The sequence below is a fragment of the Ruditapes philippinarum genome, unplaced genomic scaffold (genome assembly GCF_026571515.1).
Source record: "Ruditapes philippinarum isolate M1 unplaced genomic scaffold, ASM2657151v2 ctg2217_1_1_1_1, whole genome shotgun sequence".
In the NCBI taxonomy this organism is placed as follows: domain Eukaryota; kingdom Metazoa; phylum Mollusca; class Bivalvia; order Venerida; family Veneridae; genus Ruditapes; species Ruditapes philippinarum.
The window spans coordinates 1501-123523 of record NW_026856504.1 but is presented as its reverse complement, the minus strand read 5'-3'; the positions used below and the strand labels follow the sequence as shown (position 1 = coordinate 123523).

Below are 122023 nucleotides of genomic sequence, written 5' to 3'. Positions count from 1 at the left end.
TAGAAAATAAATTTCTAATTACCTCCCTTTATTTACATGAAATTTTTAATTAGGTTATATTTTTATAAATGATGCTTATTTGAACTTACATTATTGACAAATGTTAATTTGAGCATCATATTTATGAAATTAAACCATGAAAAAATTGTGTTACAGGATCTTTAACTACTGTCATTGTATAAGTATAAAACTAATGGGATATAAAAGCATTGCAATTATTTTGATTGTTATATAAAATCCTACCATATCTGAAATAAATCAAGGATTTGTTTCTTAAATGTTTGGAAATTTTCTTTTATCTAAACTTCAATCTCTTATTTGGTATGAACTTTTTTCTTCAAAGTTTTTCTGTTTTGTTTTTTTTCCTTACAGCATCATATACCTAGGTAAGACATATATTTACAGTACACAATTTGATTTATTATTTTACTGCTATTTACCTAGATTGGTTCATAACAAGGAGACCATGAGGGGCACCTGTTGCTGACATTCCAGATTCCACTCTGAACTCTGAATCCATCAACATGACATCACATAACACTCCATCTGATGGTCGTATATATGCAATAAATGTATCCTTCACAACCAACCATCTGTTATAAAATATAATGGAATTCTGTTGTGAATACATAAGTATATAATCTTGTTGAGACATTATATATGTATAACATAAGAACAATGATAGTAAAGGTTACCTAGGAAGAGCAACTTACCATTCTTTAGTGTTATAAATTTCCTATATTATAATCTCATGCACTGTATATTATGATACAATACTATTAATGTTAACTTTCTAAAGTTTAAAGCCAGTTTAATACTGTAGTAAAATAAAACTATTAATTTATCTAAACAATCTTCTTATATTCTGAGCATTTTTTAACCCGTTTTTCTTAGAAGGCAACTAATGAAACATTTGAAACAACATAGACAAGAGCAATCAGTGATCACATGTGTGGCCTGATAATGGCCAATTCAGCAGTTGTTTTGAGGGCTGGTTGACCAATTTGTTCCCTATAAGTTGCAGCTACTTTGCAGCATATTGCAGCTACTGTGTAGCAGGAGACACAAAAATCATTGAAAGGCCAAAACGCATTTTTGTATTTTCTGATCGCAAGATCAGTAAATACATAGCTAACATCCACGGTCTAACACAAAATTTCCTCACAGACCTAACAACGCAAAGTAGTTCTCACTCAAAACTGCTTAAAAACTAGCAATTTAAAAGAAAGAATAATTTTTAATGTAGACATTTAACGAATTACAGTGCATTAAAAGTTTAGATTAGTCAATAGAAATATGAGGTTACAATCACAAATTTCGCGGATGAATATCTTTTTTACCCAATGAATAATGTTCGACTATTACTGTAAAGCTTAATCAATGAAAATGCTATTTTTAGCTATGTCAATTACCAAATACTTCAGAGCGTAGTACACAAATAAATCTGACTGTCGAGTAGTGGAATATATACATGTCGGACTGTTTTGGCGAGAAGATTTTCGCTAAATTATTTTCATCAGTGTTTAACAACAGGTTTATCGTGAAAAAAATAACTCGAAATTTATAAAGATTACAAACACGAAATGGAAATTCTCAATTTTAGAATTACAATGTATTTGTTTTTATGTATTACTTCACAGTGGTGCAGAGGTAGCGCGCTCGTTTAGGGTGTGATAGGCCTAAGGTTCAAATCCTAGTCGAGGCAACATTTTTTTAAGTGTTTTTTTTAAGGAAGTAGCCCTGATATGCAAGGATAAAGTGTGGCTGTCATAAAAAAATAAACAAGCAATTATCATAGTATTGCAAGCAATCCATAAGTCCCCTACCGGTAAGAGCCCAAGCAACATTCTGAAGGGCCATTGGCCATTCACTTAGGTTCCTATTTTAAGTAAATTTGTTGAAAAAGTTCTTTAAAAGTGATCACAGGAAACAGTTTTTATGTACAGACAGACGGACTGAAGGACACTCTAAAGTTATTTTTTAAACATCCCTGTTATCAAATATAACATTTTTAAAAATCCTATCATGATTGAAGAAGTTGGAGTAAAAATTACCAATTTCTCAAAAAAAATTTTAAGTTCAAAAGGGGCATAATTCTGGAAATAGTCTTGCTAGAGTATTGAACACTCACAAATGTTGAGTGATAATAAGAAACATTTATATGAAGTTTGAAGTAGATACATTCAGAAAAAGAAGTTATTAAAAAAAAAAAAAATGTTTTTTTCATGAAAATTTTAAGTTCAAGGGAGGTAATTCTGATAATTTTGTGCTAGAGTTGTGAACCTTGTCACATATGATGTGGTTGATGACAAGCAACTTATATTTAAAGTTTGAAGAAAATACCTTAAGAAATAAAGAACTTATAGTGAAAAAACTTAAAAACTAGAATCAGAAATCTTGAAATTCAGTCTATTTGTTGCCATAGCAACCAGAATTTTCAACATAGGAAGATAAGAAAAGGACGTGCATAATTTCCATACTGCCATCTACCCATATGTCAAGTTTCATAAACATATTTTCAGTACTTTTTGTGTTATCACTGGATCCAGGTTATGTGTAAAATTTGCCATATTTTCAGTCTATTTGTTGCCATAGCAACCAGAATTTTCAACATAGGAAGAAAAGAAAAAGACGTGCATAATCTCCATACTGCCATCTATCCATATATCAAGTTTCATAAAAATATTTTCAGTACTTTTTGCGTTATCGCGGGATCCAGGTTATGTGTAAAATTTGCCATATTTTCAGTCTATTTGTTGCCATAGCAACCAGAATTTTCAACATAGGAAGAAAAGAAAAAGACGTGCATAATCTCCATACTGCCATCTATCCATATATCAAGTTTCATTAAAATATTTTCAGTACTTTTTGCGTTATCGCGGGATCCAGTTTTGTGGACGGACGGACTGACGGACGGACAGACGGACGGACTGACGGACGGACGGACGGACAGACGGACAGACGGACGGAGGGTAAACCTAAAGTCCCCTCCGGTAAACCGGTAGGGGACTAAAAATGATTTTTTGATTCAACTCTAGGCATGCAAAATTCCATATGTATCAATCTCAAACTGTTATAGAAAAAAATCTAAACGCAGTCGCTGCGTAAGATGAATTATAGTATATAACTAGAAATGTGTCCATAGGACACGGGTGCCCCCACCGCGCCACTGTTCTGTCAATCTTTTTACTAAGTCAAGGGAAAAAACTCTACAAATACTGGATAAATCCACAAGCGAAACCCAAGGTGCAAATCTAAATATGCTGAGCAACCTGCCCATAAGGTTTAATGACAATGTCAAATCCTTTTTGAGTAACTTGCGACACAAGTTAAAAATTGCAAAAATTTTCTAAGTGAAGGGCAATAACTCTAAAAATACTAAATAAATCCAGACGAAAATATCTGATGCACAACAACACATGCTGATCAACATTCCTGTAAAGTTTCATGACTCTAGGTCAAATACTTTTTGAGTTACATGTGACACAAGTTGAAAATTGCAAAATTTTACTAAGTCAAGGGCAATAACTCTGAAAATACTAAAAATATCCAGACGAAAATACCCAGGTGCACAACAACACATGCTGATCAACATTCGTGAAAGTTTCATCACTCTAGGTCAAATACTTTTTGAGTTACATGCGACACAAGTTGAAAATTGCAAAATTTTACTAAGTCAAGGGCTATAACTCTACAAATACTGAAAATATCCAGACAAAAATACCCAGGTGCACAACTACACATGCTGATCAACATTTCTGTAAAGTTTCATGACTCCAGGTCAAATACTTTTTGAGTTACATGCGACACAAGTTGAAAATTGCAAAATTTTACTAAGTCAAGGGCAATAACTCTGAAAATACTAAAAATATCCAGACGAAAATACCCAGGTGCACAACAACACATGCTGATCAACATTCCTGTAAAGTTTCATGACTCTAGGTCAAATACTTTTTGAGTTACATGCGACACAAGTTGAAAATTGCAAAATTTTACTAAGTCAAGGGCAATAACTCTGAAAATACTAAAAATATCCAGACGAAAATACCCAGGTGCACAACTACACATGCTGATCAACATTCCTGTAAAGTTTCATGACTCTAGGTAAAATACTTTTTGAGTTACTTGCGACACAAAAGTGAACGGACAGACGGACGGAAGGACGGACGGACAGACGGACGGACGAACAAGGGTAAATCTAAATGCCCGCCACTAACGTGGGGGCACAAAAATACATATATACAGGAAAGATCAGAAAATACCACAGAGCATGCAGCCCTTTGATTTATTTGAAGGCCGTAACTCAGTCAAAAAGCATTCAACTGGAAAACCCTTTAAATATGCAGAACTTGAAGTACCAATCAATCCTGTAAAGTTTTATTCAAATTGCATAAGTTGTATAAGAGAAGGGCCATTAAAAATCATCCACCTGTAGACAGCGACACAAAAAGGGAATCACAGTGTAGATTACCACATCAATTACAAGGACTTGAACCACTAAATCTGAGATCCTACCATTTCATAAATTGATAATATATGCAATCAACAGGACTGTCACAATATAGAAATGTTATAACAATGAATGCATGAATTAATTTATCTCTGGGTAGAACACAGCACAAATTACATGCAATGTTCCTATATTATTAAAGTTGCCATGTGCAAATACAGGTGTGGTCTATGATTTATTCAACACTGTAACTCAGTATATATACATTTCAATATTTCCTTGAAACATGACACAGGGGAAATGTAAACAAATGGTAGAAGATACAGTAAAACAAATCTCAAATAATAATTGAGCCGCGTCACGACAAAACCAATATAGTGCGTTTGCCACCAGCATGGATCCAGACCAGCCTGCGCATCCGCGCAATCTGATCAGGATCCATGCTGTTTGCTATCAGTTTTTGTACTTGTAATAGGGTTGGTAAGCGAACAGCATGGATCCTGATCAGACTGTGCGGATGCGCAGGCTGGTCTGGATCCATGCTGGTCGCAAACCCATTATGTTGGTTTTGTCATGACGCGGCTCATATCTGTTTTCAATAATAAATAAAACATGGCAAAAGATGCTTGAAGGTAAGGCATCACTGGCCAGATCACAGTATTTCTAGTTCACTTTAAGAAATCAATATCAATTAAGAACAGTAAACAAATTACCCAGCAATACTGGGAATAATATATTCAGCTTTAACAGTATAAAAGTTTGTATGATGTATAGAACTAAAACTTTAGCTCGATATTTTATAACTAGTAAAATTGTGTATTTCTGGTAAGTGTACAATGAATAAACATGACCATGCAGAAATATTCTATCTCGGGGATTCTAATTATGTCACAACGACACTGTTTAGCCTAAATGGTTACTATTATCCTATAAGTATTATAAATTTATGAAACCCACATTTGCCTCTCAGTGCATATTTCCAAGTTAAACACTATGTCTAGCTAGATCTTTAAAACATATTTAAAACCTCTTACTAATTCTATCAATAAAGACTGAATTATCCATTTCAAAACACAAACTTTTGTAGAACAGCAAGCGTAAGCAAAATAACTTGCCTATCTATATCAATGAGCATCTGTACATGTAGATCAATGAAAACCATAGCAAAGGGGATATCAATGAACAAACATAGCAAGGGAGATATCAATGAACAAACATAACAAAAAGGGAAGGTATCAATGAACAACTATGGCAAGGTGGAGATATCAATTAACAACTTTGGCAAGGTGGAGATATTAATGAACAACCATAGCAAGGTGGAGATATCAATGAACAACCATAGCAAAGGGGAAGGTATCAATGAATAACCATAGCAAAAGGGATATCAATGAACAACTATTGCAAGGTGCAAATGTCAATGAACAACTATGGCAAGGTGGAGATATCAATGAACAACTATAGCAAGGGGATATCAATGAACAACCATAGCAAAGGGGAATGTATCAATGAACAACCATAGCAAAGGGGAACAACTATAGCAAAGGAGAATATTTCAATGAACAACTAAAGCAAAAGGGAATGTTTTAATGAACATTCATAGCAAGGGGAATACCAATACTATAGTAAAAGGGAGATATCAATGAATAACTAAAGCAAGGTGGAGATATCAATAAGGGGAAGATATCAATGAACAATTATAGCAAAGGTGAAGATATCAATGAACAACTATAGAAAGGTTGAGATATCAATGAACAACTATATCTAGGTGGTGATATCAATGAATGTTTATATCATGGAGGAGATATCAATATACAGTGAAAGTTGAGAAAACCGGACGGCTTTCGGACCGAGGGTTTTGTCCGGTTTTCTCAGCGGTCCGGTATTCTCAATGTCCCCTTCAGCTGTTCAGGATCATATAAACCGAGCAATGACTTACAAAGGATGCTGAACGTATATTTGCATTTTCATGATTATGAGTAAGTATATTGCTAAATAAAGAAATGATAAAAATTCTATACAATATGTTTTAATTGTTTTTGTCCCATTATTGCATATAAATACAATTAAATTTTTTATTTATTTTACTATACGAAAGAAAAAAGAATACCAAATAAATTTAAATAGCAAATTTATTTTGTACGAGCATACGCTGCAATTCAGCTTGTATCATAGCTTTTATACAAGTCAAATAGATCAATAAAATATATAATGGAGGTAATGGCCGCTCTGAATAACCAGTCGAGGTATCTCGCCTGATTCCTATAAACATGTACCTAATGCAGCGAAACAGCAAGAAAGCCAGACGTGTCGCGCTAATATTTAATTTCAAGCTTATTAAATAAAAACACATGTGCCATACTGAAACCATTTAACATTGGCTACCGGGTAACCAGAACCGAATGCCAAATAGTTTACCGGCTAATGCAATTAATGAAAAACTTGCTAATTTTAATACAGGCAAATTACAGGCATATACATCACATGCGCATCTCTGTGTCACAACGACGGTGCCAGTAGCCAAGATAACGAACAGAAAAGCCATTCCTGGGTAACCAGACATGACTCCCATCCATCAAATTAACCACTGCATAGGGGAAAAGCAGCTCATTGTTTGACACCAGGTCGAAAAGCAATACCAACACACTACCACTGAACAAAACTGCAATAACAAACGCAATGGTTGTCCAATCGCGACAAATTTCACCCAACTCTGGGTAAAAACATATAGCCGGAGTTGTTTATAACGCAATCTGGTGTATCATAGAGACAGTTCTACAGTGATGATCACAAACACGAGTGGGGTATCCATTAATATTCATGACCACCATGGTAGCAAGTGTAATGGAAAAGCGTAACACCATAATGAACTCGGGCTAGCGAAGCAAAAACGCAAAGCAACTGTGGTTTCACCAAGTACTGTGGGCAAAACACACTTGACCCAGTCCATAACATGAACTAGATGTACTACAATGACGGTGCCAGTACCCAAAAATGATAGTCTCAACAGAAACGATAGACATCTACCACCATAGACACTGCATAAGGATGGTGCAACATTGTAAAGTACATGGGTCGTTTTAGCAACATAGCAATATGCAATACCGATTCAACCCCGCAATCAGGGGAATCAACCCGACCTGAAAATGCGCTCATGTGATTATGTATAATTATATATATATATATAAATATAGATACACCGGCACCAGTGTCATTCCGTAGCAGCGGCTTGTCACCGGGTACCCAGGGAAAAACAGCTGCCACTTAATGAACCACTGAGTAAAAACAATATAACGCTGCCTGTTTCTACTAAATACCTTATGCCAAAATTTCTCAAATTACTGCTGGTAACCGACAAGTCTGACTCCCTTATAACAATTACAAAAGAGCGACTAAAATGTAATATTAAAGAAATTATTTGCACCTAATAAAATTCCTATTGTGTAACTTGTAGCACGCATACAATCGCGAATCACACAGTAATGTAAGTTTAATGTCAACAAAAACTTAGCGAATGTAAAGGAAATAGACACTGAGGCACGGAAATATAAATTCAACTGTTTTTCAAAAATGAAGAAAAGTCACTACATCAAGTCCATCAAGCGCTGAACACAAACGCAAAGCTATTTACAAGTCCATGATAAATCGCCAAATCCTTGGTCACATCTGGTAAATGTATGCTGTATATGATGTAGTGTAGTTGAAACATGATGGAGCATACTCCCATCTACGTGCAGCATCCGTACCAACAGTGTCCACAACATATCTACAACATAAAACTACGAAGAAACAGTCAATGTGCTCTTTAAAAGGTTAACTGTACTACAAGAATGATGTGAATAAACATTCAAAATATCTTATAAAAGTCCTGGCTATTAGGAACTTAGAAACAATGGGGTGTGGTGGGTGGGTAGAATTCTCGTAAAGGTACTACTATAAGTCTGAATGCGTTGTCGAAAGCAAGTGGGAGAATTGCGCGATTTTCACGTATTTATAGCAATGTAACTGTAAACGACTGTAGCTCGGTTTATGTACGTATGTGTAATGACATACTTAATAGAAACGGGTACCAATATTAATGTAATACACGGACTATTTCTTTCTCGAAAATAAATTGAATTATTTTGAATGAAAATAATTATTATTATTTTACTATACGAAAGAAAAAAGAATACCAAATAAATTCAAATAGCAAATTTATTTTGTACGAGCATACGCTGCAATTCAGCTTGTATCATAGCTTTTATACAAGTCAAATAGATCAATAAAATATATAATGGAGGTAATGGCCGCTCTGAATAACCAGTCGAGGTATCTCGCCTGATTCCTATAAACATGTACCTAATGCAGCGAAACAGCAAGAAAGCCAGACGTGTCGCGCTAATATTTAATTTCAAGCTTATTAAATAAAAACACATGTGCCATACTGAAACCATTTAACATTGGCTACCGGGTAACCAGACCCGAATGCCAAATAGTTTACCGGCTAATGCAAAAGAATGTGACACATCTGACTTCTTCTACAAATAAATTTTCGCCACAATAAATTGATTAATTTTACTTCTCCTAAAATAAATTTTCGCCACAATAAATTGATTAATTTATCCCCCAAATTTATTCATACTATTTTTTTTTTATTAAAGAGGCCGGTAACAACTTCCCAGGTCTATACATGGCGTGATCCTAAATGCTTGACAATAGCATCCTTAATATAATCTAGATAGAATTCCAAACCTACTGTATTGAGATGTACGCCATCATCTCGAAAAAAGGCCGTGGCCGCATCAATATCAGGTATAATGATATCACTTAAGCCTGATGACGTAACAATTTTTCTGGCTAGACGATTAAGGCGTTTTCTTTTCATTTCGATATTTCGATATCCCCTAATAGCACCTGACCAATTTTGACATTGTAAAATATCAACCCAGATTATCACAGTATGAGGAAAGGCTTCCCTTAAATATGTAATTTCTTGTTCAATTAAAAGTCGTAGTTGTACTGTATTGACCGACACAAGGTCGTTACCACCTAAATGAATAAAAATAATAGAAGGTGGAGAAGAAAACAACACCTGCATTTCTATTAGGCGTCTAAAACCACCCCATCTGAGGCCTCTCTCTGCCCACCAGGCAATGGACACATCCTTCAAGCCCAAATTCTCCTTAGCCGCATTCTTTGCATAATTCCCGGCCCAGTATGGGATTGAATCCCCAGAATCCAAACATCGGCTTCGTTCTGCAACATGCGCTCATCAACGGAGTCCTCCAACGTTAACGCTGTAGAAGCTGGTCTCTTTCGGCCTCTCGTTGTTCTAGCATTACTATCCTCTTCCTGAGGAGAAGGCAATGTTACAGCTGTCCTGCGACCACGTGGCATAGCGTTACACAGCAAATTAGAATTCTCGTAAAGGTACTACTGTAAGTCTGAATGCGTTGTCGAAAGCAAGTGGGAGAATTGCGCGATTTTCACGTATTTATAGCAATGTAACTGTAAACGACTGTAGCTCAGTTTATGTACGTATGTGTAATGACATACTTAATAGAAACGGGTACCAATATTAATGTAATACACAGACTATTTCTTTCTCGAAAATAAATTGAATTATTTTGAATGAAAATAATTATTATTAAACGAACAGCAGTTACCTCATAAAGATAAAGTCCGATTACACCGGCATATGTTTACATTTGGGTAATGGATAATGATTTAAGGAACATACATGTAGTTTACTTTGTTTGTTAATAATAATTCCCCAATTGTAAATATTGCCTATTCCATATTTGTCAGATAAAGATTTTTAAAGTAGGTCTCGGCAAAGTTTCACTGTTTTTAATTAATTCAAATTTGTCACTTATAGACAGCTCCCATCAACCGATTTTAACTTATCAATTCCTCGTGCATTTTGGCATTTATATAAAACGGTAACATATATACCTTAAAATAAATCAAACTGTGAAATGAGACATAATAAACAAAACAGACAATCATTGTTCCGTTACCGCTCAGTTAGCGTATTATACACAACCAATTGATAAGTACACAAGGTAATTCACACCTTCGTCGTCCGGTATTGTCAGGGTAATTGTCTATATAATTGACTGTGTAGTCCCCTATCAACCATCCGATATTCGGTTTTTACAGATTCCGGTATTGTCAATGTTTAATACAATAGTTAAAAGAAGGGAAAATTTGGGACTGAATTATTCGTACGGTATTTAGAGAGTTCCGATTTTCTCAGCGTCCGGTTTTCTCAAATTTTACTGTATATACAATGTATCTATAGGATGGTTGAGATATTCAATGAGTCATACAATATATCTCAACATTTACAAATCCCTTATGACATATTGTCATACTATGAATTTCTTATTACATTAAAGCTCTGCCTACTGTATTATTCAAATCTTTGGTAACTGAGCACTTTAAGTGTTAAGATCTGTATTGGATTTTCATATCAACAATCTACCATAGAGACAAACATTATTCAAACAGAACTGACATAATATAAATTGTTCATAGATTTGCTCTCTTTTTCATTGTAAAACCAGAGAATAATAACATTTACATGTATATTTAAAATTTTGAATTGAAACAAATATGCAATCTTTCTTTTATTAATCATGGAAGAAATCATTTAAAGGGTGTACACTTGCATTAATTGTTGCTTTTTTCAACTTACAGGGGCATTTAATACACTAGTTTATGACCTCAGAGATTTAGAAAATGAAATGTCCAAGTTATATTGGCCCTAGCATTATTATCATCTTTGTCTTTAGTTAGAGGTAAACTTCTTTTCAAGTTTGTAAACCAAGATCCTTTAGCCCAAGTTAGACAAAAATTTGCATCATTTTTCTCAAACTTACATTGGTAAAAAAATCTAAAATTTAAACACTTGTTTCACAAGGCCTTGACACAAGTTGTGACAACTGTATTAAGTTTGTTAGTCTGCTGAATTTAATACATTATTGGTCAGATCTCATCTCACATGCATACATTCCTACAAGCATAACTGGATAACTAACTACTAATTACCAATTTCTTGGCAAGTGATCAACTTCTAATCCCACACAATTTCTGAATCAGCAGTGAGAAACTAATTACCATAAGATTCAATGTTCCAAGATTAATGTCATGGAGAAATTTCGCATTGCCTAAGAATCATAATCAGCAACAACAGGATTACATAACCAATGCTCTCTGTATTGAGATAAGCATGTAGTATATCAGCCATATACAAACCTTTTACTCCATCGACCAGCAACATGATATTTTTTAAGACATCCACAGCAGCCTATGGAGATTCTGCGACCACCTGAACATTTGTTGACATCCCCTTCTTTCCATTTCTGACCAAGTCTGTTCACAAATGATAACTCACTTACATCCAGAAACTTCAACTGAAAAAGTGAAATCATTTCTTCTCTTACTTTATATTTGAGCCGCGTCATGACAAAACCAATATAATGGGTTTGCGACTAGCATGGATCCAGACCAGCCTGCGAATCAGCACAGTCTGATCAGGATCCATGCTGTTCACTTACAAACCCTATTACAAGTAGAGAATCTGATAGCGAACAGCATGGATCCTGATCAGACTGCGCGGATGCGCAGGCTGGTCTGGATCCATGCTGGTTGCAAACCCATTATGTTGATTTTGTCATGGCACGGCTCATTTGTATTATTCATTGTTGATTATATAGCAGCTGAATGGTTTACTTTTCTACTGTATTAAAATGTTCTTAGAGTAAGCCTCTGTAAGTTTATTAAAGTAAGACAAAACTTCAACAGAATAGGATTGTTCCCATAACATACTGTACAATTAAATACAAAACCATGATGACAGCTCTCTTCTATATATATGTAACATGGGAGTAAGTGGAAATATACAGTGAGAATTCGTCAAGTCTCTATATAGCAAACTGCTAGCCCTGTTAAAGCTCTACTTTATAAGAACTTGTATTGAAAATGACAAAATTTCAATGAAGCGTTTAACTTCAGTCACAAAAAAATATTTTTAGTAGGAAGGCTATATTTCATTAACTACTATTTTCAACTCTTATCCAATTGTAATATTGTACAATGTGACAATTGGACAACATTTAAGATTTTCATCAGAAGCTTGAAAAGCTGTAACTAGGCTTGATACTGGTTCTATAGTACTGTATTTATGTTTAGTTTATTCCCATTGGTAATATAACTAAGAATACACTGTATGATATAATTTAAGCCGCATCACGACAAAACCAACATAATGCGTTTGCGACCATGCTGTTCGCTTACCAACCCTATTACAAGTAGCAATACTGATAGCGAACAGCATGGATCCTGATCAGACTGCACGGATGCGCAGGCTGGTCTGGATCCATGCTGGTCGCAAACCCATTACGTTGGTCTTGTCATGGCGCGGCTCATTTGTTTGATTTTCAAACTTCTGAAACATTTGCTATGCTATTTACTGCAGTTATAGAATCAAGAGAAAGCAAAACATGTTGTTAAATATTACAATATTATGGCATAGGCCTGTTTATAATGGAACATTGTTTGAATGGGTAATATGAGGTATTTACCACTTCAGTATGGTTCCTATACCATTTAGATTCCAGAATACTCTGTAGATACAGCTCCAGATGTTGCTGAAAGTATAACAAAAAAAAATCTTTATGTATATAATATATTGTTTCAAATATATCTCTGTAAATTTATATAAAATATTCCAGAGTTTACAGCTCAGTTTAAAGTGAACAACTCTCAACTCTGTATGGGATAAAATGCAGGTGACTTGCTTCGAATCTGGAACAAATATCAAAAGATTTTAAAAATCTGAATGTGACAGAAGATGATCTAAAAGCACAAAACACATATCAAATTAAAGACATTTGCTACATATTTATTTATGCATACAGGTCTAATTTTATTTCTTTTCTAATGTATCTTTTACAATTTATTCTAAAATCATGCAAATTTTCAATAAATCCAATGAGACAGTTCTGCCAACATGTATAATTATGTCTATGTAATAACAGCAGCAAACATCCATAAATGTCACACATTCAGTAAACAAAGGATGTCACATCATACATTAACTTGTGGTTATCATCTCTGATTGCCTCCAGGACTTGAGGAAGATAACATGCAAAATAATATAAAGCCTAATTGTGATAAAAAGTACAGTTAAATAGGGCAACTTATTTAATAAAGTGGGCCATTAAACAAGACCACTAACAAGGAATTGAAATCAAATTGGATGTGCTTTAGACCCTGATCATTTTTAAGTTAGCACATCTGTTACCATTATAATTTCAAACAAGAGATAATTGTCAATCTCTTTGATCAAGTGGATAAAAAATATTCAATGTTGACTATAACTAAGAGAATTATTTCAGATATAAGGGGATTGGTTTGATAATAAACTTATTGGAGAGGGGAAAAAGGCCTTATTTCAACCCCAAATCAGTCCTTTAAAGGTACTGGTAATGGACAGTTGAGTTTTTCAATGCAGGGGGAGTCTACTGTACACAACATGACATATCTGATATAATAACCGTTGACAACTGAAGACTCTCTATTGACCAGAAACAACAACACCTTTATAAGCCATATCAATAAAATACCTGCCAATAAAGCTATCTTATAATCAGTGCAGCTTTACAAACAATAAAACTAAGATCAATATATACAGGTATTGTTTTCAGCTGACAATTATTACCCTACATCAGCTGCTTATATCATTAACACTTAGCTAAATAAATATAATTTCATGTTTACAGTCTGCCAAGTTATAACACTGTATAGATATTTTTTGAGTTCCTGTAACATTCCAACAATTACTTTCCTTGTTGTTGCTTTGTTTCATATGAAACAAATATCATTATAATATATTGGTAAAAAAGTCAAACCAAACTCTGACCTGCAAAGCTTTAAAAACTAATAGACCAAACTTACTGACAAGCAAAGCTTTAAAAACTATCTGAAGCCCAGTAGAGTTGTAAAGATAAACTCAAACTTATAATGTGATTAAGTCTCACAAAAATTCAATGAGCTGAGGTCAAGGGTTACATTTTATCTATGTCATCCACCATCAGTCATAATATTTTTGTCTTGTGGTAATTAGCAGAGATATATATGCCATTAAAAATCCAATGTCATCAAAAATACATGCAAGTGACATATTTATAACATAATGTGTACTCATTGTAAACTTTGAGCCATTAAAGTGATGGGTTTGTATCGAGATTTATCATAAACTTCTCTGATGACCAGCAATGAAGACAGGGTCACATTGGTCATTTTGTGAACAAAACTGGCATACAAAATGATACAAACAGTAACTTTATCCATGGAAAAATAAGGTTTTAAGTTACAGCAACACTGTTAAAGTCATGTTTAATGGTGGAGGAATACCTAATCTGTTCCTACTTGTATTATTTTTAAACATCAGGCACCAGACAAAACTTGAAAATAAACACAGAAAATCCATATACAGCCATCTGGGTAAGTTTCTCTAATCAAAAATTCCGTTGCAGGATTTGATGAGATGGAGGAGCAAAAGATTAAAGAAGTCTGCAGCCCTAAGCATTTAGGCATGGATTCTACTACATGTACATTTGTTCATCATACCAACCAATAAATGAACTTGTTCCATTTTTAATTAAATAATATAATGTAATCATTGTTGCCATTAGTAACCAAAAATGACTTTTATAAGTCCTTGCTTTCTATTTTTGGAGAATATAGCAAATACATTATGCTTGATTCCAGAAGTTTAAACTGCTTCTTTCATAAACTTAGGTTTACAATTAATTTTAATTAATTTTGGTTCAAGTAGCAGTGGGTCACAGACTCTAATAATTCTATATTTCTAGTAAAGTATTAATACTAGATCAGGTATTAAATCACGTATCTTAACATAGACTTAACCTTTGTACTTAAAGGAAAATAAAGGAAGAGCAAAACTAAGTGTAATAATTATATCATAATTATTGAATATTTTATATCTACTTCAAATGCAACATAAAATAGGGAAATTTTGGTCAAAGGATGCAACTTTACTGATCTTATTAAATACAAGTGACTTAATAATGTACAGTCATTAACAACAATACTGATTCAGCTTAAAAACAAATCAACAACAGGAAACAATTTGTAAAATTCTGCGAAAAATGCAGTAATGCAAATATCTTAGAAATTAGATCATAGGAAGATTACTTAAATTATTCATCCTTTATATTGCACATAAATATTCAATACATAAATATTATCATAAACATCCTGCTTTACATTTTGAGCTGTCTGTTGTTAATTTAAGAGATTTTGTAATTAAAATACTTAAATTTTATAACTTGTATATTTTCATATAAAAGATATGCAGATAGCTTTATTTGTTCTCTCCTACTCTATAACACCTCATTTTGTTAGTATAAGAAATCCTAAAACAATGAATGAAACGAATACCAAAATAACACCAAACAAATTAACCAAAAATATTATACTCCTGAGTTTATCATACTTGACTCAAATATATATAATACAAATACAAATCATACTGTACTGTACTATACTGTACTGTACTGCATTATTGTTCACATATTTTTCTACAGCACCACAATAAACAGGAATTCTTTGCCAGACAATAAAAAATATCCAAATATTTTTTAAAAATTGTTGAAGTTGTCATAAAGAAAAGAAAATGAGGAAAATGAATAAGTAAGAATAAGTAAGTAGTCACATTGTGTACTTAAGGGACATGTGATACATATTATATCAACATATACAAATATTCAACTCAAAGAACAAAAACGCCAGGCTGCCCCATGTGCCGTCACTGTCAAAGTTCATTTAGTATTTACATAGTGATCAAAAGTATTGAACACAATAGTAAGAAAAGTTCAGTTTCAAATATAATTTACATATGATACTATTCATTCATTTGTTATCTTCATCAAATTCAACATTCAAATTAAAAACAAATATAATTATGAGTAATTGTACAGTTCCATGTGACAATGAATTTAGTCCATTACACTGATAATTGTCTTGACTGTTTTACAACTTTCATTTATTTTTATTTCATCTTAATCATTTATGAATTATATAATTTAGTGTGTAATATTAAAGTAATGTGTACATATTGTAAATACACTTTAAGTTTCATGGACAATCTATTTTTATTGCATTTTTGTGTGTTGTATATGAGCAGCGTCATGACAAAACCAACATAGTGCGTTTGCGACCAGCATGGATCCAGACCAGCCTGAGCATCCGTGCAGTCTGATCAGGATCCATGCTGTTTGCTATCATTTTCTCTACTTGTAAAAGGGTATGTAAGCAAACAGCATGGATCCTGATCAGACTGCGCGGATGCTGGCCGCAAACAAACTATGTTGGTTTTGTCATGAGACGGCTCATATTCATTTGATGTGTAGCAAAATACATGTAGTATTTGTTATAGAATATTTCCCTGAATAAAATGATACAATTAACTGTTTACCTAAAAGATAAACTGCTGACAATGACAAGTTACTAAAATTAAAATAAACTTAAAATGCATATTTTTTTATCAATTTGTAACAAAGTGACCAAGAGCACACAGTTATTTTATTCATCCATCATAAATACAAAGTTAATTGGCATCCCAGGTTGATATATGACTCAATTTCATCATGTCAACAGCTTGTATTTCATATCAACATGTTTTTTTATCTTGTATTATAATTATAGGAATACAGGAAGAAACAATCATGAATATCTGAGCGACAACAGATGTATTTATGTTAATGAGCTGGTTAAACAAAGGTGTGCAAATTAAGTTACAACACAAAATTATACAAGATATCTCTTTAGTTTCATATAATTATAGCAGTTCATACTTATTTTTGTTTCATATTCCTCACTTTGTTACAAAAACTCGGCTTGAATTAAGATATTTTACTGCTCATATACCTTAATAAATTCATATGTTAAAATTATATCCCCTATCAAAAAGGATTAATCCTCACAATCTATGTATCAAGCTAACACTGGATTACAGAACCACAGGAACTTGCATGTCACTAATGGACACAGTCATATACTGAAGCCTGGAACAATGCAGGTATCAAGACTGTGGCCGACAATAAACCTACAAAAACCTTTTATTTCCTTTTAACATGACTGAGAATCAGACAAAATAACTTAATTTGTTTTGTTTTTCTTATTAGAACCATTTCTCTGATGATTTTTATACTGGAATTTCCATGCTTTAGGCAGTCTAAAAGTGGTTAAAAGGAATTTTAATAAATAATGTATATAATCAGAATACATGATTATACTAAACTTAGAACTGGAAAAAAGTAAGGAACCTGGACAAACTGAAACGAAGTGCAGTCTAAGCCTGGTTCTATGTGATGTCATAGGCTTTACACTATCATGAGGGATACTGTAAAATTAGAAATTTTAGAGCGGTATTAAATTTTTGATAACAATTAACTTCACAAATCAAAGATTCTGTGAAAATAAGTGTTCACTTAGTATTACATAAATTTAACAGAACTGAAATAAGAAATTCACTAAATTTTGGCCTCGCAGAAAAATCTGTTTTACAATAAACTGTCACATGATATTATTCATGGGGTAAAGATACTGTAAATGAAAACCTGTCAAATAAGTAATCATTCAATCAAAATGATCTTATGAATATGACAGAAAACATATGGCTGTCTAAAACAGCTGGTGAATGTCTAGTATTAATCAATAATATAATTATGCCTATTTTCATATGTTTCAAATGGTAGATATCTCCTTAAATTAGTTCAGCTTTCTTTTTGTCAATGCAGATTCTAGCAATGCTAATTTTGGCAAATGACCATGGATTTCACTAGTTTCTGAGTGATTTTTACATAAAAATACCCCAAAGAAACACAAGTTGATATAACATTCAGAGTGGTTTGATATACTAGCCAAACTCAAGGGGGTGCCATGACCACAATCCTCTGATAATGGGGGGGGGGGGTCATCTACTGCATAAAGATGAGCAAAGTCCCTACCAAGTTTCACAAACCTAAGCTTATTCATTTTCAAGTTCTTGAGCTGACAATGGCTTAACACAGTGTCCCTATGACCTTAACCTAATGACCTTGAAATCAATGGGGGTCATCTACTTGCCATGACCATCTTTTCTATCAAGCATGAAATGACAAACGTAATACTTATCAAGTAACTTAGGGACACTGATGTGGCTTATGGACAGACAGTTGGACAGACAAGCGGACATACCGTGATATGGCTGAAGTTAACTTAGGGCATATGAAAATGGCAAAAAAAAATCAAAAATATACAACCCAGCACCTGTTATTCACATTTTCTGATCAGGGCAATTTGGCTAACTTATAGTTATTTTCAAACAGGTATACTTCTATCTTAATCAATTGTCACATCAAATTACATTACTGCACTTGAAAAAAACCTTAACACAAGTGCATTGTAACAACCAAAAATTGTTTCACTTCTCATACAATAGTTGTAAATAAACTCCTTAATGTTTCTGTAGTCAAGGATCTTAAATGACTCATCTTGGTGACAACAGTAAACAGCTGATCAATGTCAAATTTTAATTCAAAGTCTTCAGTGTTAGCTGACACATTCTAGTGATATACATTTTACATAAATATAAACTTAATATAAAAACAGGGACAGTTGAAAAATTCATTTTATTAGTCTCCAACTAAAAAAGTACATAAATACACATTTTCTAATGAAAAAGATTTCAGGCTTAATTTATGAATCTGTTTTTTTTTTCCAAATGTCTGGCTTATGGTTGATTCTTAACCAAACTTTTAACCAAGAGACCTGCATAGTGTGTTATATTACATTCTTGTTTCTGTCTTACGATTGGCTACCCGCACTCGGAAAAGAAGTGACTTCTATGCAAAATAAGTACATGTCCAAAGTCTGGTGTAGGGGCAGTTAAACAGGGGAAATGGGAAAAAAGTACATGTACAGCAGAAATGATATGATTGAGGTGTCCCCAACTGACAGACTTTATTATTACGTAAATAATCACAAAATTAAGTTAACAGACTACTTACCCTTCTTTTCTCTAGACCTTCCTCTCTCACCATTATCTCTGGTTTATTAGGAAATCTTGAGATGGATTTTCTTTGTTTTTTCTTGATTTTTCTTTCTTTTCTCTCCTCTCTGATACTTTGCCGTCGTTCCCTATGTCTGTAACACAATTATTATATGGTGATGTCATCAACGCGAACACTTCTATTTCAATTATTGTAAAAACAAAGCTGAACTATTTTATGTCAGGTCCTTTGCTGAAAACAGTCCACTTTCAGGGGACTCATTTTACAATTCTAAAATTAAAAGAAATAGTCTAAAGTATTACTAAAAATTTCATTAGGTTACTGCTATACTTTCTTATTATACTACACCAGTACTGGTAAATTCACATGTGGTTAAAAAATCTTTGAGCTTTCATCAACATTATTTGTTTTTGGGTTTTTACATCACATCGACACAGTATAGGTCATATCGAGACAACTTCCAGCTTTACTGGTGGAGAAAGACCTCAGGTGCCCTTCCGTGCATATTTCAGGCACGAAGAGGCACCTGAGTAGAACCGCAGACGCTCCGTAAGCTAGCTGGATAGCTTCCTCACATGAAAGAATCCAAAGTCTCTGTCAGATTCGAACCCACAGCGGTGAGGGGCAAGTGATTTGAATTCAACGACGTTAACCACACAGCCATGGACGCCCCTTTCATTATCATTAAAGAATTTAAACTAATATTTTGCTTTAATATGCTCTGATGATTCCATGAAAAGGAAGAAAAAGTACCATAAACAATGTTCATCACTTGAAACTAATATTGAATGTTGGCATTTCAGACCAAAATAATGATCAGGTTTCATAACAAAAACAAGTCAGTGATTTTGTCTTGTTAGGAATATTTGCCATATTAAGTAAGTATTATATACAATGTGGTATTATATACAATGACTACTTTTATGTTGTGTTGTCTCCATTACAAGATTACAATCATGGTTACAAATTGTAGGGCAAACATAAAGCTGCATCTTGTTTATAGTACAGTAGAAATTCTCACTGTCAATCTGTGATTAAAGTCAATTATCTCGATGTGTCAAAGTTAAGAAGATTTTGTCCGCTATATATTCTTTATTAAAACCTATACATGAGTCAAATTTTTTTGTGTGTTGATTTATTTAATTTGACAAAAAGTTTTTTTCTGGTCCATAAAAAAATAATTTGAGAACATTTCACCACAAATAAGTTGGGAGACCATTGATTAATTTGACGCTTTCGATTCAAGACATTTTTTTTACATCTTTTCTAGCTGCAAAGATGATTTCTGGTCAACTTGTATGACAGGTGCTAATTACACTGACTTTGTATGCCTTAAAATGTGCAATGATATGCTCTTATTGTTATCATTCTAACTGCCGTAGTTGGATTTAAAAATGAGCCGCGTCCCGACATAACCAACGCATCTGCGCAGTCTGATCAGGATACATACTGTTCGTTATCAGTTTCTGTACTTGTAATAGGGTTTGTAAGCGAACAGCATGGATCCTGATCAGACTCAGGGCTTAAAATTGATTTTCTTTTCTTACTGTATGATGTGATACATGTTTGTGTTTTCCATAATACATGAACACTGCATTTAATTCTTACATTTTCTAAGAAATGTTATTTTGTTTTAACTAAATCATTAAAATTAATGGAAACCATTTAATTCCTCCCTAAAACCCTTAGAACTTATTCAAGCCAATGAACGAAAAAAACTCTGTCCTGATCTTGGATTTTCAACATAATTAATCTTCTTCAATCTTAATGAAGATGTTGACAATACTTCAGTATGACATTATACATCACAACCTCATTAACATTGCACTAAGCACTTTAAACTTTCGAATCAATTTAAAACCTAGTCTTCTGGACCAGCACTTAATTTAACAGGAGACTTTTGTTAACAGAGAAGTTTATTTTACAGAAATTTCCCCCCTGTGTTATGGTATCAAAGAGTCATTTGAGAGTCATTTGATCTCTCTCATTGCATGATGCTGCAAATTGTATTCCTGTCTGACAGAAAATCTCACCATTAATTTCTTTTCTTACATCTTCTGAGATACGTCTCATGTGACACAATATAAGATTTACAGATGCTGCTGTTGCTAGTATATTTAAATAAGAAGCTTCAGCATGTCTCATAAATCAAAATACACAATGATAATATTGTGATCATACAGTGATAACAATATGAACAACACCACAATAATACTGCTTCATCATGTACGTGAAATAGTTATTCTAGATATTGCTACAACAATTTTTTGTTTTTAAACTGTCTACTCCCTAAGTTTGTGTTTCAAACTTGCTTTACTGTCGATTTCCAAAATGTGGATTTTCAGTTTAATGAATTCTGATTGTAATTTGAAATTCAGATTACTAGATAAATCAGCCAACAGTATAGACAGACATCAGTGACAGTTACAATCTCCTTGCTAATAGCACATTAAATGTACTGGCTTGACATTAATTATTGTCAAGTACAGTACAAAACATTACACCTATAAACTTTATAAAAAACGCTTTAAGCCTCAGCAGTAACCTGATTTCTCAGTAAGGAACCTTTAATCTTAAGACTAAATATAACCACAGAAGCATAAGGCCAAAGACCTGACCTAACCAAGAAAGTAAAGTGCTTAGATTAGATCTGGCCACTCCGTAAAGTAAGTTAAAGCCTAATATTGACCTGACCACACAGTAAATCAAAGCATAGAAGGCACTGAATTTGTTTGGGTCTCAGAATGTCAGAAAGGTGAGGGTTCTGAGATTATAAATCAATTTGTTTGTATAGTGTCACCAATGCTGTTTCCAGTGTTATAACTATAGTAAATTGGCTACAAGACTAATTGCAACACTGCACTGATATTCAATTCAATGTTTATTTGGCTTTAAAAAAAAAGAAAGAAAAAAGAGTTGCCTGAACAGGGATTTGAACTCCAGACCTCTTGCATCCAAAGCAAGCATGTAAACCCTACAACCAGGAAAAGTTATAAGTTTAAAAACCCAAAGAGAAACCATATTTTTCCCAAAATTTAGTTTTTAATTAAGCATGTTTATTAAAAGAAAACAAAATATTAAAAATTTTAAACCAATCGGGAACAAATTTTTTTATTAGGGAAAATTTAAGGCGGCCCTTTTCATTTGAAAATTTCTTTTTGATGATCTCCATTTAATTTTTTGGTTTTAAATTTGAAAATTTTGAGGGGGAAAGAAAACCGCTCTGAAAGAGTTTTGGACATTTTCCCGGTTTTGGGAAATAAGAGATCAGGGTCTGAAATTTCGTTTCCATTATTTGTTTGGTCTGACCTCCCAAACAAATAAAAACTAAGCGTTCAGACTGGACCTAACCACTCAGTAAAGAAAGTTAAAACCTTTAATTGGACCAACCACTCAGTAAAGAAGTTCAATGCCTTGACCTGGCCACACAGTAAAAAAATCCAGTCTATTTCTTGACCTGACCACTCAGTAAAAAAGCTCAAAGCCTATGTCCTTACCTGACCTCTCAGTAAAAAAGCACAGTCTATTCCTGGACCTGAGCACTCAGTAAAGAAGCCCAAATCCTATGCCTGAACTGACCACTCAGTAATTAAGCTTAAATAATAATAATGTGTATGACTGAACCTGCAGGAGATTACAAGCTATCATTAAAGACTGGACCTGACCTCTAAGTAAAGAATGTATTGAGAAGACTTACTGTTTAGTCGGCATTGGGAGTGTATATCTGGCCCTAAACAGACGTAATGCTTTGTGCAAACTGTCGAAATGTTTGAACCTTCGTCTAACCATCCACTTATACTCGCCATGGGTGATCTCTATAGTGTACCTGCAGATAAAGAAAAACAAATGAACTGTAATAATTTTAATTCACAGTATTTTACTCTATTATCTTGTCTGCAAATTTAGTACAGAATTGTAATTTAACTATACAGACAGCATGTGATGACCTGATTTTTTTGTTTGTTTGTTTCGGGTTTTAAGTCACATCGACACAGTATAGGTCATATTGCAACAATCCAGCTTTACTGGTGGAGGAAAACCTCAAATGCCCTTCCGTGCATTTTTTCAGGCACGAACGGGCACCTGAGTAGAACCACCGATGTTCCGTACGCTAATGATCTGATTTAAACAACCTACAAATTGCTCTAGCATTTAAGTTTTCTTACAACTTTTATTCTTTCAACTTGTGACATTTTTAGTGTAAAATCAGCTCAGTGGTATATTATTTAAAGCTGCATTTAATGAATTTCATAAAAACAGAAATAGCAACATTTCATAGATATTTTATTGGGTTTCATATTGACTCGAGATCTTATTTTTGTGTCCAGACAACCAAAATGAATTTTATAAACATAAACATTTAGCGTTACCATGGGGTTTTCCGTTTAAAATCGTAATTTAAGAACAAGTTTCGATGAGGTTTACAACAATACTGATTAAAAAAGGTTTATAACACTAAAGATTGCTTGGTTTTTAGGCAGACGGCAAAATATTTTAACAAAATTATTCAATGCATCTTGAAATGCATTTTGAAATACATACAAGCTTCATGATCTCAAAACGTAACTTGTATATGTAAATAAATCAAGCTAGGTACCTTAAGACAAAGATTAACGTATTTGTATAAGCTATAAAAATTGCTGCTAATAAAACAGGACAACTAAACCTGTTACATTGTAGGGCAAAGATGACATAAAACTGTCTAGTTATGTTTACGACTTGTTTTATAACAGTCTTTTCACAAAAGTATACGATTCTAGATTTTAACACTTAAAATATTCTAAGGACATTTTTTCCTGTCATCATCAAAAACAATAAATTTTACAACAAACTACAACTGGATTACACACAGATGCATATTCATATACAAGAGAGCCATGATTGCTGTGTATCGCTCTCCAGAATTAAAAGGAATATTTTGCTCTCTTTTTTTCACATAAAGGGAAACACAATTCCATGCAGAAAAACCTTGTATTATGACTCCTCGGAATCAATTAAGCAATCCTAGAAGTCAGTCCCCAACAAGTCTATTTAAGAATTTCAGCAAGGAAAGGGGTTAAAGACTATGCTGGTGACACTTTTATTTCTTAGTCTAATCATTAAACATCAAAATAATGATATACAGTTTAAACCTTTGTCATCAACATTCTGAAGATGTAATCAAAATGTAAATGAGGCTGACCTCCAACAAGGTAAAGTGCAGTGCATCATTTAATGTCCACTTTAATCAATGTAGCATAAACTGACATACTCTACAACTATAAAAGGTGTCTAGTTTATGACAGGTTTGTATAATATAACTATGTTCATGAATATTTTCAATCTGTCCTCGAATATAAATTTTTTTTTTTTGCAATTTTACAATGACGATATGTATAACTGAGTCTGTTTACCTGAATTTGAACAATTCGACCCTCTAAGCTATGAATTTGAATCTCAGTAGGGACTTTGGATTCTTTCAAGTAAGGAACTTACATGTATAAATATATATGACTTACAGAAAGTCAGAGGTTCTGCTAAGGTGCTTGCTTATGCCTTGAATACAATTCATGAAAGGTTAGATGAGGTTAGTTGCCATGGTATGTCTTAAAACTCAACAAAAATAAGATAAGAATAATCAATATTTAGATTCTTATCAAAAGAACAAGATTTCTTCTTTCATACATTTACATTTTGCTGTTGAGCTTGCCGATAGTACTTATTTTCACTTTATCAATAATAACGTAGTTTAAATTTCAATCATATTGATGTTGCCAAGATTATTATGTGACAGTCTTACAAGTTAGTAATCAAAGTAACACTATGGCTTATTATATTTACCCACTGTCATTATCTTAGGACAATAGGGGATAGTAGTTGCATGGGAAAGGTGTTGGGTACCTTAATGTGGTTGAACTGGAAACAATCAGGAATCTGTTCACAAGAAAAATCCCTGAGAGTTGGGAAGGTCTGGACTTTAATAGCCAAGTGTTAACAGAGTAGGCTTGTTTTGTCAGTGTATGTCACTATAAGATATTTTGGTTGTAATTTCATAATCTGCATTGACTACACCAAACATGTAAACTTTAGTCAAGAATCAACAGCTTGTTAATCTTATCAAAGAGCGCACAAACTTCAGAGTAAAATATAGCATTTCTATACCTTTAACATAAGTCAATAAATCTTATTTTATACAACAATATATGTTACAACATAAAAAATCAGGTATATAACAAGTCAATAACTTATTTATACCTGTTGTTGGCTGATCAATGGGAGCCCACACAATTTCTATATATTATTGTGATATAGTGAGTCATACAATCCAATACTTATACAGTAACAGCTGTTCTAATATATTATATATACAACAAAAAACATACAGTCATATATGACCAATTTAACCCTTTACCCAAGCAGGACCAAGTACAGGAACCATGACCTTTGACTTGCATTTACCCTTACCCTGATAAATATCTAAGATGGACTTGTCCGTGATCTTTCAATGTGGGTAGATTTACCATCCATTATTTTGAGAGAAAATTTTAACTTGAAAAATACTCTGACTGAATAAGTAACAGTTGAAATGATGATTGAACCACAAGGTTGTGTCGGCTGATCTTGGCCTGCACTGGTTTCTATCATAATTCATATGTATATACAGTTCCCAACAGCAAGCTACGAGTTAAAGTCTCATTTCTGCCTATTTCAGAAATTCAGGTATTTACTATAGTCATAAAGGAACCATTGTTTATATTTTTTTTTTTAAACTCAAGATTACTTTTAATTATTTGATCATGCCAAGCACTTTCAATTCTGTCTTAAAAACATGCAGATCCTCTAAAATTAATATAATGAATAATGGACACCACACCTTGTACTTGGGGCTGCTTATTGATTTATTATTAATATTTACTAGAATATAAGTTCAATATTGCATCATATACAATATATGCAGTCCACCACAGTAAACTGCAGAGATGTGAAGTCTTGATTCAAGTTTTTATTGCAGTTAATATAACAATTAAGGGGACAGGGGGGAGCTGTCCTACAATCCAAACATTGAATTATTCAAAATATGGCAGTATCACTTGGAGAAAAACAAAAGATACTGAGATTTGATTGAAAGTAAATTGTCAGTCTATATTGGAAGCAACCTTTAATTCACTTGTTATAAACTTTTGATACCTAGAGAACCTCAACTAATCACAGACAGTAATTGTCTTCTATCTGTCTCAATATATAACCAATGTGAAAAATCACTGGAGATGATAAGCTGTTGTTGATGTATTGTTTTCTCCTTGACTTAAATACTCACCACAGCTTCTATATAGCTCTATATTTTGTCTTACAATATCAAGTTACAAGTAATGATAAAGATGTAATTATACTTATTAATGTTCTTTTTTTGGTTTACAAGTTATTTTGATTTTTACCTGTTCACTGGATGGGCATAATGTCACTTTCATTAATTTTTTTTTATACAACAATTTTTGTTTGTTTCTTTCTTTTAACGCCTTTTCCCAACAGTATTTCAGTCATATAGGCAGGTAGTTTCCTAACCATCATTCCTGGAGAGTTACACCAGTACTAGACTACCTTCCTCCACGCTAAACTACCAATAATGCAACAATAAAAGCTTGCCTACACCACTAGAATTAGGATGTTCCAACAGTCTGTACAGTGTCCAAGTCCAAATTCAAATATACACCAGTGGTTTTTCTCACCTTAGCCACTTGATTTTGGGAAAAATTATAGCTAAAATTGCTTATTTGGAAAGTAAAAAGTAAGTTTAAGTTCAGATTTTTGGAAAACTTCATGATTTTAAAGAAAATTTCAATTGGGAAGAGGCCTTTTATTGGAGTCTGTTATGTAAGAAGGAAAATCACTGTATAAAACAAAGGTTAATTTACCAAGTAGCTCCTTCAAATCCAAATTTTGCTATCATAAAAGCTATTGTGGCTTTTGCAATTTTTAAAATATAAAACCTATTAAATTCTAAATAAACTATGAAGCAGGTGTATAACACATTTGGCATGGTGATACCAACACAGTTGGCATGGTGACACCAACACTGTTGGCATGGTGACACCGACACAGTTGCCATGGTGACACAGTTGGCATGGTGACACCGGCACAGTTGGCATGGTGACACTGACACAGTTGGCATGGTGACACCAACACAGTTGGCATGGTGACAACGACACAGTTGCCATGGTGACACACACAGTTGCCATGGTGACACACAGTTGGCATGGTGACACAGACACAGTTGGCATGGTGACCAGACACAGTTGGCATGGTGACAGTGACACAGTTGGCATGGTGACACCAACACAGTTGGCATGGTGACACACAAATAGTTGGCATGGTGACACAAACACTGTTGGCATGGTGACACACACACAGACTGGCTCTACACTGAAGGCTAGGCAAGTAATATCACCCCTAGCAATGAAACTCAGAAAGGGGTCAAATAAGGCAACATAGAAATGACAGACTTGTTTTATCTCCCTATTATGTTTATATTAAATAAATTATTATTGTTTAAAATAATTATATCCCATTAAAATAATTTATATTACATTTATGTATAAAACAGATTCTATTACAAAATTAATCTATAAAATGAAATGCTTTTTCAAAATTGCTTTATATTCTTATTGAAATTATATGACAGACAATTACACTAATAACAAAATATCCAATCAGGATCAATAACTCTACACTGAAATACAACATTTCTAATGCAACATCAATGTTTTTTATATTTTCCATTTATAAATGCAACATGAATGCTTCTATATTTTCAGTTTTATCAGGTAATCATTATTGTTCAAATAAACAATATTAAAACCTCATAGTAATACAAATTGTAGATAAATTTAATTGACGTCTGTCAAAAAACAATCTAACACAAACAATCTAACAAAGATAAAACATGACAGCAAAAGAAGAAAAAAAATTCATAAACTAGAAATGTGTCATCATGCCACGGATGCCCCCGCATGCAGCCAAAATTTCAGATGTTATAATATTTAGTTCCAAATTTGTTTGCACAAATTATTGTTTCATTTTAAGTTCAAAGCCCTTTAAACTTTTCAGTGTTAACACAAACCATTTTCATACAATATTCAAGGCACTGAAATTATTCAGTCTTAACCTTTTGAAAATAGCATATTTCATATTTGTAGCCAAAATAATGGCTATACATACATTTCCACAAAAGTATGAGTGCTGAAACAAAAAGTTCAAAAAATTTCCAATATTCAATAAAGATAAGGTTGTCCAAAATCATTAAACCATGACCAAATTCAAACTTAAACTGCTTATTCCTAAGACGTATCTATATTATTTTCAAAGTGAAAGGGACATAACTCTGCCAAAAAATCATCGAACCATGACCAAATTCCAACTTGACCTGCCCATTCCTTTGACATGTCCATATGTCAAATTTGAGTTGAATATAAAACACTGTTGGTTAGATAATAAACAGAAACTGTAAATTTCATATTATTTTCAAAGTGAAAGGGGCATTACTCTGCCAAAAATCATTGAACCATGACCAAATTCGAAATTGGCCTGGGCATTCCAGAAACATATCCATAAGTCAAATTTGAGTAGAATGTGTTGTACTGTTGGGGAAATAATGAACGGAAACTGAAAATTTCATATTATTTACAAAGAAAAAGGGGCATAACTCTGCCAAAAATCATCGAACCATGACCAAATTCAAACTTTACCTGTATTTTCTCATGACATATCCATATGTCAAATTTGAGTTGAATGTGTTGTACCGTTTGGGAGATAATGAACGGAAACTGAAAATTTCACATTATTTTCAAAGTAAAGGGGGCATAACTCTGCCAAAAATCATCGAACCATGACCAAATTCGAACTTGACCTGTATTTTCTCATGACATATCCATATGTCAAATTTGAGTTGAATGTGTTGTACCGTTGGGGAGACAATGACAGAAACTGAAAATTTCATATTATTTTCAAAGTAAAAGGGGCATAACTCTGCCAAAAATCATCGAACCATGACCAAATTCGAACTTGACCTGTATTTTCCTATGACATATCCATATGTCAAATTTGAGTTGAATGTGTTGTACCATTGGGGAGATAATGAACGGAAACTGAAAATTTCATATTATTTTCAAAGTAAAAGGGGCATAACTCTGCCAAAAATCATCGAACCATGACCAAATTCGAACTTGACCTGTATTTTCTCATGACATATCCATATTTCAAATTTAAGTTGAATGTGTTGTATCGTTGGGGAGATAATGAATGGAAACTGATGATGACGGAATGACGGAAGGACGGAACAGGGTAACACTATATGCCCCGGCCATTACATGGCGGGGGCATAAAAAAATGCAATATCAACATCATAATATATATTTATCTCAACACTTATCACAGAAATACAGAGCAGTTTATATCTAATGTTCATGTAACAGTAATGGCAATAACCAACTTTTCTCTTTGACTATAAGTGACCATAATTATACATGTATATGATGACTATATCAATCTACCAAAATTAAGTAACAATACAACCCACATAAAGTAAGTACTAAAGTTTCTAGATGAGTCTCATAAGGGAATTAAAGTCTGACAGCTTTATGTGAGGTCAAATAATATAACACCTGGTGTACAGAAACCAACAAATCTTCATCTCTGATCATTGATTAAATGATTATATATACATCAATAAGAATATAATTATACTAAAATCACTAAAAATGTAAGAATGAACAGATTGTAATACAAACTTCAAATAACTCACAATGTTTAAACTCATCAGAAATTCAAACTGTTTCAATTGTAATATTTATCAATTTTCTAATGTTCATATTGTATTTTTCATGTGAGTTGCCAGGAAACTTTATTTCTATTTCTTATTTCAACAAGAAATAAACTAACTTGTTAACAATATCAAGCTAGGTACTTTTCTATTCTGTAACAATTAATATGCAATATTTTTAATGAAGGATGATCATGAATGTATATATAACAAGGATCTAGGCTGATATAACAAGTTCTATATCATTTTTACAATCTCCTATATCTGATACAGGAAATAACTAATTACTGTAACAGGTCATACTTTAACTTTATACAACAGTGTGAACATTTTAATATTCAATTGAATATAATGTATTACATGATACTTATTTTCTAAGTACATTTAAAACAATGTTTCCCTTTAATTTTCAGTACATTTTTACTTTTTCACCTTGTTGAATTAATTTGTGTAATGGATTTTCTACATGCTATAAATTTTGGCTCCGATTTCAATACTAAAATAGATTTTCAAAGAACAAAATGTCTGTAAATATAAGCTAGCCTAAATCATCACTGGTGATATACAGGGCATAGAAATACAGGCTGGCCTGGATCTTCACTGGTGGCTTATCAGGCATAGAAATACAGGCTATGGCCTTGATCATCACTAGTAACATACCAGGCATGGAAATACAGGCTGGCCTGGATCTTCACTGCTGGCATATCAGACATAGAAATATAGGCTGGCCTAGATTTTCACTGGTGGCATACCAGACATGGAAATACAGGCTGGCCTGGATCTTCACTAGTAAAATACCAGGTATGGCCTGGATCTTCACTGGTGGTATACCAGGTATGGAAATACAGGCTGGCCTAGATCTTCACTGCTGGCATATCAGACATAGAAATAAAGGCTGGCCTAGATTTTCACTGGTGGCATACCAGACATGGAAATACAGGCTGGCCTGGATCTTCACTAGTAAAATACCAGGCTGGCCTGGATCTTCACTGGTGGCATACCAGGTATGGAAATACAGGCTGGCCTAGATCTTCACTGCTGGCATATCAGACATAAAAATACAGGCTAGCCTGGATCTTCACTGGTAACATACCAGGCATGGAAATACAGGCTGGCCTGGATCTTCACTGGTGGTATACCAGACATGGAAATACAGGCTGGCCTGGCAAAAATTCCTCATCCAAGGGATTGCGGATTGAAGCTTTACTTAAGTTGCAAGCATGTTTCCTCATATGACACTAGTACTGGTTATAATTCCAGGAATCCAACTGTGAGTGACTTAAATAAGGTTTAAGACTAATGCTTATAAAATAGATCATGATCATTTCAGGTCCTGTGTTTCTAGAAATCACAAGATTCAGATGTACTGGGCTTTATTGATCTACACCTACAACAACACAGTGTGTACTTTACAATAACTGAGCTTATTTAACAAAAAGCTTGCATGACCTCAGCAAGGTCTCCTTAATCAGCTTAATATGTTCTCAGTGTTTCTATGTCACATTCTGTCACAATCTATCACAAGACACATTAAGTTAGTTTCAATAAATCATTCTTTCATCTTTAAGGTTATTTTGTCAATTAACAATCCCATACATACAGATGAACTTTTAACAAATCAAATTTTACAGTCTGTAGAGAATTAAGAAGCATGAGACAAACTTCTGGAAAATTCGGAAAATTTGATATCAACGTAAGCCTAAGAGGGCTGAAATTGGTAACATGAAATTTAATTTACACTAAATTGGTGTAATGAACTTAACTTTGTTTTTAATTTGGAACAGTAAATCATTAGTTTAATAAGGAAATATGGTTCAATACATATTAAAATGTACTCTTTTAATAAACAAATATATTTTGAAGGAAATACTTCAATAAGCATTAGATGGTTTCTAGTCTAATTATTTTTTTTATTGATTGTAAATATCACATGTATGTAAATATGTTCTTATGTGATGAATAAAATATGCTTGAAATTGAGCTTTGATTCAGTAAAATTAATTCAATATAAATAAATAAACACTGTAATAGATATTCTGAGCTCAATGTTGACCTTTACATGTATTGTAAATAGAAAATGAAAACATAAAACAATACAAAGCTGCACATGTACCAACATCACTTGATAGTGAATATATTCTTGATTATTAGTGTTAAAAAAGAAGGAAATTCCAAGTTTCATATCAATGTATCAATATAATTTGTCAGATATTCATGTTTGACCTATATTATATAAAAGAGTTAATATAATGTATGAGAATGTAGTATTATAAGCATGGTTCACATCACCATGACCATTTTATACATGCAGCGGTCAATTTGCACTTGATAACATAAGCTATTAAAGCTACTGCCATAGGCATATTATACTTGTATAACACAAGGAAATACCCAAAATATATCACTCATGTAATTACCTCAGACTTAATAATGCAATTCAAAGACAACTCCAGAAATTTTACATGAAAAAGCAATAAAGATTATTTAGAGATCAATTTTCCTCTAATAAAAATACTCATGAGACTTTTTTTGTAAAGATATTAGAAAAGATTAGCATGACACTGTACTTGACTATACGATATGGATCAAGGCAATCAATACACAGGAAGTAATGTTTCACTTTTAACATGCTATCAATAAATCAGTACGGTATATTGAAAATAATCTATATTTTAATTGTTTACATAAATACACAGACTACAAAACCTGTATTGCTTTATGAAGCATTTAAATCTTTCGTTTTTTTTAAAGAAAGATAAGTTGATATTTAAAAATATGGGGAGGATTTGTAACGCTGAAAAATAACTTAAGGCTCAAAACCCATTACACCACCAAATTTTCTTTAAAAAGATGGTTATTTGTGAATTAATCCTGGTCGCCCTGAAGCAATCATGGAATCATGATTTAACTTACCTTTACATAAGTACATACATGTATATGTAAATATCAGATAAGATAAACCTTAGATTATAACTGTTTTCAAAGGATTAGGAAAAGCAATTATTTGCTTTTACTAGCAGTAAAGCTTATGATTGTTTCTATTCGTGTAAATCAACATGTTAACTAGAAATGTGTCATCATGCCACGGATGCCCCCCATGCAGCCAAAATTTCAAATGTTACAATATTTAGTTTCAAATTTGTTTGCACAAATTATTTTTTTCTTTCAAAGTTCAAAGCCCTTAAAACTTTTCAATGTTAACAGAAACCATTTTTATACAATGTTCAAGGCACTGAAATTATTCAGTCTTAACCTTTTGAAAAAAGCATATTGCATATTTGTAGCCAAAATAATGGCTATTTACATTTCCACAAAAGTATGAGTGATGAAACTGAAAGTGCAAAAATTTTCCAACATTCAGGAAAGATAAGTTTGTCCAAAATCATTGAGCCACGACCAAATTCAAACTTAAACATGTATCTATATTATTTTCAAAGTGAAAGGGACATAACTCCGCCAAAAAATCATCGAACCATGACCAAATTCTAACTTGACCTGCGCATTCCTTTGACATATCCATATGTCAATTTTGAGTTGAATATGTAACACTGTTGGGGTTTGATAATAACAGAAACTGTAAATTTGTTCAATATTATGTTTCTAAAGTGAAAGGGGCATTACTCTGGCCAAAATCATTGGTTGACATGACTAAATTCGAACCTTGGACCTGGGCATTCCAAAAAACTTATCCATATGTCAAATTTGAGTTTAAATGTTGTTGTACCGTTGGGGAGATAATAAACAGAAACTGGAAAATTTCAATAATTAACTTTCAAAGTGAACAGGGGCATAACTCTGCGTCAAAAAATCATTGAACAGATGACCAATATTTTAAGTTGACCTGCAAAATTCCTTTGACGTATAGGTGTCCCTATGTTTAAATTTGAGTTGAATGTGTAATACCGTTGGGGAGATAATAAACGGAAACTGAAAAAAATTTCATATTATTTTCAAAGTAAAAAGGGGCATAACTCTGCCCAAAAATCCATTGAACCATGACCAAATTCAATCTTGACCTGTATTTTCTCATGTCATATCCATATGTCAAATTTGAGTTGAATGTGTTGTACCGTTGGGGAGATAATGAATGGAAATGAAAATTTCATATTATTTTCAAAATAAAAGGGGCATAACTCAGCCCAAAATCATCGAACCATGACCAATATCGAACTTGACCTGTATTTTCTCATGATGACATATCCATATGTCAAATTTGAGTTCAATATGTGCAACGGTTATCAAGATAATGAACAGAAACTGATGATGACGGAAGGACGGAATGACAGAATGACAGAACAGGGTATCTTGTTAGATAATAATGATTAATTTGTGTTTAAGAGAAGCCAATTAGTAAATATAATTTACAACTTGATTTCAATTTCTATCATCTGGTTATAAATGGTCACTACCAGTTATGTTTTGTTTGTTTGTTTTGGGTTTTACGTTACATCGACACAGTATAGGTCATACCTTGACGTTCCAGCTTTACTGGTGGAGGAAAACATTAGGTGCCCTTCTGTGCATTATTTCAGGCATGAATAGGCACCTGATTAGAACCACCAACGTTCCGTAAGCTAGACCAGTTATGTATAGCACATTTATTATGGTTTTTTACAGATCATTCAACCAACAGGACTGTCTTTGTGTTTTGTATTATGAACTTCTAGGTATTTTTTCCTCAATCTTGCAGTTTTATAATGTTTTACATGTATACATGTCACTTGTATCAAATACCAGAATGTACATAGACATCATAGGCAATATAATAAAAATATTATACTCTATATGAGCCGCGTCATGACAAAACCAACATATTGGGTTTGAAACAAGATGGATCCAGACCAGCCTGCGCATTTGCGCAGTCTGATCAGGATCCATGTTGTTTGCTTACAAACCCTATAACAAGTAGTTAAACTGATAGCGAACAGCATGGATCATGATCAGACTGCGCGGATGCACAGGCTGGTCTGGATCCATGCTGGTCGCAAACCCATTATGTTGGTTTTGTCATGACACGGCTCATATATTCTACAATCAGTTTCTACAAACATACCAATCATTTCTAAGATACTGTCCAGCATAGAAAAAATCTTATACTTACAAGTTTGGGTTGAAAGCTTTCCTGGTCATATGAGGGTGGTGTTCACGTTGAACATCTGTGATACTAACATTTATAGGCACATCTTTCATCCAGCAATCTGGCCGGATGTGAGTCAAACCCTTAGGTGGTTTGTGGATACTAGAGAATGGAATGATCTTTGAATCTGTAATAAGACATAAACAAACTTTTATTACTTTTACATTTATAAACATTTGAGTAATAAAACTGAATATTGTTTACCGTTACTATGGTAATTTTCCATAGAGATGATAATAATTACTTCTTATTTTCTCCCATATAAAATCAAAGATGTCATTTTAAACCCATGTAAAGTTTTTTTTTAAATGTACATCTTAAATACTATTAAGACTTCCTATTAAGACTTCCAGGTAATTAAGGCTCAAGAACAAGATAAATTGAAATGTATGTGACAAAACAGCTTATAAGTAGTTAGTACTATCTAATACAAATTTTGGTCTATAATATGTCAAAAAGGAAAACCATGGAATTATTTAATTATTTTCAAAACAATATGCCTGGTGAAGATGAAGCCAAAGATGTATCTCTGAATCATTTCCCACACCCAGTATTTAATATTTATACAGAAAATTGTTATATGTACTTCAAGTGCAGAAAGTTATTACAAAATACAGATAAATTCATCTTAGAGTGTATTTTATTTATTATATACAGTTGTATATAATATTTGTCATTCATTATAAATGAGTTTAGTTTCTCTAAAATTCCCAATATGGACTTTTTACAATGCATTTCTTCCAACACTGGGAAACAACTGCATAATTTAGCAAAATAATGTAAAAAAAATTATGCTCATTCAAATTGTACAAAAAAAAATATTTCACAACTGCCATACATACATGTATAATACATATAAAAATATTCAAAATTTAATGGAATATGAAGACTCAAGACTCTTCAAATACAATGTAGTCCTATTTCTTTATATGAAGTTATGAACAACTAACTTTTTATTATATAAAAATGAAATTATATTAGAACATTTTTTATTACACATGCTTCATTGGGTGTTCGAGGGTAAGCATTCATAAATCAGCTCTGACATCAAATAATTCTTTCAAAAATACGGCATTAAATTTTACAGATTAAACTGTATTTAAGCTAACATTGTTTCTATACAATGAATTCAAGACAGGGCTGATTCACAGCCAAGCTACTCTTTTTATATTTCCAAAATTTATTTACAACAAACTTTGTTAAAAAGGGGAAAATCAATTTTTCTTAACCAATTTTTCCCATATCAATTGGGCTGAAATATACAAAAAATGCTTCATGTAAATATTCACATGACATCATTTTTAATGAACAAAAAGCATGGCCATTCAATACACAAACATCTGGTTAAGTAATTACAGATTTGTATAAACAGGGTAAACAGCTTCTTAATGTAATACCTATTCATCATTAAAGCAACTGATAAAAAAAGTTTCTTCAAAAACCAGTGCTTCACTTGAATACTGAAGATGATTGAAAGGAAAGTTAAGTCAAAATATAATTTTTAAAATGAATACCGATAGCTTAAACAAATAATGTTTTCTATATACTTGTACATGTTTTTGTCGTGCATATAAATTACAATATCCTGTTTAATACAATTCAATTGGGTTTTTTTGCTACACATGACACAGTGGCATGCAACAAAAGTCATCTTTATTATTGCAAGCATGCAAGTCCTGGGCATGTTTGGTTGAAGTTTAGGTTATGTATGGTGCTGTAACAAGGGCTTCATCACACTTTTTGTACTTAATTTCATTGGAAACTTGTCATAGATTTTTTCAACTAGATGTTCAAAAAAGAAAGGTTTGAAATATTAGTAAGGCAAATTTATATATACAATGTCAGGGGACAATATTGAAAAATTCAGAGTAGGTAGGGAATCTTGCTGTTTTTTATTTTTGTTGTTTTTTTTGCTTCATATCCTGTAGCTTTTGATCATCCAATGCCATGTTTAAATAATATTAAATGCAACATAATTACATATACACAAATTCAAAGGATACTGAAAATGTTTTATTAATACTGTTCTTTACAATATAAAGCAGTCTTTTAGTTATCTACATACATGTATACAGGGCTCATCCGGAAGGGCGATTCAGGCGAAAACTTCGCCGTGTATATTCCAATTTCGCTCTTCCGATTGATCAAAGAGAAGTCAACATCGCCGATAAAATCTTAATTCCCAAATAGTAATTACTTAGCGATGTAAAGAGCAGAGATTGTATCCGCCCATATGACGAATGACCGCTTATTGTCATTATCCAATCAGAGCGTCGCTTATACTTACCTTCTACCTGTAAGCGAAAGCGATAGACCGCCTACTCTAAACAGTAAAATGAGAGCATCGGCCCGAACGGTATATAGTTTTGCGATTTTAATACGGGATTTGGCGATAATATACATTTTTTTTCCCCAATTACTAAACACGTGCAATCTTTCCTAATTGGATATACACGATGCACTTCGATGGTGGGGTTTTTAACCCGAGTAAAGAGCCGATGTGCAATGGATTTTTACGGCTAGTCAAAAACTGTTAGCAATTAAAAATAATCAATTATTAATGATCAGCGACCGGATTAAAAAGTTAATCATAGTTTTGGGAAATGATTTCAGTCTGTTAACTCAATTTTTTATCTGTAAAATTGTTATTTCGCTCACGTCATGGCTACAAGGCGAAATGCCGAAACCGAGCGTAAGAAAGTTAACTGATTCTGATAAAGTTACACCTACGCAAAAATTTAAGAAAGCCAATTCGCAAAAAATCTTGCGAATGGTATGTTGTAGACAGTGGGGGTGTTTTGACATTGTTCTGTCTTTGGTAGAAATGCCCAAATTTGACACAGTTTACGCCGTGATCCCGACTAACTAACATATCGTCGTATATCATGACAACAAAATTTTCGGGAAAGAAGTGTTCTTATTGTTTCAATATATATATTTGTTTTAATGTCGTAAAATGGACGCTTAGATTAAGATTTATCAATATTGTAAATTTTAAAAAAAAGCATTATTTAAAGATTATTACCCTCGAATTTAAAGTTTCATGAAAAATAAAAGGAGGTAATTAGAAATTTAATTTTCCTACAATTTTCTCAGTCAAATTTTTCAATAAGAAATGAATGTATGTAATTTTAGTGATCAAATATAATGTGCACAAATGTTTGCAGTACTTATTTTTACATATTCTTTGATGTTGAAAAATTGTTTATAAGCATAATATATGCATATTAATCGTGACATTACAACATTCTGTACAATTGCTAAGAAATTTCTGTTACCAGAACAGATATTATTAGTCAATATCCAGTGTGACTTCATCTTTTAAAGGTGAGGAAAGTATTATATGAAAATATGAAATTGATCTTATCACCATATCTTTCCTTACACATTATTATCAACAAATGTACATGAAAATATATAAACACATATTTAGAGAAAGCTTATAAATAGCTGATCAATAGATATCAAAAATAATTTTTATGTTCATATTTGCAGCTCAAAAACATTAAGATGCCATTGCCAGATCTACTACTAAATAATTAATCTACTTTTAATTTATACTACCATGAATTAATCTACTATTAATTAATAAACTGGAGAAATATTTTAAGTGATGTAAATTGTGTTTATATTATAATTAAAGGATGTATAGCCATGCATGTTAATGCATACACATTGGGTTGTTTCCCTTCTCCCTAATTTTCGCGAGGTCGTCACTTCTCCCTAAAATTTCCCCCCAGGATGAGCCCTGCATGTATAAGAAAATGACCAAATGCGTTGAATAATAGAATCGTGTACTATTTATTTGGTTTAAGCAAATATGTAAATAACATATGCTAGAACAAAATAAAATCACATTATTTTAGGTTCTGAAGCTATAAAGGATTTTAAAAAGGATTCCACTATGAAGCCAAACAGGTCTGGAATAGCCTTCCGAACGAGCTAAGAACAGAAACTCATTTTGACGAATTTAGGAGACTTATTCAGACCTGGAGTGGTTTCAAATGTAAGTGCTCTCTGTGTGCATTACTTCTTTGTATTGTTCTCTGTATGCCTTGGCTTTAGTTACTCTTTGTATGTATGTAAAAAGTTAATGCTTAATGTAGCTACTTCTTTTGATTTATTTTACTAGTCTGCCATAAAGAAACGCTGAAAATGGTCTATATTTTATATGTTTCTTATGTGCTTTTTATTTGCTTATAGTTGTAATAGATACATGTATGTATAAAAACAGAAGGAGCTTGGTCCCCATCCCCTTTAGTGGGCCATGACTTCCATTAATGGAAGTTTGGGAGTCATTTACTCCTGATTATGGCTTTTGACTTTCAAACTATAATGCTTTTCCTTCTTTACCTATAAAATGTGACTTCAAATGTCAGAAATTTTCAGTATCTGACTTTAAAATTTTGGAATTTTTGATAGAAGCCCTGCTGGACATTTGGAGGGGAGTAAGTATACACTCAGTGATTTTTTTCCCTGTATTTTACAGCCGAATAAAGGCTGTTTCCCCTAGCTCAAAATAGATATATTTTCCCCTAAAAAAGCCAATATTTACTCCTAAAATGCCCTGTGCACTTCTTCACCAGAAACATGACTCAACAGCATCTGACTTATTATATCAGTTAGAAGACAGAAAGCTGTCCCTATTGCCTCGGCTATGTACCATGAATGTTAAATTGAATTGAAATTGAAAATTTTATTAAATGTGTGTGTAAATTCCATTCTCAGTTGTTAGAATTTGATTTTCCCCCTTTTCTGATTATCGCGCTATATTTTCCCCTTCAGAAAGCCACAGGTTATTTTGAAAATTGGAAAAAAAATCACTGACACTACACCCTTTCCTCAGATGAACAAAATCAGGGACACTCAAAGCCCCCAGCCTCTTCATTTTTGTTTCGATGTGATGGGGGTAGGGAGTCACCCTGACACCCCAGTGGCATCCGTTCAGGATCACAAGGGTGGAGACTGTAGTTCCTGCTGGGGTACATTGAAATAATGCATGGAAGGGCACCTGAGGTCTTCCTCCACCAGTAAAGCTGGAACGTCACCATATGACCTATACTGTGTGGGTGTGATGTAAAACCCAAGCAAACAAACATAACTGCCATGTCACTTGTGTTTGTTTTTTTTAATGTGTGATTGCTGCTGATCAGCTCTTCCCAAATTTTATTTAGGGGTTACCACTACCAGCTTTAAAACCTTTTTATTGTCTAACTTTTAATTTTCTCCTTCTCATAATCTTACCCCACATTGTCTTATTTCAGTTTTTAGGCTAGGTCAAGATCATTATTTTGATTACATGCATGTATGAGTTATTTTATATTCATATTTTCTTGATTGAGTATAAATAAGATTGATGCTACTGATATTCATGTATGTATATATTCAAGCAGCATGATGGTCTTTGGGCCACAGTTTTTTTGTTATATTAACTTGCAAAGTCTCAATTCACAATCTCATTATCTTATTTTTTTTTTAGTTAAAAGTGTTCTAGTCACTGTGACAAATTAAAAAATTGAAACTCATACCCTGGTGATCCGGTTTTCCTGCATCCACTGAGATTCCTGATGTAATAGTGTGTCTAATGGAGGAATGCTCCACCAGGCTTGATAGATCTCCATCTGTGCAATCCAGATAATCTCCAGGGGTATCTGGCTCATCTAACTCATCAAAATCTGAATCATCACTGAGAACAGAAAAAGAGCGTAAGAAATCAAGAGTGGTGTTACGTACTCCAGCGTTTTCCTCCATTAATGGACCTAATTCCTCCTCAGCCATAATTTAATGTAGACAAGACGAAATTCCTCACAATAAAACTGGTAAAATATATCAAACATGAACTTGAATTATAAGACATGGTTAACAGTTCAACTTAACTTTGATATTAATAATTACAAATAACAATTAAATAAGTTGATCATAGAGTTTGTGTATATATTCTGTCAGAATATATATATCGATAGATCTGCTGATAAAATCCTACAGAATCAGTGACCACTTTGTGCCTTTGAATTTTCTTCTAAATAATTATTCACTTTTATTTAATGAACTGTTACAATAAAAGCTTCTGACAGTTTCAAACTCTCTCAAGAAATAAGTTCAGCTTCCACCAATACGACTGTATGCTAAACTCGCTTACAGTATAATCGATCTCTGATTTGCTAGTGCAAATCTCACAGCTTTGATTTTCTCACGCATTTTAGGTAACATCTTGAAAAAGTTTTTTAACTTTCAATTACAGTCCGTTTAACCCATGGTTCCTTAAAATTCCTATTCAGTTTAATAACTTTCAATGTCTTAAATCCATACAATGTTACGTTACCACTGCATTTAATGTATTATTTCAAAATACATAAACTTTAAAAACTTTTGTTGATATATATTTTCTTTACAAATCGCCACCGGTAAGATATCCTTCAACAACCTAAATAAGATAGTAAATTTAAACGCTAAAACCTGTCTGTAAACCGTACCGTCTTTAAATGGGAAATACAGATTAAAGACTGAGTAAAGTACATTTGAACAATTGAACTATTCATAAAATATTTAAATATTTGATCTCCATGGTTAATCAACCACAGGTTAATTAAAGTGAAAAATTGCTAATATCTAAAGCTCCGCGATTATATGTTAATTCCTTGTGATCAATATTTTATGTGAGTTTTTCACTGTGATTTCTCACATAGTTTTTGTAAAGGCACTATTCATTCTCCTTTCATATATCTTCTTTACATTTATTATTAATCTTATTCTGTTAAACGTTACGTAAATTAAAAGAAAGTTTGGATTGTTGATATCGTGTAATCCTAATTTTAGAGCTTTATATCTTGATAAAAACGTTGATTTCATAAATACATTTAAACATCCCGAAAGGGAAACATATACACACATATAAAGGCAGTAACAATACATTGGTACATTATATTTGGCAAAATGGTTGACCTTAACATTTGGCAACGGGCCTTCCCTTATAAAAACGTTACAATTAAGCGACAGCTTGAAAGAACAACTGTACAGGGTCTTTCAAGACTAAGACTTGTATAACCTTGCAGTATTTACGAATTTCTATTTCTTTTATACAATTCTACTTCCAATTTTTTTATTGAATTTTTGGTCCATACATCTTTTTTTAATATGTCGTTCAACACAACGTTATTTATAGGGATATTTGATGAAAACTGCAAACCAATACATCAGCCAATAATTGATGGGGTGAAGAAGTATATATAGAAGTTGATATTTTATGGAATAACTGCAATAAATGTTTCTGTATTTAACATCTTCAAACTAAACATCAGTTGGATATTTTGTTGAAATCAAGATAAAATTCGAACCCGTGTCACAGGGCTTAGTCAGCCTACTGGACACATATCTTAAAAGTTGTGCAGTTGAGCAGGAAGTTAGTACCGTACTCTTCCGACAGTTAATTATCTGTAATATCTTAAACAGAAATCTTATTTTACATACGTAATTTTGATATTGTCTAAATTATTTTCAATTTTCAGAATGTTAAGTACGGAAAGATAAGAAAATACAGTCAAGGTATAATTTACAACATAATTATTATATACAGTATATACAGTTCTGATGATGACCTGCGTCTGTACTTGTAACAACAATTGGTAGTTGAAAAGGAAATTGTACGTAGTACTTTGTTTATGAATATGAAAACCTATTATCATTAATAAAACCATTGCAGAGAAGCTTCGTAAAATGACATAGGGACGTAACTTTTCATTTTTAGTCAACAAGAGTTGTTGCTCTCCTGCATTAAGAAAACGACAACAACAACAAAACGAATCGTTAATCTATTTAAAGCCCCGCATTATTTGTCAATGATTAGCAATGAGACATGTCTTGTAAAGAGGATAAGACCATTTAAAGTGAAATAAGAGTCATTTTTCATTGAAGCGCTTAATTGTAGTATAACGCTGACGTTTAGCGCGTCTTTACACTATGTTTGTATAACGCTAATGACGTCACGTCAAAATATATGCACGGCCTTTCAATACCATATTTACGGAGTCGCAAAATCGGCACGGGTGTGTGATAAATCCATATATGAAGTTTCATAAAAATATTTTCAGTACTTTTCAAGTTATCGCGGAATCTAGTTTTCTGGACGGACGGACTGACAGGCAGACAGACAGACGGACGAAGGGTTAACCTAAAGTCCTCTCCGGTAAACCGGTAGGGGACTAATTATGGAATAATCTGCAGTGCAATGTTCAAATTTGAAGTATATTTTATTTGTAAAAATGTGAGTGCAAAAAACACTTCTTAACAATTTTCTGCCAATAAGAATGAAAAACATTGACATCTGGCCAAAATATTATTGAAAAAACTAATATCCACAACTATCACATGACTTCTGTATTTCCCCAAATTTAATAAAACCATTGCAAGTTTCTCTCCATAAAACACTCGCAAAACTCATACAATATTCATACACATTATTCTGTTAACGAAAAAGCAACCATTAAAACACCACGATCATGATGTTAGAAATTCTTCACAGACCACTTTTATATTTTATTATAGCAACAAGACGTTGTTTGATACTACTTTTTATCACATACCGTGATGATTTTGCTATTACGTAAAAATGGTATTAAACGGTCGTGCAAATCATATTTTACGTGACGTGTAAAGAAGCGCTAAATGTTAACATTACAATGAGAGCGCGTCAATGAAACATGGTTCTTTTTGCACTTTTAACAGTGTCTCACTCTCTCAATATCCTCTACTTATGAAAAATATCTGTTTATTTGCGACTCCGTAAATATGGTATTGCACGACCGTGCATATATTTTGACGTGACGTCATTAGCGTAATACAAACATTGTGTAAAGACGCGCTAAATGTTAGCGTTATACTATAGGCGCGTCAATGAAAAATGACTCTTATTTCACTTTAAATGGTCTTATTTTGGGTATGTGATAAATAGAATATTAAATTAGAGTAAGTTTATTACTAAATTTATTGCACTCGTTGGATAAAATAATATTATGCTCGCCAGAGGCTCGCATAATATAATTTTATTCAACTCGTGCAATAAATTCAGTATTGAACTTACACTCATTCAATATCCTCTATAGATGGCAGTATGGAGATTATACACATCTTTTTCTTTTCTTCCTATGTTGAAAATTCTGTTTGCTATGGCAACAAATAGGCTGAAAATATGGAAAATTTTACACATAAACTTGATCCAGTGATAACGCAAAAAGTACATGAAATATTTTTATGAAACTTGAAATATGGGTAGATGGCAGTCTAGAGATTATGCACGTCTTTTTCTTTTCTTCTTATGTTGAAAATTCTGGTTTGCTATGGCAACAAATAAACTTAAAATATGGCAAATTTTACACGTAAACTGGATCCAGTGTTTACGCAAAAAGTAATGAAAATATTTTTATGAAACTTGTAATATGGATAGATGGCAGTCTGGAGATTATGCACGTCTTTTTCTTTTCTTCCTATGTTGAAAATTCTGGTTGCTATGGCAACACATAGACTGAAAATATGGCAAATTTTACACATAAATTAACTGAATCCAGTGATAACTCAAAAAGTACTGGAAATATTTTTATGAAACTTGACATATGGGTAAATTGCAGTCTGGAGATTATGCATGTCTTATCTTTTCTTCCTATTTTGAAAAACATTGGTTGCCATGGCAACAAAAAGGCTTAAAATATGGCAAATATAACAATATTTGTGATTAGTCAAAAAGAGCTGAGTTTAGAGTGTCCTTCAGTCCGTCTGTCTGTCTGTTCATAAAAACTGTTTCCTGTGATCACTTTTAAAGAACTTTTCCAAAAAATTTACTTAAAATAGAGAAAAATTGAAACATTAGTGAATGGCCATTGGCGCTTCAGAATGTTGATGTGGGTCTAACCGGTATAGGGGGCTCATGGATTGCTTGCAATACTATGATAATTGCTTGTTTAAATAGTGTTGCTCTGGAAACGATATGTTACTAGCTCTAAACAATATGTTATGTAATGTTATGATTTTTGTTGCTAGAGTAACTATGAATTTTTGTTCCATGGCACGAAAGTGGGCTCGTGCATAATCTTTATGATAGAATACATATATCATGTATATATCAGGTTAGTTTCTTTTATTCTTTTATTATTAAAAATATTAGAAAGACAACGTGAAGCGATTTGGACATAAAATAAAGCAACTAAATGGCTTCTTTTTTATTTCCAACGTGTATCCATAGTAACATAGGTGATTGGGAAATATATTTACATAATTTGAGTGTGCAATTTGCTATAGGATTTACTTTCTCTCAGTAATTCTTGTCTTTATAAATTTTATTTACTATAGCAACCAAATTATTAAGACTGTCCAAACTCTCATTAAAGCTGAAAATTTGATATCCCTTTTTTTGTAGAAATTACATTATTTGTTACATTGCAAATTAGTTACTTAATGTAAATAACATATATATCTTCATCATTTACTGTATAACTTGATCTTTATTTTCATAACTTTTTGCAACGCTTCATGAAAATGACTGTAGTAAAATTTACAATGATAAGCCTGTCCTACTTTATCAAGGGACTTAACCTTGTTTTTAAAGGGACTTAGGTAAAACTCATCACACCAGTTGGATGCCCACAAAGTGAAATGTACACAAATGACATTTAAGGAATTAAAATTTTACAAGTATAATAAGAGACTGTTAACTTTAAGCGTTGTCATACCTGACGTCAGTTTTTACGTCAACATCCATTCATGATTATACGTCATTCCCCTTCACGATTCTTTGTCACATATATTTAACATATCCTGCAAGAAACAACATATATGTATTTTAATGTGTTTCACAAAGAAAACACATCTCTAAGATGATCTATATAAATGAGCAACATGGCCATGCAACATTTTACATGTTACAGTGTAGTCAGTGAATTATCACTCTGTAATATAAGGGAGGGGAGGGAACATTGTTATGCACTGCATGCATATACTTGCAAGACTGACTTTACTTTATAACTGATACTTCGAATAAGTTCTACTATATTACTTTGATAACAAAAACATACATTAAAGTGTTAACTACAGCAAAATGAAAAAGAGTAATGCCAAAAATAAGCCATAGATATAGGTAGGAGTGGCAAAACACAGAAAAGCTTATTGCTATAAACATTATTGTGACTTTATAACACGTGTTATTTACTGCTCTACAGATTAGTTTAACGAGATTTGTTCACTAGAGATGTCATTTGACCTTTCCTTGTCGGAAAGTCGAAACAACAGTTACTTAGCTACTTACACACAGGGGGTGGAATCTCATATAGATCTCAAAATTAAGCATGGTGAAAAAAAAAAATTCCAACTTTTTAAACATTTTTTATAAAATTCAAAGCTTTTTTCTAAAGAAAATCGAAATGTGATTCTACCCTCTTGACTTTCCTCTATATTTACCCATTTTGATTGGATTTTTATGAAGTCTTCATCGATATATTCATTCCGTCCTGGGTTCTAGTGTGCCCAAAATATACATTGCGTAAGAAGAAAATGTCACTAAACGGACTCCAAATAGTTTTTACCACTAAACAATGCTTAACATTGAATCAAATCCCTTATTGAAACATTTATTAAGAGTGATCTAAAAATAAAGGAATCGCCGGTCAAAATTCCATCTGAGCTCCATATGTGCTGAAGAGATCCATAGGTGCATGGCTTAGAAATCATCAACATAATGGCGGATCACTTCCATAAAACAATCAATGTTTTATTATTGTGTGTATCATTCTGTAATAAAAACTAATATTTGATATAGACGCATCATCCCAAGTCGAGCTTGAATAACATCATCCATAAAAAGATAAAAGACATTTAGCATACAAAAACATCGATTGCATCTATGTTTGGAAATCAGTGACTTTTTCAAACGTACACACATGGGAGCTCCTATATGTCACTTATGCTGTTAACGGTTAAAATGAGGACTGGGGATGATAACTGTTTTACACCGTAATAGTGGACTTGAACGCCGCTAAATAATTACCCTAAACGTACAGTAACAGTTTGCTCCCAAAATTGTAAATAGATTAAAGTTCATGATTCTTCATTTACCCTTGTCATACAAATATTTGTTTGGTTTTGCGTTGTTTACTCGACACGGGAGTAGAATATTTCTTTTGAGGACAGTTTTTATAAAGAAGTTTGCTTGTAATTCACTGCATGACAATCAATGTCTGTGAGTGAAAATCTATTGAATACACCTGTGGAATCTTGATGTGTAGTTAATCTATACTAGGGGAAATATATGCAACAATAGGTTTACAAAGATGTGGCCTTTTTCATTTGTCAACTGTTTAATCTTGTCCAAGTTAGATTTTCTCAGAGGGAAATTATTTATCATATCAGTAGTATTCGCTCTGTGTCAAAATTTTTATATATGCGGTAATTTTAGATTGTTAGTATTTATTTGTATTGCTAGCACCAGATAGTTAGCATGTTGATGTAGTGATATTTAACCAAACATGCGGACTTATGTACTTTCAGCCAAAACTTGTATCTCCTTTAGATTGGCTATTCAATTACTATATGAAAGTGACCCGTAGTTTCGTAGACGGTTTCCTATATCACCTATGGATCTCTTCAGCACATATGAAGCTCGACTGGAATTTGACCGGCAATTCCTTTTTTTGAGACCACTCTTAATAAGTGTTTCATTAAGGGTTTGTTTGAATGTTCAGCATCGTTTTCTGGTAAGATTGTTTGAAAACTTTGTATATGGAGTCCGTTTAGCGACATTTTCTTCGTACGCATCGCTTTTTTTGGGCACAACAGAACCAACTACGGAAAGAATATCTCGATGAAGACTGCATAAAAATCCGAACAAAATAGGTAAATGTAGAGGAAAGCCACGAGAGTAGAATCACATTTCGATTTTCTTAAAAATAGCTTTGAATATTATATAAATGTTTTAAACGTTGAAAACTTACCCCGTGATTGACATTTTTTCTCCTTCACATATATCTAGTTAAATCAGCGGAAAATCAAATATATTTTACCGATGCTCAATTTTGAGATCCAAATGGGGTTCCACCACTGTGTTACAGTAAAGGAATGGATTAAAACTTGTTAGCAATTTGTTTGCTGATTCATTTGAAGCCATCAGAGCAAATGAGTACATATTATTTGAAAAGAAGGCACACTGAATGTAACTAATGTAAATGTGACGTGGTACAGTACAATACCAATACAATAGATTAGCGTGTGGACAGAAATGACGTCAAATCGTTATCATAACCCATTGATAAATGCCTTAACACTTCCCACAAAAGGGGCGTTACTATAGACTACTATAAGAATTATTATCTTATACATCGGTATTTTTGTACCTGTATCATGATTATATAAGTAAATGTATTGAATATTACCTGTCCAGGATAGAAAAAGCATTTATGAAATAATTTATTAATATATTTTATTTTCAAAATTAAAAAGTAATGTGGATCATTTTTTTGCACAAAATTATAACTATAATTATAAATGCACTGCTGTGACATTCTTATAGCTTCAAATTATTACATGTACTGTAGTAATTATAATATTTTTACACATAAATTTTATTGGTTGAATTTAGGCCTACATTATTAGTACAATGATTTGGCTATATATCATAGATCTATTGACTAGTTGGTTATCTTAGTTTTTATTTGTTTGGGTCGTCAGACCAAACAAATAATGGTAGCAAAATTTCAGAGTCTAATGCTGTTAATTGCAAATGCCGAAAGTAGTCCACTTTTTTTGAAGCGGTTTTTTCCCTTTTATATGTACACTAACGCCGAAAAATTCAGGGGAGATCAATGCGTAAAGATGGTCAAAGACAGGAACATTAATTTTCAAGCAAAATAATTCCCGAATGGTCGAAGATTTCTAATATTGTTTTATTGTACTTTCTGATCGAAAATAAGTATATACAAAGCGGACATTCAATCTCTGACACAGAAGTTTACGACAAACCTAACAACAAGTAGTTCTCAAAACAGCTTAAAACTAGCGATTTAAAAGAAAGAAATATTTTTATTTTGTTACAAGTATCCAACAAATTACAACCCATTCAAAGTTTAAAAAGAGCGTTGGCTTATAGAATTGTCAATAAATGCACAATCACAAATTACGCGGATGAATATGATTTTATCAATGAAAATACTATTTTAGCAATGTCGATTACTGAATACTACACAAAAATATAGATTCTACATGTCGGACTGTTTGGGCGAGAAGATTTTCGCTAAATTATTTACTTCAATTTTAAACAACAGGTTTATCCTGAATAAAATACCTCGAAATTAATAAAGATTACAAACCCGAAATGCAATGGAAGTTATAATTTTAGAATGACTTGATGTTATTCAGTTTTTGTTTGTATAACTTCTCCGTGGTGCAGGGGTTACGTGCTTGTTAAGTGAGTGAAAGGTCTGGAGTTCAAATCCCAATTGAGGAAACTTTTTTTAAAATTCTTTTTTAAGTGTCTTTGTTAAGGAAGTAGCCATGATATGCTAGGATAAAGTGTGGCTGTCGTAAAAAATGAACATAAATGATTTTTGATGCAAATCTAGTTATGCAGAATTCCGTATATATCAAACTCTGGTGCCTTGCAAAATGAATTATAATACATACAGATATACAGTACGAAGATCAGAAAATACCACAGAACTTGCAGCCCTTTGATTCTTTATACATATACATGCTTATAGTAAGCTCCAGGATTATTTACATCTGTGTTAAACAACAGTTAAAGTCGTTACAAGCCCTAATTTAGAATAATTATGGTTTTCTTAAAGGCCGTTCACATATAAATTCACCTAGGCTGAAGGGTTTTCGCGCTCGCTTAGGAAGCGAGTGGTCTGGAGTTCAAATCCCAGTAAAGGCAACTCATTTTTTTTCAAATTGTTAAAGTCAAATAAACGTTGGATTGAATTTAGTCTTATAGCCAATTTACTACAATTAAAACGCTGGGAAGCATTGGTGGCACTATACATATAATCTCACAACCTGTACCTTTCTTACATTCTGAGACCCAAACAAATTCAGCGCCTTTTGTGCTTTGATTGCTAGATGTATTCGTATTGTTTTCGCTGATAATATATATCTAATGCATTTTCTTTTATGCTAATTTAAAAACGATTTAATGTAATTATGTTATTTGATATATAAAGAATTAATGTTTATACATACTTGCATTAATTTGGATTTATTTGCATACATGGCCATAGCGATTTATTTCTCAAATGATATATTAGAAATAATCGGGTAACATTGTACGATCAAAAGCAGATAAATTATATAGATCTAAATGAATCGTTAGTTTTATACTTCCTTACCATATGATTAGCGATGTAAAGTTTCAGAAGTGCTTCCTGATCCTTGTCATCAAAGCCTTGGTAATGATATATTATCATCAATCGAACTTTATCTTCACTTAAAACCAGGTTTCGTAATAATCATAGAGTTGCTGTTTCATGTATGATTAAGTCAAGTGTTTTAAAAGACCCGTCTATACTATAGCTGGTCATGTTATAAAATCAAATTGATTCTGCATGGATATCAAAATGTATTAATTAGAGAAAAGTGCTTAATCTAAATACAAACAAAAAGAAGACTGTAAACCATCCGTAACACATATATTGATCAAAGTAATATCATGCAATGATATGTCTGAATATAAGCATAATCAGACTACATCAACAACATATAAATTATTGAATAAAAAAACACAGGGGTCAGGAGTTGCCTTCAAACGTGTCTTTTTTTATTCACACTTCGTTTCAATGTGTAATCAGAGTTAGTCAAATGTCACGGCTTATAAAAGGCTTAAAAAGGCGGACAATGAAATAATTTCGTCTTACATTCAAATGTTAAATAGCCCTGCTGTGTTGATATGATATAAGAACGTTCAACAAATCTATGCGTGTATATAATTTATGTTGACATTAAGTGGTATGTTTAAGACCTGCCGTTATGTTTCAATGATGCCCTGATTGTGCCGACAATGACAAATTCCTATAAACAACCACTTTATCTGATCTTCGTCAACTTGTCAAATATTTGCATTGTAAATGGTCAAGTAATAGTAGAGGAATAATTGTAAGATTTACCCGCAAGTACACATTTTACTGCCCATGGTATTATAATATATAATGTACATACCAATACCAACGAGAAATCCTACATAATCATATTCATCACAGAAAGACAGCTTTCATTTATATACTTTTCTCAATTTACTTAATTAATCACCGTGCTTAAAACGAAGCTGCATCAACGCTGTTATGTCTAATTAGTTATACAATTCGCTCAACAATATGAGAAAAATAGAATTATGTGAAACTAGTGGTGTTTTATCATTACTTTTATACCAAAACAACATAATGACGTTACCTTGAACATCAGCTGTCGTAAGATGTTAGTGTTAACATTAATATTGGACGAAGTTTTAACGGCGACACTTTACCTTCGTAAAAGATAAGGTCAGCAGGTTTCGCCAAAAAGTGTCCGGAGCGGCGAAGATCATGTTATGAGAAATAATTACCGATGTATAAAACAAATAAAAGTAGAATATATGTTTATTTGTCAGATATCGTGTCAAACTCGTAACTGTGAAAAATGTGCAACGTTCATTTTCATGTCAACAGAACAAACGCTACATTTCAGTTAGGCAATTTTAGTATACTAAAGCTTAAGGATTCAATTGAATGTGATTTTAATCTAAATATTAATAAATATAGTGACCCTTGCATGTTTTTCAGTTAGATTTTAAAATACTGGTAATTATATAAAATGGTGAAATCCAAATTTTGCGATTCAATACAAGTGGATGACAACATTTTGATTCCAACAGCGTACTTCAAATCGCGGTATGATAATAAGTTAATATTTGTTTAAAGATATAATCCGTTTTTAAGTATTTATAGTTAATACCCGTTACCAATAACGGGGTCTAAAAATAAATGGTATTCTTATGTATATACCATTATACAAGTAACGTTAGTCAGTTATTTATAGCAGTAATGTAGAACTGATTTCGTGAGATATTATGATCAATCAATATACTCCCCCACCAAGATTATATAATATAACAAATCATATACTTTTGATCTATTTTAAAGACTCATAATTAAATGGATGAAACCTGGGAGGGAAAAAAGATATTTCGCTATGTGAAACTTTGAACATTTATAACTAGATTTATAACTAAATGTGCAACGTTCATTTTCATGTCAACAGAACAAACGCTACATTTCAGTTAGGCAATTTTAGTATACTAAAGCTTAAGGATTCAATTGAATGTGATTTTAATCTAAATATTAATAAATATAGTGACCCTTGCATGTTTTTCAGTTAGATTTTAAAATACTGGTAATTATATAATCGGTCAAATACACGATACAATATATATACCAGTGAAACTGTGGTTGTGTTAGTATTATTCTATAAAAAGTCTCTGGCATGTGCCTCCGTTTTAATACATACTTATTTTTCAAATTATTTAAAAAAACATTACCTTTAACTTTTAAACCGGTCAATCCAAATCGTAATTATATCCTTTCAATTCCACAAGTAAAAAAATTGAATTATGTATAATTTACATTCACGCACACTGACTTTATATAGAAAACTAAATCCTCACTGATTTTTTATATGGAAATTTCATTACATTATGTGAAATATTTCAATTTGAAACGTTTTACTTATCTTCCAACGCGCACATTCATTCAAAATGACATGATCTCGCTATGTATATACACATGTACATTGCTTGCAGTTTATAATGGGGGTATTAAGGAATGTATTGTAAACACTGTCACGGGAAGTAAATAGAGATAACTTACCAAAAGTGAACAAATACCAAATATTGACAAAATTTTAAATGATTTATATTGCATTTCAAGAAGAACATTCAATTTTGTATTCAATATATGTTGGCGTTATTTTAAAGACAAACCACGACAACTATTAGTATTTATAATACTAACATACTTTTGTTTTTCTAAACACACAATCTTGTGCCCTGCTACTCGTGCAGAAAATTTACACTATACAGTTTTTAAAATTTTAGGTACTTAATTAATTCTGTAAATTCAATCAAATTTACGCAAGCGAATTATTCCTAACAAGAAAGATAATTTATAAAAAATCACCAAAAAACAACAAAAAAAACCCCCCAACAAATAAAGGAAAAAAACTAGAAAAACGGTAACAAATGTGCTACTAGTATTTCAATTGTTATATAACAGAAATATTCTACTTGAAAATACTTATTATTTTGTTTTAAACAATACGATTTCAACATACTGCGTTTTCTCTAATTCTCAACGAAGATGCAGCAATTTTCGTGAAATTTAGAACTAGTTCAATATGGATTAGGGTTATTCCGTCGTCAAATTCTTTATACAGGAGAGTTAACACTAAGTAATAATACTTAATTTTTCAATGAAAATAGATGGGCAGTAAACATTTTACTGCATTATTCCAGTTTGATCCTGAAAGGTTCGAAATCATAGCCGCATAGAAGTTGGGGTTTTCAGTTTCCTCACAATAATCCTTTACAAGTCCTCTACAGAACAAGGCCCAGTACCCAATCATTTGACTGGACAGATATAATTATTCTCACAAGCTAACCGTTTTCCGCTTAGATAAACAGCACGATTTTTCATTTGTATAGGAAATAAGGTTGAGGTGTTTCAAAGTTAAATCATCAGTTTATATTATGATTTTGCTGCAACAAACTACCGTACATTCGAGCCAATAGGTAAAGCGTTGGACTGTGAATCGGGCGACCCGGGCTCAATTCTAGAACGGTGCAGGTCACTTTCACAATGGCTGAACTGTGCTCTGGTAACTTCAATTCCGGGGGGTAAACTACCACCACAACCACAGCACACTACCTTGCCAACTCCTTTTTCCCCTCGGAGCGTTCAGGTCCTTAAAAGAACAAGAACAGTGGTAGAAGACAACAGGACTTGGAGTGGAATATAACAAAGTTCATCAAACTTTGGATCCATTAGAGCAGCTGACAATGTCCTTACCAAAGCTGGGGTGGCCTTACAAAGTGGCGAATCAGAGTCAATGTACCTGTCCATTTCTGTCACAGGTTATTGTAAAACCTTGGTCATATTGTCCACTGTACATCAACTTTTTCGGGTAAAAATTCTACTCGGGGAAATTGCATACAGTTAAATTATTATTTTTTTTTACTTACTATTTTTACTTACTATTAAGTGATGGACTGGTAGCATGTCTCGTTTGGCACATGAGCCATATAATACGTACATTTAGAACTATGGCAATCCCTGTAAATTCGTTTCAATAGCTACATATACTTATCTCGGTAAAGAATTTAAAATATATCAAATCTATATGGGAAACAAACGGAAAATTCAAAAACTATCAAAACTTAACGACTTTGTTTAAAGATATGGCAATTAAAAATTTTAGCACAGAGAATTAGTTTATATCTATATCACTTAAATTGCTTAAATTATCCATGTTGTTTGTTATTCCTGATTATTTCATTTATTCCCAATTAATTTGTCGGGTTTTATGTCACACGCCCGGCAAACTGTCGCTCCACTTCAAAATTGTGGTGTACGGTAAAACGAGCGAACGGCATTTCCGAGATAGAGCGGAAGGCCGATTTAAACGGATAATTGCAAGTGTTTTTATGTTTTTGTCTTGTTATTCATTTAAGTTACAATTAGGCGTTTAAATCGACCTTCCGCTCTATCTCGGAAATGCCGTTCGCTCGATTTACCGTACACCACAATTTTGAAGTGGAGCGACAGTTTGCCAGGCGTGATGTCAAAGTAACACAGTATAAGGCACAGGTGCTTAACCCATTACTTCATATACACGCCTTTTAACGCCTTTTTCCCCCCCCCCCCCTTTTTGCTGTCTCAAATGATGAAAAAATGCCTTATTTAGGCCCCAAACACTTGTTTTTGTTTGAGAAATGTTGTTAAAAAAGTGACCTCTTTTTCGGCGCGGCCCCCCAACCAAAAGATACATCAGGGGGTTGCCAGAAGGGGGATGTGCCCCCTTCTGTTTGGGGGGGTTTGAAGGGGGGCTGAGTCCCCCTCATCGCCAAGAAAATTTTGGACTTGTGAGAGGCTGTAAATGACCCCAGATTGATCATAAGGTAACGTGTAACCAACGCTGAAAAGCATTTGACTCTATCTCAATCCATTGAGAAGTTGCAGCACTTTGAAATCAATTTTGATGGAAAAAATCAACGCAAAATAGTGATTTTTGGCAATTTTGAGATGTCCCCTCGTTGCCATGGTAACAGAAAATTTAAGCCTGAGCATGTTGTTGCAAGGGCAATGGTCCAGTCAACATTTGTGCCAAGTTTGATTAGTGTTGAAGCAGTTTTTATAGTATTATAGCAATTTGAACTTGTAACGGGAGACTTTTCAATGAAAACAGCCATTTTTCACAAAATGCTCATGAAGCAATGGGTTAAAGTAACACAGTATAAGGCACAGGTGCTTAAAGTAACACAGTATAAGGCACAGGTGATTAAAGTAACACAGTATAAGGTACAGGTGCTTGAAACAAAGTTTTAAATGGGCTATATACTATAATAAGAGAGATATTAAATAGGCCGATTATGTAAAATATTTGATTTTGTGACTAGCGCCTGTGGTATAAGGTCATATGGCGACTTTCCAGTTTTTCTGGCGGATGGATGAAGACCTGGGTGTCTTTCCGTGGATTATAGCAGCATATATTTGATGGACCTTGCGTTATTTTTGCTGACCATTTTACTTCCTAAGAAATTCATTCTTTAGCCGAGAATAGGTAACTGCTAATTTTTTTTCTTCCTTTATAAGATAGGTTATAAAATATTTGTTAAATTAATAAATCTAATTTAATACCAGCAGATATTTGTCTGTTTTATGTGTAATTTTCCTGGGCAAGCTGACCTTAGACCATGTCACCATACATTTCAGTGTTGTAAATAATATACTGTATTATAAGTGTGACCTTAACTTAACACCATCTTCATGTGTAAGTACAAATAAACTAAGTCTTGGTTAATATTCATTAAAAGGCACATTATTCCCCAGAAAAGAATACATTTTTGCTTCTTTAAAGACTGCAACCATGAGTTTTTTAACAATTAAATAATGATTTATAAAAGCAAGTTAGATGCTTGTTACGCTAAATGTGAAATTATTTGTCATAAAAGCAGCAAAATTTAACCAAAGTAGTATTTTGACTTTATTAATTTATTCAAAATAGTAAATCGCTATAACTATTCTAATTGCAAAATAGCAACAGAAGCAAAACATGGATCAGGTAATTGGTCAGTTGTCATTGGTCATCTTTTGGACATTATAAAAGTACATTCAAAATGACAACCTATTAAAAAAATAAAACTAAAATAATTTCTGGGGCAAAATGGGCCTTTAAAAAAATTTGTTCCTCTATTAATATTTTATCTCCTCTACTGCACTATAATTCTAATACAAAGTTATCAAGTGTTTAATCCAGTCTGGTGAATTTAAACAAAGCTTTTCAACAAAGTCAAATAATTATTTTTCATGTCAGTGTTTGACAGATATATTAAATATCTCTAATTCGTTACTTACAAAATAGTATTACTATACAAATTATTCAAATTATTAAAGATTCTATTTGTTGAAATTAAGGACACATGCAGTTAACTAGAATTAGATGCATGTTTATGTGTTTCCTTCCAACGTGATTTTTAAACATCCCAGTATTTGTAACATTTCTACATCAAATTTTTGTATACATTATAAATAAGTTTTAAAAATAATACTCACACATAAAAATTATTTTTATTGAAAATTTAGCCAAGATTTTATCAAAAATATATTTTTTATAACCTCCCTTTATTTACAAGAACTATTAAATTTGGCTATATTTTAGTGAGATATTTTTGTAACATATTGATAATTCTTCATTTTAGCATCAGGTTTGTCATTTAAGACCATACAATTTTAAAGGTAAAGGGACTTTAACCCTAAATGTTTGCAACTTAGTCCATTTAAAGCTCAAGTGATTTCTATAAAATTCAGCTATAAACAGTACACACATAGTTAGAAGGACTGCAAGGATGTGCTTGGTAGCTTGGCTCTACAATGACTAATCATTTTTGGTCCCAGCAGGTATCTTATAGTGAAACATGATTCAATTATCATAAATAGTTTTATAGAAAAACTTTATTACTTACAGACTAACATTTACAAAATCAACATCTATTCATTATTACATACAGGTACAATACAATGTAAAGTCAACAAATTTATATTCACATGGAGTTGCATTCAATATTGTGCCACACAATGTTCTATGTGAACATTACAGCCACAGTCAACAAACTTTTTGATTAATGATCAGCCCTCATATTTCCAGTTTTTCAATGCGTCTGATAATACCCATGCAACATCTAGAATACAAAACAAGAGGGCCATGATGGCCCTGAAATCGCTCACCTGTATATAGCCCCTCTGGGGTGGGGCCAATTTTAACCCTTGAACAAACTTGGTAGACTACCATTTGAAGATGTTTAATGATCAATATTTAAGCTCTAGCTGTAAGAAGATTTTTTAAAGTTTTTACTATACACATATAGAGAAAAACAATGACTCACCTCTGGGAGGGGCAAATTTTGTCCCCAGGGCTTTTATTTGAATAAACTTGGTAGATATTCACTAGAAGATAATTCATGCTTAATATCTAAACTCTAGCCCTTTGGGTTTTTTAACAGAAGATTTTACTATATACATGTAAGGAAAATCAATGACCCCCCCCCCCCCCGCAGGGGCCAATTTTAACCCCAGGGCCCTTATTTGAACAAAAATAGTAGACACCCATTAGAAGACGTTTCATGCTAAATATCTTAGCTCTAGCTCTTAGGGTTTTTTATAAGAATTTTTTTAAAGTTTTTACTATATATACAAATAAGGAAAATCAATGACCCCCTCCCCCCACCCCGGGGCGGGGCCAATTTTGACACCAAGGCATTTATTTGAACAAACTTGGTAGACACTGACTAGATGATGTTTCATGCCAAATATTTAAGCTCTAGCTCTTTCTGTTTTCTAAATGAAGATATTAAGTTTTTTTTTCTTTCTGTTGCCCAGAAAAATGCTTGGAATTAAATTCTTTGAACAATTTTTAAAGTTGACTACCAAAGGAACTTCCAGTGAAATTTGGATGAAATTGGCTTTGCAGTTTATTAGGAGATGTAGTTTAAAGTAAAAGTTTACGAACAGACGACAGACGAAAAGCGATCACAAAAGCTCAGCTTGTCACTTTGTGACAGGTGAGCTAAAAAATATAAAAACCTTTTTTTACAACTCTTTAAGACAGATGATTTAGGTACAGTTTATTTTAGTATCCACATTTCAAGTCATTTTTCTTAACTAAGGCTAAAATTTTATACACATCTTCAATTTTAGCTTCCCATCCAAATTTGACGTTAACTAACAATATTATATGTTCATAACAGTGTACAATACTGCTTTTTATTGTATAGCTTATATTCAATACTTGGATTTAATGAACATTTACAACAAAAGAGATAAATTCATAGAATCTGAAATTGGAGTTACAAGAGCTACTAGAAAATGAAAGATGACAAAAATATTTTTTTGTCTAATTTTTAAAATTGTGCAAACAAAGATGGCCAGCTTAGTTAAAGTCTTCATTTTTTTCTGTCCAAATCTTTAAATTTATAATTTTTGATGACACAGATCATCTACATCACACAATAATTTCAGTTTCACAAACATCATGACACATATCCACTCTATCTTTTCTCATGTCTTGTTCCCAACCAATACTAATGAATAGTCTCAGTATCCAAAATTACTTTATCATTTAGTTGTTGCATATTTAATTTCATCAAACGCTTTTCTAGCTTTTCTCAACTCTTCACTCATTGTCAACAGCTCTCTAACTCTAGAATACTTTTTTGGATCTTTTCTAATCAGGAAAATAATGTCTTCAACTGATATCCTTCCTGGTCTGCCAACTTCTAGTGCTCGCTTTGTCTGAAATTTAATGAAACACATTCATCAAGTCTCTGTAATAAATATAGCATAACAAAGTTAAAAGTACTGTGACAGTGTGCCACCTGTCAAACCTCTAACGTCATCTCTGAATTTCTCTGCTCCTTTATACATACATACAAATTATGTAAGGTATGATCTGGATAACCTTAACCCCCTCATAAATAAACAGGGATACTCAGGTGGGACCTAAAAATTGGTCCTTTAGGTAATTGATTTCAATACTTTTGTTGAGATTCAAATAAAGCTTAACCCTTTCACTGCCATAGGAACGGCTTAAGCCGTCCCTGTTATTTTCGGCGTATTTGCCATATGGACGGCTTTAGCCATTTCTATAATAATCATAATAATAATAATTAATTTATAATAATAATAAAAATAATAAGAAATATAAAGAAAATTATACCATCAACAATAATTATTATTATACTAGCATATTTGGAAACATATATAATTATTATAATACTAATAACAAATAATAATAATAATTATATTAATTAATAATATAGTATTTTTTTAGAAAACCCTCTGGCAAATAGGTGATCAATAAAACAATAACCCTCTGGCAGTGAAAGGGTTAATGCAATGCTAGAGGGCATGAGGGATTGTTGCATTGTATATTTAAAATCTCTGATGAACAAACTCATAAGAGTTTACAACTTTCAACTACTGGTTGTTGTTGTCATTGCTTGCTAGGATTTACCCATTTAAGAATGTTTTCTTTTAACTGAACCTATGCCACAATAATAGGTCAAGTTATCAATAATAATGTCACCTACCATTTCTGTAATGTATTCAATGACCAAATCTTCAATCAGATCTACAGATTCTGTATACGGATTTTGATCATCTCCAAACCCATACATCATACAACGTACTGCAAGTAAGAAATATACAAATTCATCAAGAAATATCGAAGTTAATCATAAAACTGTATTAAAAATATCAAAATTTAAAAATAAAGGTTTTGTAGCTTTAAAATATGCAAATTTATTGTGCAATGCACTGAACATATAAAAAAAATACAAATAAACTATAATCAAAAAAAATACAAGTGCATTAAACAAAACAAAGAATCTATGTTAGATTCTGATTAAAGAACATTAATTTTAATTTCTACAATTTCTAATGGAATACAATGTTGTAAAGGTAATATGATGCTCTAATATGATGCCAATCTTTCTAAGAAGTATGCAACAACTCTCTCTAGAATCTATAAGATTTTATGTCCTTCAACTTTGATATTTATAGACATGCTTTTCACTTATTGTGAGCTCTCAGTGTATATGATTAAAAAATCAATGCTACATAAGATATTTATAGAGCAACAAAAAAGTAAATTTACATTCTTTAGAAAATATCTTCTTTGTTCTCTTCTCAGGTTGTACATCCTCTTCATTATCTTCCTCATCAAACTTAAAATACATCAAAACATTAGCTGTCAGACAGATTAATATAATCTCTGTGTTTGGCTAAAGCAGTCAACTTCTATATTTTGAGATGCAAACAATTATTATATTAATGAAGTCCATGCTTAAGTTATTAGTCTTAGTTAACTTACAACATGCAAAAATCTCCAACAAACTCACTAGTTGACAATAACAGATGTACATGTAACTAAAAGATATAAATAATGTAAGAAAAATCTATGCAAGAAGAGTTATGGGTAATAGTTTGAATGACCATATGTACAGTTTCAACTGAATACCTTCAGCAGTTTAATATGCAAAATATACAAATTTACTGAAGGTTTCTGATGCATTTATTCATACACAATTTAAATTATTCATGTTTCTACAATTTCCTAGAAATTTTCAGACTTAAATACATGCAAGGGCATTAAATGCTAGTCTGTTTTTGAATATCAAATGATGGCTTCTACTGCAATTTTTGGGGTTCACATTTTAAAACTTGTGTCTTCATTTCCCCAGAAAATTTAAGACATGCAAGGACGTTAAATATGAATTCTAACCTTTCTTTGGAGCTTTCACTTAAAACTTGTAATAAATGGAACTGCATAATGTATCAGTTTTTAAAAAAATAAAAATAAACATTAACTTAAATAAGTGTATAAAATCATTCTTTTAAATTATTTCTTCATCAATTCATTAAACAGTAGCCATTAAACAAACTACAGTAATTGTGGTGTTAACAGTAATCTTGTTACCTAATTAATTAGTTGTATAAACACCGAGACCATCAACTAACAGTTTGACATCACTATTAAATCAGTTGTATAAACACTGCACTTTAGCATCAACAGTCTAATCAGTTGTTTATTGGACTATCAAAATTGTTTTCTGACAGCAACCACATATATGGGATGTGTATTTGATTTGTTCATCAGTTCTGCTATAAACATTTGTACAATGTTTAATGCTGAATAAAATCTATTGTCATTGTCATATAAAAAAGGTCTTCTCCAAAAGTTTTGTATTACTGTAAATATTTAGCAAAAGCAAAATTTAATCAGATAATAAGACATAAATATGAGATGTGAGATGATCCAATCCAGCAAAAAAGCTAAATAAACTTTCAATTAAGATATACAAACTTAAAGTACTGAGACAAAGTGAAAACCCCTTTAAGTTTTTTTAATTTATTTTTATCAAATTTCAGGTATATTTTAGTATATCACAAGTATCAGAATAATTTTGGCATAAACAAGGTTCACTTCTAGTCTCAATATTTCGACAGCAAGACAGACTGATTTTATAATCTGATATTTCATAGATGTCTGTCTTTACAAGGGCGAAGGGCGACCATCGTCTATAAAAAAAGCCCTAAAGCGCACAATTTGTTGGGCTAGGTTCACTTCCACAGGGACCCAGCACAGTGTTGGGATAGTGTAAAAAAAGTAATTCTAGAAAAAATATGTACTGTACTGTATATATAATATATAGACAAGGGGTTGAACTCGCCAAATCGGCCGAATGTCACCAGTCCAGTATAAGTCAAAATTGCAAAGTCATTTTTACGTAAATCATATAAAGCTATATATCAAATTGCAGCTAAATGACATCACTAGACGTTGACAATAACATAAATGTCCCCACTTTTACCGTTTGTGAACAACAAACCGATATTTCGGATAGAATATAGTATTTTTGCTATTGAAAATGAACTTAGATCTTAACTAAACAACAATGGTGAAATGAATAGAATTTCGCAAGAAATATTCAACAAAACAGAATTAAAGAATAACACTATTGTTACAAATCAAAATAAGAAAATTAAGCAGCTGACTGACAAAAGAGACTGTTACATTATTGAAGAATCTGCACAAATTTCTACATCAAATGGCAATGATGAGAAAAGAAAAAGACAAATTTCCAAGAATCAAAACAAAAACCAAAAAAGAGAGCAAAGAACAAATAATTATTATGAACATTCAAATAAAAATGCCAAAGAAGAGGTAAATGATAGAGACAACATTAAACCATTGGCACAAACAAATAACAAAAATGCAAAGCCAAAATCAATGCCATCAAATGTTTCAAAAAACGAGATATCCCCAGGCAGCATGAAGATGAAATACAGCGAAGCCGTGACAATGGGGAAACAACAATACAAGAAAATTCATGTACCACAAGAGAGCAACATACAACACCAGAATGGAAAAAACACATTACACCTAGAGAAAACTATTCAGGAACTGATCAAATGCCTACAGAATCTAAAAAGAACAGACGATTCATTCGAATCACAAACAAGAGAAAATGGAAGAAAAACAAGAAAATAAAGAAAGACATAGAAAGGGGTAAGAACACTGTAATAAATCTTTCTAATAAACAGCTCAATAACACTGAATATCGATTACTTGGTAAAGGTTTAAAATTCTGCCCAACACCAAAACCCCATAATAGAATTCAACTTAAACAAGATGTTTTTGAATTTACAAGAAAACTCAGATTGAATGAATATTTTGCAGCAAAAGAGGAAAATAGTGAGGGAAATGAAAACAATAGTACCAATAATTATGACATTAACAGTAAGAAGAAAAACAACTCTACTTTTATTCCCCCTTCTGGCAGAGATTCCAATCTTGATTTTTATATTGAAGCAATAACAAATGAAATTCTGTCAAACAGTAAACACAATAGTTATAAAACAAATTTATCACCAGAAGAGTTAAAAGCCTTGCAAAGCCTACAAAAAGATGAAAATATCATTATAAAAAAAGCTGATAAAAGTTCGGTTATTGTTGTTATGAACCGTACTGACTAATAGGCAACTTGAAAACGACCAATATCATTAGAAACTTGAAAATAATCCAACTGAACTATTTAAAAAAGCAATCTATGAGGAAATTCATCAAATGGATAATGTAAGTTACTCATTAAAGAATTTTTGGTTCCTGATAGTGATTATTGAGTTCCAGCTTTTTATATTTTACCTAAAATCCACAAAACATTCAATCCTGATCTACCACTCGGTTACCCTGTAAGACCAATAGTATCTGGATTGGGTTCATAAACTGAAAACATATTATCGTATGTCGATATTATACTGAATTCTAACATGGCCTCATATGTTAAGGACACTACAGATTTCATCAGAAAGCTACAAAATATTACAAATATTTCTACAGAATCATTCTTAGTAACAATGGATATATCATCTTTTTAAGTAATAAATTATATACCGCATAATGATGGAATCAAAGCATGTATTACCTTAATCAGAGAACAGGACAACAACATTCAGTTAAAGACATTTTACATCTTATTGAAAAAATGCTTACAAAAAACAACTTCCAGTTTGGTGATGATAACTATATACAAAATTTAGGAACAGCTATGGGAACTAAAATGGCACCATCTTATGCTTCATTATTTATGGGAAAATTTGAAATGGACTTTTTAAATACATGTGAAAGGAAACCCTCAATATGGCTGTGATTTCTTGATGATATTTTTTTTCATTTGGGACCACAGTGAAGAGGAGCTTATTACATTTTTTAATGAAATTAACAACTATCACTATTAAATTTACTTATAACTACTCAAAAACAAATGCAACATTTCTAGACGTAAATTTGGAAAAGAAAGATAACTGTGAAATTGAAACTAGTGTCCATGAAAAGAGGTTGATGTCATTTAGCTGCAATTTGATATATATCTTTATATGATTTACGTAAAAATGACTTTGCAATTTTTACTTATACTGGACTGGTGACATTCGGCCGATTTGGCAAGTTCAACCCCTTGTCTATATATTATATATACAGTACAGTACATATTTTTTTCTAGAATTACTTTTTTTACACTATCCCAACACTGTGCTGGGTCCCTGTGGTTAAAAGGGGGTCGGTTAAAAGACATAGAACATTTTATGACAGAAAACTAAGCAAGGATCCATGATCCAATAAATAAGGAATCATCAACCTATAAGCTTGTTAATTTAATTAAATACTACACTAACCTGATCTTTTTCGCTTTCTGCCATTTTGTTTACTTTTGGTCTTGCGTCTGGCTGTGTGGTGATATATGATTAGCGACATATCTTAAACTGGGAAACCAGCAACGGAAAACTCATGCTGTCTCCGGTTTGATCTGGGTGTCACGAAAGCTTTAAAATCATTTAATTTCAATAAGCGTTTAAAGCCAGTGATTAAAAATATACAAGGTGACTTACTGTCTTATGCAATTTAAAGGTTTTAGTTGAAGTTTATGCCGATAATATGGGTCAGTCCTCCTCAACAACCCCAGAGAAAGCTGAAAGTCCTGCCGCACCAGCAGGCGGAGAGAAGAAAAAGCTGAAACCTTGTTGTGCTTGTCCAGAAACAAGAAAAGCCAGAGATGAGTGGTATGTAATCTGGGTACCAGCTTTTAGAACACTCTAATAATATTTTTCCTGAAATAATCAAATAGTTAAATGGTCGCCTTGTTGGCTACAGTAAAGAAAGTATATGAATACAGTAAACAGAATATATTTTTGTCATCTCAAGACGTCGAGGAAAAAATAGCGTTTGGTTGGAATTACAGTCAACCCGGCCCCAAGTTAACCCGGCCCCAAGTCAACCCAGCCTCAAAATTGGTCAACCTGGCCCCAAAATTGGTCAATCCGGCCCTACAGTATTTTTATTTGGTCAATGCGGCCCCAAAATTGGTCAGTGCGGCCCCAAAATCGGTCATTCTGGCCCCAAAATATATATTTTCAAAGAAAACTATTCAGGTCATTTTGTTGCATGATGTAATAAAAATGATTTATTATTGATTGAATATTATTAACTATAGAACAATAGTAAAAAAAACTTGAACTGGCATAAAAGTGTCAGTAAATTTAATTGTGTCGATTAAGACTTTAATAGTTTAATACACAATAGTGATAATGAATAATTATATAACATCAACAATTATATGTACATCAACATTATTTCAGATGTGATAATCAAACAGTTTAAAAAGGTATAGCTGTGAAAACAAATCCTTTAAATAAGTTGGTAGTATCTTTCATGTCTTTATTCGATGTAAATTAAAGATGGTTTCGTGAGTGGTAATGCGATAATAATTTGTTTTTCTTCTATCGTAGAGAGGTTAAGGTAGAAGACAGACGTAACCTATTTTCGCGACGGTAAAAACAGTAAACTATGCATGTGTTGCTTGTTTGTTAATATTGATAGTTTTTATATAAAATAAATAACAAAAGATATCAGCGTTAACTTTTGTTGTTGTTTTTGTTGTTAATTTTTATTTCATTTCTTGATAAGTGTTTATATTTTAAAGCAAAATAAATAATAAAAAAATGGGGCCGGGTTGACCAGAAATAACATTCGTTTGGGGCCGGGTTGACCAATTTGGGGCCGGGCTGACTTGCGGCCAGGTTGACTTTGGGCCGGGTTGACTTGTACCGGTTTGGTTGCAGTTAAATAACATCAATTGAAATAGTTTACAAAACTTTGATATTTTTTTTTTCATTCATTTTTTTTTACAAAATGCAAAGCATCTTAACTAAAGTGAACCACGGATTTCTATATGTAATATAAATCCGTAAGTGAACACACTAGGACAAATGTGGAGACTTGATTAAAAACACAAAATAACAAATGCATTTTCGACTTCCATATAATTTTGAAAAGTGCAGTACGGCTAGCCAATACAGTGTGTCCGGGCTAGTCGTACGGCTAGCCACTTCCTTTGAAATTATGCCATAATTTTATACCTATTATTTTTTTGTAAAGAAACTTTATTGAGAAGTAGTGATTTTGCCCATATATATACACACACAGTAATAGAATAACTTGATTTGAGCTGAGTTAGTGCAACTTGTGTGCATTTCATGACAGAATAATGGGGAGTAAGCTTCTATCCGAACCTTAGAGCTCACTCCACTGCAAATGTTGAGTAGAGTGGCCCTACACAGTAGACAGGGAAGATGAGGAAAGTGTGCTAGGGTTAGACCATAGTACTGAGAATGACAGCCTGAAACTGAAAGGCAGGAAAACAGAAAACCCTCGAAAACCCTTTGCTAGAAAACAGCCGTTTTCAGGACTACCTCCTTTTCATATAATATTGTCTTGGTAAACTGTACATACGGTTCTCATTGGCAGCCATATGACTTTCTTTAGCAAGGTAAATTATCACCACTTTGTGCTTAGAAATTAACCCTTTAGGCATGACTGGTGACATGTACGGGATCCGTACTTGACAGCAAAAGCTGTTTTTTGTGCCCCTGGGGGTGGATGTACCCTCATTAAGAAATGAATTTAGTCAGTGTTGTTTCTCTATTTGAGATTATCAGACGGCGGATTCAATTTATGCTGGCTAGTTGTTTTTTTACAGTTCTGGACACTTTCACCCAGCAAGTCACAGCGGGTAATCAATCTTTTAATTGTCAGATCCAAATCATTGCTGATAATTGTTTGTTGGAATGGTCCACATAGAATTATTGTCATTATTTCCTGTTATACATGTAGCTATATGGTCTAGAGATAGCTGCAAAGGAGTTTATTTCAGATTTCTATTTTTGCTGGAACTTTTATCAACAGTTCACCTCTTGGACACATTCTTGACAGTCCCCTGATTTGTAGGAGAGTCTTAATATCTGGGATGTTATAGCATGTATGATCATAATGATGATATGACACTAAGTCTTATACTTTATTGTAACATTTTTTTGCATCAACTAAAGTGTTTTTCTATTTTCTCTTTCATTTTCAGTATTGCTGAGAAAGGTCAAGAAAATTGCAAAGATTTGATAGACGCTCATTTAGCATGCATGCGAAAAGAAGGCTTTAATATTTGACACCAATCACTTATCTTATTATTTATTGGTATGTTCATTGTCATGATTCAAAAAATATTTCTATTGTAAACCTGAAATTTACTTTGACAGTATTATATTATGTTGTTTCACTAAAATGAGGAAGGTTAGTTCATAACCTCATTTGTATGCCCATAGTTCTCCATTTTAAGCTAGATGGGAAACACTTGTGTTAAGTTTGAGCTTTATATTCTTTAATGATTATTTAAGTTAAAAAACAAAGAAACAAAAAACCATGATGGTTGACATTTTGATTGTGCTTAATACTTGTATGATGATCTTCCAAAGAAGAATGAATGTTTTCTTTTAAACACATTTGACAAAAGTCATATTCATTTCAGTTAATTAAAAAGAATCATGATCTGTTATTCATTTATCAATAATGAAAAAAAGATAGTAATGATATCATTATTTTAAGTGAAAGTCATTGATATATTGATTTTAATGAACTCCTGTAAGTTGTGATTTATTTTTGGTTATTTTTATCTTTTTATGTTTTCAGAAGTAGCTGTTTTTATTATGTGTACATTGTGAACCCAAAGTTTGAAGAAGACGATGAATCATGAAATCCTATGCACTCTACATAGTGGATCTCTGTGTGAATGTGTTTTTATACATCAGATATTTTGACTAGACATGTGTTTTATATGGTTCATGTGAAACATTTCCACAATATTGTGATATTCATAAGAAAAAGTGACAATGGGAAAGCTTACTGTTTATACAATAATCTTTAAATCATGTTTAATTATTTAGGAGTATGAATAAATCATGGAATTGAGATTTCAGTAAGATAAAAGGACAGGATAAAAGGGAAACATCTTTCCAGCAAAATAAATGAGGATAAATGGGAAGATTCCTACAGGAACTGTTATACTGAAAAACATGATTATTACATGCATGTGACTGTAGTTCTCTCCCCTGATACTTTTCATAATTTACCAAAGAAACTGTTTATTCAAACAAGCTGACTGCATAACATTTTTTTCTTTGCCCAACTATAACATTAGTTTGCAGAACTCTGAATTATTATGCCATTGATGATATTAAAAAAATGTAAGTAGAGAAAATAAAATGTATTTTAAACAGTACTTTTAGATATTCGATAGTGTACATTCAAAGTTGTTTTCATCTATAAATTTGTTTGGTTAGTCATTGTATCAATGAATCATTTTTTATGAGTGTTGATTCTAGTTAGATTTTATCTGAAGCTGAGACATTATTGCATTACGTAATAATATAGAAGGGATTTATAGTTGTGTGATGGATCAAGAAATATCTCTGTGTAACAGGATATGTGAAATTGACATTGTTGAAATGTTTTCTACTATAACAATATGATCATTAGCTCATTGTAAATGTATTATTTCGGATTCTTCATAATACGTACAAACATTTGTTATAGTGACAAAACTGACATGCAATAGCAATAATTTGTGTAACAACTTTTTAATTGAAATACAAGATGTGAAACTCAAATAAACGTTTTATTATTGACATAACTGTGTGCATTTCACTTTCCCCCAAGCATTTGCGGGTATTTGAATTTGTTTCACTGTGTCGCAATCTTTGTTATACTTGTTCATACTGCTTATGTTCTTAAAAGGTTTAGAAATATACATTCACCAATCCATTATGTGAAAGTATCTCAATGTTCAAGGTCAGTGTGTCTCTAACAACTTTTTTTGGATTTGCTGATATTACAAATCTTTAGTCACATCACTTTAATTTTTTAAAGTTTTATATTGTTGCTTTTGTTCTATAAAGTTAACAATGAATGTTGAATGATTTATGTAGCATGTCTCCAGAATATAAAAGAAAATCTACCAGATTCATTTCTAAATATCTCTTCAAATCCATAAAATGTTTTAAAGAAATCAAAATATCACTTTAACATATTCATATTAAGACTTCTTTGCTTCGAAAACAGTCTGCTTTTTTGCCATTGGGATACCTTCTTTTATTATTCTAAAGAATTCCTTTATCAGAGTTTTTTTTATTGTATTACGAAAGAAACAGATAATGGTGAAGGATGAGCCAGATTGTGATGTATTTTACATATTTCTGATACATGTAGATACTGTATGATATGTAAATTGTTTCTACATTGTTAACTGTAATTGTTGAAATATTATGATAATACAGTGTATATCTATTATATTATCTAAAATCTTGCTAACAGTTACAGTTATTCATTAAATGAGCCGTGTCACGACAAAACCAACATAGTGCGTTTGCGACCAGCATGGATCCAGACCAGTCTGCGCATCCGCGCAGTCTGATCAGGATCCATGCATGTTCGCTTACCAACTCTTTTACAAGTAGAGAAACTGATATGGAACAGCATAGATCCTGATCAGACTGCGCGGATGCGCAGGCTGGTCTGGATCCATGCTGGTCGCAAACCCATTGTGTTGGTTGTGTCATGACGTGGCTCAAATGTGGTTTTAGTTTTAATCACAATTGCTTGAAGAAAGAAAGTCAATGCCTCTCTGGTCATGAATTTGTGTAACATTTCAGAATAATGATGCCTTTTTGTTAATAGGATAGACTCCTTGTGGATTCTCTATCCAAAATTGCAATTTCATATTTCTTTCATTGAAATTTTTAAAAAGATCAATAAAAAATCCAAAATTAATTTTTTGTTGTATTTTGTTTTTTATGTACATACTAAGACTAAGAGGTTTATCATCAATTTCCTTCAGGGGAAAAAGTTTTAGATTAAGAATAGTTAATGCAACCATTACACAAACATTTATATTGTACGGACATTAAAGACATGTATTCAATTCATTTTGTAAAAGTTTTATTTTCAATCTATCCAGGTACGTATATACCTGATCTATCTTAGATTTTATATCCGACAACAAATAATGAAATAATCTAAGAAACAAATTAAGATTCTTTTTTTTTATTTATACATTTGGGACATATTGACAATCAGTAAAATTAAGATGCAAAGTAGTTCAGCAAAAGCTGTTAACAATTAAATGCCAATAAGATATTTCTTTTCCCATACAAGTTTTTTTTAAAAAATATTTTTCTCAGTATTTGTTATTAAAATTTGAGAATTGGTTAAATACATTGTATTTCATTTTTTCTACAAACACATATATACATTGGACATCAATAAGACATATAAAATAGTCAGTTACTCATAAAACATAAAATCATGCACTCTATCACAGATATTCTTTATAACAAATATTGTCTCTAATGAAGAAGGGCTGCCTTGACCAGATCTTTCTTTTCTGGTGTTAAAGTGGCAGGGAATTCAATGTCAAATTCAATGATCAAATCTCCTTTCTGTGTAGGATCAGCAGATAGAGGCATTCCTTCTTTTGGTACACACTTTCTGTAACCAGGTCTGAAATGATACACATAACTTGTTCTTAGATCTTTACCTTTCATAAAATGATTGCTCATCGATAACAAGAGTAAAACAACAATGTAATGACTGACCATGGCAGCACAACTGGTAAAAATTTTTTAAAGACCATGTTACCATAAAGTCTTATCAATGGTATGATAGTTAAATATTCAAAAAAAGGTTCACCATGGTATGAACTTATGAAGCACAAGTGTTTAAGCCTGAAGTATGTTGGAACCAATGCATTTGTAAAATAGTAATATGCTATTTATCATGCAATATTGCTGAAATATAAACTGATATATTTTATTATAGCCGTATACTTACTTGATGATATCATTGATAGGTATATGAAGCATTCTCTCATCCAATGTTAGGATATCTACTGTACAACCTGTCAGGGCTTTACCAAGTGGTACTTTTGCTGTGTGTATAAGGTTGACACCCTCGCGTCTGAATCTCTGATGCTGTTTGTCTTTTACAATAAACACAATGTCAGCTGCAAAATACAGTGTACAACAAAAAATTGTTAATCTGGTATCGGAACATATTTTTAATGTATATTTGATTTATCTCGCTGCTTGATACTTAATTCGCAAAACATAGCATAACTTCATTTATAGACACAATGTAATACATGACAACTTGATCTCATATGCAACAGTGACATCATCACATGGTGAAATTTCTGTGTGTAAACTGCATGAAATCAGAATTTCTTAAATATATAATTTAACAGTATAAAAGATAAGACTGCATGAAGGTACCTGGTACATTATTTGGACCTTGATCCCCTTCCTCTGGGAATGTGATTCTTGTATTTGGTTTCCATCCTTTCTTCACAGTGATTGTTAAAATCTTATCTCTAATGCTTGATGTATGACCATCTTCATTCATTACCTATAACATGAATAAATATTCAAATAAAGATAGCGTAAAACAGATTTTATCATATTTAAGACCACAATCAATGAGGATGAAAATTGATAAAACAGTTTCGTCATACTAGGCACACATTTATAATGGCCTCTAAATCATTTCATAATTATAAACACTAAAAAGAAATAAAGAAGAAAAGGAAATCATGTATCTAAAGGTTACAAATCTTAAGAGATTTACTGAAAGAAAAAACATCTACTATGTCTAAATATCTTGTTTGTTCCAACTTAAAAAGACAACCTTCAACTTGAACATGAAATTTTGAACACCTTTACACTTTTCTATGAGAAGATGAAACTCGTTTCTGCATAAAGTTGTGCAAAAACCAAACTCTTTGACACAGAAGTCTGCTTAACCATCCACTTAAATATGCCTCAATAAAATCTCAGAAAAGAATTATCAAAATAATAAACTATTTGTAACTTACTCTTCTTGATATTTTCATTTTCTTTGTACAGCCATGGAACACTTCTTCAAGGGAAAGGTAGAGGTCACGTTCAATAGGTGGATCCTGCTTCTTTCTGCCACGCCCAACTAGACCTCCAAATGACATACTCATATCTCCATCAACTCTGTCATAAAATTCTGGAAAAGAAATCATATATATTATATAAAAGTTTAACAAAGTAACAATATAATTTTAATAAATAGGAATATGATTGACATGTATAAAGCTACTTTAATTATGCAAAAATGATGTTTATTTTCCTTTTAAGAAATGTCACCATTTTCGTTTGATTGCATAGTATTTAGTTTAGTTTTTGTGTGAATTATAACTTTAAATAAAACAAAGGTACAACAAATATTTCAGCAATTAGCATTCAGTTGTTTTTGCCAGAGACTGTCAACATAAACAGCATAAATCTTCTTTGTTAGGAACCTAATGCTTTCCCTTAAAACACTACACATTCTTAAGTTACCTTGGAATGGATTATCTCCTCCAAAGAAATCCCGGAAAACTTTGTCAGCATTTCCATGGAAAGTATATCCTTGAGTCCATGCTCCTGTTTCTACCTGACCACTAGGAACTCCATTCTTCAAACCCTCTTCACCAAACTGATCATATACAGCCCGCTTTCTTGCTGTAATATTACAAATATATAAAAAAATGAAAAATGATAGTTTCTTGGAAATCAAGTTAACTGTTATGTTATTGTATATATCAACATTATCAAAAACAGCATCATGCAATGAGGACTTTAAAAAATTACACCCATCAAATCTTGTGAGGCTATTATTTCATCAGGTAAAAGGTCTTATAGTAGCTTTTTCGTTTCTTCTATTTACTCCATCTTCCAGTATTGTAATGTTTTACCCCACGCGGGCAAGCAGCAGCGACATCCAAATATAGTAACTATATATATAAATAATACTTACGATCTGATAAAACATCATATGCCTCTGCAACTTGTTTGAATTTGTCAGCAGCTGCTTGGTCACCAGGGGACTTCTCTGGATGGAATTTTAAAGATAATTTTCGGTAACTGAAATTAAAGAAGGCATAAAAGAGTTCAAAATACGCAGCGCTTTTAAGTTTGGGAACCACATAATCGGATGGCTTCGTTCATAGTCGTCTGGCACGTTTGAATTTATCGAAAGATTTTGTCAATGGAGGAAAACAGCGATAATCTTGATGTTTATTTCGGCTGTTGCGTTGTTTATATTACCGTTTATAAGTTTAAAATTGACCATCATCGTGAAGATTTATATCTTCTGTGTTGACCGACCAAAGGCTTGAGAGAAAATATTGGAAATGGAATAAAATAAATGGTGATTATGACGGTACCGAATCGTTGTGCCGCAATTCTGTCTACCAAGGATTTTTAGCACGAATTTGCAAGTTTCCTGATAGATATTTCATGAACAGGTAGGGCAAGAGACTTTGGGTTGGTCTCATTTTGAAGCTTAATACAAACGTGAAATAGTGATAAAGGTTTTTTTAAATTGTCTGGCCAATTGTTTTCACAACGGCCCGGGAAATTAATCCTTTGCTCATAGGCTCGAATCTGGAGTTTCCAGCCTTCTCTTAACTTAAAGTATATTTTTAAAGGGGGTCATTATTTACATTTTTTTTTTTGATTTTTGAAACTTTTAAGATGAACACAGGTTTTATTATCAATCTGGTCATATTTTTTCTTCCCAGGTCCAATACTTGTGCCTGTGGTGCTGGGATTGACAAATATGCATTTTATTTGGATTTTAAAGGCGTTTTGAGCTCCAAACCCCAAGTGTCTGTGCATTCTACTACTATATAATTTGCAATTATCTATCATTGAACACAAATATACAGTAGTGAATTGAAACTCAATGTTTAGAACACTCAGCATTTCAATGACACTAAAAGAAAGCAAATCTTAACATCTCCTCTGAGTAAAAGGTTACAGAATATATTTCAATGTGCATTGAAAGCTGTGAACATAATGTTTTACATATGGTGTAAATTGCAAACATGATATTGGTCTAGTCTCTAGATAAATTTTGATAAAATGTAAAAATGAAAAGAATTTACGTCTTAATTCTATCGCAAAGCACTAATCATGATATACTTACTGCTTTTTGATATCCGCATCAGTTGCAGACCGCGTTAAATTTAACAAATTGTAATAATCGACACCCATTTTGTTGTGATAAAGTGTGTTTTTTTCTATTTGGTTATTATTCGACTGTACACAAATATGGCGTCTGTATCATAGCAACACCAAACAAAGCTAGCAGCTATACTTCTGATCAATATTTTCGTAATTCATTAAATCATTAAAGTTGGTAAATTTCACTTTATGTCAAATAGTTTTAGAAAATACGATTATTATGCATAAAGTCCGATCTAAATATATTTTTAAAAATATTATTCCTTTGTGTTTTTCTAGTTTTTATTTTACGTTTACACGGTTGTATTTTAGTTGCTAGCTGGACTCCGGGCAACAACTTGCCAAACAATATGGTGGATGAGATGTGAAATTTACAATTGTTCAAATTATATAAACAAAACGAATGGAATATACTCATGACTTTTGAATAAACTTTGATCCACCAATTTACAATAAAAATGGATAGAGACGTTGCGGGGATCCGAATTAGCCCTGCAAGCGTTGATTTTTATGACACTGTACCAGACACTGTAGAACAGTTGAATGTTACTGTTTACAACATCAGTAAAGACAGCAAAAGCATTCGATTTTATGCTCCAAAAACAAAGGTTAGTTGAAAAACTGGACTGATGCAATATATCCACATTTCTTTAGGTAGAGCACTAACTTACATGTTGTCAAATATTAATGGCAACACTTTATATTATTTATTGCTGAGTATTCGGAATTTCCTAAAGGAATATTGGATTGAATCTAGTTTAGCAGACTCCGAAAGTTATCAAGTGTGCAAGAGCTTATGTTACTATGCTGTATTTGGCATCTTGGTTACTTTTTCTAGTTATTTTGTCACACTATCAAACTGATTTATCATTTATTATCCAAGAGAAATTTGTAAAAAACCATGAGGCCTGATAGCGTACATATAGTTGGTAGAGTATATCAAGGGTCCCGGGTTTGAGTGATTTCAGGACTTTACACCTCCTGGACGTTTCACGTTTGGTCTTTACACCTCCTGGACGTTTCACCTTCGGTCTTTACATCTCCTAGACGTTTCACCTTCGGTCTTTACACCTCCTAGACGTTTCGGCTACTTTTTTTTATAGATGATATTGTATACTGTATGGATTTATATCAGTAAATTTGTTTGACATACCTTAGTTGTTACACCTTAATTGGATTATATTGAGTGATAATTGATCATATAAATTTGAGAGAATATTTGTTTTTTGAAATTTATAATTAAGAAATTTTATTTAAAAAATTACATTCTTGTTCAAATAAAATTTACCAAATTCAAATATGTATCAATGTATGAAAAACAGATAAAAACAAAATGATCAGATTTACTAAATTTCATTCAGAGTCAATTACTATATCTACAATGTATGCACTATACAATAACGTAACATTAAAATAAACACTTTTATTTTCATCATATAATTTTATTTCCTGTTTTATAAAAAATAATAAGAAAATAAAAATGGTTTCATATTTTATTCTAAATATTCAACTATCATTTTGTCATCTTCATTTTTTATTTCATATATTTATCAAATTTAAAAAGTGGAGGTGAAAAGACCAGGGTTTTAAGGGTGAAACGTCCAGGGGTGAAACATCCAGGAGGTGTAAAGTCCAAACACCGTTTGAGTCCTGGTTAGGTGGTACACATAAATAAAGTTTTAAAAATGGAGGTGGGGAAAGGGGAGTTCCAATTAAACAAGCATGGCCGGTAAACTTGTTTAGGGTTACCCTGATTTTAAATATCATTTTTATGCGCTATATTTTTAATGTCCAGAATTTGCTGATATCTAAAACTTTTTATTTGGTAAAGGACATCTCAAAAGATTCAATGGGTCATGAACAAAAAAATGTATTGGATTTAGAAAACCTGATGATAAGTACTATATATTACTTACCTTTAATAAAGTCTTTATGGATGAGCACAAAGGGATAATTTTCACATCAATAGTGCAAAAGTTGTTAAATCAAGGTCACAAAGAATATTAAAATCAAAATGATTAATTAGGAAGCCTAGGAAATGGTGACTTAAATCAAAGTCTTTTACAGTGTTGCATGTAGAATTATGGGGGATTGTCAAAAATATTGATGAATATTAGTAAAGTGCGCAAATCAAACAGTCGATGACCTGGCCAGCTGAATTGCTCACAATTTAGTATGTATGATAGTCATTACTGCAAGTAAAATCAAACATGGTAGAAGCATTCAAGATACCATGAAGATGCAACGCTGCTTTTAGCATTGACCACATGCTGGTTTTGGATACATTTTAAATATTTTGAAGATTACAATTTGATATTTATACAAGGATACATGTAGCTTGTAATTTCAGTCATGTTCATGTGAATAAATGTATGACTTTGTGTTTCTTGTAGAAATTTAAGCTAAAAGTTAAAAATCCTGACAAGCCAGTAGCCTCTGGTTTATCTGTGCCAGCAATAGTTGAGTACACAAGCACTGAAGATGGAGAGTTTAAAGACAGAATTGTTGTTACAGTAGATGGCGAAGTGGTTGAGATACCTCTTGCTGCGTAAGTACAGTTTTTTTTAGCTAAATCATTTGTAAAAAGAAATTTACATAAGTAGCTTAATAAATTTTTGAAATAGTTCTTTTAAAAAAATGAAACAATGTTAGTAAAATGAAAGGTTACTGAGAAAAATGTATTGAACTATATTAAAGGAAGTTGAAGATACCCTTTTCATTAATTACCTATCTTTAGCATTTAAAACCTTAGTATTGATATTTTCCTTGAGGTCTTTGCTATATTAAATTTGTAAAACTTTAACAGTAGTTCTTCTAATATATTCTTTATCATATTTTGCAGTTACCCTACCAAGCCTGTCCTTGAGGTTGACCAGTCTGTTGATTTTGGAAATGTTGTTGCTAACAGTAAAACTATAGCAAGGGAAATATCACTGATTAACCATGGATCAAAGGCAGGAGAATTTAAGATCAAATATGGAGGCAATCAGCCTATTGCAATTATGCCAACAAGTGGTTCAGTCCCTCCAAAAAGTGTACAGTTGATAAAAGTAAGTTTGTTTTTACATGTATATATTAGTTACATGAAAAGTAATTTAATATACCGGGCACCTGGTAAAGTATTTTATACTATGTCCACATTTAGGTACTATAATCTGTTAATAATGTACATTTATGTCAAATATTCCGCTGTCAAATGATGAGTTTGAAAATAAAATGACTCTTATTCTTTTTTATCCCAGGTGGAGTTTGTTACCAAATATCCAGGAAAGATTGAAGAAGTTGTTAAGTAAGTTCAAATTTGATTTGTAATGAAATGAAATTTTCATGTGAATAAAATGTGACTGTAAATTTTGAAATATTAATGATAGGTCTTTGATATTAGGCCAATTAATAGACAGTGTTAATGTTTATGCTCACATTGATATGTTAATTCTGAAGATTATAATCAAATTGCTCTGATATCTTTTTATTTATACTATGATTTATTAAACCATGTCATATGTTTTTCCATGTAAGCTATAACTACATATAACATATTAAGGAAATAGATATCAATTCTGAGTGCATTGTTGTAGAATAATGCACAGTTTGAGTTCAAATGCGAAGTAATAAAATCACGAAGGCCGGTAGGCCTGAGTGATTAATTACAAAGCATTTGAACGAAAACATGCATTATTATGCAATAATGAACGAAGAATTAATATCTATTTCCATTCTAACACATCAAGAAAAACTATAAATATTATTATAAAGTTGGACTTTATGTTTGGTGGTTAAATTTGTTTTCCCCTAAGAGTTTCCCATAGAAACGTTCTTTAAAGGCTGTCCCAGTGGGTTGAAAAAAAACTGTGGTTAAATCTACCGTGTGTAGAAACATTTTGAGAATAACGAATTTTGAAAACGTTGGTAAAACTAAAATTGTTTGTTTATTTTATTTCACTCTATAATTTTTCAAGCAAAATACAACTTATTAAAAGTGAAATAAATGTAAAACTTAACTCGTTTGCGACATTGAAATAGCGTACTTGATCTGATTGTCTTGCACATGCTGTTAATGGCGCTACATTGTGACGTCACGTAAACAACTCTTTAAACTTGGTACAGCGTTAACGACTGAATTAAAGATAATGGTGTTCGGATTCAATTTCTTAGTTAGACTACTTTCTTTCATTCTAGATAGCTTTCACAACAAAATTCGACAAAAAATGTTTTTTATTAATCAGATTTTCTAAACAAAATGGCACCCTCAATGTGAAAATACACAGGGAGCTTATAAGAACGGCGAGTGCATTGTTGTAGAATAATCCACGCTTCGGGCCTTCTTTGTCTATATAGAAAAAAATCCGATAGTGATAGAATTATTGTTATTACACATGCATAATATAACATTGTTCATTAATGTCAGTGTGTTTAGTTATGTGATAAAAAGAATCTTTTATTTGTTGTTATATGATTTTTTTTTATCAAACTTTAACAAGGTTGGCTTAATAATAATTTCTTGGAACTTGCTTAAAACTTCATATTAAGGTATCTGGCAACAGATATGAGATCCAATGTTTACAATTTAGCAAATTATCACAGCATTTTTAACAAAAGTTTTGTCTCTGTACACTAACTATATACTTCTCAATATCTAGGGTGAAACTAGAGGGGAAAGAAACTAGCCTCCTTCATATTCGTGCTAATCTGGTAGAGCAGGCTTTACAAATACTCTCACTAGAAACAGAGGAACCTATTCGGTGTATACCATTTGGAAATACTTACTATGGATCAGACAAAACTGAGTGTGCTCTGCTATTTAACAATGGTCCGGAACCTGTCAACTTTGTAGCAATATTAGATGAAGATGCCATAGCACAGGAAATGGTAAGTAAATGCATATTTTCATAAAGTTCTATGGACGTTAGTTCATAAATCATCATACATGTACTACTTTTGCTATATTATCAGTGTTAATTTTAATTGAGCCTTGATTTTAAACTAAATGTGTCTGTATTTCTTACCATCCGTTACTGGTTTTAGATTATCATTATTGTTTAATAGGTTTACTTAATTAATGTTGTACATTATGTCTTATATATATATATATGATTATGTTTTATCGGATTTATGTAAAGCACTCTTGAACATTTATTATTTATGAAAAGAGTGCTATAGAAATGTGGTATATAATAATAATAATTATAATATTTAGTGTAGCTTTTTTAAACATAAAATTTCAAATTATTTCTTGCTTAACTGCATAGATAAAGAAAATTGTTACTATAATTGTGGTGGGCATCTTACATTTCAGTTTTTCAGCTGGACTTTGAAAGTATTTTTAATTATATGTAGTTGAACTTTTTTTCAAAACTACACATAAATGTAGTTTTCTTTGTGAACATTTTTGTGAATATTAATGAATGAAAAAAAAAGAAATATAGAGCTTTCACTTAAACTTAAATATGATGATTTTTTTTCCATTGCAGGGTATTGATTTAACCAGGAGTACATTGAAAGCTCTTTCAGATCAAGGGGACACAGGCAAAGTTCAAGGGGACACAAATGAGCTTACATCTCTTGTAACTGCCATACCAAACCAGGGTATTCTCCAGCCATATGAGAAAATACCAGTCTTCTTTAGATTTAGTCCTAGGTATTGTTTTTTTACACATTATATATTATGTACATGTACTTACTTAAAGACATGTCTCAACATTTTGTTTAAGAGTACCAAATACCAGAATATATAATAACATTTCAGAGGAGGAGACAGTTATAAAAAATTGTAAAATATTTCTTTTATTTGAAGGTAGACATTTAGATTAAACACACATTAAGATTATAAATATTGTGTTTAAGGAGTTAAATTAACTTGTATGTATTTCAGGTGGAATGCCTCTAAATCTGGCTTTAAGAACAAGATCGTTCCCCCACCTAGGAAAGACTTTGCTCTGTTTATGAAACTTCAGATCATAGGATCAAGTGAAGGCTATGAAAACCCAGGTAACATTTCTCATTAGTATTGTTATAGTATTGTTAATTCTATTATACTTTCAATGTTTAGTCATCAAGTAAAGGTTGGAAAAATGTTTTTCAACATACCTTACAATGAAATGAATGTGGTCTTAATTCACAATTTCAGTTGGGATTGAATATGCTATATCATATATTTGACATTGTAATTCATTTGAATTTCATGAAGACACAACTTTTAATGAATGTTTTATAATGTATCTAGGTGACAGAGTGGTTGAGGTGGCTATGACAGGTACAGCTCTACCAGTACTTCTAGATATATCTCCAGCATGCAAGTATGACTTCGGGGAGGTACCAGTAGGTGAACATGCTGATATTCTGTGTACATTAAAGAACAGCTCAGATGTTTTACCTATTACATACCAGTTCAGGCGTATTGCACATTTCATTGCACATCCACCAAATGGCAAGATACAGCCTCTAGATACACAAGATGTCATCTTTTCCTTTGCTCCAAACCAAGCAGGTAGAAATTTCTTGTTCAGCATACATTTATATCAATTAGTATTTATTTTTGTGAGTCATAAATATTGAATTTACAAGAAAACAAGATATATATTCTGCAATACTTACTGGCTTTCCTGTATTTAGATAGCTTAAGTGCTGCTTCACAGTATTATTTATTGTCAGGTAACAATTATATGATGTATGGTTACAGTGTAATAACTGATGGGATTTTATGTTATTTTATGTCTTAATAAAACCAGTGCATGAACTGGTTTTAAAAATTCAATATTTTCAATTTTAGTTTTTAGTTTTCATGCAAGAACAATGTAAGTACACATTTGCATGTGGTAAAAAGAAACAAGATATATTATTCTGATATTTTGTTATGATGACAGGTTTCTTCAAGCCGCAGCAGATGATAGATGTTATAGGGCATGTAGCAGATAATCGTAATCCTACTCTGGCACATCTACAGATTATACACACCATGCCTGTACATTTCATGGGCCGTAGTGACCCAATAACCAAACATAGGAACCCAAAATATAATCCTGGTACAAAATTGATTATTACTGCTAGAAATGTGTATATCACTATTTTGGCATTTTATGATAATATATTTTTATTACGTAATTATAGAAATTTTGTTTTTTTTGATAAATAAATATGATCAATTGGTAGTTTGTGCTTAATTCTAACACTCACAGGATTTTGTCACTTAATAGACAAAGAAGGAAAAAAACTGGTGTTAAACTGCCAATTAACACCGTTTAGGGACTACTTGTATACGGCCTTCGTGGTCAATTCCTAGGCATCAAAACTCCAAACCGGTGTAAAATAGCCGATATACACCTCTCAGGCTGATGTTATTTCTTAACTGAAAAACATTCTAAAACTTTTATAAGGAATCTTTATTAATTCTTCATATAAAAGTTCAGGGTTCAGGCTATGCAAGAACAGTGTTTATAGTTTGAAAGTTAGATAAGCTTTTGTGCAGTTGAAATAAGTAGTGTTCATATTATTAGTTTTAGACGATGTATGAAAGACATGTGATTGATATATTATAGGCCTAACACCTTACATCAGTAATGAAGTAGGTATGTTTGTTGATACAACATTCTCATCTCTCGGAGATGAACCAAGGAACGCTGTAGCAGGAGGAAGAACGACCAAGTTACACAAACTAGCCAGATCTACAAACAAAGATGACTGGAACACCAAGGTTGCCTTTCCTAATGACAGAGCACACAGTATTAGACCCAGTGATAGGAAAGATGAGTACAAGTATGTTATATCTTCCTTTCAGAAATCATTCAAATAAACATATAGCTATTGATGTATATTATAAATCAATATGCTGTTATATACAGCATAGTCAAATTAAGGGTTCAACAGAATATTGAATGGCATGCAAAGGGTGGGGGAATGGCCAAACATTTAAGGTGTCATCCTGACTCTCAACTCAGTGATTTTAGGTTTGAGCAATATTTAATACACAGCCATGTTTCCTAATGGAACAAGTACAGGTTTTGCCTGGAATTGAACACAAAAGCATTAATTGAAGTTGCAAAAACTGATTTCATAATTGAGCTGAAATATTAAGAGAATATTTTTTCGTTTGAGTGAAATATGGAATATAGCCACATATTTTTACGAGCCAAAACAAAACAGTCAGGTTATTCAATGAACTTGTACAAACATGTTAAGCCTATCAGTTTTAGCCTTACATGAATAATTTAAATAGATTTCAGCATTATCTTATACAAATAGTTATTATTTAATGTTTATACTTAATGTTTTTGCACAAACAGTTTAATTAAAATAGAATTATATGGAAAATATCAGTTTACATCATATACAAGTGTTATATGAAACATTAATGAAACTCAGTTACAACATTTCTCTAATGTTTCATGTAAGGTATTACAATTATAAAATGATATATTATATCTGAAATATAGCTATGCTGATTTTGTATGGCCTGATCAAGTGAAGTTAACACAGTTACGATGCCCTTGCTGTCTTGTTAAACTGCTTAATAAATACAAAACGACTTCTGATAAGATAACCACTATACCAAGTCATGGGTAAAACTTATGCACAAATTGTGTGAATTATCTTTTGCTGTTTTGGGTTTATATTTGTTATTGTTCATTGACTTTTGGATGAGGTTTTAATCATTATTCTTGCATTAAAACTGCACACACAGGTATACATTCACAGAGAAGAAAACATGCATTAACAAATAGATTCTGGTGGCCATGGGCCGCTGTTGCATGTTTATTTTGCGTGGCTTGGGGCACAATGTAAAAACAGCTTAATGCAATAATGGCCCCAGTAGTTTTATTATTAAAACAAAACTGTCAAATGACATTGCACTAGCAAATGGAAAACATGGCACAAGCATTAGTTTCTAAGTACAAAATACATTTAACAAAATATTGATTTACTGATTTCAATGTTTACCTTCAAGCAAGAATATCGCTAATAGACCTGTTTTGTGTAATAACATCTGCAGAAGCCTTCTGGCTTATTAAATTCCTCGCTCTGCTGACATAGGTTTAAAATGCATCCTTGTGCTTCTGCGCAAATGAAAGGTGCATTAATCCGCTATTTGTATTTTTGTTTCAACATAATTCTTACAGTTTATGCCCTTTTTCAAATTTAGATTAAAATATTATAGTTATCATTTGCATAAAATATTTGCAGTTTAACAAAAGGGGACCATTTAGCATTGATGCAGTAAATATATTTAAAGCAGCATAAATTTGTGTCATTTTCAAATGCAGAAAAACTTAGAGACTCTAGTTGGCTAGTTTACTATCTTTTCTCTGTTGTTTTTGCCCCTTTGAAGAAAATATGTGTACTGTAAAACATGTTTGACTGACATAGAAGTGAGAAAATGAAAGGATTGATTTTGAAATCAAATATTTTGATTTTTTTATCTCCTTATATTGATATTTAGAGAGGAACATTAGATTCTACATTAATACTGGTAATAGAGGCATGCTTGTACTAGCACATATTCTCAGCTTGACATGTTATTTTTTTTCTTTTGACTTTTGCTTTTCGATTTATTTTTATCAATTTTTGAAAAAAGATATCACATAGGTATTTGTTTAATAAAGACAACTGAATCATCCTAAAAGTCTTAGTTTAGCCAAATATTTTACTGAAAAATGAATTATTTTAAAATTTTCATGAATGCATATATACCAGAATTAAGACTTTACATCACATATTTCAGTAAAACACATTTGTTTTGTGTTTATGTTTTACTTTTCAGTTGTTGTGTTAATAGTACACTTTTAATTATGTTATTTAGATTTTCTGTTTGAAAGAGGATTACAGATTATTTATTATTTCAGGGAGCACTTCTGCAAATAACAAAATATTTTTATTCCAAAATTAAATATTCAGAATCTTTATACATATTTAATGCAATTGAAAGATTCTATTTTTTTGTCATTTCAATGATTTTATGGTTATAATTTTCATCATACAGTGATTGTATCTCTTTCAATTAGTTATGAACATTTTCTGTATATTTTATACACTGTATACAGATAGTATTACATGTCTAACTGCTTTGATATAGAAATTGAAATAATTTTTTAATGACTGTTATAGGACAATATTTACACGTACGAAGCGTCACACATATATTGACCCAGATTATGCCCATATAGATGATGATGATGTAAAGAAATGGCGGCACCGTGACAGTTATGTTCAACTTATCAGAGATATGAAGGAGAAAAGAGTGAATAAGAAAAAAGCAAGGTAATGTCTTTTACATCTATTATTATTCTTTGTAGATGAAAAAATATTTGCATCTAAATATATTACTTCTTTGAAAAACTTGGGCAACCTTTTAGGCAATAAAAGTAAGACTGTCCTGCTTATTCATGTATAGGTGTAACTAAATGGTAACAACATTTGTGTTGAGTTTCATTTTCATCAAACACTTGTTTCTTTAAATATATCTTTTGAGATTAAAATCTGTCCAAGGCCCATAACTTTGACATGGACTTTGAATAAAATATTGTGGCTCATTTTGTGAATCATTATGTAATTTTGTTTTCCCTCAATCCTTCCACAGAGAGTTTCATGAGACAAACACATCAACTGATATAGGAATCAAACCTGCTGCAGGTATACGGCCAAAGAAACTTCTTCTTGAAGAAATCAAACCAGATCCTAAAGGTAGTTATTTCTTAAATGTTTCATTACTTATGCATGTAATACTTATCTCATCATCTTGCAACTAAATTATTTTATCGGTTTGAGTAAATAAGGTTTTTAAAAACATATGTGATAATCACAATTTGTGGGATTACTGTTGGTGGATGATATGGTTTTATTACATATGCTTTTCAGGTTTATAGAAATATATCAGTGAAATAAAAAACTGATTTTCACTGTTTGAAACAGTGAAATTATCAATTTGACATTTTTCACTGTATGTTGTTTTGACAGTGAAATACCAGCGTACACTGTACTGGAAACCAACTTAATGATGTGATGTCATAAATGACGTCACATTGTATTATTCTTTGCACACTTTTCATTTAGTATTTGGTTAAAATGTCTTTTTAAACGCTTCTTTGCATATAATAAAAAGAAAATTTGTTTAGTTTAGTGTAAGATGGAAATATATTTCTTCTGGTGAACATCAAAAGCTCATTTTTCACGAGTGGGGCAGCCACAAGTGAAATATACCTTTTGGTGCTCACTCATGAAATATATCCTGATCTTACACTGAACTAAACAAAGATTCTCTATATAATCATATAGGGATCTCCTTTGTCATCAAACAAATATAAATTAAACCAATCATTATGATTCTTAAAATGTGTTTATCAATTAATCAGATTTTTTATCAAAACATGTTTGATAAAGCTATGTTTATTATAAGTATTTTCATATATTTTTTATTGTTGTAAAATAAACATTATACTTATATAGAGCCTGATAGCCCTGGTAAGTTGAAGTCAAATATATACATGTACATGTAAATAACTATATGTATGTATCTGGTTTGGAGACAGATAATTAGACTGCAGGAAAACAGGCCATGCCTTCACAGGTGTTTCTATAAAAAAAAATCAAAAACTAAAGTTTGCAGTTCTTCTTAGTAGTAACTGTTTGTGAATGAAAGATGATTATTTAAGGCTTTTGCCATCAGTATTTACCTGTATAAGTTGTTACATCTTTAGATACAAGTATTTTGAAAATGACTATCCAAACATGTAGAGATAGTCAGGTTCATAATTCAAAATGAGATAATCTTTACAAAAAAAGCAAGGAGAATTTCTATAAAACAATGATTTAAATTTCTGCCTTAATGAATCAGTATCATATTATATGTATTTTGGAACACTTGTTTAGCTTCGGCTGAGAAATTAATGCTTCAGACACAAGAAAAAAGGTGCTTTAAAGACTATGATATTCCACCAGTATTTTAGCCATTGGTTATAGCGCACATTATATTTTCATTTATCACTCCATCTTACATTAGTTATACGAAACACCAGATGTTTGCTAATTCATGTAGTTTTGATAATTTAGTGCTCATTTGCTAATGATTAATTTTCATTTTGTGTGATTGCTAACTTAGATCTATGCTCTCTTTCCCCTGAAAAGAGATTTTTAACACAGAATTTCATTTACTATTATCATTATTTTTATGCATGTAAAGTGAGTTTCTGACCTGGAAAAGTCAAGTGAAACAGGACTGTGGTTTCTGGATTTTCAATCTGGACCCTATGTTAACTTAAAACTGTCTTCAAATGTACACAGGTATTTTACAATTGAAACATTTCCATCAGACATAAATAAATCATCTACCATTTTGCTTTCAACATTTTCTTGTAATATAGAAATGGTACCTATATGATATTTTTATATTTTATAGCACCTCCTCCCCCAAATGCAGATTTCAAGTTACTCAGCAGTAAAAGTCTATCAGCTACCATGCAGTCAGTTACCAGTAAACCTGTAAGTACATTGATTCACAGGCATTTTTGCACATAGCATTTTAAATAATATTAAAATTTGTGGCTGAATTCAGGTCATAAATGTCCCTCACTGCTGTGGGTTCAAATCCTGACCGGGACTTTTGATTCTTTCATGTGAGGAAGTTATCAAGCTAGCTTACGGAATGTGAGTTGTTCTACTGTTCTTGCCTGAAATAATGAATAGAGGGGCACCTGAGGTCTTCCTCAGCCAGGAAAGTTGCCATATGACCTGTACTGTGTTAGTGCAATGTAAAACCCATAAAAAAAAAACAAAAACAAAAAAAGAACAACAACAATAAAATTCAAGTTCTCTTTAAGAAATGTTCAAAAATGTGTATCTACTGATTAACAAAGTATGATGTAAATCAATGCAAACTATACCAACACAATATTTTTTGGACTTAAACATGAATTAAGTGTATTGTCTGATTAGCAGTTTACGTGTAAAAATACCTCTGAGGTATCCAAGAAAAATCATGTCTTTATAAAGTGACTTTGCAATTAATTGTGTTTTTCATTGTAGGCTAAAGATGGTTTAAATGCTGTACCAACCACTCCTAAAGAGAAAATGGACTGTTCTAAATTCCTTTCCCCTCAAGAACAACATCTGGTTGTCATAGGTAACATTTTTACTATCATGTAAATAAAAAAGTCCTAAAAATAATGTCATTTTTACTAATTTTGAATGTTGATCTGCATGGTGTATCTCTTGGTAAGCCAACCATTTTCACTTTGATGTTTATCTTGAAAATAAAAATGTAATGGTTGAAACTATAGCAGATACTGATGTATTTCATGAATACATCTCATGTTGTTGGAATTATTTTAAGTTATAGTCTATTCCCATTTGTGTTTGTAGGTCCTCCAGTCCTTGACTTTGGTTCAGTATGTTTGAGATCAATTTCTACAAAATATCTGGAGATTGTAAACAACCTTGACCAGAATGTCCTGGTTGTGGCAGAGGTAAGGTTATCAACCACTTTGTCCTCTTCTATAATCACTATTTTAAAACAATATATCAAAGTGCTAATACGTATTTTAAAAAATAAAGTCTTTGCATCAAATATGCTCAACTGAAAACATAAGTCTTCATTGGATTGAAGTTCTAGAGATCAAAATAAACACAGAGTAGGTTCATTAAGTCACTTTGCCTTTTTGTGCCCCCACGTTAGTGGAGGGCATTTAGATTTACCCTTGTCCGTCTGTCTGTCCGTCCTTCCGTCCGTCCGTTCACTTTTGTGTCGCACGTAACTCAAAAAGTATTTGACCTAAAGTCATGAAACTTTACAGGAATGTTGATCAGCATGTGTAGTTGTGCACCTGGGTATTTTCGTCTGGATATTTTTAGTATTTTCAGAGTTATTGCCCTTGACTTAGTAAAATTTTGCAATTTTCAACTTGTGTCGCACGTAACTCAAAAAGTATTTGACCTAGAGTCATGAAACTTTACAGGAATGTTGATCAGCATGTGTAGTTGTGCACCTGGGTATTTTCATGTGGATATATTTAGTATTTTCAGAGTTATTGCTCTTGACTTTGTAAAATTTTGCAGTTTTCAACTTGTGTCGCATGTAACTCAAAAAGTATTTGACCTAGAGTCATGAAACTTTACAGGAATCTTGATCAGCATGTGTAGTTGTGCACCTGGGTATTTTCGTCTGGATATTTTTAGTATTTTAAGAGTTATTGCCCTTGACTTAGTAAAATTTTGCAATTTTCAACTTGTGTCGCATGTAACTCAAAAAGTATTTGACCTAGAGTCATGAAACTTTATAGGAATGTTGATCAGCATGTGTTGTTGTGCACCTGGGTATTTTCGTCTGGATATTTTTATTATTTTCAGAGTTATTGCCCTTGACTTAGTAAAATTTTGCAATTTTCAACTTGTGTCGCACGTAACTCAAAAAGTATTTGACCTAGAGTCATGAAACTTTACAGGAATGTTGATCAGCATGTGTAGTTGTGCACCTGGGTATTTTCGTCTGGATATTTTTATTATTTTCAGAGTTATTGCCCTTGACTTAGTAAAATTTTGCAATTTTTAACATGTGTCGCATGTAACTCAAAAAGTATTTGACCTAGAGTCATGAAACTTTACAGGAATGTTGATCAGCATGTGTAGTTGTGCACCTGGGTATTTTCGTCTGGATATTTTTATTATTTTCAGAGTTATTGCCCTTGACTTAGTAAAATTTTGCAATTTTTAACATGTGTCGCATGTAACTCAAAAAGTATTTGACCTAGAGTCATGAAACTTTACAGGAATATTGATCAGCATGTGCAGTTGTGCACCAGGTATTTTCGTCTGGATTTATTTAGTATTATCAGAGTTATTGCCCTTGACTTAGAAAATTTTTGCAATTTTCAACTTGTGTCGCAAGTTACTCAAAAAGGATTTGACATAGTCATTAAACCTTATGGGCAGGTTGCTCAGCATATTTAGATTTGCACCTGGGGTTTCGCTTGTGGATTTATCCAGTATTTGTAGAGTTATTTCCCTTGACTTTGTAAAAAGATTGACAGAACAGTGGCGCGGGGGGGGGGGGGGGGGGGGGTGGCACCCGTGGACACATTTCTAGTTTCCACTTTTTTATTCAGCTTTATCAAAGGTTTCATATTGTTGAACCCTTTTGACACCTTGGTGACAATTTTTTGTTATATCATTATTGATTTTATTCTATTTTAAACTTGTTAAGTTATAATTTCAGATTGACTGTAGAGAACTAAGACAAAGCAGCCCTCTATCACAGGTGGTTCCTCCAAAATCCAAAGCCAATATTCCTATTATCTTTGAATCTAACCAGAAACAGAAGTTCCAGAGGTACAGTTTTTTTTATTTCAAGTTATCTGTATTATGTATTTGTGTTATACTATGACAAAAATCTTAGATTGAGACACATTTTTTATGAAAGGTACATAATCTGACAGCAATTTTCAAGCTTGTGAAGGCCTTTGGATTGTCATTGTTTTTGATGAAAAAATAATGCATAACTTGTCTATACATATTATAAAGAAGAAAACTTTATGCCATTATTTTTTTAAAAACATTTTGATATTTTGTTCAAGTATATTTTATCTATTATACAGGTCAGTGACTTACACAGTTAACAACTACCACAAGCATCATGTGACCGTTCTAGCCGAGGTTGTACCTGTTGCCTTGGAACTTTCCACTGATGAATTGGTCCTTAAACCATCATTTGGTCTACCCAGTGATGCTGGTGAGATCTTTAGCTTTATAATATTAAGAAATTATTTATAATGATGAATGACTTTCTTAAAAAAATCTAAAAGTAATTTTCAGTTTATTTTCAGTAAAAAAGTGGTCACTTGCTTGTTTTGCATTGTACTAGACAATGAAGACCATTAGCTTATAAAGATTATTGATTGTTTTTATTTTTAACAGGATTCCGTGGTATCATCACTTTGTATAACAAATTGAACTATCCTGCTGAGTTTACCTGGGCACCTAACCTAGGAGAGAAGGGAACGGCATTCTCTATCAGGCCGGCTACTGGTGTTGTTGATCCATTTAAAGATCTTGACTGTGAGGTGGTATGGCATCCATCTTTCCTGGCTCCCGAAGATGGTTCTTTCTCTCTGATGATTCACAGTGGTAGTACGTTACAGCTGAAATGCAAGGCAGAGGTAAGCATTGATATTGCTAATAATAAGCAGTGAATTTTTCAGGGTGAGATGTATGATGCAATATAGTTAAGTTTAATGTTTCACATACTTGTATAAGATCAATTCTGAAGCAAACATCTTCGTCTTTTTTTGAAATGAAAAAAAAAAACACAAAAAAACAACAACAGACCAACAATTATTAAAAAAAACTTTAACTGTTGACATCATAATTGACTATAAGGGGTTCAATTTGTTTTAAACCTGTTAAAAAAAACATACTGAAAATAGTAAATTTTTGTGAACTTTCATATTTGTTTGTCAGAATAAATGTAGTCAACTTAAATTACAATATTTTCTTGTTGATTCTTAAAATTTAATAAATTAAATTTTCAGCTTGGAACAACCAATGTACAGTTTGTTGAGAGAAGGATTATGTTTGGACAGGTACCAGTTAATCTGTGCACAACCAGAAATGTACTTCTGGCAAACATTGGACAGAATCATGCATACTTCCAGGTAAGTTGATAAAGTTTGACAGCTGTTGCCTGCACTTAATCTTGCCATTCTTTGCTTAAAGAAGTGTTTTCAGAAGTATTGAAATTTTCCCCAAATTTTAAATTGCTTCCCAGTTTCATTGTTTCATAATCTCTTCCCCTGTTGGGTTGGTAAAGGGTGTCCCAGAGGGGTGAATGATTTAGTAAATAGGTATTTGTTCCTTACTAGAAATCTGATAGATTAAACAAGTTAATACCAAAACAAATCAATCTCAGCCTTTTCTTGTCAGTTAACAGTTCTTGAATATATTTTAGGTGAATGATCCAAACCCATTCCCAGGATTACAGGTGAGCCCACTACATGGTGTAGTCCCTGTAGGCGGGCATGCTGAATTACAGGTTAAGCTAACACCTGATGCTATACTGAAGTTTGATACCCGGGTTCAAGTTGCGATTAAGGGAGGAAAGAACCTTGAGCTGAGGATGGGTGGAACTGTTGAACCGCCAACAGTAGATATTGATCTGGTAGGTTTGTTTAATCCTTACCACCCTAAATATATTAAATGAACCTGTCCATCTTTCAATCTGGACAAAACCATTCATCATTTTTAGGGAAATTATTTAAAATAAGTACTGACTGAATAGTGAACAGTGCAGACTGTGATCAGACAGCATGGATGTGCACTGGTTGCTAGGGTAGATTCAGTCCATTAGCAGTCTAAATACTGTAAACAAAATCATAACTGATAACACTGGAGATCAATTTGGAATAAAGATTTGCTATTCAGGATTGCTGGATAAAGTTTTGTTGAAAAGTTTAGGGTAGATTTCATCACTTGTTCTTTTTTACTTTTCAATTGAATTTAATTCACAGAATATCAAAGTAAGTGATGAAATATCTAAGAAATTATAAGCTGTAAGTTACTTATCATTGAAAAAGATTCATGTTACCAAATAATTAAAATAATACAACGTTATTTTTTTAAGCGTTTGCAAAAAAAGTTTTCTCTGTTTATAATAAAGTAGTCTTTAATTGATTATATAATTTATATTTTCAGCCAAGTTTCAATTTTGGAGGAGTATACTGTGGTTCTGGGTCAACCATCACATTTAAACTCATCAATAGGGTATGTATTATTTTAGTGTATTGTTTAGTTTAAATTTATAACCTTTAATTATATCATAAGTTTAATGAACATTTTGTAATGCTATTCATGAATATTATAATGACTGTAATATTCAGGAGGAATCATTTAAGATTATTTCTTTTCATTTAGATGTTGACAAAGGCAAAGCTGGAGTTTGATTTATCAAGATATAAAGATTTTAACCTCAACTTTCCTGGATACCAAACTCAGGGTTTGTATATTTTATTACCTTTTTTTTGTTTACCTTTAATTACCAAACACATTAATAACCACGAAAATTAACAATTTTATGAGTAAATTTCATGTTTATTATTAAAACAGAGCAATAAAGTGTACTTTTGAAATATAATATCTTATTTTCAGCACAGAATGGCAATTCCAATAAAATATTCATGAAATATATGTTATTATATTACAGAGGACTATACATTTCAAGTATTAAACCCAGGCATGTTCTCTATAACTCTACAACCAAGTGAAACTGTCGAAGGGGAACTTATTTTCATGCCAACTGAGGTAAATATTACATCATTTTATTTTGAGTTGATCAGCACTTACCTTTTGACCCCCAGCCTGCTGTCAGCAATAGGTTCTACTCATGCAACCAGTGCCAACCAAGATCAGCCGACACCATCTGTGCAGTCTGATCATGGTCTGCACTGTTTGCTATTCATTCAGTGTATATTTTGTTATTTTCCCTAAAAATGAATAATGGTTTTGCCCAGATTGAAAGATGGACATATCCATTTAAGATATTTAACATTGTCGGGGTTAAAGAAGGTCATGTTTGCTAATTAACTAGTTTGTGAATGACACATATCTTGAGTGAAAGATAATGTTGTTGATAACAGCATCCTATTCTTACTATTTGTCGAGGACAGTTTCTTGAGAAAACTACATAGAAAAGTATTATCTTATAGGATGATATGAATTAAGACAGTTTAATGTTTAATGTAAAGCTTTATATACAATGTACTTATAAGTTTTTCTTGGAAATGTTTCTATGCTTGTTTAAAAAATTCTCTTGTAAAGTTTAATGCGTTATGTTCTGAAAAGTTTTGCAAACCATTATTACTTGTATATGTTTTGTGAAGAGGCAGGACAGTTTTGTTGCATATTGTTTATGTATACATTGTATAAATGTTGTTTTTATTTTCTCTCTCTAAAAATAGGTTGCTGCATATGACTTTGAATTGCCAACAATTATCAATCACACAGGGGCACCATCTCCTGCCCCCACCCCATTTCCTCCAACCCCTGCCCCGTCAAACAAGAATAGCCTGCAGCACATCATAAACCCCAAACCACAGCCGTACACGGTGCTTACACCCAGGAAGCATGTGATAGCAACAGCGCTAAGACAACCACTGCAGCTGTCTACCAACAAGATAGAGATGTTTGCACCAGCATCATTCTATGATACAACAATACAAACAGGACAGATGCAATCTAAAGTAAGATTCTGTTTAATTAGACAAACATAACTTGTATTAAGATAGTTTAACATGTCTCATATTTGTCCTTTGATGGCAAGAATATACATAGTATTATGTTATTAAAGGTATAGACTTTTCAACAAACCCTTCTCGGGTAGTTTATCTCCCTCATAGAAAAATTATTAGATTAAAACTAAAGTTAAACAAAGGTTGGAAAGTAAATTAACAAAATCTGAATGGTGTTTGCTGCTGTAGGTTTTTGTATATTTATGCATATTGTGTAGATATCTTTCTTGCTTTTATTGATAAACTGTTATCTTATTACAGGGCACTATATTTGTTAACAACAGTGACTGCAGTATAAAATGGGGAATAGATCTGAGGAGTAATAACCCAGCTCTTGTGGATGGAATATTTAAATTCATTCACCCGTCTGGAGCACCATTCACCAACCCAACAGGGGAAGAAACAAAGGGTATTGAAGGTGATCTGAAACCAGGGGAGACACAACAAGTTGCTGTTATGTTTTGCCCTAGTAAGTTTTCTCCCCTTAATAAAAAAATTGTCTGCTGTTTCTACTGAAAAGGTCATTGTGCCAGCAGTTAAAGTCATTTTTCTTTGAAACATATGCATGTCACATACAATTTCAGTAGAAAGGTGTATTTTACTTGTTTAGATAATAAACTATTGTATTTTTGCTCTTTGCACCTGATATTACAGCATGATTTTTAATGAATTATGAGATTTTCAATATTTGCAACAAATTTGCTTTAGATATGATATGTTAATTAAATGGATGGATGTCTTTGAAAGCTTGCCAATAAAAGGAAAGTTGGTTAAAATATTTCTCTATATTTATTGCTTACAAAATGTCGCAAATAAACCCAGGTTAAATGAATTTATTTATCTGTTTATTTACAGAGGAGCCTGGCAGGTATGAAGTCCTGCTTCCAGTTATCCTGAATGACAACTATGAGAAACCATATCAGTACCTTCAGGTTGTAGCAGAACTTAAGGCACCCAAGCTTTGGTTTGATCCTCTAGCCATAGTGCTAACACCAGTTCCATTACATACAGAAGTTAGCTCAGAGTTTATCATGTTTGCTGCACAGTTCAGAAAGTAAGCTTTGTATATATATTTCATTGTAAGACTTTCGTGACATTTATACAGGAAATTGAACTGAAAGATCAGTTTTAACTGTGGTATGTCCCTTTTTGTTCCATATAGGTTAGAAAAATCACATTAAGCTTTGAAGCCCTGGACTGCCTATGTCACAAGAGTTATCTATTAACATTAATAGACTATTGAATATATTATTCCAGACATAAGATGGTAACACAATGAATTACATGTTTAAAATATTTCATTTTAAAGAACAATGATATTGAAGATAAAGAAGATATTGCATTTTTATTTCAGTCAAACAAAAATCATCGTGGAAACACCAACAATTGAATGTGAGGATGGCACTAAGATTTCACCACTCAAGGTCACTTTCCCAGAAAGTCAAGGTCAGTAAATACTTAACTGTTGAGTAATTGTCAAGTTGGTAGGAAGTGGACCAAACTGAGACAGGGTTTGGTTCCAGTATTTCTGTTTTTAACTTTTTCTTCTTCTCCCTTTGGCTTCAAAAATTTGGTTATTCAGTTTAGTATAAGTTTGTTGTTTAACATATATGAATGTTGTACTTGTTTATTTATTGTAAGTGACAACTTATTTTTCTAGAGGTGAAGCCATGTTGTGGTGATGAGGGACAGATAGAACCATTCAGCCTCCCTTGTAAGATCACATTTGCTAGCCCTAAACCAGTCTCTTTTGCTGAGAATGTTATCTTTACATTTGATGGTTGTAAGAAACCATTCAAGCTGATGGTTACAGCAACAGCTGATAATTGCCTGATGACATGTTATCCTTTCCTAGCTCTACATAGAACAGATCATCAGATTGTCTGTGAACAGGTAATGTCTTCTTGTGTTTGTGTTGTTATATCAATGTAGGTTTTAAATGTCTAATAGGGAATATGTTCTAGGAAATATTTTATCATGTACTTTTTCTTCAATAAAATGAAACCTAATAAAGTGAAGGCATTCAAAGGCATGGCACTGATTGTATGTTTTTATAGAAAAGATTTTGAATGTTTAGAATTTTACTCTGAATTTGATCAAATAATTTATATTGGCCTGAAATGTATTTTTAAAGCTCAGAAGTTTTTTTATGTAATAAAATAGTAGTAAATGTAGTAAATAATTTTTTTATTTAATAAAAAAAACTACTCAAGATCTTGTCACATTCAGTGTTATTTTTTACATTGGTTTTTTATTCAGGGTTCCACACCTAAAGGTCAGAAGACCATCTCTAAGGAGAGCATAAACAACCTAGGTGAGGCTGTATTCATACCATGCCAGACCCCGAACCAGGCCAGCAGACCAAGCACTAGTGCTACCAGCTCCAATTTCCAGGTCTCCTCATCTAGTTATGAGTCATCTGAGAGTACAACTGGTATGTACTTTATACGATCTAGAAAACATTGTCGGCTGCTTCAAGTTAGTATTGAACATCCATTCTAATAATTCATGAACTTTAGACTTGATTTTTCTGTGATCAGTCAGCTGTAGTACATTTTTTTATGCAATTTGTTAAATAACTTCATTTCATGAATTTTACGTTTATTCATATAAGAACCACATGTTACTTAATTTTGATATGTTGTATTTTCATGAATTTAGACTCCACAGATGGAAGCACACCAGTAAATAGAGATGGAGCCAAAAACAAGCCACCATCTGGCTCAGACCATCAAGTTGTTTCCCGCCAGAATGACCTTGCATCAAGGTCATTAGGGTCAGCCATGTTTCCAGATGAAGATTCTGAAGAAGGCATCTTCCACATGGAGGTGTTATTGGCTGTACAGAGATGGTTCTCTGCCCAGGGTTGGCCTGGGGGACCATTCCCTATCACCATACCTCATTCTCTAAGAATGTAAGTTCAACATAACATGCAATATAGAATGATAGATAAAATGAACTTATAATTTACATCATGTCTTTAATAACCAATAGGCAAGTTGTATTTTTGTTTATTTTTAGAAACACAAATCTAAGACAATGTGTTAAAATTTTCCTTTGATAATTAGTGTAAAGTCATTTATTTTCTAAAAACCTTAAGAAATGTTACTTTTGGTACACATGTATAATATAATGTTTGCAAATTATATAATCAGTTGTTGAACATTTAGTTTAAACTAATCTAAGTGCAGTATACACATGACGTTTATGATTTATTAGGGGTTTATGTTCCACTCTGGAAGAAAGGTAAACTAATGTACCATTGTTTATAGCTTGTTGATACATCCAGCTGTTATACTGCACAACTTGTGCTTCCTAGTTAGTTCAGTACCTGATATTGTTTGTTCAGTTAGTTCAGAGTTCTGATTTCAGGACTTGTTTTGTTTCACATTCACACCATTTACTTACATATATGATAACTGATGGTAGAGATAATGATTTAACTTTTTGCCTAAAGCCTGTTATAAATTTAGGACCATTTTTTACTGTATTTTGTTATGGCCAATGTTTGTGCTGTTTGGTCAGACTCCATACTGCCATAGATTTGTTGTTTCTGGTGTTTGCAATTTGATAATTTATAATTCTCCATAATCCACAATGGTTTTTTTTGGCAAACCATTGAAATATTCTGTATAATACAAACAAATAATCAGATCTAAAGCTGTTTACAGTTTGTAAGTTGGTATGTTCTATTTTGTTTCAATATTTAGGTCTATGTTCTCTGATTGGCTGTTGAACCACAGAATAAATTAACATAAAGGAAAGGTTGCAATTAATTAAAATTACCTGAATGATAAACATGGAGCTTTAATAACTAAGCAGCAATGACATAAATGAAGTTGTCTCCGACTATCAATAAATACATATAGTTAAAAGCTGTCATGACTGTTATGTTATATGTAGTATTATATTAGTAGATTATGCTTCATTGTCACTTTATTGTACTGAACACTTTACTAGATAGTTATTTTTCGATTAAATATATTCATCATAACACAGTTATTGTATTGAAGATGTATTTTGTTTAATTATCTACAGTATTGTATCTATGTCAAAAGTTTGTTAATGCATGAAAAAGTCAGCTTTAAGTATACACACAGCACCAAGTAGTGAGTTGATACACTAGAAAATAATATTTCATTAATCTGTTATTCATCAAAATATTAAAAAAGATATCAATATTCGTTTTAAGTTTTACCCACTTAAGCTGCTGATTTAACATAGGTTTTGGTTAGTCATGTAACAGTGTATAAAGTCCTTAGTTTAACATTATGCATTTTAACTTTGATTGTAAAGAAAGATTTTAGCTTATTTGAACCTGTCTTGAGTCCAAATGCTGGAATTTAATAACAAGTGTTGGTGTCATGTGTGGAAACATGTTGGTGAGGTCTGTAGGGCTCAAACCCATGATCCCTTGGTTGAGAAGCAGACACCTTAACAACTTGACTTCTGCTCACAAGTATATTGTACAGTATACCTAAATATTACATTGTTAAGTCACATAGGTTTGATTTTTATGAAGTATACCATTAGCTATATATATACTGTACAATGTATTTAACTTCATATACAATTTTATTTCATCAAATCAACATAAACTGATCAATGTCCAAGTATTTATAGTTATACAAAATAAAGATCAATTATAGTTAACATTGATTGATGCCTCATTACATGGTATTTACAGTGGTATCAGTCGTAAACCTGTGGAAGAGGAGAAAGGACCCAAGGCAGGTAGTTGGGACACAAATAACTTGAAGAAAGAGTTCAAGACCATCTATGACATGATCAGTAACCTGGCTGGCAGACCTGTGCCAGGTATTCCACTGAATGGTCACCTACCGTCAGACCCGGTGGAAAGAGTTAAACAAATATTCTGGCAGCATTCAACATTGCTTACATTCTTGAGGTATGTTTTTATATTTGATGTCTGTAATTCATGAAAGTACATCTTCATTCACAATTCTGAGTCTAAAGTCATTTTGAGGACCATTTTTATGCAATTTAATAATTGAAAATTCCATGTACTATTAATTGATTAACATTGATGGAAACTGTTTTGTCTGTGGCATTGTTTTATTTTATTTTAGATTTATGCTTAAAAACATATATTTGCTTATTAAGGGTATCTTTTTTTTCCAATTAATACAACCCTAAATGCTTTATTTTATCATATTAGATGTCAGGGTGCATGTGTTGCCTCAGTGAAACCGGAGTACCTGATGGATCCCCGTGACTATCACCTCTGGAAGCAGATTCAGGCTGAGTTTAGGTTAGAGTTGGAACGTAAAGGTGACTTTGAGCAGGCAGCAGCATACGTTATAGAGGAGGAGTTAGAAGATGACGTGTTTGAAGCTGTATCTAAACGTGCATGGACTGATATACTTCTACAAATACTCAAGGTCATCTTTCAATATATAATTATCTTAAATAATTAAATGTGAATTTCTTATGTGAAAATTGTTGAATGAAACATAAATATGAATCAAAGTTATTCTTCCAAGTAAATGCAGAAAATCTTATTCAGATAATTGCTTTTTTAAACAATTTCATATTAGTGAATCCTAACAACTTGCAGGTATTACACTTAAAAATAAAAGGCAAAAAAAGACAAAATTTTGATTTTGTCTTATATTTTTGGAATATTATCTAAATATCTTAGATTAAGACTGTGAAACATTTTATTTTATTTTATTAACAGACCCTTGTCCTGGCCAAGGTCACACCAAGAACATTGAAGAATACCCCATCCCCTGACAAGAACATTAGTATGCCAGAGATAAACCCTGATCCATTTAGTAGTAACATATACAACATGGGAGAGAGAATTGTACTGGCCTGGCTCAACCATCATTATGAACATTACAGGCAGAAAGTGTGGGCCAACTGTGAAAAAGGTAAGTTATATTTTTACTTATTAACTCCCTTAAGGTTAATTTATTACCTCCCTTTCCATTATTTTCACATACCAAAATGTACTCTTCTATATAAATATACTTTTTAAAGGCATTTCTAGTAATTTCTAATTTAATAATCATTTTACAGTTTATAAGACTTAAAGGTCATTAGAGTGTGTTTTTATTATTAGTTTGTTTTAGGGAAACAAATGTAGACATGTAGATCATAGTATAAGTATGACAGACTAAGTTGAATGGTTCCTATTTTAGGTGGAGTTCCTCCTGCAAGGTGGATTGTCAACTATGACTTTGATTTGCTGGATGGTTTGGTATTAGGGGCTGTACTAGGAGCTCATATGCCTTTCTTGGTGAGTTAATTCTACTTTCTGCTGCCTGATTTCTCCAGTCTATATTCATTTATAATTTTCATTATAAGAATATTACTCCTTATGTTTGATTTTTTGAATCCTGGAAGGGAAGCTACTCGGTGGCCTTTCATGTCAATAGCTGTCAAAATATGAAATTGTGCATCAGGATCTGCTGGTCTTCAAACACTATTGAAATTGAACTATGTGGACTTATACAGAATAATCATAATAATGATAGTATTGATGTAATTTTCTGAATGGTTTTGATATAAAGAAAAGTGCTTTTTAAAATCAAACCATGCAAAATATTGATAATCAAAAGATTATTTTTTAACACTTTTGTTATTTTAGATAAAGACACATCTTGAGGACATGTACACTAGACCAGCATCAGCAGAACAATGTTTACATAATGCTCTCAAGGTGACCAATGCTATGAGATATGCTGGTATAGACTATGACATCCAGGCTATAGACATTACTGATCCAAACCCCATAGCACTGCTGCTATTGTGTACTCATCTATACCAGCGCCTGCCACAATACCTTCCTAAAGCTACGGTAGAATTCTCGGGACCACTTCATTATACAGTATCAAGACAGGTAACAATTTGTATAAAAATTACAATAATAAAATTAACCTCAGTAAATCTTATATCAAATTCCCCTAATTTGGTTGACTTTGAATCAGTTATCAGTCTCCTACAATTAATTGAAAAACATGGAACTGTAATGAAGCTATTACTTGTAGAAAATGGATATCCTTTCATTTTTAAACTTTTGCTTAGAAATTTCCTGAGTTTCATTTCTTTTTTGGAACTTTGAATATATATAAGTATGTAGTTGTACAATCTTAGTCAAGTTAAACATAAATGCATTAAGGTATGATAATGTAAAAATGACATAGGAAAAGCTTGATAAAAATATGAAATCTTTATAAACTATACATGACATTGATGTTTTCTTAAACTTTACTTCAGGTGAAATTGAGCAATCCAAGTGGAAAACCATTGGTATACCAAATTCTGCTAGCAGGCCATGATGCCAGAGACTTTCGAGTTCCAAAGGGTGACTTTGTATCTATCCCACCCAAGTCTACATTACCCCTGGGTGTAGAGTTTACTAGCAGGTTCCTGAGACCAGCTGAGGCTATTCTGGTCTTAGTTGGACGTAGACAGGGGTCTGCCATCGGATCAACACTCACTTTCAGCTTGTGTACACAGGTGGAAAATATTGCTCCAAAGGTAAGAAATGTTTTACATCTATTTTTAACAATTCATTTAAAATTTAGATGTATTTTTCTATCACTCACTTACATGTATGATCTCATTAAATGTTCACATATGAAGAAGGGTATGTTAGTGTTGAACCAAAACCAATATATTATATTCATTTTATCTCTCATAGAAAGAGCACCATTTCTAATCTAAAATTGTAAAGAACACACATTTCTTCCCTGAACTTTATACAAAATGATGAATGGTTTTGTCTGGACAGAAAGATGGACAAGTTTAAGAATTATGTTTATGAATATCTTATAATGATATATTTGTCACTGTATGTTTGACAGTCATGAAACACATTTTTATTATATACCAAAAGTTATTTGATGGAAATTCAGATAATCCTTCTGAGTAATACAAGTCTACAGAATAGCACAACCATACAATATTCTGTGTATATTTCCAAATGTAGACATTATACATGTATAAGTCTGGTTTTTGCCTTTTTTTGTCTGTAAATCTGTCTGCTGTATCAGTTTCTATGTCTGTAAGTCTTCTGTTTGTTTTCTTTTACTTGGTCTTCAGTGCAGCTCTCTTGTCAAGAAGTTATATGCATAATTTCTACATGCAGTCTGTCTTCCAGTTATGCTTGATAAAACAATGTAATGTTAAGATGTCGAATGTGAACATTATGCTTTTAATCTTTATCAAAAACATGAAAAGCTGTGCATTTTATGTACTTAATATAATGCAGCATTGATTTCATTTTGATAACAAAACTAGCTTCTGCACTGCAATAACATGAATTTCAGAAATTTAAAGACCCAGAGGTAAAATCTGTTCTTTGTGCCATGATTAGTTCATGTATATTTTTTTATTTCACCAGTTACATTTATAAGTTTAAATAAATTATTGTCATATTTCAAAAACTATTTTGATAATCTCTACACCTATATTACTATGATAGCTCATTTTGAATTTGGTTGAGCAAGAATTTTATCTAATCTCATCTAAGGCTTAAACTAAAAATTGAGAATAGTCAATATTTGATTACCTTTAAGACTTATGCTTTTAGAAAAATAGTTTTAAAATAACTGGTGGAAAAAAAGAGATTAATTTATGTATATGTAGGTTATTTTCAGTGTTTGCTAATGGCAGGGTTACATGTTCTGTTACTTTTGTAGACAACAAATATTTTGATAATACTATGTGTTATAGGATAAAAGTGTATAAATGTTAATGTTGTGAATATACTTGTAGAAATGTTCTGTATTTTTGTTTTGTTTTGGATAAATGAGTTTAGTGTAAATAGATCAAAAAATAGTTGCTAAATGGAATGCAGCATACTGTGTTCATATATTTCAAGTGTAAAATATTAATGACAATTAATCTTGCTTATTTTATATGAAGATATGGATGTTACCTAAATATGTAACATTGCTTTACAATGATATATTCTATAAAAAAAATTAAATCATAAGGAAGATGTTGATAGTGAGATAATGTTTTGTCGAAAATTTTCTCCTTTAACATAATAAAATGGTCATTGATAAATAGTCCCCTTAATGTTAATTGAATATACTATTTTGTGATAAACTTATACTTGGCATTAAAAAAATGTTTAATACTCATATTTGTGTTATAATTTCATTGAGTCCTTTCTCTTTTACTCATTATCATATTCCAATGAACTAAGATACTTCATATATTCATTAGAATTCTTTATTACTCTTTTCCTGACAAACATGGATATAAGGTATTTTTCTATATAAAATGAATATATATGAAACTTTCCTCAGAATAAATATATGAAACTTCCTACAGATGGAATAAAAGAATATGAAATTCTTTGCAGATGGAATAAATTTTTAACAGAATATACAAGAATTTTGACACTGTTTTATGGTAGATATATAATTGTAATTACAGAAAGTAATCAAGTGTGAGTCTCCCTGCTATGAGCTTGAGAAGATTACCCTCGAGGTTACAAACCCATTCAGTGAATCTGGAGAGTTTAGGATTGTACTGGTGGAGGCAAGTGGCGCCTTGCTGGATCCTAGCAAGAACTCTGCAATACTGAAACGTAGAGAGAGAAAGAAGAAAAGGATCAAGTCAAAGATTGATTCAGGTATTGTAAGACCTGAGACTCCGCCCTCACCTCCCCCGAAGATCTCGGACACTCTACAGATGCAGAAAGATGGTAAATATTTATAAAGAATTTTTTTCTTCAAAAATTTCCCAAATTTTTATTGCTGTATTGATGAATGTGTTAAAAGATTCATTGAAGATATTTCAGTCTAAATTTAACACTCTTAACAGATGTCTTATATATAATGTGTTGTTATAAACATGACATTTTTGCCATAGATACAAGGCTATTATTACCCTTCCAGATTTTTTCCGCCTTTTTGATTGGATATTGATCACCCGAAAGAAATTGATATAACCGAGCCAGACGGGTAATATACACACTAAATTCTCGTTTGGTACCCAACGTTGTAAACAATATGCGCTGAGGTGATGCGCATACGGTTCGATTTTACGCGGTGTAAATTCCGATTTAAAAGCACTTTTTAACTGTCAAATGATAAATATTTACCAAAGTAGAGTAATGATACATATAACCATCAGTATCGAAAACAAATATGACTTTGTGAAAGCTTGATATTAATGACAAAAAAGTGCGTTCAACAGACTACTCCTTTTCTCTTGTTTACTTTCGTAAGGTACGGGAAAAATACATCATGTATTTATGTGACGTCATGTTGTGACGAAGAGGTATCCTTAAGGGAATCTTATTTCGACGTTTCATTTGAAACAGCAATGATTTTTTAAAAAATCGTCTAAACTCGGCAGGGGAAGGGTAATAAAATTATTATTTTTGTTTTGGAGTGATATATGTGGATATATTACCTGCCAAGATAAAATATCACCCTCGCCTAACGGCTCGGTTGATATAAAATCTTAACAGGTAATATATCCACATATATCACTCCAAAACCAAAATAACATATAATATTAAGATTTTTCTCTACATATGAATGTCGATGCAGTTTGGAAAAAAAAAATCTGTCTGGTAATGTTTATTATTTTAAACAACAGTTACAATACAATTTTAACCCTTTTTTTCAGATGATGAAAATATGATGAGTGCTTTCTACAGTCCAATATCCAGTGTTTACCTGGATGCTAACTCCAGTACAACTATTGAGATTCACTTCCTACCCTTCAATGTAGGAGAGCGTCAGTGTTCTGTGATCTTCCTGAATGAGGAAGTGGGAGAGTTCCTGTATTCTATTGAGGCGAAGTCAACCATGCCACTTCCTGATGTTGTTCCATTTGTGAAAACAACACATAGTGTTAGAATAAGCAGTGCTGCTGCTGCAGGTAAAATGATTCACAAGGCTTTAAAGTTTTAATAATATTTCATTTTTGAATATTGTATTTTAGATTTTTGAATTCAAGTTCTTGTAGTATAAAGTCACATCAAAACCAGTAAGGCCATGTGGAAACATTGAAGCTTTATATACGGTAATAAGTAGATGAAAGTCTGCGCATGCTCTCAAAATACAGTCTGTTCTACTTATTGATAAAATAACTTACTTTTTAAGCTAACTGAATTTTCAGGATAACATTCTCATATCAGAGAAAACACCTTTTATAGTACAATAAAAGTGTTGTTTTTTTTAGCAAAAGGGTAAAGGTCTTTTGCTGTAGTCACTTTGATTATACATAACCTCAAAATGCAATTGAAGGAACAGTCTTTATGACTGTAAGTCTTTTAACTGAAATCAATATTATATATTTTTTTCCACAAGTAAATATATAGCATGTATATGTTTGTATTATAGGTACAGGAAAGGGTTTATTTGGAGGTGATGATCGTGTGGTATACTGGAAATGTGAGGCAGGTCAGGAGTTACAGGAATATCTAACTGTACCATTTAGTAACCAAGCACGAGAAAAAGCTCTCTTGATGGCTTCACAACAGGTTGGTTCACTATTTGATATCTTACAAAACTCTCTGATATGGGCAACGTCATGACCAACATAATGCGTTTGCGACCAGCATGGAACCAGACCAGCCTGCGCATCCGCGCAGTCTGATCAGGATCCATGCTGTTCACTTACCAACCCTATTACAAGTAGAGAAAATGATAGCGAACAGCATGGATCCTGATCAGACTGCGCAGATGCGCAGGCTGGTCGGGGTCCATGCTGGTCGCAAACGCATTATGTTGGTTTTGTCATGACGCACAAATGTATTTATGTGTTAGTTATATATACATGTATCATGTGAATTGTTATCATTAAGTCAGTGAAAGTTTCTAAAGTAAAACTGAATTTAGTGTAAAGGTATGTTTGACTGTAATACTTTAGATTGCCTTTTTAGAAAAAAGTCAAAATAACCAGCACTTTAAACTTCTTTTTCACTCTTATTCTTAATAATTGAAAGATATAATTTGTATAACCTCACACTTTTTATTATTTTGTGTTCGATGACTGTGATTATATACATGTATATCAGTGTTGTTTTACAATTGATGTTGTAAGCCTGATTGTATTCTATTTTGCACTTGTATCATTTTGTATGTATATTTATGTATGCACGTATATCAGGTGTAGGTAGTGCACATGTGTGTTGTTGTGTTATTTGCAGCATATGACAGACATAGAGTTTTCACGTCGTGTTGCCACGGGCACACTGCACTGTAGCAATGTGGCTGCACAAACTATCACGAAATTATCTAGCGATCCTCAAACTGCCATCAAGAAGGCTAAAGTAAGAATGGTACTTTATTAGAATTGTCTGTAGTTTAAATGCATGATTTAATTATTTGTAGAAAATACCTTAGTAAACATTGCATGTTTTGCACTTTTCTAGATGTTTTTATAAACATTCTTTACTCAAATTCTTTCATATTCAACAGTGATAAGATTTATAAATACAACCACAATCTTTTAGTTTTATGAATTCATTTAATTTTGATTGTGTTGGAAGCTAAATCACAGCATTTTGAATGATTTACAGGAAAAAAATACAGGTTGTTTTAAGTTTTGTGTTCAGTGTTGTAATTATAGTCTTCACACATTACATATAAAATAATTACCGCACAACTTTATATACTCCATTATCTCAGTAATGGTTGGCTATGGGTACAGCACAACAGAAAGTATATTTGTAATGTTTGTGATGCAGTGTAACATTTGATTTATCAGTGATACATTCAGTTATAAAATCATTTATAGATGTAACATAGGAAGTGCTCATTTTAGGAACGAGGACCTCGTGGACAGACATACAGAGTTGAGGTAGATTCCAGTCATTACAAACTGCCAGATAAATTGTTTATTCCTCCATCAGGTGAAAGGTCACAGAGTGCACCAACTGGCAAGAATGTCTATATAGGTAATGAAAATATATAAATATGATACACTATTTTAAACCTCTGTCATAAACAATATAGTGTCTGGCAATATAAGAATATGGGCTATATTTCACACCAATCTCAAGGACTATACATGTATATATTTTTGTCTGTCAGATAGAAATTTATACCTTTATTATTCTTAACAATTTTGAGGCTAAATCTTTGAACTTTGGTGAAACAGGTTCTGTTTAATATAAAGTTAATTATTAACTTGAATGTTTTAATAAAACTTCCTATGGCAAGTGCTTTGATTTTGGAATTGTCCTTTGTTAATTAAAGCATTTTAATATTTAACTACTAAGTTTTAGCAGTTAATATTAAAAACTCTGGCCAGACATTGTGAATACCCAACTTAGCCTAGCTCTATCCTGCTGGCATTGGTAAGTCATAATTGCTGCAAGTATATAGAGGGTAATGTAATAACTGAATTTCTATGTTACAGCATCACCAAACAGGCATGGACAGATTGAAATTCCTGTGAAATTTTATGCTGAGGATCCTGGTCACTACCCGTGTGAGATAATTCTGCGAGGTACTGACGATGTTAGAGTATTCAGGATAGAATCTACAGTAAACCCAGAGGGCAGCACTGCTGAAATCAACTTTACTTCACCAGTACATCAAAATGTTACACAGGAAATACCACTGGTATGATATAGTTTGATTTCATTTGAATAGAGGAAAAACAAAATAGCAAAATTGTCATTGTATTTATAAAGTGATAATTATGCAACTTTTATTTTATGCCATATTCCAAGCCCATAACTTTAGTAAATTGAATTAAGTTTTTATATTTATCTGTTTTTATACAGTTCATGTAAATTATGAAAACTTTGTTTAATTATTAAAAATTGCTGAGATGCATTATTCATGTATATCATTCCTGAATACCTCTAGTCAGTTTGTACAAATTTGATGAGGGAATTTTATTTAGAGGATTTTTTTTTTCATACCTTGATAATATAACTAACATTGCATGATGTAATTTTAAGCATAGGTAGACAAATAAGTAATATATACTTTCAGGTGAATATGACAAACCATGACTGGCCATTACAAGCTCATATCACAGGAAATGGTTTCCATGGTCCTTCTAGTATTCTGGCCAAGGCATACCAGACATCCAAATATCCTCTTGTCTTTAGACCACAGAATGAAAATCCTGTCAGTGTAAGTATCTGATTAATATAACCTGAAAATTTTCATGTATTTTCTGTTAGATTGGTTTGTCTATTATAACTCTGCATATATGTTACACTGTAGAATTCCAGGAACATTTAACACAGGTATGTCTATTTTGATAGACCCTTAATCTGCTGGAACTGAAAGTCACAGATAGGCTTTTACACTGTTAACTAACCAACTTCAAATCTTCATATCTTCTAAATTTATAATGGACAGTTACAAAAATGGAAGCAGGACATGTCCATTTTAGAAATTCAGCCTGTTATTTTGTAATGTTTTATATATTCATTTCTAAAACAAATACTATCTTTATAAAATTATTAGACATTTTAGACAGACAGAGAATATGTTTATTAAATTACAATACATGATATTTTATTTATGCATTTCCAGGGCAAGCTAGTTTTAATTAATACAGAGGATGGTACAGAGCATGTGTTCCATCTGAATGGTACCGCAGAGAAACCTCTGGCCCTGGAACATGTCGTCCTCAAATCACAGGTCAAGAAAACGTAAGTTTGTTGTCTGTACTAACATTGTTTGCAGTATCTTTACAAAATAATATGATGATGTATTTTGAAGCAAATTTATTCTTATATTTTACTTTAAATTTATGTGATAACGGTTTAAAGTCATGTGAACTTCAATGTGTAAAATTTATTTGACTTGTTTTGAACGATTAATATGTAATGAATATTTAAGGTAAAATGGAAGCTTTTCTATTTATCTTTTCAGAATATTAATCAACTGTGCTGTTTTATTTCAGGCTAACCTATGAATTAAAAATACCTAATGTGACAAGAAAGAAGCTTTGCTACAAGGTAGGAGTTAGTAAATAAGACTAAAAATGAATAAAGATGTGACAAAATTATCTACATTTTTCTTGGTACATTCTCCCTCCTTTATTTTAAAAATTTAAATATTTGGGGCATACAGTCATAGTCTGTTCATATGTAATCTATGGTGGACAAAAAAAAACTATTTGTAAAAGCAAGTGATGTTTCTAATGAAATTTCTGAATAAAAAAATATTGAATTTAGAAATAAACAGCAAAGTTTTGATGTGTAAAATAATATCATTGTTTCTTGCTCCAGGTTGAGTCTGACCTGCCAATAGTGAGTGGGAATCAGTCTTTAAATGTGTTGGCTGGTCAACAAGCCATGTACAAGATGACAGTAGCTCCGGTGAGACGTGGAGTATTTAAGGGTGTGATAGCATTTGTCGCTGGCAAAAACCCTGTTGTGTAAGTCTGTTGTTAAATAAGTTCAAAGAGTATAAAGAGTATTTGTGTTTCCCAGGTATAAAGAGATATAAGAGTTTCCTGTATTTTAAAACTGTTTCACACATTTTCATTTAGAATTAAATCATTTGACGTAAAGGGAAATTTTTCTGAAACGTATTATAAAGGGAAATCTACAAAAACTATTGACAGAAAATACATGGAAATATTATCTGTATGTGTATGGGATATCAAATGGATATGTCTTTTAAATATTGAATTTATTGAAAAAGCTGAGTGCAAACTTTTTTTGTATCATTTATAAAATAAAATGACTACCAAAATCACCTGTGTATTATACAATGTATTACATTTATGACATATTAGATCTGTAGAAGAAGAAACATATCTTTCTTGTTTACATGAAGGTTTGGAATACAATTTTAATAATAAGCTACTATGCCTGATATGGTATATTCAGTACACCATATTTTGTCATTCTTTATATAAAGTTTTTATTTATTTTTTTTATTTATATTATTTATTTATAATTATTATGTTATAACAGTGAGGTTGACAGTGATGGTGACGAGATGCCAGATGAAGACGAGGAGGCGAGACAGTTCTACGGTTATCGTGTATGGTACTCATTAGAGATACATGTGAAGCCTGCACCTCCAGAACGTATCCTCGAGGTCACCTGTGCTTGTCAGGTAATACATGTATATCTATGACCATATATTTGTAGTGTTTTCCTGTTAGGAATGAAGAACATAAAATGACTCAATGTTTGATAGGTTTGACCAACTCAGCACTGTAGGTTTAAACTGAGCAGGTACATCATACTTTAAAAATTCTTCCCTATAAGAATTTTTAATGTATGATGTACCTTCCCTATAAGATCTGCCTCCGTGGTCGAGGGGTTAGAGTTGATGACTTCTAATCCAGTTACCTCTCTGGCATGGGTTCCATCCCCGGGAGATGCTTTGGTAGTTTAGGGTGGAGGAAGGTAGTCTAGTACTGGTGTAACTCTCCAGGAACGATGGTTAGGAAACTACCCTCCTATATGACTGAAATACTGTTTGGAAAAGGCGTAAAATGAAACAAACAAACAAACTTCCCATAAGGAAGCTATTCAGCGGACATATAGAATAGCTTTGTTTGCTTGCTCAGAGCTGAAATATAAAGTGTGGAGATTTCATATCTGTCCGAGGAAGCTGTTTTAAAAAGTGGTTCAAGTATTCATCATGATCAAGCTGGAACAAAAATGTTTATACTATCTATATGTTATTTGATAATATATTACCAGTATTTTGTCAATGTAAGTATGAATATAAATTCAACCTATTAAACACTGTTACTGTTTTATTTTGATTATAAAATACCATATTTTGACTCAAAAGTCTTTATCAGGTAACAGGAAATGATGTAAACAAAAGTCATTTGATGTTGATTTCAATGAAATTAAAATGTAAAATATAATTTAGCATACCAAATCAATATCTTAATATCTAAAAATCGTTTTGTTTTTGGTTTACAGAAGAAACAATTATTAGAGGTGATTGTAAGAAACCCTACACAGAATGATGTCACTCTAGAAGCTACAATAACAGGTCGTAACCTGTCAGGTGCCCCATCTATTACACTACCAGCTGGTTCCAAAGATGTGTATACATTACAGTATGCACCAGCTGTCATAGGACAAACTAAGGGCAGGTGAGACATAACAATACATTAACATTATAAAATTGAAAATATGGTCTTTTATTGTATCATCTAAAAAGAAAGAAAAAAGAAGGAAACAAACTTGTTTCACAATACTTTAATAAGATAAGGTTGGAAAACTGTAATTAATATCTATACAAAGATTATTTTTTTAATCTTTTCAAAGCTTTGTTTCATGATAAATATTTTTCTCCAAAAATTTGACCACATAATATTTAGATAATTTATCAAATTATGGTTAAAAATTAATAATTTGCCTTTTTTTACTGTGAATGCTTATGAAGCCTGTTTGATTATCTCTTCTTTTTTTTAATTCACATATTTGTGAAATGTCTGTTATTATTTTATTATTTTATAATGGTTGTTTGTTTTATTACAGTTTAATATTTTACCATGAGATGGTTGGAGAATTTTGGTATTTATTGAAATTGTTGGCAGAGTCGCCCACACAAACAACATTACCGCACATGCAGTGTGAACTGGGCCGGTACGTTTCCATGGTTTTATAATTATCTTGTTTAATTTGTTGTTGTGAAGTACATATATTAAAACATGTGTAGAATCCGGGATATTTGGCCTCCAGGACACTTACACCTAGTCTAAAAATGCATCATTTACAATCAGTTCTATCTGATAATAAAGTTGTTGATGTCATTGCTAATAATATTAACAGCTGATTTACATAAAAAATTTAAATGCTATTAAGTATGACTTGTTAACAAGATGAATCATATTAAACTTTATGAATATTCAATGCAATACAGTTTATTTGCTTTAACCCTTTCCCCCATGAGCATATTGTGAAAAATGGCCGTTTTCACTGAAAAGCCTCCTGTTACAAGTTCAAACTGCTATGAAACTATGAAAAATGCTTCAATACTAATCAAACTTGGCACAAATGTTGACTGGACCATTGCCTTTGTAACGACATGCTCAGTCTTAAATTTCCTGTTACCATGGCAACGAGGGGACATCTCAAAATTGCCAAAAATCACTATTTTGCCTCGATTTTTTTCATCAAAATTTATTTCAAAGTGCTGTAACTGCTCAAGGGATTGAGATAGAGTCAAAGGCTTTTCAGCGTTGGTTAAACGTTACATTATGATCGACCTGGGGTCATTTTTAGCCTCTCACAAGTCCAAAATTTTCTTGGCGATGAGGGGGACTCCGCCCCCCTTCAAACCCCCCTAACAGAAGGGGGCACATCCCCCTTCTGGCAACCCCCTGATGTATCTTTTGGATGGGGGGCGGCGCCGAAAAAGTGCTCAATTTTTTTAGCAACATTTCTCAAACGAAAACTTATGTTTGGGGCCCAAATAGGACATTTTTTCACTATTTGAGGCCTAAAAAAGGGGGGGGGTCGAAAGTGCGTTGTTTCGCGTATATATGTGGTAAAGGGTTAAACATTATACAACATTTCTAGCATATAAAGAATAATTAATAACATTTTATGTAATTTTAAACTTACTTTTATATGACTATTGAAATGTTAAATTTTTTATTTTACATGCAGATGGACAAAACAGAATGTATTACTAGACAACCCTACAGACGAGACTCTAGAACTGATCCCAACAGTTTCAAATACAAATAACTTCTCCCTTGAACGTGACAATGAACGACCTATAGTTCTAGCACCTCATTCTAAACTTGAGATACCATTACACTTTATGCCTTCGACCCTGGGAGAGGGTGACCATCTTGCAAAGATTTGCTTCCTTAGTGAACAGGTATGATATACTGCATTTAAGAACATTGTTTTTTTTGTGGATCAGCTGCAGTTATATAATTGTATTATTAGTGTTACATAATAGTATTATTAACTTATTATCATATTCATGCGTAAGTGGTTAAATAGATTTATTGCTAATTATTTTCTTTTGAATTTGAACCGTGAAACTGAAGGCATGTGAATAAATTAAAGAGGGTTTTTGAAAAACTTGCACTAAAAGCACACGTTCAACTTCAAAATTTGCCTTTCATATATACCATGTATCCTGCAATGCAAGTCAAGAATGTATTTTGATAAAAAAAAAAACAAGAATTGGTGACCATACAAGTCAGTTTGTTTCTGTTTTTTTTCAGCTTGGAGAATGGGTGTTTGTGGCATCTGGCACTGGACTTTTACCACAGACACAAGACCCAGTGAGTGTGTTCACTGTGGCAGGCTCTAACACCACACTTATAATACCATTCAGGAATCCCATGGACCAAGCTGTATTATGTGAGGTCATGCTGAGAGGTATGTGCTTCTTTGCAGTCTTTTAAATATCTGTTAACGTTTGTTAATGAATTTATTAATATAATTAATATATTTATCAATTTTTTGTTGAAATATGTTAAATGAAATGTTAAATTGTACACATATCCATTTTAAACTGTTAATTTATCTAAAATAAGGTATAAATTCTGTAGATGCATTAAAAAAAATATGATATCTGTTTCAAGGGAGGTAATCATAATTCATCTAATAGGAGAGTATTTCACAGGAACAATAACAGCATTAATTTTTGGCATTAAATTTTCTTTGATTTAGATAAGAACTCAACTCTTGAAGAAACTTTAGAAAATGAAAAGTCAGAGGACAACAATCCCTTCTGTTTGCTGCTCAAACGTAAAGCAGGTATCCGGGTGGGTCCAAAATCAACCCTAGATATCCCAGTATGCTTTGCTCCGACAGAGATGAAAATGTATGAGGCTGTATGTACAGTGATAGTTACCAGAGAAGATGGTGAGAAATGGCAGTATGCTCCGAGAGATACACAAGGGTATGTTAAATTTAACTGATTCACTCCTACAAAAACCTACCTGATAAGTTATCATGTTTTTGTAGACTATGACTATCAACTGTTTTTTTTTTTTTATCTATATAAGTTAAAAGAGTATGACATAAAGTTGCTTAAAATATATTTCAGTAAAATATATGAAGATTTTTTGATAGGTCAAGCTGCGTTAAATTGGTGCCTCAATTTAATTTTGTATTTGTCTACCTACTTCATTTCAAATCATAAATGATATTAATGATTTATACTTACTTATACAGATATCAGTTATCAAGGACAGGAAGTGAAGGGGTCATTGAGGTACGCTGGATATTCCCTATCCAGGGTATCCCAGAATCCCATCCAATAAAAGAGTCTTTTGGAGCTATAATTGAGTGCAAGGCAAGAGATAGGCTTGAAGAAAGGTTAGAGGTCACATTAGCTGGTGTTGCCCCAGTAACCTCGGGTCCACAGAGGTCAATCTATACAAGATCCATTACTCCAAAGAATGAATCACCAAAATTACCTGATGGAATTGTTGTTGGAGAAAGTAAGAAATTTATGGGTTTTTTTTTCTAACATATTTAAACAGTTATAAAATTAACTCTGGCAGTCACTATTAGGATACTGGACATATTACTTTAAGTGGCATAATAGAGTGCAGGTAAAAGTCCAAATAACCGTCCAATTTCATAATTGTCTTTGCATGAACGATTGATAACCCACATTACTAAAAAAAATGTCCATATATATATTCTTCAGAATGTATTGCCAATGTTTATGTGATAAAAATAGTAGGACAATCTTGTATTCAGGACAGTTTTATATTTTACAATGAAAACATTAGTTTGTTTCAATTATTTCATCATTGACCATAATAGGCAGTCTTTGAAATGTATTGTTCATTCAGCTCAACAGTGGAAAATGAGCATGTTACTTCAATTGATAGAACTCTAAATGTCTGAAATAGACTAAGATATACATCTTTGGTGTTCTTCCAGTGTAACTTAAAATTTTTCAAATGAACTTAGTAGTATTAGCGTAATTTAAAACCCACCAAAAATATAGAAAAAGGTACCATAAAAAAAACAGATATTCTAAAAACAAAATTGTTTGCTTTGTTTATTTGCAGCCCTAGCATTTTGGGGGCAGAAAGAATTTCACATAAGAAATTTGCAAATTAAAAGACTCTGTTTTTCCCCTAAAAGAGAAACTTCAAATTTTTTTTGTCCCCCTTAAATTTTTTCCGTCAACACCAGAGAAAAACCTCCCACCCCCGGGGCCCCTTGTTTACTTGTATTTTAAAATGGGGTTTTTTCCAGTCCCTTTAAAACCAGGAAAAAATTTTTTTAAAAAAAAATTAAAAAAATGAAAAAAAACAAATAAAATTTTTTTTTTTATTTTTAACATTGTAAAGAAATAAACATCAAAACAAAATTTAGTGATTTTTGACGGGTAAATTTTTTCTTTAATTTTGTCTTTGAATCACACTGTCTAAATATTTTTATGCTTTCTATAAACGAGATAAACAAAAAAAGCTTTTTTTCTTTTAATTTCCCCCGGGGAATAAATTTTTTTGGGTAATCTGATTTTGTTTTTTTTTTAAAAAAATATTTTGTACATGATGAATAAAATATAACATTAAACAGCTATATTTGGTATTGCATTTGTTTAGCTTGTTGAGTTATCAGTATGAAGTTTGCCAGAGTATTGCTCTCCACTTTCCCAATAAATTTTTTAGTAAAAAGACTTTAACAGGTTATCTGTGGTTGACCAGACTCTGTACAACTGTGTGTCTGACTAGTCTGTGTACATCTGTCTGACCTGACTCTGTACGTCTTATCTAGCTTACCTTACTCTGTACAGATCAATGTTAGCATTGTTTTGTGTCTTATACTCCAAATAGACTACTAGTACTCCAAAAAGCAGACCATTACATCTCACAAATTTAGCTATACTAAATTTCTTCTCTTACTTGTAGTTATGGTGTAACTTTAGAGGTGAAAGCATCACAAGGTGGAGTATGGAAGTTCCCAATCCGATTCCTTGCATTAGAACCTCCAGTGGACGACCTTATAGATATTGAGGCTACAGGTCTTGGAAAGGAATCTTCTGTTGGTTTCAGGCTTACTAGTCAAGCTAAGTATGTTCTTTGACAATCCATTTACTACATAAATGAATTCAAAACCTTAATTAAAGACTATTGTATACACACATAGAATAGTTTTGTCTTTGTCCTTAATTTATTTTAGAAGAAAATCTAAACATTGTCATAGTTGTAATGAGCTATACTCTATGAGGCAACAAAAATCTACATTATTTATTTTAAGAACATTTATTGAAGTAATGAATAAAACCCCTGTGTCCTAGTCAATTAATGCAGCTTAAAACTTCAATGACTGTTTAAATAAAATAAAATTTGATATCGGCAAAGATTAACAATTAGCCCTTAACGTTCTGGAAGTAAAATAAGGCTTTGCCACCGGTATAGAGCCAGGTCATATTTCATAATTGACAGTTCAAAAAAATACAAGCTGGGCAAGTCTGTTAAAGAAGTCCAGCAGGCTAAGGGTTAAGTTAACCTTATAGAAATAAATTTATTATCTTATATATCTCTTTATATACTTTCATTTATATATTGTTTCAGGTACCCTGTTTCATATAATGCATATTTCTCTGCTGGTAGTGACCCAGAATTCACTATTTCCCCAGCATCTGGAGAGTTACTTCCACTAGGTAGTAATGGAACACTTGTGAGAGTTGGTTTCTGTCCATCTGTTTATGGAAAAATTTACAATGGAAAACTGATTATACAGGTATATTATATATATGTATGAACATAATATACATAGTTTAAATCCTGTTATATTAAATGAAACATACGATACTTAATTTGGGTAGCTGGTCACTTCTTACATAGTGCTAGAATATGTTTACTGTAATTGTGCAGATGGGAATATATAACGTCAGTAAAAAGAGTTTCCCACTAGATAAATAAAATTTATTTTAGGGTTGACCTTACGTATATTTAATTGTGAATAAGTACAATGTATATCATTAATGTCAGTAAAGGAAATAAGGTTGAAATATGTATCAATGTGTGTTTTCTTTAATTAACACATTATCAGTGATTGGTAGTTTTAAAAAAAAATCTTGTTGACTTTCAAAGATTTTTTTTCTGTTTTTGTAGACACCAGATATGCAGTGGAGTTATAATGTGCGTGGAGTACTGCCAGATTATGCCCCACCCCGGGGAGTATCGTCCCACCCAATGAGAGGACCACACCCAGATCCTAGAATGAGGGGACAGAGAGTTAACTATATTTTAGACAATATCAGGTTGAAAACAACCGCTGTATCATCTCCAATTAAAGGTGCACCTGTTCTACAGAGACTGAAAATGTCATAAATACTAGTACTTTAATTAACTGTGATTATTTAACTGTGAAAATGGATTACATACTAAAAACTTGTGATTATTCATATATAACATTATGGAAAAAATAAAAATCTGATCATGAAACTGTTTGAGGGAATTATTTTATATCTTTTTCACGTTTTAATATAATTTATCCTATTTTATCATTATTTGATATATGCAACTTGATATCTTGTTTTTCAACAAATATTTAATATTTACCATCAAAGCATTGTTGTAATTATCTTGTGATATTTTTGTAGTCACCAAAGTGCTTGTTACATGTCAGTATTGTTATTCTGCCAAAAATAGCATTTTGTTCAAATGTGATAAAATATATTTAGGAAAAAGTCATTTCAATTGGCCAGATTCAAATTCAAACCTTTTTAATTTAGCCAATGATAGAGATACATTTTGATGACAGACTTGGTGATGTATATAAAGAAATATTTCAGATGAAAATAAATATGGAAAAATAAGTGTATTTTTAGAATTTTGCCACTTCTTTTTGTGTTATTATTTAGTTTTAAATGGTGATTTTTAATGAAGAAGTAAAATGAAACAAGTGTAGACGTATATTATTCATATATTGGAAATGTTCAGAATGGTTATATATTTTTGCATGTTTTTTGTAAGAAGATATGCCCTTATATTAAATAAGTTTTATTTTAAATTGAATATACTTTATGACACATTATGTATAGCTATGTTGTGTAGAAAATAGCGTAATATTCTGCTGGTTCTGTTTTTAAGTTTAATTATATAAATCTTATATATTATATGTTTTATTCTATTTCTGGTAGTCATTGCGAATGTTTTGTGAAGCTGTGATATGTGTAACTGCTGTTGTAAATGTTATACATGTATATGTTGTTTTATATACATGTACATTATTATAAACTGTGATATTTTTACTACAATTTAAGCACATGTGCTATCTTGACATATGGAAATGTTTAAAACTGCATACATACATATATAATATTATATATTATTGAGATGTTAATTCGTTTTTGAATACAAGGTGTATTTTACTTTGAAATAAAAAACAGAACGTTTCACTCAGAACAACTTTAAAAAATTCTAATGTTTAAAAAAGCACTTTTGTATAGAAATAAAACAATGTCATTTGAAAATGTGTGTAATAGATTTTGTTGTTTTTTTCTACCATAATAATGTTAAGTTTGACAACATGCAGGTAAAGGTGGTATCTTGTACATCACGTTAATACTTGGCACTTTTTAAAAAATGTTATTCCTAAGCTAATGTCTCTAAACAAGGGCAACATTGTCGCAAATTACGCCCGTAACAAAAGTTTTTGACAGAGATGTGGCATTATAGATATGCATATTTGAGATATGCTCTGGGCAATATCTGGATATTCTATCAAATATTAAGCTAAATTATATGTGACACATTTGTAGTTATGATAGTCATCATTTGTGTTACAATCCATCAATAAATGATGACTAAATGGTCCCTGTACACAAACTTTGACTTCACTATGTGACCTTGACTTTGGTAGCATATACCTTGATTATGTGCACAATACTTAGCTTTACAATGGTAGTCATGATAATGACTGTGTTTCCATTGACTGTGTTTCCATCCCTCAATAAATGATGAGTAAATGATCTGAATACACATTTTCATCGGAACTTTGACCCCTATGTGACTTCGACCTTGGCCACATGTAATTACAGGCACTTGAATTTCGCATGTGATACTCGCCTTGCAATTGTGTACATTTGTGCCAAGTTATATTGAAATCCCTCTATACATGTAGAAGTTTTGCTCGTACATGCGTTTTTCAATGATCTCTAAGTGTGACCTTGATCTTTGTCCTAGAGACCTGGTTAATAAATTAGATGATTTAGACATCACTTTACACTGTCCGTGCATGTATACCAATTAGAAGTGAAAGTTATAGTGTGTCCCATCTGTTGCATTATTAGATATTCCAAAAAAAAAAAATTGTCTGATATTGTCTGATTTAAACAATGTTACAAAGTACCATGACTAAGTACCTTTTCTAAGAATCATAACTCTACATTAATTAGTCCATCCATGAATGACAAAGCGACAACCTATTCATATATGTCAAGTTTGACACACAAGTGCAACCTTGACCTTTTAACTGGATACTTGGCCCCTATAAGCGACACTTCATCGCCTTACTCATTTATGCCAAATCATCTTAAAAATTCATCCTGGAATGGCAGAACTGTTGTCCGGACACAACCATCCATGCACTTTAATGAATGACTTAGGAATACAAGTGTGACATTGACTTTTGATGTATTGATGAAGAGACCCAATTCTTCTCTGCACTTCGTGCTTATGTACAACATGTTTACACATAATAATTATTCTTAAATCTACCCATCAATGACATAATTGTTGTTACGACTACTTTAATCAAAAGTCATATCTACAAGTGTGACCTTGACCTTTAAGATAGGGGATCAAATCTTGTACTCTGTACGTCGTCATAATGTCGAACATAAATACGAATTCTTAAATCCATCAATCAATAACAGTTGAACGTTCCTTTTATTCGAAGTGTGCTCGTACACTTTTCCCTTTGAAATATGTGTTGAAATGTTCTCAAAAACTACAAACCAATGAAAAACATTATGTTATGATAGAAAGCTGACCGTGCGCTTATGATTCGTTTGCCAAATGAGCCGCGCCATGACAAAACCAACAAAATGTGTTTGCGACCTGCATGGATCCAGATCAGGATCCATGCTGTTCGCTACCAGTTTCTCCACTTGTTATAGGGTTTGTAAGCCCTGATCAGACTGCGCGGATGCGCAGGCTGGTCTGGATCCATGCTGGTCGCAAACGCATTATTTTGGTTGGCTCAAATGTTTCTACGCATTTGGAAGCAAATGCTTGGGTCATTGTAACATACTAGAAGTCTCTCCAGAAAAAGGGTTTATTACACTCATTGACCGCAATAAAGGACCTTGGCAAGTTTGAAAACTGACATTAAAGTACGATGCAAAACAAAAATGGAGCTGTTATTTTCAAAACATGTGATAGATGAAATCAACTCATGCAAAAAGGTAAAACAGAGGAAAAATCACCAGAGAGTAATGAAGACAAACAAAGCAAATAGTTGAATACTGCATACTCGGTTTTGTTGCGTCTCTTATTTAGAGATGATAGTTTAATATACAGCATCTCTTAAATTAAATCCTCAACACTTAAAGTATTGAAATCAGTAATCCCGGACCCCCCCCCCCCCTGGAAAAATAAACAAAAATGAGAAGTTCAATGCAGTTTGTCCGGCTGTCACATAGCACTGGACACCTGCCTACTGGAAATGGGAGCAATGAAAACAGAGCAAAAAGTTGATACCGCGGGATTTGTCTTACTTTGGTTACGATAGTTTTTAAAGCGCTATGGTAAAGGTGAAAATAAAAGAAGTTTATCAATCCCCCACTCTACTTTGCAAAATAAGTGTTTAGAATCACGGCTTCAACCATACATGACTTTTCCTTTCTTTAACTCATATTTATACTACAATACATGTAATTAAATAGGCTTGTGTGGTAGTTTTCCTTACATTATTATAGGTACAAACAGGTTCTTGGATTTTGAAGTAGAGCAATTGATATATAATTTTGAAATTAGCAAACTAACTCACAACTTTGATTAAACAGATTAAAAAAATAAAATAAAAAATGATAATATAAATAATAAAAATATAGTGAAACCAAAGTAAATTAGCTATGTCTGACTTATAGTTATTAGTAAAGCAATTTATAAAAGAATGTAGGCAAATGTGTTCAACATATTAAATAATAACTTTTTTACGCACCATGTTCTACCATGTATTTATTCGTTTGGTTATGCATCATGTACAATCTTGTACTTATTGGGACACATACCATGTTCAATCATGTACTTATTGCCACATAATGCTCAATTTTGTTCCTTGGGTCACACACCATGTTTTTAAAATCATGTACTTATTGGATCACACATTTAGCATAATCATGTACTTATTCGAATATTTTAGGTCACACACCTTTCACAGTCAAGTGTTTTTTGGGTTACAACCTTATACTCCATGATATATGCATTCATTTGGAACATTATTATTATTCTTTTGCTGAATAATGAGAATTATACAGCAATGCTGGGTACATGTATGCTGCACTAAACTTACGCTTTTGTATGAACATATTAAATTTGGCCTCACCCACATAACAAGTAAATTGCAGTAGTATTGTCACAAATATTCTGGGCATTATTTTTTGAAGTATATTGTTTTTTCATGAAGGAGTAAACAAAAATATCTGTTATATATACATGTAACTTGGTTATAAAGTAAATTGGTTTTTAGCTATAGAATATATTCTACCAGTATCATCATGTTTTTAAATGTCTCTTATAAATCTATCGAGATTGGTCAATTGAACATTGTGATGTATTGTATAAATGACATGCTTGGAATGAGACAATAAACTATTAAACTTTTTTTTTTATTAACTCTACTGATGTAAATAGAATGATGCCAAATGTATACAGAGATAAGAAATTGTCCCATTTTTATATCATTGTGGGATTGTTTATCATAAAACAATGTTCAATAAAATTGTAATTCTTTTTCTTGTTCTCGGAGCAAATAAAGTGAATAGCCTACTGTTAGATGAACAGCCGGACAGCAGTGTTCTTCAGCTGTTGGTGAAACTAGAAGCTGATGTTAACAATAATAAAGCTCAACTTAAAGAACTACAGGAAGCATGTACATGTTCAGGTACCATTAATTGTCTCAACCATAGTCGGTTAAAGAGTATAATTCAGATATAATGAATTATTGGATTTTTGGCAA

The 122023-nt window shown here is 32.2% G+C and overlaps 5 protein-coding genes across 5 annotated transcripts in view; 2 read left to right on the top strand and 3 right to left on the bottom strand.

Annotated features, from left to right (window-relative positions):
- Positions 1-440: 440 nt before the first annotated feature.
- Positions 441-53191, bottom strand: LOC132746792 (phospholipase D1-like; the record flags this gene model as incomplete). The annotated part of the gene is made up of 9 exons (XM_060736043.1): positions 52987-53191; positions 46166-46250; positions 40976-41133; positions 35412-35574; positions 23213-23341; positions 19513-19648; positions 13018-13083; positions 11690-11847; positions 441-593 (listed from the first exon to the last, which is right to left on the bottom strand). Coding segments are annotated over exons 2-9 (992 nt in total), but the record flags the coding sequence as incomplete, so codon positions are not given.
- A 4464-nt stretch (positions 53192-57655) lies between these two features.
- Positions 57656-65097, bottom strand: LOC132746791 (transcription initiation factor TFIID subunit 13-like). The gene is made up of 4 exons (XM_060736042.1): positions 64952-65097; positions 60873-60942; positions 60307-60404; positions 57656-59509 (listed from the first exon to the last, which is right to left on the bottom strand). The coding sequence occupies exons 1-4, from the start codon at positions 64973-64975 to the stop codon at positions 59333-59335; spliced, it is 369 nt and encodes a 122-aa protein (XP_060592025.1). The 5' UTR covers positions 64976-65097; the 3' UTR covers positions 57656-59332.
- A 5731-nt stretch (positions 65098-70828) lies between these two features.
- Positions 70829-74811, bottom strand: LOC132746790 (dnaJ homolog subfamily B member 13-like). Its single transcript, XM_060736041.1, has 7 exons — positions 74652-74811; positions 73479-73585; positions 73022-73183; positions 72529-72686; positions 71930-72062; positions 71490-71661; positions 70829-71159 (listed from the first exon to the last, which is right to left on the bottom strand). The coding sequence occupies exons 1-7, from the start codon at positions 74717-74719 to the stop codon at positions 71006-71008; spliced, it is 954 nt and encodes a 317-aa protein (XP_060592024.1). The 5' UTR covers positions 74720-74811; the 3' UTR covers positions 70829-71005.
- A 195-nt stretch (positions 74812-75006) lies between these two features.
- On the top strand, positions 75007-114353 carry LOC132746789 (cilia- and flagella-associated protein 47-like). Its single transcript, XM_060736039.1, has 56 exons — positions 75007-75297; positions 77083-77237; positions 77532-77739; positions 77932-77978; positions 79330-79558; positions 80161-80327; positions 80562-80677; positions 80913-81176; positions 81553-81711; positions 82225-82441; positions 83119-83244; positions 84788-84940; positions 85260-85363; positions 86126-86140; positions 87075-87157; positions 87701-87797; positions 88037-88140; positions 89886-89998; positions 90265-90398; positions 90584-90825; positions 91198-91320; positions 91614-91823; positions 92357-92425; positions 92576-92657; positions 92865-92962; positions 93619-93900; positions 94210-94417; positions 94804-95002; positions 95303-95394; positions 95609-95841; positions 96208-96382; positions 96610-96862; positions 97168-97194; positions 98636-98857; positions 99128-99350; positions 99650-99845; positions 100116-100213; positions 100565-100816; positions 101194-101457; positions 103366-103636; positions 104569-104823; positions 105288-105427; positions 106097-106219; positions 106714-106846; positions 107311-107516; positions 107895-108038; positions 108447-108565; positions 108820-108874; positions 109148-109296; positions 109841-109985; positions 110813-110988; positions 111377-111484; positions 112511-112727; positions 113083-113239; positions 113534-113765; positions 114041-114353. Exons 1-56 carry the CDS (start codon positions 75148-75150, stop codon positions 114336-114338), a joined length of 9117 nt encoding a protein of 3038 aa, XP_060592022.1. The 5' UTR covers positions 75007-75147; the 3' UTR covers positions 114339-114353.
- A 7400-nt stretch (positions 114354-121753) lies between these two features.
- Positions 121754-122023, top strand: part of LOC132746788 (caprin-2-like) — a 1024-nt gene continuing 754 nt past the window's right edge. Inside the window, exon 1 of the mRNA XM_060736038.1 lies at positions 121754-121948. Within this exon, the coding sequence (XP_060592021.1) occupies positions 121774-121948 (175 nt within the window). The 5' untranslated portion in view covers positions 121754-121773. The remainder of the gene's footprint in view (positions 121949-122023) is intronic.

Coding starts and splice junctions, on each gene's coding strand:
- LOC132746791 (XM_060736042.1), bottom strand. CDS start 64,975: ATGGCAGAAAGCGAAAAAGATCAG. Junction 60,943..64,951: donor CAGAAAGCGAAAAAGATCAG/GTTAGTGTAGTA, acceptor ATGTATTTTAAG/TTTGATGAGGAAGATAATGA. Junction 59,510..60,306: donor TTGAATACATTACAGAAATG/GTAGGTGACATT, acceptor ATTAAATTTCAG/ACAAAGCGAGCACTAGAAGT.
- LOC132746789 (XM_060736039.1), top strand. CDS start 75,148: ATGGATAGAGACGTTGCGGGGATCCGAATTAGCCCTGCAAGCGTTGAT. Junction 92,963..93,618: donor TTATTTTCATGCCAACTGAG/GTAAATATTACA, acceptor CTCTAAAAATAG/GTTGCTGCATATGACTTTGA. Junction 101,458..103,365: donor TGGAAAATATTGCTCCAAAG/GTAAGAAATGTT, acceptor TTGTAATTACAG/AAAGTAATCAAGTGTGAGTC.
- LOC132746790 (XM_060736041.1), bottom strand. CDS start 74,719: ATGGGTGTCGATTATTACAATTTGTTAAATTTAACGCGGTCTGCAACT. Junction 73,184..73,478: donor ATATGATGTTTTATCAGATC/GTAAGTATTATT, acceptor GTAATATTACAG/CAAGAAAGCGGGCTGTATAT. Junction 71,160..71,489: donor CCTATCAATGATATCATCAA/GTAAGTATACGG, acceptor GTATCATTTCAG/ACCTGGTTACAGAAAGTGTG.